The sequence below is a fragment of the Cervus elaphus genome, chromosome 15, assembly GCF_910594005.1.
Source record: "Cervus elaphus chromosome 15, mCerEla1.1, whole genome shotgun sequence".
NCBI lineage: Eukaryota > Metazoa > Chordata > Mammalia > Artiodactyla > Cervidae > Cervus > Cervus elaphus.
The window spans coordinates 13,761,549-13,905,342 of NC_057829.1; the positions used below are offsets into that span (position 1 = coordinate 13,761,549).

The following is a 143,794-nucleotide window of genomic DNA, read 5'->3' on the forward strand; positions in this document are numbered from 1 at the left end:
GATCAAACTCATGCCTCCTGCAATGAAAAGGTGCAGTCGTAAAAAAACAAAGAGTACAGTCATAACCACTAGACTACCAGTGAAGTCCCAAACAATTGTAATATTGTATTTCTAGTTGGCATTTTTTCTGTTACACAGTTATATTTTGTTGCCGTCGTTTAATAGACTGGAACCTGGTGGTCTGGAGTCGATGATAAGAAAGTAAAAGAGATAGAGAAAGAGGCTGATATTCCTTGGTTTACGCAGAAAACCAATAAAGCTCTTGACACAGAGCTTGCACTGCTTTCATGTAGGCACCAGGTTCCCTCTCCAGGGGTGAAGGCACAGTGTGCCTTCTCGAGGGGGTCTTAGAAGCCCGGGCAAGAAAGTGAGCTCAGCAGGCTTCTGTGCTCCAAAGAATTAGCCTGAGAGAGAGACAGAGAAGGAAGGAAAGCTCTAATGGAGCAAAGGTGTTTTATTCAACATAGTGTGGGCATATATACTATCTTACAAGGTAGCTATTTTCAGCAAAGATAAAAATCAAAAGTCCAGACTTAGAAATTATCAAGGAAACTTAAGGCAATCCATATCAAAGAGAGACGGTTGTAAATAATCACTTTTACCTTCTTGTCTAACTCAATGAAGCTAAGCCATGTTGTGTGGGGCCACCCAAGACGGTCGGGTCATGGTGGAGAGGTCTGACAGAATGTGGTCCACTGGAGAAGGGAATGGCAAACCACTTCAGTATTCTTGCCTTGAGAACCCCATGAACAGTATGAGAAGGCAAAATGATAGGATACTGAAAGAGGGACTCCCCAGGTTGGTAGGTGCCCAATATGCTGCTGGAGATCAGTGGAGAAATAACTCCAGAAAGAATGAGGGGATGGAGCCAAAGCAAAAACAATACCCAGTTGTGGATGTGACTGGTGATGGAAGCAAGGTCTGATGCTATAAAGAGCAATATTGCATAGGAACCTGGAATGTTAGGTCCATGAATCAAATTGGAAGTGGTCAAACAGGAGATTGCAAGAGTGAATGTCGACATTCTAGGAATTGGCAAACTAAAATGGACTGGACTGGGTGAATTTAACTCAGATGACCATTATATCTACTACTGTGGGCAAGAATCCCTTAGAAGAAATGGAGTAGCCATCATGGTCAACAAAAGAGTCCGAAATGCAGTACTTGGATGCAATCTCAAAAAACGACAGAATGATCTCTGTTCATTTCCAAGGCAAACTATTCAATATCACGGTAATCCAAGCCTATGCCCCAACCAGTAATGCTGAAGAAGCTGAAGTTGAATGGTTCTATGAAGACCTACAAGACCTTTTAGAACTAACACCCAAAAAAGATGTCCTTTTCATTATAGGGGACTGGAATGCCAAAGTAGGAAGTCAAGAAACACCTGGAGTAACAGGCAAATTTGGCCGTGGAATACAGAATGGAGCAGGGCAAAGGGTAATAGAGTTTTGCCAAGAGAACGCACTGGTCATAGCAAACACCCTCTTCCAACAACACAAGAGAAGACTCTACACATGGACATCACCAGATGGTCAACACCAAAATCAGATTGATTATATTCTTTGCAGCCAAAGATGGAGAAGCTCTATACAGTCAGCAAAAACAAGACCGGGAGCTGACTGTGGCTCAGATCATGAACTCCTTATTGCCAAATTCAGACTTAAACTGAAGAAAGTAGGGAACACCACTAGACCATTCAGGTATGACCTAAATCAAATCCCTTATGACTATACAGTGGAAGTGAGAAATAGATTTAAGGGACTAGATCTGATAGAGAGCCTGTTGAACTATGGACGGAGGGTCATGACATTGTACAGGAGACAGGGATCAAGACCATCCCCATGGAAAAGAAAAGCAAAATGGCTGTCTGAGGAGGCCTTACAAATAGCTGTGAAGAGAAGTGAAAAGCAAAGGAGAAAAGGAAAGATATTCCCATTTGAATGGAGAGTTCCCAAGAATAGCAAGGAGAGATAAGAAAGCCTTCCTCAGCTATCAATGCAAAGAAGAAAACAACAGAATGGGAAAGACTAGAGATCTCTTCAAGAAAATTAGAGATAACAAGGGAACATTTCATGCAAAGATGGGCTCAATAAAGTACAGAAATGGTATGGACCTAACAGAAGCAGAAGATATTAAGAAGAGGTGGCAAGAATACACACAAGAACTGTACAAACAAGATCTTCATGACCCAGATAATCACGATGGTGTGATCACTCACCTAGAGCCAGACATCCTGGAATGTGAAGTCAAGTGGGCCTTAGGAAGCATCATTATGAACAAAGCTAGTGGAGGTGATGGAATTCCAGTTGAGCTATTTCAAGTCCTGAAAGATGATGCTGTGAAAGTGCTGCACTCAATATGCCAGCAAATTTGGAGAACTCAGCAGTGGCCTCAGGACTGGAAAAGGTCAGTTTTCATTCCAATCCCAAAGAAAGGCAATGCCAAAGAATGCTCAAACTACTGCACAATTGCACTCATCTCACACGCTAGTAAGGTAATGCTCAAAATTCTCCAAGCCAGGCTTCAGCAATATGTGAACTGAGAACTTCCAGGTGTTCAAGCTGCTTTTAGAAAAGGCAGAGGAACCAGAGATCAAATTGCCAACATCATCGAAAAAGCCAGAGAATTTCAGAAAAACATCTATTTCTGCTTTATTGACTACGCCAAAGCTTTCGACTGTGTGGATCACAATAAACTGTGGAAAATTCTGAAGGAGATGGGCATACCAGACCACCTGACCTGCCTCTTGAGAAATCTGTATGCAGGTCAGGAAGCAACAGTTAGAACTGGACATGGAACAACAGACTGGTTCCAAATAGGAAAAGGAGTACATCAAGGCTGTATATTGTCACCCTGCTTATTTAGCTTCTATGCAGAGTACATCATGAGACATGCTGGGCTGGAAGAATCACAAGCTGGAATCAAGATTGCTGGAAGAAATATCAATAACCTCAGATATGCAGATGACACCACCCTTATGGCAGAATGTGAAGAGGAACTTAAAAGCCTCTTGATCAAAGTGAAGGAGAAGAGTGAAAAAGCTGGCTTAAAGCTTAACATTCAGAAAACTAAGATCATGGCATCTGGTCCCATCACCTCATGGGAAATAGATGGGGAAACAGTGGAAACAGTAGCTGACTTTATTTTGGGGGACTCCAAAATCACTGCAGATGGTGACTGCAGCCATGAAATTAAAAGATGCTTACTCCTTGGAAGGAAAGTTATGACCAACCTAGATAGCATATTAAAAAGCAGAGACATTACTTTGCCAACAAAAGTCCATCTAGTCAAGGCTATGGTTTTTCCAGTGGTCATGTATGGATGTGACAGTTGGACTCTAAAGAAAGCTGAGCACCGAAGAATTGATGGTTTTGAACTGTGGTGTTGGAGAAGACTGTTGAGAGTCCCTTGGACTGCAAGGAGATCCAACCAGTCCATCCTAAAGGAGATCAGTGCTGGGTGTTCATTGGAAGGACTGATGTTGAAGCTGAAACTCCAATACTTGGGCCACCTCATGCGAAGAGTTGACTCGTTGGAAAAGACCCTGATGCTTGGAGGGATTGGGGACAGGATGAGAAGGGGATGACAGAGGATGAGATGGCTGGATGGCATCACCGACTCGATGGGCATGAGTTTGAGTAAACTCCGGGAGTTTGTGGTGGACCGGGAGGCCTGGCGTGTTGCTATTCATGGGTTCGCAAAGAGTTGGACACGACTGAGTGACTGAACTGAACTGAACCATACGGTTCATAAAAAGGAAGAGGGTCATAAATAGTTACTTATCACTGTATGGAAAAACTAACGAAGGAAATGCATGCATTCCTCAGCCCTGGGAGCAGAGTGCCACTCCTTTAAATTCCTGAATGTTCAGGAATTAATAAGGAACAGAGGGTTGATGACAGATCAGAAACAGCACACAGGAAGCCTCCTGTTACATGCTTCCTGACATTTCCCCTATTTTATTATATTTGTTAAAAAGGTCCTGTCCAATTGAGTTTTTGTTAGTATTAAATAACATTATAGAAAGACAACAATAAACAACAAATATAATTACCAAGACAATCACCAAAGTTACAGTTCCAGACCCAATGCTGTGGGTAATACTTTGAAACCATCCCCATGGGTCTAGCCCAGATAATTGATCAACGAGTTGTTCAGCTAAAGTTTCCGAATTAGTGGAAGAGGGAAGAAGTTTAGAAAAAGTTTCAAAGATTTCCTTTTGCAGTAATTGTACATTCAGAGAGGCATTATCATGTATATTTTGTAAATGAAATTTTATTTGTTCCCAGTTGAAGGCACTATGATTGAACAGGAGTAACACAAAATTGAGTAGGATTCCAATCATATTTTAGTATCACTTGTTTTTGCAAATCTATTAATTGATCTCCAACCCGTTTAATGGCTGTTTTTAGTTCTTGTATTTCCTTATGAATATCCTCATCTACCTGAGCCTGAGTAGCCCACATATTATGAGCATCCTCAGTCCAATTTTGGATAAAATTATGTGTTTGAATTGAGGTTTGTAAAGCAGTGCCGGCAACGGCAGCAGTGATGCAAATAGCTATTAACCCCAAAATGCCAAGAATCAGCCATCCAACGAATCGTTTAGATCATTGGAGCAGTTTAGTAAGTAATCTGGAAGCAAGTCCAGCCATGGGACCTTCTTCCCAGGGTCATTGGAGATTTATTGGTAACCACAAATTACATCGAGATCAAAGAAATCAAAAGGGAATAATTTTTTAAAGAAATAGAGGAGTTAAGACAAGTATACAGTTTGCAATTAATACAAGTTACAGAACATAAAGTCTTATTAAATTGTAAATTTACTATGGCTATAATAAAAGGAAGTGGGACACAGGCCTGTATAAAATATGACTGATTATAGCAAAAGGAATAGTTACTATGACCACGATTGGTCCCTGTGAAATGTCCGGTCCAAGTCCCAAGTTCTTCGGTGGTGGCAACAAGTTTCCAGACGTCCCATTGTTCAGGCCCACTCTGTTTATTGAGGAAGATCTGAGGACGAGGGGTGCTATTCCACTGTCAAGCCAGCCAAGAAGTCCTTTGTCATGGTAATTCTCTATCATAGTGTCAGTAACTCTGAGTAGCATAAACACATGCAGTGTTGTTTATATCATCTGAGCAGTTAGATAACCACATACCATGGGGTCCCCAATCGACAATGGTGTGGCTAGCCACAAATATTAGTTTTCCTGATTGGGCTTGACATTTGTTCCAACGAACAGGAGTATATTTAAAGTTCTTATAAATAAAGCCTTCTCATAATGTTCTTTGTTCTTTCCCTAACTCTTTCCCTAAAGTTTCAGTAGTATAAACATGGTTCACAGACAAAGAAAGGGCAGTAAATAATCCAAGCAACGTCCAAAAGTCTTCTTTTGGAGGCAGGACAAAAGCCCAAGTTTGTCGCTGACGTTTATGCATAATTCTCCTGGGCCCAGATACAATGGAAGGACTTCACAGCCTAAAGAAATGTTAATTAGTTTTCCTTCCTCCCCAGGGTGTGACGGCCCCTCCAAGTTCCAGGGAGGGGGCATAAGGGTGGAGTCATTAGTTGATACATTTGGTCCTTTCTCTGTCCATTTTATGACCTGCAATAAAGGGGCTGGGGGTAGGTAAGTAAGCCTAGTTAAGTCTGATTAGTTAATCCGGCTCAAGGTGGGGGTCGCACAGGCCAACAGAGCATAGCGATAAGAAGGTTTTCAGGACTCTGAAGCATTCCCTGTTGAGAAACCAGATTTTCAGCTTGATTAGTAAGGGTTTTTATTTGTCCCCAAGTGGGGAGATCATAAGGTTGATGCCGCCGAGGGCGGCGCTTCCTGGAGATCTTTAGAGCCGCCATGGCCCATATTGGAATTTCTTCCTCCTGGGGTTCTTGTTTCGTCTCCATTTTGAATGCCGGGGGCCCCCTTGGGTCGAATCTTTCGAAGAGGAAGCCATGTGAGTTTGTTGGATCCATCTGGGGAAATACAAACATATCCCTTTCCTTGTAAGATTAGTTTCCCAGATTTCCATTGTTTCGTTAACCCGTCTTGGTACCAAATGGGCAGAGGAAGAGAAATGTCCTTCAATTCCTCGAAATGCTTTTCTGTTCTTGTCAAGATATCTCCTTGTGGCAAGTTAAAAATTTAAAACAAATAAAGCTGTATTAACCATAGTTATAGGTTTAGAAAATATCTTATGTTGGAATCTAGTAAAGTCTGCTTTAGATAAGGAAGACAGTAGTGTTCCTGTGTGTTCCCCCTTTTTAAATTTTATTTGCAACTTTAGTGTGTGATATGTTCACTTGACTAAGTCTTGTGTCTGTGGATTATAAGGAATACCTGCAATAAGTTTAATAGAAAAAGATTGTAAAAATTGTTTAAAGTGTCTAGAAATATAGGCAGGGCCATTGTCTGTATTAATAGAACTAGGCGTTTCCATTACAGCAAAACAAGCTAATAAGTGAGTTATAACGTGTTGTGTAGCATCACCGCGAAGAGGTCTGGCCCAAACAAAAGAAGAATTAGTGTTGATACAGACATGCAAGAAAGAAAATGGAGAAAGTTCAGGGCAATGAGTTACATCCATTTGTCATAGTTCATTAGGTTGCAAACCGCGAGGATTAATACCTTGTGTGATGGGTTGAAGATGTAGGGGTCTACAAGTAGAGAAATTGCTAATCATTTTTTAAGCCTGGCGGTATGGGATTTTCCATAGCTGCTGTAGGGAACCAGCATTGTTGTGCAACAGAGCATGCTGTTTCTCCGGAGTAGCAAAGGAAACCAGTTTATCAGTCTGCTCATTACCATAAATCATGGGGCCAGGAAGGCAAGAATGTGCTCGAATATGTGTAATATAAATGGGAGAATTGAGGTTCTAACAACAGATTGTAATTTGAAAAAGAGTTGTTGAATAATAGGTTGATTGGAGTTTATGGTGGAGGTTTCTATATTTTTTAATACAAAAACTGAATATATAGAGTTAGAGACTATATTAATGGGGTAAGGATGTAGGCAAATAACTTGAATAAGAGCATATAATTCATTTTGTTGAGCAGAATGAAATTTAGTATAAAAGACTTTATATTTCTTATGAGACCAGAATGAAGCTTTGGCGTTTTTAGTCCCATCTATATAAAAAACCTCAGCTTGTGATATAGGCTGTGATAATGCAGGAAATAATAAATTCAGTATTTTTGAAGAAATTCCACAGCTTACCAGAAGGATAATGAAATGAAATTTCTCCAAAATATTCCAGAAAAGCTATTTGGAGATCAGTAGAAGTTTGTAATGTGTGTTCAAATTGAGATTTATTGATAGGTATTACAGTTTTATGAGGATCAGAGCCAATTAGAGTTTTAGTCCTATTTCTTCCATTGATAATGATTAGAGCAATTAAATCAAGGTAGGGGGTAAGTGACTTTATTCCCCTAAAATGGGTATAGATCCATTCTACTGGGTGTTCTTGCTGGGCAAGAAGTCCTGTGGGAGGATGAAGAGAGGGGAGCATAAATAATTCTACAGGTAAATCTAGTTTGATGCAAGTAAGATATTGTTTTTGTAATTTATTTTGTACTAAATAGAGTTCCTCTTGTGCCTCTTGAGAAGGTGAACGAGGGCAATTTTAATCAGGATCTCCTTTTAAAGTATTAAATAGGTTATTTAGTTGATAATTAGCAATGCCTAAAGAAGGTCTAATCCAATTTATATCACCTAAGAACTTTTGAAAATCATTTAAGGTTGATAATTTATCAGTACGGATCTGAGTTAGTTGGGGAGTAATACATTGTCTATTAACAACAAACCCTAAGTAGTGGTAAGGTGTAGAGGTTTGAACTTTTTCAGGGACAATGATTAATCCAGAGTTTTTTAAGCTTAGTTGAGCTGTATCAAACATGTGTTGAGTTTCTAAGATAGATGGAGCCGAGAACAATATATTGTCCATATAGTGAATAACAAGAAAGTTAGGAAATTGTTTCTTCACAGGCTCAAGGGCTTTAGCTACGTAATACTGACACATGGTGGGAGAATTCATCATCCCTTGTGGCAGTACAGTCCATTGGTACTGTTTATGAGGTCTGATATGATTAGGATAAGGGAGAGAGAAAGCAAATCTCTCTCAGTCTAAAGGGTGTAAAGGTATATTAAAAAAGCAATCTTGTAAATCGATAATAAGAATGTGCCAATTTTGAGGAATAGTGGTCTGTGATGGGATTTCTGGTTGTCATGCACCCATAGGTTTCATAGATGCATTAACTTTTCTAAGGTCTGTTAGGAGACACCATTTGTTAGATTTCTTTTTTTATAACAAAAATAGAGTTCCAAGGAGAACAAGATTCCTCAATATTGAGGAATTCTTTAATTCTTGTTGTGTATCTATGAGTTCCTTAGCCGCCTGTAATTTCTCTTTCGTGAGGGGCCACTGCTCTGTCCAAATAGGCTTGTCATTCTTCTAAGTTATTTTAACAATTGTATTATTTGTTAAATGAGCAGTGGCCCCTAGGAAAAATGTGGAATGTATATCTGAGTTTGCCATTGCATAAGTAAGTCCCTTCCTATTAGATTAAGGGGTGCATCTATCACATAAAGTCTTAATGTTGCAGGTTGGCATTCTGGTCCCTCACATGGATAAATTTGAGTACTCTGATAATCCTCTTGTACTTTTGTCTGAGAAATCCCTGCAATTTGGCAAGAAATTTTTTGTATAGGCCACAATTTGGGCCATAAATGTTTGGAAATAATAGTAATATCAGACCCAGTGTTGAGGAGACCAGAAAACCTTTTACCATTAACTTTGATATTTATAGTTGGTCGGGAAAATTCAGATACCAATGATGTCCATAAGGACTGTTTTTGATCTGTACTGCCGAATCCACCTGTCCATACATTAGAGGAGTTAATAGAAATGTAAGGTAGAAGGAGTAATTGAGCAATTTTATCCCCCTTTTTAAATTGCCATAAAATCTGAGATGACATCATAATTTGAATTTCTCCTTTATAATCTGAATCAATTACTCCAGGGTGAACAGTAATTCCTTTAGAAGTCAAACTAGATCGGCCAAGTGAAAGACTGAAGGTTTGTGGGGGCAGGGGTCCAAGAAGTCTGGAAGATATTTTAGAGGGGACCGTTTGAGGGCAAAGGAGAGAATCATTTAGGGCTGGTATATTGGCGGCAGCACTGCCAGATGTAGGGGATTTGAGGGAAAAGGTGGATCTTTTCCCTAGTTTTTGTTGAAGGGGACCTGGCGGGTCCCCTGCTTGGTGTTTTCCAGAATAGGTTTCCATACAGTGTCAAATTTGGATTTATAGTCTTTGGCCCAGTGCATTCCTCTATGGTAGCGAGGGCAGATTTTTGGAGGTTTTTTATTAGTCTTCTTAGGGCAGTCCCTTTTTAAATGGTTCTTATCTCCACATGTAAAGCATTCTTCATTTCCCTTTCTTAAGGCAGCAACCATTGTTTCAGCTAGCATTTGCATCTTTTGAGTTTCTGATCCTAGATTGTGACAAGCCTTCAAATAATAATAGTCCTTGTCTCATGAATCGGAACTATAGCCTTTTGACATTCCTGATTTGCATTTTCATAAGCAAGTAATTTCTCTAGTTGCCTTTTGACTTTTTCTCCGATTACAGTACAGGAAATAGCAGTTTTTTCTCTAGCTAAAAAATCAGCATAAGTTTCATTAGATCCTTGTAATATTTTAGTGTAGCTACCTGTAGGTTTTTCTTGAGGAGTAATTCTATCTCAAGCTTCAAGGGCCATTGTTTTTAATTGTCCATGCAACAAAGGAGGGCATTGTATTTGAACTTTTATAGCATCAAATTGTTCAGTGCCAATTAACATTTTAAAAGTAATTTGGTTTTGGGGAGCGTCAGCTCAAGCACTTTTGTTAGCATGATCTCTGGCTATATTTTGAAACCGCATTTTCCATTGAAGATACTCTCCTTGTTTAAGGAGAGCTTTTATTAAAATTCATCAATCATAGGGAATAAAGGTTCCAATAGAAGATGCCATAGCATTTAGAATCTAGTAAAAGGCAAATGTGGGCCATACATAGTTACAGCCTTTTTCATTTGTTGCATGTGAAAAAAGTTAATACATTCATATTGAGGTATTATTTTCCCTTGAGCATCAGGATTTCTAAAAACTGGAAAGGCGGAGAAACCTGCAGCTTCAGAGACTTATGATTGCAAAGCCAGCAATTCAGAGAGCCTCTGTCATGAAGGAGAGTGAGTAGGTAGATTATTGTTATTCAGAAAGGTGTTGTCGGTTTTAATGTCAAAAGGTGTCTTAGGGGAGTCGTTGCCAGAATCATTAGGTTCTAGCAAGGGAGAGACTTTGGGATTTGTGCCTGCTGGCAGGGGAGGAGCGTTTGGAGCAACCAGGGCAGGGCTTGTAGGAAAATTCTGAAATACTTTATGTTGTTCTAATTGGGCCTTTTGTAGGGTTTCATCATCTAATTCATATTCATGTAATAAGTGTTCTGCCTGTTGCCGAATATCAGAAGGGCTAGAATTACCTTGAAATGGCAGAATCACGGCTTTAATGAGAGCCCGTAGGGGCCAGAAATCTATCGGAATATTTTTTCCCTGTCTGGCGGCTCGTTCAACATTCTCTTTGACCCAATGCCAAATTTCTGAATCAAAACTGCCTTCATCAGGGAACCAGGGATTATGTTCAACTATTGTTTGAAGGCAAGCCTCTACTTGTCGGCGCAAAACCGAAAGTCCCTGAACTTTAAAGTAGAAAAGTGAGGGGGCTTTCCAGCCGATTGACCCGTGTCTTTGTACTTACCGGCCTCAATAGGCCCTGGAGTCACTCCATCCGAATCTGCCACATGTACCAGGCCCCTGTTCTGGGCGCCACTTGTTGAGGTCCTTTAATGGACCAGAACCTGGTGATCCGGAGTTGACGATAAGAAAGTAAAAGAGATAGAGAAAGAGGCTGATATTCCTTGGTTTACGCAGAAAACCAAAGCTCTTGACACAGAGCTTGCACTGCTTCACATAGGCACCGGGCGCCCTCTCCAGGGGTGAAGGCACAGCGTGCCTTCTCGAGAGGGTCTTAGAAGCCCGGGCAGGAAAGTGAGCTCAGTGGGCTTCTGTGCTCCAAAGAATTAGCCTGAGAGAGAGAGAAGGAAAGAAAGCTCTGATGGAGCAAAGGTGTTTTATTCAACATAGTGTGGGTATATATACTGTCTTACAAGGTAGCTATTTTCAGTAAAGATAAAAAAGTCCAGACTTACAAATTATCAAGGAAACATAAGGCGATCCATATCAAAGAGAGAGGGTTGTAAACAATCACTTTTACTGTATGGTTCATAAAAAGGAAGAGGGTTGTAAATAGTTACTTATCACCATATGGAAAAACTAACGAAGGAAATGCATGTATTCCTCAGTCTTCCTCAGTCCCGGGAGTAGCGTGCCACTCCTAAATTCCTGCATATTCAGGAATTAATAAGGAACAGAGGATTCATGACAGATCCGAAACAGCACACAGGAAGCCTCCTGTTAAATGCTTCCTGAGAATATATCTATAAGTAATAGAGAAGTTTTGTTTCTTTTCAGTTTCTATATATTTTTCTTGTTTTAAACTGTGCTTGTTAGGATTTGTTTTGCAGTGTTGACTGGAAGTGGTAATAGTGGACTTCCTGCCCATATTTCTGATTTCAAGGGAGACATTCGCAGTTTCATCAGAAAGTATGGTATTTTTTTAAATACATACCCTTTTTTAAGTTAATAAAAGTTACCTTCTGTTACCACTTGGCAAGTTTTTATCATGCTTGAAAGCATTTGTTAAATATTTTTACTATATCTTTTGAAATGATTATATGATTTTTCCCATCTTAAATATGTTAAATTGATGAATTAATTTTCTGAAGTACCCTTGCATTCCTGGGGTAAACACCAATCTGTCATGATATATGATGCTTACATATTGCTGGATTCAGTTTGCATGCATATACAAGCATTTAGTTGCATATCTGTATATATGTGTGTATGGGTGTTGTATATGTAAAAACTTTTTTGGGGTGTTTTTCATCTGTGTTCATGACTAAGATTGCCTATATATTGTACTTCCTTTCTCATTCTTGGGCTCTTCTATAAAGGTTTTGCTTGCTTATAAACTAAGTTACAGGTGTTCCTTTGTACTGTGTTTCTAGAAAAGTTTTGTATGACTGTAATTATTTCTTCCTTAGAATATTTGACAAAACTTCCTGAAAGCTATGTGAGCCTGAACCTTTCTATATAGGAAAATCTCTGATCACGAGCTCAATTTATTTAATGACTGTAGAACTGTTCAGATTTTCTGTTTCTTCTAAAGTCAGTTTTGATTGAGTTATTTTAGGTAAGGGGCTGTTTGTTAGGAATTTATACTTATAAACTTGAAATTTTAGATGAAACATACAAACCTGTTTGCCATTTCCTCTTGTTATCTGTGTAATATGTATGGGATCAATCATGATAACCTCTTTTTCTTGATATTGTTTATTTGTGCTTTTCTTTTTTCTTAAATAGTCTTAACAAGCGTTGTCAAATTTTTCTAAGTCCGTCCAAATAACTGAACCCCTATCAGCCACATAGGAAAGATCTTGTTGCTTCATATCCTCCCCACAAATATTTTCAACATTTTTAATTCAGACTCTTGCATTTCTGTTGAATGTGTATAGTTATTTAATTTTTTTTCAGTTATTTAACTTTGATTTTAGCTGATCATTAGGAAAATGATGTTGATTATCTTTTCAGATGCATATTGGCCATTTGAATATCTTATTTGTGAAATGCCTACTCCATTTTTTTGCCCTTTTTTCTTTCATGGGCTTTTTTTTAATTGATGTATAAGAGTTACTTCTGTATTCTGGATATGAGTCTTTTGTCAGATTTATATATTGCAAATATCTTCTGACAGGAAGGGGACTGGTCTTCATTCTCTTAATATTATCTGTTAATAAGCAGAAGTTGTTAGTAATAAAGTCCAATTTATCAGCTTTCTTTTATGGCTAGTGATTTTGGTGTGCAATTTTAAAAACCTTTGCCTACTCCAAAGTAAAGATTAAATGTCTATGTTTTCTTTTAAGTGCTTTATTGATTGTGTTTCATATTTAGATCTGTGATTCATATGGAAATAATTTTCATGTAGTAGAGTCAAGATTCATCCTTCAGAATTTCTTTTGGTAAAGGCATTATGCCAGACTCTATTTTAGTTTATAAATATCTTTATCTCATTGAAGAAATATTTTTGAAGGGTTTAGAATTCTAGGTTGAGAAATTTTTTTAGCACTGTCAACTCTAATAACATATTCAGCTATTTGACCAGGAAAAGTGAGTTTACTCAGGAATAGCCAGAGGAATTGCAACTCAGAATAAGTGAACTACAGTGGGTCATAGGCAAATCAGAGAACAAGAAAAGGAAACTTGCTTCTATATGGTAAAATGGGGAATTGGGAGGAACTGTATTAACCGAAATGTTCATTGGAGGAAGCTGGGAGTTCATTCCAGTTGGTGGGCTTCTGTACTCTCTGAAGAAAAAGAGTTTTGCCTCTTCCTGGTTGGTGATAAAGCAGGCAACACCTTCCTGTGATGGAGATGTTTGCCGCCTTTCTTGCTATTTGGAGTAATTGATGATGCGTAGCTGGGTATGAGACCTCCCCCTACTGGCCTGTTCCAACTCTAGCTGAGGTTTCTTTAATTCCACAGCACACTGATTTTATGATTCCACTGTCTTCTGCCTTCAGTTATTTCTGTTGTCAAATAAACTATCAGCTTAACAGTTGATATGCCATTAAAGGTAATCAACCTTTTTTCTCTCTGTCTTTAAAATCTCTTCTTTACTTCTATTCTGAATCATTATATGTCTGTATACAGATTTTTTTTCCCTGCTGATCCTGCTTGAGAATCTTTGGGTTAATTGGATTGTCTTTTGTCAGTTCTGAAAGATTCTCAGATATTTAATTTTCATTGGCTCTGCCTCATTCTTTTTCCTTCTGTAACTCTAATAACATATGTTAAGTCTGTTTCATATTTTCCAACCTTTGCCTTTCTGTGTTACATTCCAGTTATTTATCCAGAATTTTGTCCAAGTGGACTTGGACAAAAATAGAGCATCTCTATAAGTAGGCAATTTATACAGAATTTATCCAAATAGAGCATCTAGAAATGAACAATTTTTAAATCTAGTAGGTGGATTTAATGGTATATTAGACACAGCTAAGGAGAGACTTTTCCAACTAGAATATAGATCAGAACTTTTGCTTCTACTGGGTAACTTAGGGACAATATCAGTTCAGGGCCATGTTAAACTAAATTCTAAGCTTGAAGTTTTTTTGACCAGTGTGATTTGTGCTGTAAAACTTTGTGAAACTCACTGATATGTGGTTGTCAATTATCAGGGGTAAATTCTCCCTATTCCCGTGGAGTGCTGAGGTTCAAAACAGGCAGTCTTCCTTAGCATCTTGGTGGGATTGGAGTAGGAATGTTTTTTTTTTTTTCCTGTCTCAGATTTATTTGTACAAATAGCACAGGAGGACACCAGCGCCACGCAGACAGCAGCCCAGGGGGTCACACCAGTCCTTCTGTCCTCACACCGGCAGATGAAGGTCTCTACTCTGTAGCTTTGGTGGGGGCCTGGGCACCCTTGGCAGCTGGAGCCGCAGCTGCAGGTGGCTTGGCCTTGGTTGGAGCCTTGGCCTGGGACTTTGGCCGGCAGAACCTGAGACCCTTGGCGATGTGAGCACGAGCACGTTTCCCGAGCTTGGGGTGAGCAATGTAGGCAAGTCGGCTGAGCTTGCGGCTGCCACCTGTTGGCATCGTGGGCTTGACCTCCTTGGGCTTCACGAGGGCCTTGACAGCCTCAGCACGTGCACTCATGGCCTTGGCATTGTTGGCCTGCATCTTCTTCAGGCCCTTCTTGTTGTGCTTCTTGGCAAAGCGCATGTTCCTCAGGAACTTGGGGTCTACCCCCTTAAGAGATTCATATCGTTGTGATCGGGGTTTCTTGATGCCGTTTCTATGCCATTTTCGGGACTGGTTGTGCGTGGTGTGGTTCTTGGACTTGGCCATGTCTGCACCAGGGCCCGCAGATGCCGAAGCGCGTCGAGTAGGAATGTTTTATTTCAAGTTCACTGTTATGCTGAGGGGTGGCTCTTTGATATGGCAGCTTTATGATCTAAAATCTCCTATTTGACCCTTCTTGAGCAGGCTCTGGACTTTCTTCTCTGACCCCCTTGTGGACTGAAAATTAAAGCTATGAGTTTCTGCCTTTACATGGATGTTAAAGTTTTGCATAGGTTTATCAGTCAATTTCAGTAGGTGAGCGCTTAAGCACTCATCTCACACGCTAGCAAAGTAATGCTCAAAATTCTCCAAGCCAGGCTTCAACAGTATGTGAACCATGAACTTCTAGATGTTCAAGCTGGAGTTAGAAAAGGCAGAGGAACCAGAGATCAAATTGCTAACATCATCGAAAAAGCAAGAGAGTTCCAGAAAAACATCTACTTCTGCTTTACTGACTATGCCAAAGCCTTTGACTGTGTGGATCACAACAAACTGTGGAAAATTCTTAAAGAGATGGGACTACCAGACCACCTAACATGTCTCCTAAGAAATCTGTATGCAGGTCAAGAAGTAACAGTTAGAACTGGACATGGAACAACAGACTGGTTCCAGATCAGCAAAGGAGTACATCAAGGCTGTATATTGTCACCCTGCTTCTTTAACTTACATGCAGAGTACATCATGACAAATGCTGGGCTGGATGAAGCACAAGCTGGAATCAAGATTTCTGGGAGAAATATCAATAACCTCAGATATGCAGATGACACCACCCTATGGCAGAAAGCAAAGAAGAACTAAAGAGCCTCTTGAGGAGGGTGTAAGAGGAGAGTGAAAAAGCTGGCTTAAAACTCAGCATTCAGAAAACTAAGATCATGGCATCTGGTCCCATCCCTTCATGGCAAATAGATGGGGAAACAGTGGAAACAGTGACAGATTTTTTTCTTGGACTCCAAAATCACTGCAGATGGTGACTACAGCCATGAAATTAAAAGAGGCTTGCTCCTTGGAAGAAAAGTTATGACCAATCTAGACATTATATTAAAGAGCAGAGACATTACTTTGCCAACAAAGGTCTGTCTAGTCAAAGCTATGGTTTTTCTAGTAGTCATGTATTGATATGAGAGTTAGACTATAAAGAAAGCTGAGTGCCGAAGAATTGATGCTTTTGAACTGTGGTGTTGGAGAAGACTCTTGAGAGTCCCTTGGACAGCCAGGAGATCCAACCAGTCCATCCTAAAAGAAGTCAGCCCTGAATATTCTGTGAAAGGACTGATGCTGAAGCTGAAACTCCCAATACTTTGGCTACCTGATGCGAAGAACCGACTCATTTGAAAAGACCCTAAGGCTCGGAAAGATTGAAGGTGGGAAGAGAAGGGGACGACAGAGGATGAGATCGTTGGATGGCATCACCAACTCAATGGACATAAGTTTGAGTAAACTCCAGGTGTTGGTGATGGACAGGGAGGCCTGGCGTGCTGCAGTCTATGTGGTCACAAAGAGTCAGACACAACTGAGTGACTGAACTGAACTGAAGCATTTAAGTCTTTCATGCTGTCAGAAATGGGCAGGTGCTTAACTCTCATATTCTTTTTTCTCCCATTTTTAAAATTTTTTAAATGGATGATTTGTTGTCAGCTGCTAAGTCATGTCCGACTCTTTGCGACTCTTGGGAGCAAGCTCCTCTGTCCATGGGATTTCCTAGGCAAGGATACTGGAGTGGGTTGCCAATTCCTTCTCCAGGGGATTTTCCTAGACCAGGTTATGAACCTGCATCTCCTGCATTGGCAGGCAGATTCTTTACCACTGAGTCACTAGGGAAGCCCTAATTGGATAATTGCTTTATAATGTTGTGTCATTGTTTTTGTTGTACAACAAAATGAATCAGCTATATGCATACATGTATCCCCTCCTTCTGCAGCCTCCCTCCTGCCCACCCCCACCCCTCCCTTCTAGGTCATCACTGAGCACCAAGCTCTCTCCTGGTTCTATACAGCAGCTTCCGGCTAGCTACCTGTTAAACAACAAGGTAGTGTATATATATCAGTGCTATTCTCTCAAGTCGCCCCACCCGCTGCTTTCCCTGCTGTGTCCACAGCTCTGTTCTCTATGTCAGACTTGCAAATTTGCCCATCAGTACCATTTTTCTAGATTCCATACATATGTGTGAATATACAATATTTCTTTTTCTCTTTCTGACTTACTTCACTCTGTATGACAAACTCTAGGTTCATCCACATAACTACAAATGACCCAATATTGTTCCTTTGTATGGCTGAGTAATATTCCATTGTATATATGTACCACAACTTCTTTATGCATCTGTTGATGGATATTTTATTTTATTCTTGACAGCATTGTTCCCTTAACATTGTTGCTGAAGATCCATACCTGAGTCTCCCATTGTTGCTCCTGCTGGGTGGAAACCAACACCTTGAGAAACACTGCCTGGAGGGCGCCACGCCATGTGTGAAGGGACAGTGTCATGGTTCGCCAAGCCAGCTCGCCTCCCACTCCCAGCTCAAGCTCCAAGATGCAGAACAAGTGAGGTGCTGCTCCTTCTTCAGGTAAGGTATGTAGTAACTTCCAAAACTAACTATGCCAGGAAAGTAAGGATGCTATTGAGTGGAAAGACCTAAAAAGTGTTTTCATTGATCCAAAACTCACTTAGGAATCCTCACGTGGGTCCTCATTTGCTCCACAAACACCCGAGCCCCTATCGCATGCTGTCCATTCCACAGGGCACTTGGAGGGGCAGCAGGTGACGAGACCCCCCAGGCCTTGCCTCTCTCCAGTACACGGTGACCATTAGCTATTTACATGTAAATAAGTCAGAGTTCTGTTCCTCTTTCCCTGGCCACATTTTGGTGCCAGTCCCTCCTCGGCACACCTGGTAACCACTCTGCTGGTGGGTGATGTCACAGCACAGCATCCCCCTCAGTACAGAAAGGTTTCTGTGGGTAGCGCTCTTTAATGGGCTGAGCTGGCTCTATCCCCGCCTCAGCACAGCATCCCCCTCAGTACAGAAAGGTTTCTGCAAGCAGCACTCTTTAATGGGCTGGCTCTGAGCTGGCTCTGAGGAGCAGCGTCAGGTCTGTGGAGCTGACCTCGTCCAGCCTGGGCACCTGACAGGTTGGCCATGAGACAGTCCAGACAAAGGCAGCATCTCACTTCTTTTCCTTCAGTTCCACAAGCTCTTGTGTGCCCCTCAACAATTCTTTCTCCTTTAGCACTCCTGAACGTGACCAACTGAAACAGAAGAACCGCGATGGAGAAGCACATCAACCAGTGCACCCCAACATCCCCAGCCCCCCAGAGAGATCCACAGAGCCCATGGACACCAAAGGCTCCTATCAGCCCTGCAGTAAAGGAACCTTGACAGTCGTTGAAGGTAGGCCCTGAACTTACATAATTCAAGGTTGCTAGTGATATCCTTCTGGATCTGTCCTTGAGGAAAGCAGGATAGAACCTGCCTCTTGTACAATTTTTTCTTGTTTTTACATTATTTGAAAAGCCCTTTCTCAGAATGTGGAGGTGAGAGTTCCCGTTCCATCTCTGAAAGGCCATGGTGGCCCTGGCATCTCATCCTGCCCTCTGGCAGGCATCCCCATGCCTCCTGCCAGCATCAGAGCCACATCCTCAAGCCGCGCACAGAGAACAGGCAAACGGTGGGAGCAACATGTTCTTTTATTGATGCAAGTACGTCCAGTCACACCAGTAGCTGACATCCTGCATTATGGTACAGCTTTATACTCAGTTCATCTCGAAATACCAAAACATCAGAGTTAGGGTATGTATCAAATTGGAAAAACAAAATAGCAAATGTAGACACTGTGGCAGGTCAGTGCTAGAACTGATAACCCAGGGAAGTGCACATTGATGTGAAAGCTCAACACGTGGACAAAAAAGGTTCTAACATTGTATTCCAAATATAGATTCTCAAGTTTTAAACCTTTATCTCAAATACATAAAGCAATATGTATTATCAGTATACAATATGTACTATCTAGAACATCTGAAAAGTGCAAAAACACTGTGACAATACAGTGTGAATATCCTTGCTCCACCCAGGGCTGAGGGCGACATCAGCAGCAGATCACAAAGCCACCTCCCCCTGAGGCGGCGTCCTCACATCTCCAGGCTCCCAGGAGTTCTGGGAATTGGCAGCTAACAGATCCATCCTCACCCAGGCCTCCCCGCTGGAGACTCTGGCGAACCCCAGCCATGTGGGGAGAGAGAGGGTGAGTAGTTCCAGGTCTGCTTGCGTGGAATGAAAGCCTGCCAAGAGGGAGGGATACAGTGTGGACTGCCCACTTCTGACCTTGGAGGGAGCAGGGTTGTCGTGGTCCCACGGCCAGGAAGTCAGACAGAAAATGGAGTGCACACCTCGAGTCTTGGTGTGGAAAACAACTCCAAATGTTGGGCGGTTGTATGTGCATGGGCTCCAGCAGATACGGGCCTGGCTAACTTTGGGTTTCAGTTCCACTAGGGGAGCTCCCCGCCCAGAAGGAAGGAGGGTACTGATTTGTAAGTTGCTTCTTTTCACTTTGTACTTGGACTTCAAGGTGGCTTTCAGTGTCCCCATCCTTCAATTTTACTTTTTTTTCACTTCATTATGGCTAAGTGTCTCAAAGTGATAGCCTGGAAAACTGACAATTCCATGATCCCCCCTCCTTACGTTATTTGAGATTTTCTCTTTTCCTAAAATGTAGTTGAGTTTTGCCAGACGTATTCCAACAGAAAATACGCTGCCAGGTATCCCCCTTCCCTCCCTACTGACCCCCATAAATCCCTGATAAAGGAAAATGAAAATGTAAACTTTGGAAAGCCCATGTTCAAGGTGCACTTCTAGAAATAAGCAAATGAGATCCACCCACCCCCACCACCCCGGCCACCCGAGCCCTTCTTGCTGGACCCTCGCAGGCCTGGGCGCTGAGGGCAGCACTTTCCCGGCACCTCCAGCGGCCCAGCTGCGGGCGAGACCGGCCTCCAGTACCCTCTAAGGCACTAACCCCGACATCAGAGACACTGGCTGGAAAGGAGGCAGGGCTCACGTTGGTTTTGGTTGGGTTTTTTTAAATTTTTTTTTTTTGTAAGATGTTAATAATCAAAAGTAGAAAATAAAAATCTACATTTCATTAGAATAAGATGTTATCATGGACACCATCTCCCATGATACTCTTTCCCCACCCCTCCCCAAAGCAGGGCCCTGCCCTGTTATTTAAAGTAAACAAAAGAACTTCGTTAAGTGCCAAAGGTTGATGCATGAAATAATTATTTTTTTCTTCACAAAAGTTATGTACAAAATGGACCCCAACCAGTGAGGCCTCCTTATCTCAACCCATATCAATCAAGATTAGAACTCAGTATGTAAGTGTGCTTCATCCAGCGTCCGCAGGCCGCATCCATGCCTTCAGGCTCTGTTGAGGAGAGTGGTCCTAAAGGTGGCAGGGAATGAGGAAATGGTCAAGTGGCCACAGGCCCTTCCCCCGACCAGGCAGAGGGCAGGCCTGTGCAACTAGGGGAGGCCTGGCTGCCAGGAACTGGCCATGGAGGGGTGATCAGGGAAGGTCAAGCCCCAAGTCCTCAGGGATGCTCCCCCACCTCATCCTTTCCCTTCCTTATAAACTCAGGCATGGGGGTTGGTCGTGGGGTCACGAGACTGCCCCTGGAGTTCTCCTACCTGAGGGTCTTCCAGCTGTCCTTTTCCATGTGGTTTTCTGGACCTTCACTTTCAAAGGAGGCGATGAAGAGAGCTGAGAGACGAGAAGACCCTCAGAAGCCATGTCCACACACGGTCAGTCTGCCCCCGACACACACACCCTTCTCAAACCCTCCCTTCCAGGGTGGAGCAAGGCCCAGGAAGGAACTCCCAGACCAAGCAGGCAGTGACGTCTGGCCCGGGATGGTCCCCAGGGGTCTGCTGTGTGGGGCTCCCGGCTGCCTGGGGACTCTGAGACTTCTCTGGCTCCACAGCACTGGTCCAGCCCCATCCTGGCTCTCAGGAGCCCAATCTCTTCTTGTCCTTCATCTCCCATCTGCTCGCAGCCCACCCTCATGCACTGTCCCCTGACAGCTGAGCTTCCCCAGCGTAGCATGGGAATAACCTGGGAGGGCACCCCATGTCAGAGTGACTTTTACAGTGTGTGTCTGGGCAGGGGGTTGGGGGCGGTGGCCCTTACCTTCTTCGCTGTAGATGGGAGCCGTCAGCAGGTAACTCTGAATCTTCTTGTCCTTCTCAAAGGGACACTCCACCTGTGTCCATGTCATGAACTCATGTATCTGCCTGGAGATCTCCCAAAATTTCTGAAGGGTCAGAAGATTTGTCACCTTAAGCTTGAAAACCTTGGTTAGGGAAGGGGACGTAGGCTCTGCTTTCAGTCTGCTGCTCACCTCCTTGGTCCCAGCGAGACAGGACAGTAGCCCTTCAGAGCCAACTCGGACCCCAGAAGGGGCCCCCCCGCCCCAGCACAGCACCACCAACCAGAACACACCCTGACCTCACTCCTCGGGGGCCTCGTGTCTCCTAGCTCTGTAATCAGATCACCCACCCAGAGCTAGGGCCACCGCACACCTGGAGGTCACTTGGCAGCCAGGACCCACCCTGGAGCTGTCGAGGCCACTGCCCAGCCACTGGCAGGCAGAGACAGATTCTGCCTGTTCAAGAGTGAAGCCCGGTCTCCCTCCCTGGGTGGGGACAGGGCACGGGGCTGAGCTAACCTTGAAGTTAATGTGTCCGTTGGGCAGGTGGTTGGTGTGGATTTTGTGCAGGAAGTAGATGTCCTTGACGAAAAGGTTGAACACGGGGATGACGATCTTCTCCCGGCTGCTGTTGGCCGTCTGTGACCTCTGCGTGGCCCCCTGCAGGGCTGTCCGGTAATTGCAGAAATTGCTGGATGGGTCCATGTGGTGCTGTGGGCAGACGGGAGGATGTGGTGGGCACTGCACCTCCACCGCCCTCAGACCTGCTCAGGACACCCTCTGCAGGAACCAGCTCTGGGCAGCCTGTCGTTCCCAGGAGTGAGCCCAGTGGGGGAAGTGCAGAGGGCCCCGGGCTGTGCACCAGGCCAGGCCTTTGGGTTAGGGTCTGAGCATCACAGGAAGAGCTGGAGAGAAGTCTCAGCAGCGCACTCACACTGCCTCGTTCCCTCCTAAGTACGCGTCTTAACCTCCTTCAAAATCTTCCTGTGCCCTTCTGTGGAGGCCAATAGCCCCAAACCTGACCAGCTGCACAGACACGCCTATAAAACTGGATTCTGTGATCAAATACATCTGGTCAAGGCTGCACACTCACTGGCCAGCCCCTGGGCCACCCAGACGACCCAGGACTTCAGGGAACAGGCCAGTCTCTGCTTGGTCAGCCTTGCCCAGCCTGGGGCTATCGGCCTGCCTTGCCGAACCCCTACTAATCTCTCCCCAGAATTCTGCTTTAGGCAGTGCTGGTTCTGACTGAAGTCCTGAAGCCGAGGAAGTGTGGGCTGCCTGCCTCCCGGGGGCAGCACAGCCGGGTCTGCTGACACTCCCGATGCCGGATGGCACTCGGGGCAGCGCGTCTTCACAGGGGCCGAAGCATGATGGCAGCCCCCTCCTGAGGCTGATGCCTACCTCTAAGACGTCGAACTTTGCCGTCTTGACCTTGGACCACGTCTTCTTCAGCCTCGCCACAGGACTGAGGTTCATGCCAGCTGCAGGGGGTGACAGGCAGGGTGAGGGCAGGGGAGGCAGGCCCCGCACCACTGGAGGGGGACCCCGGGGGCCACACTCACAGATGATGGCCATCATGGAGTTGAAGTTGCCGATATTGAAGCACTCTCGAGCCACGTCAATGAAGAACTCCAGCATGCGGGTCCGGTGCTTCTTCTTCACTACCTGGAGGGCGGCCAGACAACTCAGCTTGGACCCCACTGGGGTCGTCCCCTCCAGCACCAGCCCCTGAAGGGCAGCCTGATGGGGAGCTGCCTGTGCCCACAGAGCTGTGGGACCAGGGTGAGGGGAGCTGCCCAGGCTGCAGAGGCAGGAGATGAGGCTGTGGTGGTTTGATGCTGGGCCAAGTGGTGGGAGGGCAGGCAGAGGGGACCATGCTGGGCACCACAGGTGCTTCCACAGTGGGTCACTGTTGTAATGTAAGTCATCACTTAGGGGGTGGGGTGGGCATGGTACTTCCAAGGCCCTGGCAATAAAAGTTTCCTGTCTCCACTTACAAAGTTTCATCCTCTGCAGGGAAGGGGAGGCAGAGCCTCAGGGGACACAGTGGTGTCAGGAGGAGACTGTGCCCCACCAAGGCCGCCGTGCAGCACTCACCCGGCACACCTCGGTGGCCACCAGCATGCTGAGGCAGTTGAACCAGTTGTCATAGGCCTCCAGGCTGTAGGTCTTGGTCATGTCCCCTCGGCACTGTGGGGACATGGCAGGTCAGAGGGAGCCCGAGGACCCTGCCAGTGGGTGCTGCTCTACCCCCACCCCCCGAACCAAGAAGCCAGGAGAGGAGACTGTGAAAGCAGGGAGGGGAGGGGAGTGGGGCTGCTGGACGGGCCCCCAGGGGATCCCCCCAAGCCCTGCAGGGATCAGCTTGGAGGCCTCTGGGAACACTGCCCCCCCCCACCAGCATACATCACCCTGCATGGCCATCCACCACCCCTGGAGCAGGCGCTGGAGACCAGACCCACATGCATCAGTTGTGAGCACCCCCTCCAGTGCACCCGCAGCCCTCACCCTGTGCTTGTCCCGGGAGTCCATGTGGCTGACGATCTGCATCAGGTCCTCGGGGTGGATGCTGCTGACTCTCTCCTGGGAGTAACGGGGAGACGGCACCGGAGGGGTGACCATACGCCTTCCTCAGGCCAGCCCCACCCTCAGGGCACAGAGTGTGACCAGAGCAGCAGTCAGGACCTCCCTGCAGGGGCGGGCACCACAGCCACGGCCCTTCCTCGAGCAGAGCGCCCAGTGGACAGGCCCCCCCAGGAGTACTCCAGGGGTCTGGAAGGCCCCCCTGGGAACAGGGGGACAGGACTGTGTGTATGACTCAGGGCCACAGCTGCTACATGCAGGGTACCTGCCCAGCCCAGGGCGCAGGCAGGACTAGGGGACCAGAGCCAGTGGGAGGAGCTCTGCCCCTGGAAGCCCCGGCCATGAGCACAGGGCTGCCAAGATCCGGGGAACCTGCTGCTCAAGTGTACACACGCCTGCCAGAGGCAGTGGTCAAAGCTGCCATGCAGGCTTCCCCCGACACCCCAGTCTGACCAGCAGGGGAGACCCTGCCGCACCCTGTGGGGGGTGGTGAGAAGATGAGCATCTGAATGCCCCCCAGCCCCACCCTCGAAGGTTGTCCACCACACTAACCAGCTCGATATGTGTCAGCTGCTGGGCCAGCACCAGGGGGTCGCAGCACACGCCCAGGATGTCCTTCTGAGCAGCTGGAGGCTTGGCCTTGAGGACGGGCCCTTTGTCCATAGCTGGTGAGCGGAGCTTCTCCCGCAGCTCCTGAAGCTGGCTCCGGGCAGCCAGGGACAGCAGCAGGCTCTGCGTCATCTGGGAGATAGCCTTCTTCACAGTGCTGTTCTCCTGAGGGGCGGGGGCGGAGAAGGCGCTGCTGTGGGATGGAGGGACCTGCTGGAGGTACCCAGCTCACCTCCGGGGACATACCTCTCACTAGGCACCCACCCACAGGGCAGGAGGAGGGGGCCTGGGACCATTCCCACTCTAGCCACAGGGTATTCCATGTGCAGAGGATGCTGAGGGCAGGTCTGTGTGTTGCCGGCCAGCTGAGCTGCCTTCATGGGGGTGAGAGGCAAATGGGGCTGCCCAGCACCCTCTTCAGGAGAATGACTGCCAAGGAGACCATGTAGAGAGCTCCCCCAGACAAGGCACCCTGCCAGGGTCTGAGAGGGACCTCACCTCATCACACTGGGTGACCCGATGGGTGATGGCCTTCAACTCAGCCATGGCCTTCTCGTCCTGGAAGTCAAAGGGGAAGGCCTCCGTCCACTCCTTAAGCAGCTGCACGATCTTGGCTGAGAAGGACTTCAGCTTGGCCTGGGTCAGGGCAGGTATAGTGAGGTCTATGGCTCCTCTCACCCATCCCCACAGGACCTGCGTCCCCTGCCCTGACACTGGGCTGAGCGCTACCAGGTAGGGACAGACCCCTGCTGCCTTCGTCCACCTGCGGTACCGTCTTTTCCTGCTTCACTTTCCATTCCCCTGATGCCAGCTCTCTTACATTCATTTTCAAAAGACCACCATGACATAGAAAACTAGTTTCATTTGCTGTAATTAAAAGTTAACCCATAAAAAACATGATGAAGGGCCTCCCTGATGGCTCAGTGGTAAACAATTGACCTACTAGTGGAGAAGACACAGGTTCGATCCCTGATCCAGGAAGATCCCACCTGCCACGGAGCAGCTAAGCCCCTGCACAACTACTGGGCCTGTTCTCCAGGGCCCGGAAGCCACAACTACTGAGCCCACACACCCTAGAGCCCATGCTCCACCACAGGAGAAGCCACCACAATGAGAAGCCTGCACGCTACATACAGAGTAGCCCCCACTCGCCGTAACTAGGAAAAAAACCCTCACAGCAATGAAAATCCAGCACAGCCAAAAATAAAAAATAATTTTAAAAAAATGATGAAAACCAAGCAAAATCATGAATGTTAAGCAAGAAACTGCCTTCTCTCCGTGAAAAGCAGGTTGGCAAGTGCCAGGAAGGACTGCAGACACCCCAGGCGTCCTCTCCCCAGGTCCACATGCATACACAGCTCAAGGGGGTACAGGATGCTTGGTGCCCAGCCCCGCTCAGGTTCACCAAACGCTTCCTGGGCCCACCTTGGCTCCTGCCTGCCCCTGACCGGCTCCCTCTGCCTACCTGGACCATCCTGGCCTCGACTGCCCTCGGGGCACGGCCCCCTCATGATCCCACTGCCCACCCCTACACCTGCCTGCCCCATCCACCCACACCTGCCTTATTTAGCCCACTGATTCCACCCTCACCCCCTGCCCATGCCCTGGTGATGGCTCCCATGCCCTTCAGAGCCCCCTCCCCCAGCCACTCACAGCACTGAGTCACAGCACCTCAGGAGGCCCTGCTGACAACCCCCAGGTGCCCACTGCACCCACACTCAGCAGGAACAAGAGGCCTGCATTCCCTCCTCAGAGGCCCTGCCCTGCACATCACCCCAGACAAGGCTGGCGGGCTCACCCCAGGCTCCTCTCAGGCCTCGACGGGACTGCTCGCTGACCCTCAACCTCAGATTCCATCTCCCACTCACCCTGTTCTGGCTGTTTTCCACCCACACCTTCAGGAGCCCTTCCTGGTCCCCAGGCTGCAGGCAGTGCCAATTACCCTCTCAGCCCAGCAACCCCAAGACAGAACCCCGAGGGCAGACTCGGAAGAGCTCTTCATGGGCCTTCACTGCAAACCTCCAGTGGCAGGAGGCCCAGCCAGGTGGAGGGACAGGTCATTGGGAACAGGCCAGCTTTTTGCCAGCCTGCCTACCACCCTTGCTTCCGTACCAGACCCTGGGTTTCTGAAATCCACACCCCAGCCCCTGCCCCAGGGCCTCAGGGATAAACTGTGATTTCTTAACCATCCTGACCACCCAACGCCTGACTCAATCAGAAGACATGACAGTGAGACAACCCTATTTGAGTCACTGCAAACTTCAGCCTGAGGGTGCCGCCCCCCTGCCCTCCTTAGAGGGGGCAGTGACCAGAAGGTGACCAGCCTTCTCCACCAGCTGGAGCTGGAGCTCTCTCCCTCTGGGGGTCCTGGCATGGAGCAGGAGAGCCGTCCACTGTGGTCCTCCACCAGGAGGGGTGCAGGCACTCGCCAGCAGCAATCCCTCCAGCACCCTGGGAGTGTGCTCCACGTGTGCCCCTGCAGACCCCCAGGGAACCCAGCTCCAGCAATGCCAGGAGGCCAGACAGACAGAGCTGCCCCCAAGAGGAAGGGTCCCTGGCCAGCTCAGCCAGGTCCTGTCCTGAGCCCGCTTCTTGCCCAAACGCGAGCGAAATGGGCACAGTCAGGAGCTCACTTTACCTTCTCAGACCCAGCCTCCAGCTGTTGCCTCTGCTCCATGCAGAGCTGCCCCACACGCGCCAGCAAGTCATGAGGGGGGATGAAGACCCGGGAGCTCAGGAGAAACGTGAAGATGTACGTCCTCTGAAGACAGAGATGGAGAGAGTGACAAGGGAGTCAGGCCTGGCGTGGTCCCCAGGGGTGGCGCGGCCGGCCCTTCCACCTGACCCAGCCGCCCCCCAGACCCAGCACCACCTGCACAGCTCAGCCCACCTTGAGTGCCCTTCCTCCTCCCTCCTCACTGCTCCCCAGCCCTGCCCACCAGGCACGGCACAGACGAAACCCCACTTGGCAGCAGCTCTCCGCCACCTCCCCTGACGAGCTCAGCTCCCAGTGCTCTTATTCTGCTGGGAGGCTCCCCTACCCACTACCCGACCCCACGCTGGGAACTAAACCCAAACGTGCATGTCGGGGGGACCCCCCAGGCCTGGGTGGGCCTGCTGCCCAGGCCACAGTGCTCTCTGGGCCAGGCGCCAAGCTTGCTCGGTGGCAGATGTTCAGTGGCCAGTGGGGCAGGGCCTGGGTGGTGGGGGGTCAGTGGGGGTCTTATCTGTGAGGCACGGCAGGCTCTCCTTGGCCCCAGGATCCCACATCAGAAACTGCTGCAAGCCCCTGGTCGCCACTCAGCTGTGGGCCTCGCCCTCGCCTGCCACGCCCGGGCCCCCCAGTCCCACATCCACGTGTCCTTGTCACTGGGCTGTGGTGCAGACTGAGGGGTGCTTGTGGTCTGAGAGATGGCAGGGCCCAGGGCCCAGGGCTCTCAGAAGCTTTTGCCTGATGTGGGCTCTGCCAGACCCCTGCCTGCAGACAAGGCAGACTTGGGGGTGGGGAGGCTGCTTGGGACTCTCCCGGGGACTCTAGCAATCAGACAGTAATCCACCCCCACCTGGTTGCTGCAGGCTGGGGGGCCCGGGAGCCTCTGCCCCAACTCTAGGCCCAAAGAAGCAGGTCTCCCTTGCTCCAGCCTAATGCCAGTCAGGCCGTGTGTGCTGGGTGCAGCTCCTGGAACCGGGCTCCACGCTCAGGCCCCCAAGGCCCCCACACAGCCTTCAGAGGCCACCGGGAGAGGCGGGTTTCCCTGGAGTAGCAGGGGATCCTCCACCACCACCCTCCCCCTGCCCCCACCACCTCCACTCCCGACACCTCCAAACTGCCCACTTCCTGTCCCCAGGCTGTGCAGCACGAAGACACCGGGGTCCCAGCTGGTCAGTGTGAGACCCTCAAGGACCCCTTTGAAGCAGAAGGCTTTTAATATGAAGAAAGGAGCCCGGCGGCCACATCTGGGAGCTCTTAGCTGAGGGCAGAGGAGAGCCCAGAACAGGAGCTGGTGCCTCCGAGGGGTCTGCAGGGCAGGGGCAGTGAGGAGAAGGCAGGGAGCCCAGGTGCTCACCAGAGGGACCCCATTCTGCCACCACCCGCCATTTGCTCTCCCCTGGGGCTCAGGCTGAGGCCCTGGGGCACAGTGTTTTGGGGACAACACAGGAGGAGCTGGCTGAAGAGGTTCCTCTGGGAAGGGCTGAGAGGGGAGACTCCTCCTCCGGCGTGGGCACAAGGCCACTGGCACAGACCAGCACTGGGCTTGGAGGTCCCTGCCCCTGGGGGCTGCAGCCCTGCTCCAGGCTTCTTCAGGGCCTGGGGTCCCCTCTTCCCAGCTCTGCTGCCCAGAACCTCGGCTCCCATGCCTGAACCCCCAATAGCAGCCCCGGCCGGGCCCTGAGAGGATGGATGGGGTAGATGGATGGACAGACGGAGGAGTGGATAGAACTCCGGGAGGGAGGGAGGCAGCCTGACAGGTGAGGGTGGGCCAGGAACCCGGGAAGCCCAGCTGGAGGGCGGAGGGGGTGGCTGCTCCCCACCCTCCCTCGCAGCCTCATGTGTGACGCGGCCTCCAGGATGGTGGGGCGCCTGGAGAGGGAGCCAGGAGCAAGCCTACTCCACCATGAGTCGTCACTATTGGCAGCAGAAGGGAAGCCACACATGACAGGGGACACTTTCTCACGCTTCCAAGAGCGTGCCAACGTCATCTGGAGTGATGGGGAGGACTGGGGCCGCCCTGCCCGCAAAGGCAGGTGCCACAGGGTCTGTAGGTGGCGGGAGTGGAAGTCATTCTGAAGCACGGCAGCTCAGGAACAAAGTCAACTTCCCAGCTAGGAGACAGGCCCCATGCTGGGTGGACCCTCCCCGGAACCCTGAGGCACCAGCCTGCCCCTTAGCCTCCTCTTCTCCCCCAGGGCCACCTCCTACTTGCCTGGGGCAGCAGAGGCAGAGATGGGAGGGGCGGGAGAGCACGGGAGGGGAGGGCAGGGCTCCCGGCCACCCTGCACCTCCCCCACTGCTCCGTCCACTCTGACCCGGCCTCCCTCCCCAGCCCGGCCTCCCTCCCTGGCTGTCCTTGTCGGTCACCAGGACTCACGTCAGGGTAATAGTCCACTGTGGGGACCAGGTGCTCCATCAGGGCCTCCAGGGACCCTGAGATGAGACGTCCATCTTGGAAGATGAGGTCCCCAGAGCCACCGGCCCCACCGCCTCGCTCCCCCATGCCGGGCTGTCCCTGTCCACTACAGCTGGGCCCGAGGATGCTGGAGAAGACCACGGACGTCTGGGGCATAGTTTCCTGGGAGGAAGGAATGGGGCGGTCAGACATCAAAGGCTCCTCCGCCTAGCCCTCCTCCCCGGCCGGCCACCAGGAGGGCCTGAGCCCCAGCAGGGCCGGGAGGGGGTCATCAGATGTCAGCACAGGCAGAGGACAGGCTCCTCAGTGGCCCTGAAGCCACCGATCAAGGTGTCTGATAAACATTTCCTCAGCATCTGCTCTGTGCATACCAGGCCTCATTCCAGCAACCTGGACACAGAGCGCTCTACCTCCTGGGGTTCTGTCCCAGCAGAAAAGACAAACCACGGGGAAGAAGTAAAAACAGCACCAGGGGAACACCAAGTGTGTAAGGGTGGCCACAGCAGCTGCAGGGAGGCGGCCCTGAGGCCGACTGAGCGTGAGCTGTGCGGCTTCCAGCATAAAAGAGGGATGTTCCAGGTACAAGGCACAGCGGGTGCCAAGGTCCTGAGGCCAGGGTTGGGGAGGGCATCAGCAGAGAGGAGTCTGGGGAGTGACCAGCCTGACCATGCACACTGGCTGCCCAGGGTGCAGCCAGTGAGTGACCCAGGAGGCGTGGGCGCTCCGGGCACAGGAGTGACGTGACTCGGGGGGGGTCACTGTGGCCGCCATGTGGGGACCAGCAAGGGAGAGATCTGAAAACCAACTGGTCTGGGCTTTGCCATAACAAAACCCTGGAAGAGATGGCTCAGATCAGGTGACAGAGGAGTGGGGAAGGGTCAGCTCTGGACACTGGGATGGATGGTATTTGACCTGAGCCACTGACTGGCTTGGGGGAGGGCTCTGAGGGCACGGTCTGGGGAAAGACCTGGAACTTGCTTTAGACTCGCTGGATCTCAAATGCCTGTTAGACGCGGGTGTTGGGCAGCAGTCTGGAGTTCAGTGTGATGGGCTGAGGGTCCCCCCTCGCACGGCAGCCAGGCTCTGCTGGAGGCTCTCCTGCAGCCTGGGACAGTCCGCAGCCCTCTGTGCCTCCGCGTCCTCTTTGCCCAGGCAGCTGATTCTGCAGTGTCAGCAGGTACACACCTGCCAGCCCGAGGCTCGGGAGCCAGCGCTCATGGGGGCACTTCCCCTCCTACTCCCTGGACGGGGAGTGGGGGGCCTACCCACCCGCTGGGCTAGTCCCCCCAGGCAGGACAGGGAGACTAAAGCAGGGGTGGAGGAGCTGGCCTTTCCTGCCTCTGTGGGGACCATAGCCAGGTCTCACCCTCTCGGGTCACCAACAGGCAGGGGCTACCACCCCACGCCCAGCTCCCCAGGTGGCCACACTGACCTCTCCAAGCCCTGGGAAGCAGAAAGAGCCCCCAGGGCCAACCTGCCAGGGATGATGCCTGCAACTGGACCTGGTCTGCTGTCTCACTGGGACCAGGGCCAGCCCTGGAGCCCTTCGGGCCTCAGTTTCCCCACCATGCAGAGCAAACAGCAGCCACAATTACTTTGCTGCCACAAGGGGTCCCTCCAAGGGCTTTACCAGCAGAGCTCGCTCCCACCCCACAAGACATAGGCTGAGCCTCATGCCAGGGTGAAAGGGACCCCAGGTCAAATGATACTGGCTTCCCTGCCAAACACCTGGAGGTCACCTTAGAATTCTCAGAACATCCTTTGAGATGAGGGCAAGTGCTCAAGGGAAGTCCCCGGGGCCAAGGCCAGGACTGCAATGTCTGCCCCCCAGGCTCCGTGCTGTCCTTGCTCCACGGGTTCAGACTCACAGAACATTCCCTGCAACCCATGTAAAATGAACGTTCCCCAAAAAAAAAAAAAAGAACGTTCCCAGACCCCACTGGGTCAGAAATTTGGGTTGGGTCTTCTTTGCCGCTCAAGTCAAAGAATCACTGACTCGGAAGAACTCTTCATCTTTCAGATAATGAATCAGAGGCCCCACAAGAAGGAACTCAACTGAGGAAACCCTAGGATTTCCAAGTCCAGCCTAGGTGCCACCACCTCTAGCACGCTCCCCTGGGTTAATCCCTGGACTGCTGACCCACAAGGCGAGAAGTGCCTGATCATCCACCTTAACATCTTCCTGTCTGGCTGGAGCCCAGCCTGTAGCCACACTCAGGAATCATTTGGAGGAGGAAACAGTGGACGCCCTGGTGGCTGTTCTGCTGCCGTCACTAGCTCTGGAGGAGACCTGGACCCCAGAGTTCAGCTAAGGGGCCATCGCTGTGGGGTGACTTCCCACGATCACACAGTTCTGGGTTCAAAAGGTGACCTGATACTGGTAACCATGGTCAGCTGGACATCCTGACCCCAAGCTTCTCGGTCATCAGAGATGGTGTTTTCAGAGCCCCTGGCCCCTCACCTGTGGAGGGAGTAGGCTGCTCTGGTCGGGAGGTGCTATGGAGGGAGCACACTGATACCTCCAGCTAACTCGCACAGTCCCCACCCAATCCCCCACAGGGCAAGGCAACCTGCAGGGACACCTGCCCTGGGGCTGGGAGGTCAGGAGCCAGTGGGAAGCCAGCCTGGGGACTCAGCCCCTCAGCTCTGCCACCCATAAGGGGATGGACAAGTCCAGCAGGAGGCCACAGGGTGAGTTCTACTCCGGCCACCAGCCCACCACTCCCTGGGAGCCTTGGCACTCACTGTCTCCCTTGACAGGTGAGGGGCAGATGCTCAGGGTAGAGTCACCTACCCAGGGGTGGGGCCCCCATCCATGTGTCCTGGACTCATCATGCTGCTCCTACCCCAAGGCTCCCCACCTGTGTGAGGGTCTCTGTTCCCCCAGAGACTGTGTCCCAACACCTGCCTACACACAGCCCAGGAGGCCATGGGAACGAGCGGCCGGGTGAGGCCCATCCCTCCAGCTTGGGGTGGTGACCCCATCACTGGACTCACCAGGTGCACAAGACCCCATGTCAGTCATTAAGTGACATCAGCAGACGTGACCGTGACACGTACATAAATGCACAGAGGACATCCAGCCACGCCTGGCCATGCTCGTCACAGAGATTACTGCAAGGGAGCAGAGGAGGGAGGGGACTTGCTTTCCATTCTGCACATTTGTAAACTATCTGTAACGTTTCTAAATGGCACATCTATCTTGTCATCTTTTAAATAACTTTTCTTTTTTAGTGCAAAGAAGCTGAGTTTTGAAATCAGCACTTTTTATAAAGGCAAAATAGGCTTCCCGGGTGGTGCTAGTGGTAAAGAACCCGCCTGCCAATGCGGGAGATGTAAGAGACTTGGGTTCCATCCCTGGGTGGGGAAGATCCCCTGGAGGAGGACATGGTAACCCACTCCAGTATTCTTGCCTGGAGAATCCCATGGACAGAGGAGCCTGGCAGACTACAGTCCATGGGGTTGTAAAGAGTTGGACACAACTGAAGCAACTTACCATGCATGCATAAAGGCACAATAAACAGGTGCTGGGTCTGCAGACGGAAGCATGGCCACCATCCAGCAGGTCACCTGTGAGATGGGCTTCGAGGTAGAGGCCCAAAACCTTTCAGGGAATTGGGAGAGCCCACAGGGGCTGTGCGGGACCACCCCCAGCCTCTCCCCTACCCTAGAACCCAGCCTGGGGCCAGATCTCCCTGACCACAAGCCTCCTCCCCCTCCTATGTTCACTGAGCCCTGTGGATCCTGGGGACCGCCCCCCAGAGCCCCTTCCTTACTAGCCCCCGCCCAGTCCCTAGTAGAACCCATCCCTGCCTGGTCATGAGCACCTTGGGGAGGGTCTCCAGGCTCAGTGCCAAGTGAAAGAAGACAGGTTCCCTGAGTGGGTCTTCCAAGATAGGAGTTTAGATCACCCCTGGGTTTGAATCCCAGCTCTGCAACAGGCCAGGTCCTTGCTCCTAGATGAATCTAACCAGCCTTGATTTCCTCAGCTGTCAAATGGGGATGATGGCAGGACCAACCCTGTTGAGACCTCTGCCTGGCATCTCTGCTGGCTATCCCAGTCCACTCTGCGGTCCCTCCTGATCCTACATGCGAGGCCCTCCTCTCAGTTCCAGCAAGAGCCACACCTGTGTGTCCATCGCCCCTGACTGGACCTCTTCTCAGACAGGAGCCACTCAGAGCAGAGCACCAGGAAATCTGGGCTCCTGTCTCAGGAGGGAACTCACAGCACGAGCAATTGCAATCAGGAGTACAGTAGCTATTAGGAGGGGCTCCTGCTACTGCTGGACTGGGCACATGCCCCCATATTGGTCATTCCGTCCATCCCCTCCTGCCTGGATGGGTGAGGGCATCCTTGGGATGCCATCTGGGGCAGCCTTGGGAGCAGATGCCAGCGGGGGGTCCACACGCAGAGGTGGGGCTAAAATCATCACTGAGCCCCGAGGGCTGTGCAAGGGAGAAAGAGCTGAAATCTCTCCTCATGCGAACCACAGATTTACATCCCCACAACCTGCTTTGCAAACTCAGTGCCTGCGGAACATTTGAATGGACAAGCAGTGCTCCCGCGGTGGAGATGAGTCCACCTTCAGCACCTGTGGACTCGTGGGCTACACACCCGGGGGCTGGGCCAGGCCAGAGTCTGAGCTGTCCCCACAGCAGGTCTAACTGCATGACACCACAGCCTCGGGCCCTGGGGGGATCTGATGAAAACAACGCCTGAGGGACACCAGGGCCAACTGCCGGCACACACAGGGTTAAGTGGGGCCAAGAGGAGTAGGGGCTTCCCTGGTGGCTCAGTGGTAAAGAACCCGCCTGCTAATGCAGGCAGACATGAAAGACTCAAGTTTGATGCCTGAGTCAGGAAGATGCCCTGGAGGAGAGCATGGCAACCCACTCCAGTATTCTTGCCTGGAGAATCCCATGGGCAGAGGAGTCTGGTGGGCTACAGACTATGGGGTCACAAAGAGTCAGACACGACTGAAACGACTAAGCACACACACACACACACACACACATGAGAGGAATACCAACTACAGTGTAATGTGAGCTCACGTCACAGGTGAGAGGGGATACAACAGAGCATGCTCATGGGTGAACTGCTCCAGAGAATCAATATTCAGTGACTTCTCTCCCAGTGGGAGTGTTCCAACCCTCCCTACTTCACACAAAAGATCAGAAACACAGCTAAGAAACAGATCAACAGCAGATCCGGGGGCTTCTACAGCAACAAGTGGGGAGGAGACCCTGCCCCTCATAGGGCAGTGACACCCACAGCAAGGGAAGGCCCTGCTGAACACCACAGACCAGGGCAGGGTCTGGTCACCACCACATCAGTCACATGTCTCATCAAGCAGGTAACAGCCAGCATACACGAGGAAAGAGGTGGCAGACATCCAAACTAAAAGGAGCCCTCACACCAAAAGTATTAAACCCCCCCATCGGGATGATCCTTCCTAAAAACATCCCACCAAGAGAGTCTGAGGGTCTGGAACTGGGAAGACCCCCAGAGCTCTGAGCCCTGAAGGTCAGCAGGGCTTGAATACAAGAGCCCACGGAGCTGGAGGAAAGACTCCATTCTTGGAGGCCACATACAAGGTCTTATGTACACCAAGACCAAAGCAGTACCTCCACAAGAACCTGGGCAAGACATACTTAGGGATCTTGGACACTCTCCTGGAGAGGCAAAGGTCAGCTGACCTGACTGCACCAACTGCCTGCAGGCTTCAGTCCTGGAACGCCTCAGGCCGAACAACCAGCAAGACAGGAGCACAACTCCACCCATCAGCAGACAGGCTGCCTGAGGTCATACTGAGCTCACAGCCACCTCAGAACACACCGCTTGACACAGCCCTGCCCATCAGAGGGACAAGACCCAGCTCCAAGCGGGAAGGCACCAGTCTGCCGCCGGGAAACCTGGACAAGCCCTAGTACCAACCTCATCCACCAGGGGGCAGACACTAGAAGCAAGAGGAACTACTATCTCGCAGCCTGCAGAAAGGGGACCACAAACAGAAAGTTAAGACAAAATGAGATGACAAAGAAATACGGTGCAGATGAAGGAGTAAGACAGAAAACCCCATGAGGACTACTAAATGAAGAGGAAATAGGCAAACTATCTGGAAAAGAATTCAGAGAAATGACAGTAAAAATGATGTAAAATCTCAAAAAAAAAAAAAAAAAAGAATGGAAGCACAGACTGAGAAAATATAAGAAATGTTTAACAAAGAGAAGATTTAAAGAACAACAACAAAGCCAGATAAACAACACAATAACTGAAATGAAAAATACATAAAAAGGAATCAATAGCAGAATCAGAAGCAGAATAATGAATAAGTTAGCTGAAAGTCAAGAGTGGTAGAAATAACTTCCATGGAGCATAAGAAAAAGGAATGAAAAGAACTGAGGACAGTCTCAGAGACCTCTGGGACAACATTAAACACACCAACATTTACATTCGATGGATCCCAGAAGAAGAAGACAAAGATAAAGGGCCTGAGAAAATATTTCAAGAGATTACAAAAACTTCACTAACATGGGAAAGGAAACAGTCACCCAAGTCCAGGAAGTGTAGAGAGTCCCATACAGGATAAAACCAAGGAGGAACATGCAGAAACACACAGTAATGAAACTGACAAAAATTAAATACAAAGAAAAAATATTAAAAGCAAAAAAGGAAAAGCAACAGATAACATACAAGGGAATCCCCATAAGGTTATCAGCTGGTTTTTTAGCAGAAACTCTGCAGGCCAAAAGGGCCTATATACACAATATATTTAAAGTGATGAAAGGGGAAAACCTACAACCAAGAATACTGTACCCAGCAAGGCTCTCATTCGGATTCAACAGAAAAATCAAAAGCTTTACAGACAAGCAAAATATAAGAGAATTCAGTGCTATCAAACAGCTTCACAATAAATGCTAAAGGAACTTCTCTCAGTGGGAAATGCAAACCAAAAAAACTACTATAGATATACACATAAAAAAGAAAAAGCAACCCAAACACAACACTAAAAGTAGTCACCGAATCACAAGAGAAGAGAACAAAAGAGGAAGGGAAGAAAAAAAAGACTTAAAAAAAACAAATCCAAAACAATTAAGAAATCATACATATCAATAATTACCTTAAATATAAATGGATTAAATGTTCCAACCAAAAGACACAGATTGGCTGAATGGATACAAACACAAGACCACTATACATGCTGTCTACAAGAGACCCACTTCAGATCTAGGGACACATGCAGACAGAAAGTGAGGGACTGGAAGAAGATATTCCACGCAAAGTGAAATCAAAAGAATACTGGAGTGGCAATACTCATATCAGACAAGGTAGACTTTAATTAAAAGACTATTAGGGGCTTCCCTGATGATTCAGTGGTAAAGAATCCACCTGCCAATGCAGGAGATGTGGGTTTGATACCTGGGCCAGAAAGATCCCAAATGCCGCAGAGCAACTAAGTCCATGTGCCACAACCACTCAGTCTGTGCTCTGGAGCCCGGGAACCACAACTACTGAGCCCACGTGACACAACTATCAAAGCCTTCATGCCCTAGAGGCCATGCTCAACAAAGAGAGAAGCCACTGCAATGAGAAGCCCTTGCACTGCGTCTACAGAGTAGCCCCCACTCGCCACAACTAGAGAAAACCCTGCAGAGCAATGAAGACAGCACTGCCAAAAATAAATAAATAAACAGACTATTACAAGAGACAAAGAAGGACACTACATAATGATCAAGAGATCAATCAAAGAAAAAGATATAACAATTTGTAAATATATATGTATCCAACATAGTAGCACTTCAATATATAAGTTAAATGCTAACAGCCACAAAAGAGGAAATCAACAGTAACACAACAATTATGGGGGGCTTTAACATCCCACTTACACCAATGGACAGATCATCAAGACATAAAATCAGTAAGGAAAGAAGTTTTAAATGACACATTAGACAAGATGGACTTAATTGAAATTTATAGGGCATTCCATCTGAAAGAAGCAGAATACACTTTCTCCTCAAGTGCACATGGAATATTCTCCAGGATAGATCACATCTTGGGCCACGTATCAAGCCTAGCTAAATTTAAGAAAACTGAAATAATATCACGCATCTTTTCCGACCACAAAACTATGAGATTAGAAATAAATTGCAGGAAAAAAAATAGTAAAAACACACAAATATGTTGAGGCTAAACAACATGTTACTAAACAACCAATGGATCATTGAAAAAATCAAAGAGGAAACCAAAAACACCAAGAAACATATGACAACAAAAACATGATGATCCAAAAATGTATGCAGTTCTAAGAGGGAAGTTTACAGTGACACAATCTTACCTCACAAAACAAGAAAAATCTCAAATAAACCACCTAACCTCACACCTAAAGCAATAAGAGAGAAAAAAACAAAACCCAAAGTTAGTAGAAGGAAAGAAATCATAAAGATCAGAGCAGAAATAAATAAAACAGAGATGAAGAAAGCAATTGAAAGGATCAATGAAGTTAAAAAAAAAAAAAACTGGTTCTGTGAAAACATAAACACTAATAACCCTTTAGCCAAATTCATCAAGAAAGAAAGAGAAAGGGCTGAAATCAATAAAATAAGATATGAAAAAAGAGAAGTTACAGTGGACACCAAAGAAATACAAAGAGGTCATAAGAGACAACTACAAACAACTATATACCAATTAAAAGAAAAATCTAGAAGAAATGTATAAATTCTCAGAAAGGTACAACCATCAAATACTGAATCAGGGATAAATGGAAATTATGTACAGATCAATCACAAGTACTAAAATTGAAAGTAATTAAAAAACTTTCAAGCAAAAGTCCAGGACAAGATGGCTTCACAGGAGAATTCTATAAAATATTTAGAGAAGAGATAAAAGCTATCTTTCTGAAACTCTTCCCCAAAATACCAGAGGCTATAACATTCCCAAGCTCACTCTATAAGGCCAACATCACCTTGATACCAAAAACAAAGACACCACAAAAAAAGAAAATTACAGGCCAGTATCACTGATGAACATAGACACAAAAATCCTCAACAAAATACTACCAAACCAAATCCAACCACACATTAAAAGGACCATACACCATGATCAAGTGGGATTTATCCCAGGGATGCAAGGATTCTTCAACATATGCAAATAAATCAATGTGATAACACAATTAACAAAACTGAAGAATAAAAACCATATGATGATCTCAACAGATGCAGAAAAAGGTTTTGACAAAATTCAACACCCATTTATGACAAAAACTCCAGAAACTGGGCACAGAGGGAAACTTCCTCAACATAAAAAAGATCATATACATCAAGCCACAGCTAACATCATTCTCAACCGTGAAAATCTGAAAGCATTTCCTCTAAGATCAGGAACAAGAAAAGGATGCCCACTCTCAGCACTTTTATTCAACACAGTTTTTTAAGTTCTAGTCAAGGCAATCAGAAAATAATAATAATAAAAGGAAACCAATTGGAAAAGAAGTAAAACTGTCAATGTTTGCAGATGGCATGATACTCTACATAGAAAATTCTAAAGACATTACCAGAAAACTACTAGAGTTCATCAATGAATTTGGTAAAGTTGCAGGATACAAAATTAATACACAGAAATATCTTGCATTCCTATATAGCAACAATGAAAGATCAGAAAGAGAAATTAAGAAAACAATCCCATTTACCATTGCATCCAAAAGAATAAAATGTCTAGGAATAAACCTAACTAAGGGGGCAAAAGACCTGTACTCAGAAAACTGTAAGATGCTGATGAAAGAAGTCAAAGATGATACAAACAGATGGAGAGATATCCATGTTCTTGGATTGTAAGATAAATATTGTGAAAATGAGACTAGTACCCAAAGCAATCCACAGATTCAATGCAATCCCTATCAAATTACCAATGGAATTTTTCACAGAATTAGAACAAAAACATTACAATTTGTAAGGAAACACAGTTCAGTTCAGTTGAAACACAAACGACCCCAAATAGCTAAAGCAATCTTGAAAAAGAAAAATAGAGCTGGAGGAATTAGGCTCCCTGACTTCAGACTATATTACAAAGCTACATTAATCAAAACAGTATGGTACTGGCACAGAAACAGAAATATAAATCAATGGAACAGGATAGACAGTCCAGAGATAAACCCACGTACCTATGGTCAACTACTTTATGACAAAGGAGGCAAGCATATACAAAGAAGAAAAGACAGTCTCTTCAGTAAGTAGTGCTGGGAAAACTAGATGACTGCGTGTAAAAGACTGAAATTAGAACACTCTCTAACATGAAACACAAAAATAAACTCAAAATAGATTAAAGACCTAAATGTAAGACCAGATACTATAAAACTCTTTGAGAAAAACATAGGCAGGACACTCTCTCACATAAATAACAACAAAATCTTTTTGGATTCATCTCCTAGAGTAATGAAAATAAAAACAAAAATAAATAAATGGGACCTAATAAAACTTAAAAGCTTTTGCACAGCAAAGGAAACCATAAACAAAATGAAAAACAATCCACAGAATGGAAGATGATATTTGTGTACAAAGCTACCAACAAGTGATCAATCTCCAAAACACACAAACAGCTCACGCAGCTCAATAACAAAATTGGAAAGTGGCCAGAAGATCTAAATAGACATTTCTCCAAAGAAGACATATAGATGGCCAAAAAGCACATGAAAAGATGCTCAACGTCACTAATTATTAGAGAAATGAAAATCAAAACTACAGTGAGCTATCACCTCACACCAATCAGAATGACCATCACCAACAGTGCCGAAGAGCTCCCCTGGCTGCCAGTTTCCCTACAGTGACCCCTGCTGGTAGAACCTGATAGGAAACCAGCTGTCCAGAATGGTAATTGGCAGAGCTTGGTCACCAAACTCAGAGGAAAGTTGGGTTGGAAAAAAACAAAAAAGAAAGTTGGGTTTGGAGCTGGAAAACCAACAGACACAGGAGGAAAAAAAGAAGAAAAAAGAAAAAAAGTGCTGGAGAGGATGTGGAGAAAAGGAAACCCTCCCACACTGTTGATGGAAATGTAAATTGGTGTAACCATTATGTAGAACAGTAAGGAGGTTCCCTAAAAAAAAAAAACAGATGCAGATCTACTATATGATCCAGCAATACCTCTCCTGGGCATATATTCAGAGAAAACCGTAATTCAAAAAGACAGATGTATCCCAATGTTCACAGCACTATGTACAATAGCCAAGACATGAAAGTAACCTAAATGTCCATTGACAGAGGTACAGATAAAGAAGGGGGTACAGCCTGGGCACTGGTGTTTTTCAAGGCTTTCCAGGTGAAAAGGGCAAAACAAGAAGTACACAGAGCCTCTCTCCTGCCTCCGCTGCTCCTGCCTACAGCCAGACCTGCTTCAAGGCTGCAGACTCAGACACTGGTGGAGCTCTCTGGAAGCCTCCAGAGGCCAGAACGAGGGAGGGGGAAGACGGGGCTGGGGTTGGGAGGACAATGATGGAGCTCCCAGGAACCTGTACACACAATGGAATATAATTCAGCCATAAAAACAAATGAATGCCATTTGCAGCCACATGGATGGACCTAGAGATTGTCATAAGGAGTGAAGTCAGAGACATACAAATACTATGTATCGCTTATACTAGCAGAATCTTTAAAAATGGTACAAATGGTAAAGAAGAAAACAACAGATGTAGAAAACAAACTTGTGGTTACCGGCGGGGGCGGGGAGGGGGGTTGGAGGAAAGGGAGGGATAAATTGGGAGGTTGGGACTGACATGTACACTCTTGGAGTGGGCTGCCATGCCCTCCTCCAGGGGATCTTCCTGACACAGGGATCGACCCAGCCTTTCTTACATCTCCTGTATTGACAAGCAGGTTCTTTATCACTAGTGCTCCCTGGGAAGCCCTATATACACACTACTATATGTAAAATAGATAACTAATAAGGATGTACTATATAGTAAAGAGAACTCAGCTCAATACTAAGTAATGATCTATATGGGAAAAGAGTCTTAAAAAAGAGTGGATATAAGTGTATGTACAACTGATTCACTTTGCTGTACAGCAGAAACTAATACAACCTTGTAAATCCACTATACTCCAATAAAAATTTTTTTAAATGAAATATCAGTAGCTAAAATTCTGAGTACTTTGTATGTGCCACCAGTGACTATTGCTAGAGTTGAATCATCTCACTGATCCTCACAGTAACCCCAGGTGAGCAAATGCTACTCTCTGCATGCTGCCAGTGAGGCTAAGTAACTGTCCTAGGTCACACGGCAGATAATCCGAGGAAGCGAATACAATGAGGTCTCCAGACTGCCATTGACAAGTCTGATAAACCTCCAGTAGGTGATAATGATGAAGGCATGGAGATGTTGGAAGTCACAGAAAAGAGTTCAAGGTGGGGCAGATTGCAGCAGGGCCAGGATGGCAGCAAAGGTGGTCAGGCAGGCCTGAGTCTGTGCCTGGATCAGCCACTTGTGGCTTTATCAGGACCCTCAACCTCTTGGAGCCTTAATGACCTCATCTGTAAACGGGCACGGGGAACACTGTTTCAGAGGTATGCTGGGAGGACGGAGTGTGCTCACTTGGGTAAAGCACCACACACTGGAACACGGTACCACCTCCCACCTGAGAAGCACACTCCCACACATGTACCTACTCCACGCCCCACACAGGCCACTCTAGACACACAGGTCCCAGGGGAGCCAGACCCTGCAGGGATGCTCTACAACAAATGCAAAGCTGGAGCCGCAGGGTCAGCACCACCAAGAACTTGGCGGCGGCAGCAGTGCACCTTCCCCTGAGTCAGAACTCACTGTTCTCTGGAGTTTCAGATCCTCTCCTTTATAAAGCTTTGCTGCTCCTAGTGTGGGCTTTCCTGGTAACTCAGTGATAAAGAATCCACCTGCCACTCAGGAGACTCGGGTTCGATCCCTGGGTCAGGAAGATCCCCTGGATAAGGAAATGGCAACCCACTCCAGTATTCTTGCCTGGAGAATTCCATGGACAGAGCAGTCTTGTAGGCTATAGTCCATGGGGCCGCAAGAGGCCAACACAACTTGGCAATTGAACACCGGCAGCAGCAGCTGCACCTGGTGTGGCCCAACCCACAGCGCCACCACCTGGCTGATCACTGAAATGCAGGGCACTGAGTCCCAGCCCAGGCCTGCCGGGTCATGCCTGCACTTTCCCTGGACGTGCTTGTCTGCTTGAAAGTTTTAGCCTCCAGGTGATGAGAGCAGCTTCACCTAGATCAGTGCCTCTGGGTGTGACTGCCTAACAATCACCTGGAGAATTTAGAAAACCACTTTGCCCAGCTTCCACCGCAACAATTCTAACTGGCAGGGGGTACAGCCTGGGTACTGGTGTTTTTCAAGGCTTTCCAGGTGAAAAGGGCAAAACAAGAAGTACACAGAGCCTCTCTCCTGCCTCCGCTGCTCCTGCCTACAGCCAGACCTGCTTCAAGGCTGCAGACTCAGACACTGGTGGAGCTCTCTGGAAGCCTCCAGAGGCCAGAACGAGGGAGGGGGAAGACGGGGCTGGGGTTGGGAGGACAATGATGGAGCTCCCAGGAACCTGCACCTCTGGCACAAGTCAGCTGGTACTGGTCTGGACAAGGCAGCAGCTCTTGTAGGGGGAGTGGGAGACAGACTTGCACTGCCTCCTCTGACTCCTCACAGCTCTTCCTCTGTTCTGACAGGAAGGCCAGCACCTTCTAATTATAGATGCAATCAACTCACAGTCAGGCAGGTAAAAGTGATTCACTGGTTCTTGGAAGCCAGGCCGGCGAGTTTCCTACCTCCCACACAGGTGCAACTGGGTACGAGGGCAGGCCCAGGAGCAGGGGGGAGCGGGCACTCCTGCCAGCTCGGGAGCGAACTGGCACTGATTGCAGAGGGAGCGGCCGTGTGTCAGCACTTGCCTGTCTCACACATGGGTTTACCCGGCTCTCTGGGGGCACTATGGAGGAAGAGGGTCCTCCCTGCAAATGGGCCCAGAGTCCCTGTGGCCAAGCCTCAGAGGGTACCAGGTGCCCCTGCACGGGCAGAGCTGCACTGTGGGTGGGCTGGGAGCAGGCAGGGAGGTCTGGCTGGGCAAAGGCTGAGCCTGAGGGGCCCTCTGCTACCTGCCACCAGCAGTGTCCAGTGGGCTGGCTATAGGTCAGGAGGGCCGGGTAGGCCAAGCGAGGAAGCACAGGGCTTCCTGTGGCTGTACTGTTGCCCTTTTCCTCTTTCCACCCTTCCTGGGCTGCCCCACCGCCTGATCGCAGGCTGGCCTGGCCCCCCAGGCTCCATTTCCTGCTGCCGCCCAGAGCCGGACACCAGCTACCTGCTACATCATGGTCCAGCCCAGCCCCCGGCCTCCTAGAAACTACATTCCTTTAACACTCCCTGCCTGCACCCTCACCTGTGACCTTCGCACACACGCCTGCTGAGTCCTCTCCTGCGGTTTCAGTCCTGGGAGCGGGTGAGAGAGTCCAGGCTGGAGTCAGGAGACACGTCTCCACACCGCAGGGAAACCTCTGAGCCGCTCTGAACCTCATTTTCCTTGGCTGTAACGTGGGCCGTAGAGTTTCTTGGCCTCCTCCCTCACTGGGCAGGGATGAGGGATAGATGAGAAAACACGTCCCTGGGGCCGCTGTGTGCCACCCGCATCTGGGCCTTGCCTCGGTGGCACCCAAGTGGCCCAGCGCCGCCCGCCACCACTTCTGACCTGCAGCCTCTGACCTGCAGCCTCTGACCTACAGCCTCACAGCCATCAGCAGGGCAGAGCAGCACCAGAGGGAAGAGCAGCCCCGAGGGCAGGGCTGCTCTTGTCACCTGGAGGCTTCAACTTTCAAAGGGACAAGCACGTCCCAGGGAAAGTGTGGGCATGACCCAGCAGGCCTGGGCTGGGACTCAACGCCCTGCATTTCAGTGAGCAGCCAGGGGGTGGCACTGCGGGCACCAGCGGGTGTCGAGGGTGGGCTGGGAGCTGGCAGGGAGACCCTGTGGCTCCACCCTGGCCCCTGTGGGTGTGCGCATGCGCATAACCAGCCATCCGGACGGAGCCAGGTGAAAACCCCCGGCAGACTCAGATCACAAGCTTCCCAGCGCCTCCAGAGACCTGCGGTAAGGCTGATCGTCAGAACACAGCACCGTTATCTGGCTTCTCTCCCTCCCTCCTGTGTCCCGGGGCCAGCTCCCCAGTAAAGTGCTCACACCTTAGCCTTGCTTCCATCTCTAGGGAGGCTGAGTTCAGAGAAGGGCAGCCATTCTTCTGGTTTCCACACAGACCCCTGTCCCCACCCCCACATCTGAATGAGACCCAGCGGCTCCTACATGCCCTGAGGGCCAGGGCTTAGGAGCCGACACACACCCCTTGACCTGGGTCCGAGCCTCCCTCCAGGTGTCGGTTTGGGCTCCATCTGTGTGAGCCCTGGCCGTGTCAGACAAGATACTGGTCCCCGAATTTCCCGGTGTGGGGGTAGAGGAGGGGAGAACCACAGGGAGCTGTCTTCAGCCTAGAACAAGAGTTCACATGCCAGGGCTGTCATAGTTCAGCAAGTAAACGCCGTCCTCTGGGTACTGCTCAAGGCCAAGGACTCTATGAACACGGGATCCTTCCCACAGGGTGTAAGCGGGAGCTCATCCCTGGGTCAGAAAGATCCCCTGGAGTAGGAAATGGCAACCCATTCCAGAATTCTTGCCTGGAAAAATCCCATGGACAGAGGACAGTGGCAGGCTACAGTCCAGGGAGTCACAAAGAATCAGATGCAAGTGAGCACACAGCACACTGCATCCCACAACTCAGGTCAAAGGCCCTTTTTAGGGACTCAGCCAAAAAGCTTAGCTTCTGAGTATGTGCAGCTGCCCTGCACATACACACACGTATGCACACCTTCTAAGAAACACACTGCACCAAAGCATCAAGGACATAGAAACTGCTGGACTGAGGGCCAGGAGGTGAGGGAGGCCCAGCGGGGGAGTAAGAGGAGATCTTGGGCAGCCCCTGTGCTGTGAGAGATGCTGGCAAAGGTGGGAAAAGAGGGAGTTTAGGACTCTTCCACAGAAGATTATGAACGAAATTCCCTTTTGCAATGTCTTCAAGAGACTTTAGCTAGAGATCTGGGGGCCGCTCACTGCTGGGGGCCACTCACTGCTATATGCTTTCTAATGTGGCCCTAGGACAGGGAAGTCCATGCCTCCCCATTAGGCAGTGAAATCAGGAGGAAGGTATCTGCTGCTGGCCACATGCATGCAAAAGCCAGATACCCACAAGTGCATATGTGTACAGCTTTTGTGACCTGAGGCACAGTCCTTCCACTCACAAACTTCAGCTGTGCCCAAGAGGGCTTTCAGAGACGCTGCACCTCTGGGATCCGCAGCTGTGACGGAGGCCCAGGGCTCCTGGCCTCACCAAGGTGGCCAGAGCCCACTCCGTGCACCCGGATGAGCCCGTGCATCTTCACATCCTCCACTTGCACCCTCGTCCCGGCCTGGGTAAAGGCCTTTCCCAAGTGCTTTTCCTGCTTCTGGTATGAGAGACCCAACAAGGCCTGGGGGAGGCCTAACCCTGCCCAGTGGTCTCGTAAAAGACTTCCACAGCTGAAGCCATCACAGACGATTTACTTAAACATACTGGGGTAAAGAATGTAAGTGACACTGACTCTAGACAAACATCCAATTACTGCAGCATCTGTGTGCAGGGTTGTGTGTGCTCACGACTGTCTGGGGCAACCTTGCACACCCTCCTGGAGGTGTTCCCACACCTGAGGTCTGCTCCTGCCTCATTTCTGGCCTCCCAGCCGTGGGAGGCGATGTTCCCTGCCCAGGAGCAGGGCCTGTGGGGCACTAGTCAGACCCCTGGCTTGATGCCCCAAGCTCTGGGCAGGAAGGTAGGGTGGAAGGGCAGGGCAGGAAGGTGGGCTGGGAGGGGAGGGCAGGAAGGGACTTGGGGCAGGAGGTGGGTCAGAGACCTCAACCTTCAGGAGCCACTTGGGAGGGACCCCACCCATGGGCTCTCAGGGGTCCTCCAGCCTCCTGGCCTCTGATGCCCTTACCTGTTCCTAACACCAACTCTGCTCTCAGGATGCATCCCAGGAAAGGGAAGGCACTGCCCAATGGGCATGCATGGCCCCCACCCCAGGGGGCTCTGCATGACACACGTTTCTCAGCTCCAGAGGGAGGAGTCAGAGGGTGGCTCCAGGAATAACTGTCCACCAGCTCTGCCCAGCTAAGAGGGGGGTCAACAACCCAGGGAGGGGACAGACTCCTGTGCAGCTAGATGGAGCAATGTCAGGCCACCATTCAGCTCTGAAAGGGAGGAGCTGTCTAGGCCAGGTTCCCAGGGTACAGTCAGAATATAAGACTCCTTTCAATCCTGGAGTCTGCAGTTCTGGAAGTTTCTAAGAAATGGAGAAGCAGGGATAAGCTTTCTTTGACTAACCTTCTACACACACACACACACACACATATATATATATATTTTTTTTTTTTTTTACTTTTTTGTGTGTGTGGTCATGCCGCATGTGGGATCTTAGTTCCTGACCAGGGATTGAACCCATGCTCCCTGCAGTAGAAGTGTAGCATTTTAACCACTGGACCACCAGGGAAGTCCTAACCTTTTGCACTTGAGATGTTTATCACTGGGATTTGGGAGCCCAGCCAGGTGCTGGGTGTTATATCTCATCCAGTGCAATTCCCCCAACCCACAGAGGGCAGTGTGGAGATGCTCATTTCTTAGATGAGGGTGTCAAGTGCACAGGACTTGTACAAGGCTGCCCAGGCTGGTGGCGGTGAGTAGGTGTGCCCAGGCCTGCCTGCCCCACTTTCCTGCTCCATCTGGAGACTGTCATTCCAGCTCATCATTGTGCCTGGCCAGGGCTTGAACCTCTGAGCATCAGATGAACACTGAGGCCCTCACCCTGGGCACACGGATAAGTGCACCTTCCCACGACCTTCTGCATAAAATTTCAGGGACTGACGGGCTCCTGGAAGCTCATCCATGGATGGCAAGTTAAACATCCCAGCTTCCTGGAAAACGGGGACAAAAATGGCCCTGAAGGCCCATCTCACATGAGCCCCCAGGGAGCTGCTGGGAGGTGGAGGAGGGGCACCACAGCCCCCTGCCTCTGCCAGGCTTTGCAAGGGGTGCTTTTTTGGAGGCAGCACATGGGCTTCTATTTTTTAACCTACTCAACAAAATGGAGACTATTTTTAGCTCAGCAAGCTGCAGGGCATCACAATTAGCAACTGAAAATTACACATCTTGCCAGTCTCCCCTCTGTTGACTGGAGGAGAGCGAGAGCAAGTGCTCCTGGGGGGAAACTGGGTGCCAGCGCTGGCCCCTCACCCTGGAGGACCACTCAACCAAGAGGGCAGCCTTTGGCAGAGATTTCAGAATGAGTGCATATGTGGGGCTGTCTCTGGTTTCATCCAGTTCCAGAAAAACCCAGGCTTGGTGGGAGCAGGGCAGTAGCCCCAACAGCACTCAGAAGCCACAGTTAGGGAAAGATCCATACTGGCTGCTTGGCCCAGGGACCTCTGCTGGGAACCTTGGGGCAGCTGGGGCTGGGCCTCCTACATCTGCAAAATGGAGCCCTTCACCCTTCTAGGGCTCACTGTCTGGTTCTCTGATGTCACTTGCGCTGGAGGTGGATAAGAGGTGGGTGTTCCACAGTGCCCTCACTCCTTGACCAACTGACCATTCACTCATTCATTCACAAGTGTTACCAAGGAACCCGCCTACACCTTGGAGACCTACCAATGAAGGAAACTGGGTCTCTGTCCCCACTGAGCCTCTTGGGGCAGGCTGTGGCTGGGATGCACAGTGACTACACAGATAAGGATGTGATATTATGGGTTAAAAGGAGATCAGTCCTCCAGAAGAGGAGAAAGTCGGGAGAGAAGCTGCCAGCCTGAATTCAGACACAGGTAGGCAGACAGCTCTCTCCTGGGGCGGTTCTTCCCCTCCCCAAATCCTGGCTTTCAGATCTTCCTACCTTTGAGCTCAAATATACCTCTTAAACTCCTGCAGCCCTAGTCTTGTCTGCCGAGACCACATACTAAAGAAACTCAGGGTCTGGCTGCAAACATGGGCCGGGGGTCCAGCAGGCTGGGAGTGACACCTGGCCACCCCTGAGTTGGGAGCTAGCAACTTCCTCTATAAGCTGGCACCTCCAGCAGGGGCTTCACGGGTGGTACTGAGTGTGACCTGAGGCCACCATGCTTGGGACAGTCTTAGCACTTGTTGGTTTCAGTGGAGTCAGAACTGCAGGACACTGGTAGGCCCCAGGGACACTTGTTCTCCAGGGTCCCCACCACCTTTCTAGACACAGTTATGGGGGCTGGCACTGCCCCTCTCCTGACCCTACCCTGGGGCCCTCTCTCCTCTGGGCATACACTCTGGATAGTCACTGGGCCCCTGATGCAGACAGGGAGAAAGTTGGGGGAAGCTGCCTCTCCTTCCAGGCAAGCAGACCCACTTGCCTGGCCACGCTGCCCTGTCCCAGCATGTGGGTCTCAGAACTGACTCTGGGGACTTCCCTGGTGTCCAGTGGTTAGGATTCAGTGCTTTCACTGCTGAGGGCACAGGTTCAATCCCTGGTCAGGGAACTGAGATCCTATAAGCCTTGCAGCATGGCCAAACTTTTTAAAAACATTTCTTAAATGAAAGAACTGGCTCTGCCTTCGAGGTGGCTGCTCTACCTGGGATGGAGAGTGGCAGGGGTGACATGCCTCTGTGGAGAGGCTTCATTAGTCCTCACCCCTGTACCCCTGTGGCCCTCCCAGCAGGGAAGCCCTCAGGAGGGCACATCCTTGCAGGCAGGGTGCTGTGCAGCTCTGTGCCGCTCCCATCCTCCCAGCCTGATGGACCTTGTGGGGAATGAGGGCAAGGGGTGGCATTTTTCACAGAAACCAAGCTTTAAGAAATCATATTCACAAATGCCAGGAAGAAGAGCCGTATTTACCTCCGTGCACCCTCTGGGCCAGCCAGGGCAGTCCTGGAGGCTGGCGGAGGGCTGTGGGCCGGACTCCAGCCAGGAGGTGGCTGCCATGGGAATGGAGCCACGCAACACCTTGGCGCCTTCTCCACAAAGGCCCAGCCTCGGAGAGATGCCAACAATTAAAGCTTTGTTACAGATGCATGATTCATTTTTTTTTTCTCCTTCTGAATTCTTTCCTATTATCAAATCCTATTTGAATTGATTAAAGGAATCTTGCCATCTCCTCTTCACCCTCCTAAACACTAATTCTGCCAAGTTCGGGTTTCCTCCTCCTCCTTCTTTCCCGTTCTGCCCAGTCAGCTTCTTCTGGTGGCTGCTTGAGGGACAAAATGTCATTGTCCACCAATAACCATCCCATTATTGAGCCTTGAGAGGCCCAGGGAGGAGCAGGTAGGATTTCAGAGAATCCCTGCCCTTTTCCTGGAGGGCGGGCTGCTGGCATGCCAACCTCCCACTCAGGGCCCCCAGGGCAAGAGGATGGTGCCCAGGGCCTTCCCATCCCCCCTCTGGCCTCAGATTCCACAAGGGTCACGGTGCACTCCTGCACATGGGCAGGTGGCTCTCAGACTCCTGGAGGCTGAGCTGAGCACAGCCTCAGACAGAAGGGGGAGGAAGATGAGATAGACTTGGGAGGCACTCCTGTCCTCAAAGTGCCACTGAGGAGGGCGTTGTGCAGCCCCTCACCTCCACTGGAATCTCACCTCTGGGATCTCCTTCCTCTACTGGGCGTCCACTTAAGATTGGTGCTAAGTATGTGAAGCAAAATCTGGGGCAAAAAAAAAGTCTGCAAAACTCTGCCACCTGTCAGGACCCCAGGTTCCAGAAGGGGGTGTCTGACCCAGGCTCCCCTGGTACCCCACACAGGAAGGACCCCAAGGAGCAGCAGGGGCATGACTGTGAGCCAGCAGGACAACAGGGAACTGGGTCAGAGTTGAAGGTCCTTGAGAGGCAGGGAGGCTGGGCCCCTAGGGCTGGAGGGGCTGGAGAGACAAGCCACACTCAGGCCTGAGTAGAGAGTGGCCTCTATTCCACCCTGCAGGCTGTCTGGGGGTGCAGGGGGGAAAAGAACGTACAGTTCTTTTATTTTTAAATGACATCTAATTAGGCTGAGCAACGATTTTCCTTTGTGTTTAAAAACAAATAAAAATCCATTTCCTTCGCCTGAATTGTCATCCTCCTGGCAGACACCCAGAGTGGCACCCCTGGGATCCCGCTGCTCTGCAGGGGCTGGAGGTTTGTGTGTGCCAGCCTCAGGGTGAAGGGCAGCAGGCACCCAGCTCCCTACTGGGCCTGGACAGCACAGCCTGTCCAGTGGCCGCGGCCTCTTAGAAACAGGACCTGGACTCGCATCCTGACCCTCAAACAGAAACCTCTCCCGCTCCCTATGCACACGCTGGGTACACAGGCAGCCTTCCTGTCCCGTGCCCTGAACCCCCTAGTGTCTAGAAAGGGCCGGCCCCCAGGAGCACCAGCGGCACAGCGGTCTCCATCCCCCCCCCCCCCCGCCCCGGGGCACCGCACTTTCCCACTCGCCGCTCTGCACACGTGGCCGGCACAGCAGCTGTCATCCCATTTTCCAGACAGGGAACAAATCCCCAAAGGTTTAAGTCATCAGCCCCAGGCCTTACAGCTGCAACGTGGTGAACCCCGGTGAGTGTGACCACCATGATCTGCTATGAAACCCAGGATTCAGCACAGGCTCCAGAGAAGGGAGGACAGGTGTAAGGCGAAGGCAGGTGGAGCGAGACTGCCAGGGTCCCTGAGAGATGGACAAGGCCTGGCCCAGAGCCACCTGCTTGCAGAATGCATGGAGGGGCCAGTGAGCACAGCATTGTGGGATGCCAGGGCAGGATCCGAAGGCCAGGTGTGCACGTGCACCTGAGGGGCCCCGTGCTGGGCGGCCAGATCCAGGCCTGACCTGAAACGGCTGGCAGTGTCCCTGCCAATAAGTGACACTCACAGAAGGTTTCCACCTACTGGGCCATCCTACACATCCCCACAGCGCCCCCCAAGGCATTACTGACCACTGCTGGGATGAGGTGCAGCCCAGGAGGCCAAGGACAGCCTGAGGTAACATGGTCTGGCCAAGCGGAGCCAGGAACAGCCCACTGCTCCAGCCTGCAGGCTGGTACTTTCTGCCAAAGGTTGAAAGTGAAAGGCACGCTGCTGAGAACATGCTTGCCCCGCTGTGCCCGGGAAATGGGCCCAGCGCCCAAGCACGGCGCATAGGGCTCTTCATAGACCAGAAACAGGCAGGACAACAACTAGAACTTTCTACAATTCCTGTCACGCGATTCAGACCCAAAGAGATGATTGGTAGAAAGGAATGAAAATACTGCAGGGAATTCTCTCAGGACGTGGGGATGGAAGCATAAAGAGAAAAATATGTGAAATATCATGCCCTAAAAACAGCAAGGCATGTTCTTCTATCCAAGAGTACTCATCCACATTGCTCACACATCAAATGACCAATGAAACCCTGGTGGAGTTTCCAAACAGAACTGTCGTCTGTACAGGCGACAGAATGATATGTCTGGATATTAAGAAACAAACGATGAACCAAAAAAAAAAAAAAATCACCCACTTAATAAAAAGCTTCCCTAAGTCATGTTTGTGTTCAAGTAGCAATCAAAACTCCAATTATAGACACATAAGAAAAATAACCCTTAGAAGAAATCCTGTGAAATTCAATATGGCCAAAGCTGTACTCACAGAAAAATTCATAGACTTCAATATATTTTAAATAAACCAGGGGGAATTTAAAACAAACTAAGCACTTGATTCAAAAAGCTTAAGAGCTTCTAAACAAAACAGACATTCAGCAAAGCAAACTGGAGGAAGAAATTACTAAATGAGAAATTAGTGAATTTAAGAAAAGGAAGACAGTAGGACTTGCTGTACACTAAGAGCTGGTTTTCTTTTGAAAATGAAAATTTAAAAGATAAACCTTTGGCAATTCTCATCAACAAAAGGAAGGAAGAAAAGGAGGACGCTAGCAGAAAGGAAAAGAGGGAGGATGGAAGGGAAGCAAAGAATGGAGAGGAAGAAATGCAAAAACAGAGGGATGAAAAAGAGAAGCTAATGTGGAGAAGATGTGAAGAAGAAACCTGAAAAGGATAGATGATATAAATCTGTGCTAAAAGGCCTGAAAGCATTTCGAACTGGGATATTACCTAGAAAATATAAATAACCAAAATAGGCTAAAAATATTTAGAACCCAAATGGACCAATAACCATAGTACAAATTAAGTAACTTCACAGCCAACTAAAACCTCAGGGAAAAATAAAAGCAAGCCCCAGCTGAGCCAGTTTCCAAAATGAATTATTTCAAGCCTTAGCGAGTCAGATAATTTTATATGATATTTAAACTATTTCAACTACAGAATTCATATTGAAAAACTTTCCTATTCATTTTATGAAGCTAACATAACCATGATGTATAGATGTGACAAATATCTACCCTAATAGAAAAGTACGAATAAATTCTCACCTATGAATATAGATGAAAAATACCCCAAGCAACATATCAGCAGAATGAACTCAGCAGCATTTCAGAGCACAATTGAGCCTGACCCTGTGGGATTTATTCCAGGAACAGGATGATTTAGCTCAGAAAAGCTAATAAGTCAACACATTAATAGGTCCAAGGAGGAAAGGAATTTGATGATTTTGCCAGATATAGGAAAGCCTCGGATGAATATCCATTCTTGTTGTACACTCTTGGCACTTAACGTGGGAATGAAGTATACCTCATGATGAAGAATATCTGTTTGAAATTTAGGGCCAATTTCAGACTTCACAACAAAACATCAGAGGCCTCTTTATTAAAATGAAGATCAAGCCAAGGGCAACTGCTATTATTGAAAGCTGCTGTGTACCTTTTAGAAAACACAGTAAGATCAGAAAGTTTTTAAAAGATACATTAGAAATTAATTAAATCATTCTTGGGTTTTCCAGGGAGCCCAACTGAAAATCTGTTAAAACTAATAAGAGAGTTTAATTATCAATTACCTAACACACATTTTTTTTTTAAAGATCAATATCTTACCTATCAACCTCCTCAGGGAACATCCCGACTCAGTCCATGTGGAATGTGTGTTTTCACTCCAGTGGCGAAAGAGAAGGGGGTATGTGTGAGCCAGGAATCTGCGTGTGTGGGCGTGTGTGCATGCCCTGGGGCTTCCCAGCTCTTCACTGGCCAGGGACACATTCCCAATGGGCCTGCTCTGCCACCCACATCAGCCACCCGATTCACAGCCCCCTTTCCTGGCCACACACCCCTGACAGCCCCCCATGTTGCCCTCTGGGCTGGACACCCCTGGGAACTTGCTTCCCCCTTCTAAGGATGCTGCACAGGCCCCTGGTGCGTGCAGGGGGTCCAGGCTCTGGGGTCGGCCAACCTCAGGATGAACTCCTGGTTTGCTCACGGTGCTGCCCTACATCTTGGAGCCTCAGCCTCACTGGCACAGTGACCTTGTGAGGGTTAGAGGAGACCAGAGAGCTGGCTCCCAGGGCCTGTGACTCACACTCGCCATGGACAGGGGGGCGGCTCGTGTGGCAGCCACACTAACCTTTGGGAAATGCCGTGGGCTTGGCCCCAGCCAGGCAGGCGGGGGTGAGCAGGACAGTGAGGGTGGGGTGCGGTGGTTCCACTGGAGGCCGAGACACAGGGCAGTGGGTTTGCCAGAGAAACCCCACGGCCCACCAACTGCCCTGAGGCCACAGGGCCGGAGCCCTTGGAGGCAGCAGGTCTCCAGGGGGAAAGAAGTGGAGAACCCCAGTAGAGGCCATCATCCACATGCTCCCACCTGACCCGTCACCTAGGACTCTCCATTCTGTCTGCCTCCAGGCTCCCCTTGTCCTGGAACCCACAGGGCTCCAGCCAGCCCAGAACCTGGGACAGTGGACATCGTGGTCAAGGGGCCAACTCTGACCCCTGGCTGAACTCAGGCCAACCGCAGCCCCTGTGGGCCTCAGCCTCCCCATGTGTAAAACAAAGAAGCAGAACTGGGCAGTCTCTGCGGGCCCCTCCAGCCCTTGTGTCTGCTTCTTCCTTCCCTCACTTATTTAGTTGACAAACATCCCTGAGGTCCTCTGACCTGCGCCACACACTTGGGACTGGGGGAGCCCATAGAGCACCGAGTCAGCCAGCACAGGCGCAGTAACACCACTGTGCGGCGTGAGAGAAGCGGGATCACATGTCTGTGCTGGGTGCTGAGGGGCACACGAGTGTGGGGTATAACTCTGTAGGGAGAAGTCAGGGAGGACTTGAGGTGGGTTTCCACGGAAACTCCAAACCAGGTAGTTTCTAGTGGGTCAGGAGAAGGAATAACAGGGAGACATAACAGGTCTCCTCACTGAAACCAGAGCCCTGAGAGACCAACCCTCTTCCGGTCACTCACTTGGAACTCCCCAGAGGGAGGCTCCCAAGGAATCCAGAGGTGCAGAGGGTGCAGGTGGCTTCCACAGGTACCTCAGCTCCATCTCTCTGGCCAAACCCTACCCATCCCAAAGCCGACACCCCAAGCAGCTGCCCTAGATGGCCTAGCCTGTGAAGACCCTGCACCACTGTGGTCCCTGTCTTGGTGGTTATGCGACTGTTCCCAGTGCTCCAGCACCTCAGAAGGCAGCCAGGTCGACACAGGATGCTGTGGCTCTCCTCCACTCACCTTGCCTCCCCTGGTGGAGCTCACACGAGGCTCCCCCAACCCCAGCGGCAGGCAGGCCCAGCAAGATGGGGGCGTGGCGCCTGGGCGGGCTGTCCTGAACCAGCAGGTACAAGTGTAGGCAGCATGGCCAAGAGGCGGCAAGAGCCCGCAGGATGAAGAAAGCTGGAGCTCCGCATCGGCACCAGGGCCAGACCCTCCCTGGACTCCATACTGCTCGCGAGTGCCAGGTGACATTGCCCCAGGGGGTGTCAAACTGTTCCCCCTCCTCCCCGCCCCCACCTGCTCCACCTGCATCCTTTCCCACCTCTCCTTCCTGGAGTTGCTGCCTCTTCTCCATCTGTACCCCACATTTCCACCATCAGCAGGGCCTCTCGCTTTACCTTCAGATTGTGTTCAAATCGGGCCTTCTCTCCTCCTCCACTCCCTCAGCTGAGCCCCTGAGCAACTGAGCTTTGGCCAAACTATCCTCTCACCCTCACCAGCCCTGCCCCTGACACTGGCTTCCAGTCTGGTGCCTGAACACAGGCAGCTTCCTCTTCCAAGCTTGGTCTGACCTCCTGCCGTGCACTCCTGCTCCCGCTGCCACCATCTCCCTGCCTCTTGTCCAGCAGGTCCTCAGGTGAAGGCCTCCCCGGACTGCCCACTCAAGGCAGCCCCACACTGGTGGTCAATGTGCTGGGCACCAAACACGCTGGACATGTGGCCAGGCTGAGCAGAACTGTCACTGCTGGTCCTAGTGAGATTGAGTGGGTCATGTGACTCATCTGACTCAAGAACAGTGAGTGGAAGTGATGTGTGGCACTGTGAAGTGGGGCATTGAAATGTCAGTGCAAGGGCCTCACTCCCCCTCTGCCATGGGACCTGTCAGCCCAGGTCCTTGAGAGAGGAAGGCTTGGGGTGGGGCCCTGTCAACCCCTGACAGACAAGCCAGTGAGTGAAAATTACAGTGTTGTAAAGCCCCTGGCTTTGGGGGTTGTTTGACTACTGCTGATAATCTAAATTATCCTGCCTGATGCACCCTTGATATTTTCTATTCATTTACTTTTTCCCTTTTAACACGTATCACTTTGTAACATTCCATATCTCATTTATTGATTGTGCTCCACCCCCCCCCACCCCCTGGTCTCCCTTGCTAGAAGGTGAGCCATGAGGACAGAAGCTGTGGTTTCTATCTGGTTCCCTCCCTGCTGAATCCACCGTGCCTGCACATAGCAGGGGCTCAGTAAATGAGTGATGACTACGTGAAAGAACGAATGAGTCCTGCTTCTTGGGCACTGCCAGGCCTGATTAGCCCAGCTGCAGCCCCCTTCTCTGCCCCCTGAGGTCCTGGGTCTAAAGCGATCAGCTCCAGGCTTAGAGGGCTCAAAGAGCAGCACCTAAATCGCATCACCCGATCATCTCAAAGGAAGAACTGTAATAAACAGTCACGGAAATGCAACACTGCCTCATACTCAGGATTAATTCCACGACAGGTTCTCAGCCTCCCTTCCTGTAGAAAAGCTGCCCCTCATCCCTCAAAGCCCCAGCCTGAGGCTCACTGCCCTTAAATACACAGGTGTCTGTGAGCTCACACAGGGGCAGTCCTGCCCCACTCTCACACACACGTCCCATATATAAACATCCCACGGTTTTCACATAATCTCACTCTCACCCACACGTCACACATGCACACCTCCCACGTGCCCCCCTCATTACAGTCCCCCTGTCTCCTCCAGGGCAAATAGGTGGTTCTGAGCCCCTCAAGTCGGGAAAAGGATGCGCTGTCGTCTTGTCTCTTACACGCCTGCTTGTGCCAGTCCCAGGGCGGCCACCCTCCCGCTGACCCTGCTGCTGGGCTGCTGTCACCTGCCTCCCCTGCGCATCCGCCCCACAGGGGTCTGCACCAGCTGTGCAGGTGCCACTCAGCCGTAGACTAACACTGGCCTCCGCAAGCCGCGCCAGGCAAGGCAGTGGCAGCCTGGGCTGCCCATCCGTTCTGAGCCCTGGGCGCAGCCCACCTGGCAGCAGGTGCCCGGCGGGACCCACAGAGGGAGTGGTTCCCAAGGGCAAGCCTCTTCCAGGCCTGGCGGAAGATGTTTTCCGGGTGGCTGCACTCCTTGCCGGGTGGTCAGCCCTGCTTCCGGAGCTCGGCGGCGTAGGAATCCCTAGCCCCGCGGTCCCACTGCAATCAAGGGGTTGCCCTGCGAGCGCGTCTGCGTCACCGCCTCCGCCACCCGCCGCCCCGCACCTGCTACGAGCCACAGCCCTACCTGGGGCTCCAGAAACATCCTGGCTACCTGCTCCCAGCGCTGTCCGCCGGCGCCCGGGGCGTCTCGGGTGCGGCCGCCTCTCTGCCCGCGCGCCCAGGCGGCTCCAAACCCCAGCCCGGCCCGCGGACTTCCCCACGCCTGTCTCCTCCCGCGGGGCGGGGCCGGGCCAGGGGCCGGGCCGAGGGGCGGCGGGCGCCCGGGGAGGGCCCAGGGCCGGGAACGTTAGGAGTCTGGGTGGGGCCGAGATAGGGGGCCCAGGGGTACAGGGGACTTGGGTGGGGCCGAGCGGACCACGTGCAGGGGCAGGCGCCCGGCCTGGGTTCGAATGGGGCGTGGCGTAGGGGGCGGGGCAAGCCGGGGGCGGGGCGCTGCGGGAGGGCCACCGGGAAGGTGCAGGGGTTGGGGCGCGGGGACGCGCGCCCCATGGGCCAGGCTCAAAGGCCCGGCGCGGGGTTTGGGGGCGCCGGGAGTGCAGGGAGAGCGGGCCGTGGCGTCAGTACAGAGGCCACAGCAGGATGTCGGAGCTGGGTGGTCCGGACGGGCTCTGCCACTAGGCGAAGGGGCGCCGTGCTGGTAGGCGCTTCGCACGGGTCGTGTTGGTGAGATCCAGCTCACAGAGAGCCCCTGCGACCCCGTATCCTCCCTCGAGCCTCTCTTCGCCCTTCCCAGCCTCACCTCATCTTAGATGTCCACTACAGAGCTACGGCAGGTGCTTGGCCAGCGCCTGGCTTGAATGCCTCCCCTCACGGGCTTCTCACTCCACACTGCTCTGGCCTCGAGCGTCCCACAGAACTCTGTCCTGTTTCATTGAATGAACACAGGGGACACAGCAGCTGCTTTTGTGGGAGGATTAATCTAAGACACGGCTTGGGGCGGGCCTGGCACATGGCACAGCGAAGCGTCATTCCGCCCTCAGGAGCCCCAGCGCTGAGAAAGAATCCTGTCAGGTGACCGATCTTCCCCTCCACCGGGTTCCTGCGTTGCCCTCAACCCAGGCTCTGAGAATCTGAAAGGAAAAGGTGGACTGAGGGAAGACTATCCTCTCTGGGAGGTCTAGAACCAGAGGGCCCAGAGGCTGAGTTGGGAACAGGAGCAGGGCAGAATCTGGGAGAGCTCATGAGCAAGCCTGGGGCTGGAATGGGAAGAGGCGACCCTATCAGTATTCAGGTAGGTCCCCTGGAAGCCTGCCTTCAACAGCCCCACACCTCACCCCCAGCAGCCTTGAGAGACAGCCATCTCTCCCCTCAGCCAATCCCTCTCCTTTGCCTGTTTTATCACCAGTAACAAGACTGGCCCTCAGGCTGAGTCCTGGAAGACAGCTATTTCTGTCCTGAGGAATGAGGGGCTGTGCGGAGTCCCTTCACCAGTCTCCTCCAAGAGGATACAGCAGCTTGGAAACCACCCCACTTTCTCTTCTAACACTGGAACCCAGACCTCACTGTTCCAGCACCTGTACTACTAGCTACAGCCTTGTATAGCTCCTGGGGTGGATAGTTAGGTAGAAGGGGACAACACCAGCAGAAATGGCTAGGGCTGCAGATACCTCCCCCCCAACCCCACAAGCTTTCACACTATCCTCCCCCTGCTGCTTCTGCATCTCCTTTCAGGCCAGTCAGAGGATGCAGAGCTTATAGTGGCCTCCACAGGGGACTCACAGCACCAGGACTAGTCTGGGCCCTTGGTCCTGAGCCTGCCTGGCCACCTTGCCCCTTCAGAAAACTCCATAGTGCCAAGAGGGGTGAGGGGTTTTGCCCTGAGGGAGTCTGCCAGGCACCCACCCCTGCAGTCCTCAGCTCTGTCCCATAGCCCTGCAGGACAGTTAAGCCCTCAGGTGGCCACAGTATAGTTCCAGAAAGTCCACGTGGGCAGTTAACACCCCTACTGCCACCTGCGTCTAGAGCAAACTTTCCCCTCTGCCTCTCTAGGTGTTATGGTCCAGAGGAGGTGGCTGAGCCCATGTACAGCCCCACTATGCCTTTCTATACATGCTCACTCACAGGTTTCACCAGCATCCCTTAATAAGGTAGACGCTTGCCCAGAAGGAAGGAGCACCCGCTGCCCATTGTCCCTTCGATGGGAATGTCCTCACATATATGGATGGTGCTCTCTCTCCTCTGCTCACAGGTGTGCCCTCAGCATTCATGTGTGTACATAGACCACAGCCACATCCTTCCTGGTTCCCATGGAGGCAGGGAGATGGGCCTGCTAGGGCTGACCCCTGCCAGGGTGTTCCCCCGCTTGAAGCTGTGGGTGGGGCTGGGCTCAGGGAGCAAGATTCTGCAGGGAGAGCTTGTGGGGACCAATATGGGAACCCGGTAACCTTGCCAGAGCTGGCTTTAGAAAGTGGAAAAGGAACCAGGTATGGTGCGGCCAGCAGACACGTGCTGGGGGCTTCTGGGAAGATGAGGCAGCCCAGATGACATGGGCTAGCCATGAGGCCAGGAACAGGGCATCTATCCCATGACCATGAGAGGACGCTCTGAGCAAAGAGCAACAAAGCCTAATTCTGGGATGACAGTGACCCTGGACATCCTCACAAGTACAGACACCTGGGACCAACGAGAAACTAGGACAGGAGGCTGGACTCAGTGCTACAGGCTCCTAATTAATGTCCCTGCTTCCACCCATCCTGCCTTGACACAGTAGCTCGATTGGCCCTGTTAAAACCTATGTCAGGTCTTGCCCCTCCACTGCCCAGAACCCTCAGTGAAATGAAAGCCAGGGTCTAGTGGCCATGTGGGTGTGCCGACTGGAAACCTCCCACCTTTCACTCACCCCCACCCCCTGCTCGCCCTCCCTCTGCGTGCAGCACTCTTCCTCTTGAGTCTTTACTGATGTGTCACCTTCTTGGTGACATATTTATAGTGTTAACCTCCACTCCCACACTTCCTCTCCCCCTGAACTTTCCTTCTCATGGCCACTTCAGTCAGACATATTCTTTCTACTTCCTTATTTGTCAGTCTCCTCTAGGGAGAAGTGAGCTCTGTGAGAGCAAGGCCTTGGTCTGTTCACTGCTGTGCCCCAGAGACTGGGACATGTTTGCATATGGGGACACTTGACACCTCTCTGTTGAGTGAACACATGTGTGTATGTATGCCTGTGAATACGTGTGCATAGCTAGACATAGGTGTATACACCCAGTGCAGGCTTCATGTCCAGAATATATAAAGAACTCACATAAATCAAAAAGTCTGAAGACCCAACTTTTTAAAAATACGCAAAAAACTTGAAGAAGGACATCCAAAAAGATGATAAACATAAGAAAAAGCACTCAATTTCATTAGTCATCAGGGGAAGGAAAATTCACATCACCATGTGATACTGCTGTACGCCCACTAAGGTGGCCAAAATGGAAAGGCAGAAAATTCCAGGTGCTGACAAGGATGTGGTACAAGAGAAACTCCCATCGCTGCTGGTGAGAGCGGAACTGGTAAAGCCACATGGGAAGACGGACCAATAATGCCTAAGAAAGCCAAGTATACACAGGCTGAAGAACTCCTCGCTGGGTGTAGAACCACCAGAAATGCTTACATACTCACACCCAAAGACCCATCCACCAGTGTTTAGAGCAGCACTGTCCACAATGGTTCTATCCTGGGAACCAGCCCACAGCGAGGAGGTAGAATCACTCTGGGAGCACCACCATCAACAAGAGTGGACACACCAGGATCAGTTTTACCAGCATCATGTGGAGCAGAAGAAACCAGACACGAAAGAACATCTAATCAGGATCCAAGGGGTCTGCTGGGGCTGGGTACTGATCACCCATGTATTCACCCCATGAAAAGTCTGAGCTGCAACATTTATGACTCACACACTTTGCTATATGTACATTACACTTCAGAACAATTTATGTTTAGAAAAAATTTGAAAGAGAGAAAAAAAAGAAGAAATAACATGCCAGGCAGGGCAAAGCTGTCTGAGCCCCAGGACCCTTCCAAGTGTGTTGTGAGCCGCAACTCAGAGAAGCAGAACTGGGGAAAGGAGCATTTTAAGGTGGTCTCTGCCTCCCTCTCTTCATTCTCTCCAAAACCAAAGGCCACTCAGGGTAAAAACTTCCTTCCTTTAAAAAGGTACAGCCTGCAAGGTTTTAGTTTTGGAAGATGGAAGGGGGCCTTGTGTTGGGTGACTGCTGTTGCGGAACAGAGGAGGTAGGGACCCAAGTGCCCACACAGTGGATGTGGACCAGCATCACGACAAATACCCTGTGGAGGCTAAGTCCTCAGAAGCTAGGGCCCCGCGGGTGGGGAGGAAGCGGGGAGGGGCAGGTGCCAGCAGGCTCAGGTGAAAGTCTGATGGGCCCTGAGGGACCACATAGAGGTGACGACCACTGGTGAGGGAGCAGGTGACAGTCAGCTTCTGCTTCCTGCACACACTCCCCTCCCCACACTGTCCAGCTGGGGCCACCCTCAACCCCACCAGCCACTTATCACCCAGGGCAGCCGTGCAGGCAGAGCTTCGGCTCCAAGCCTGAGTGTCATGGATGAGGCAGGTGCCTCTCTGAGTTATCACTTCCTGGATATAAAGCAGGACTGATGACCCCCAGGTCACAGGGCAGCTGGCAAAACATGAAGCCAGAGAATCAAGCACGTGGTAAACCCTGGAAACTTCTGTTTCTAGTTCCAAGGGCTTGAGCTGTCCAGGGGCTCTCAACCTGCCCTGGGAGGCAGCCCAGGCCATCTGAACTCATAACCACCTCTGGAGAGGCCCTCTCCAGTTTCCTCCATGCCCTTGCTAACAGTGTTAACAGGAACCTATGGGACGTGGTGTGCCTTGAGGGCCAGTCAGCAGTCTGAGCGGCCATGGGTCGCCCAAGCTCACACCCACACTAACCCATGAGCTTCATGGCACGTGTGCTTCATACCCCGGGGCAGGACCCTGACTGCTGACCCTGTCCTTAGGGGACCCAGCTGAGGTAGGTAGGCCGATATCCACTGAGAACACACATGGGTCTCTACACTTCCCTAGCCCTGTCCCATTAATACTTCCTTTTGGAGAATAATGTTGGAAGCAAACAAACTGATATGGTTTTAGGTACCACCGGAGCACAAGGGGCAGGGGAGGGCAAATGAGAGGAGAGTAGACCATTCTGATGCCCCCTCACAGCACACAGGTTACTGCTCTGCCAGCAGAGACAGCCCCCTGCAGGATCCCCCAAGAAGCCTTCCCGTTGTCTCTGCTTGCCTTGACTGTGGCACTCCCCTTTGTCTTATGTGAAAACAGATTAAGGTAGAGCCACCCATCCACCAGGTTGTGTAACTTGCTGCGAGTGTGTAACTAGGCGTGTAACTAACCATGGCTAATAGCACAGACCACCCGGGAGGGCGGCCGCTCCCTGCACCCGGGCCTGTCATCACTCGCCTGTCAACAAGCTGGGAAGGGAGTAGGTGGAGAAGGGACCTCAGGCGGCCACAGGGTCGTGTGTTAACTGCAGCATGGCTCCCTCCCCAGGCCCAGGTGCAGGGGGACCAAGGGGCCAGGCAAGCTAGGTGGGGACAGTTCCCCAGGGGCCTAGCCAGACCCAGAGGGCCCTAGGGGTTGGGGAAGGGCCTGGGTGCCCCAGTGGGCAGGGCTGGGAGGATGCAGAGATCCTGGTGCATGGGGTTGGGCACGGGGGCCTGCTCTCACAAAGGGCGCCAGGAGGTGCCAGACGTTAGAGAAGCAGCCCTTTGGAAGGGGAACTGGGTGCATCAGGAGAGCCGTCCCTCCATGCTTGGTGCCAGAAGCCTGGCTTCCACTTCCAGAGAAGGGGGGACGGTATGTGGGAGGAAGTCCCGTGAGGTCCCTCGGTGGAGGCAGGGAGGGAAGAGTGGGGCCTGGGCATGAGCATATCTGGTCCTGTCCTCCAGTGAATGGGGACCAGTTCCTAGCAGCCCCTCCCTGGCCATGCTCCTCTAAATCCTGTCACCTCTTCACACTGAGTGCCCACCAATCCTGGCTGGCAGTACTGGACAGAGATCACCAGGCAGAGGTGGAGCAACCAGCCCGGGGGGCCTGCAGAGTCTCTGGGCTGATGCCCTGGTGCCCATGCTGAGTGGACCAGGAAGGGGTGGGGGGCAACCAGTATCAGGAGGGCCGCCCAAGGCCACACTCTGACCCTTCCCATGGCCCCACCCACAGGCCTCAGAGAGGCCACACTCAGGGTCCTGCTCTCCAAGAAATAAGTTAGTTCCTCACAACCGAGGCCTCCCTTCTGGCGACACTCCCTAGCCGGTTCAGCTTCTGGAGTGAGGCAGTTTTCTGGTCTATGTGTGGAACCAGCCACCAGCATTTATCTGCCAATAGCAGAAGAGGAGAAAGAAACCCCTTTCCCTGAGGAACCCAGACCTGAGTCTCTGGCCCGTGACAGCGGTGGGAGCTGCAGAGGAACCTGGCTACTGGCCCGGGCAGACAGACTCCCCCTGGACCAGAGTGGCAAGGCCCCACCTGCTATGGCACCCCAAAAGTTTCCATTCCTCTAAGTCAAATATTTGGCAAACTGATGGGCAACCCTGATGTTAAACGGCCATTCTAGTACTGGTTACCGTCAGAGAACAGTCCTCTGGCCAAGAGAACACGACCTCCCCACTTGGAGGCCTTGCCATGCGGAAGCTGACCCTGGAGGGGTCATGTGGAGGTCAGGGCCAAGGTAAGACTTCTGGGTTCTGCAGGGCCCCATGCTGAGAGGACGAAGATCCCGAGGTTGGGTCCTCCAGAAGGCCCATGACCTGAGGCTGGGCAGCCCTGTGGCCTTGGAGCCCCGCAGGCCACTCTGTCCAAGATGGTGGTTGTTCTCTGGGTGGTGGTGGACAAGGAAGCACATGGGACCCTCAGTGAGCTGCCCCTGGACTCTGCAGTCATTAGCAGATGGCCCTGGGCCAGGTCACAGCTTCTGCGAGCCTCAGTCCCCACCCCAAACAGGGACTCACTCCCTGGAATGACATAGGTCACAATGTCAACCAGGCACCAGAAAAGAGCCTGACGAGAGGATACACAGGGGCGGCAAAGGCAGAAGGTGTAAAGGGAGAGACCCTGCCCCACACAAAGCTCCCAGACTAGAGGAGTGAGGACTGCCTGGGGAACAGGCCAGCCAGTGCGACCAGGACAAGGTGTGAATGTCCTCATGGCACCCTGCAGGGTCTCCACCTCAGAGCTGGCGAGAGACAGAAGGCCTGCAAATGAAGAAGCAGGAGAGGCCCATCTACCAGGAGCAAGCTGCTTCATGGCAACCAGAAGCCTGAGTCTCAATTCTCATTTGTGCCATCTGCAAAAATACCCTTTAATGTAGTACAGGGTGTTAGCGCGAGTGTCAGAGTCACTGGTGGGAAAGGCGAGAAGCGGATGACAGGTGGGTTTCCACAAGGCACCTCGCAGGACAGCAGCCCCTGCTTGGCAGCCTGGTGGAAAGTATAGCAGGTCCACAAACAGCATAGCAGGTCCACGCACACACACGTGATCTTGCACTTGTGCACAGGTTTGTGTGTGCCTGTGTGCATGTATCAATATTTGCATGTGTGTTCTTTGTGCATGAGTGTGCATGGGTATCATGAGTACACATGTGTGCACACGTGTTTGCATGCATGTACCTGTGGCCTCCCTGTGCACAAGTATGTGCCTATAACACAGACTGGCATATCCACCCTGGAAGGGTCATCAGGCCACCTGCCCACCACTGGCCTCCTCTTCTATGTCTTCATCAAACACTTCCCAAATTTTCTCCACTGCATATGAATGTCTCTGTCATCAGCATATTGAAATACATGTTCTTTTGCTAAAACCAGGATGGGATGCTATGGTGCTCCTCCTGAGAATGCCTGGTAGGAAGCAGGGCTAGCTTGGCAGTAGCCCACCAGGGGGTGCCGGCCCTTGAGCATCCTCACCGCTCCTAGAGAAGGGAGACCTGTTCCTGCCAGCCTGGGTGTGACCAAGGGAGAGAGGGTGCCCAGGGTAGGCAGGCAGCATGAAGGGCCAGAAGAGCCTATGGACCCTGCTGGGTGGGCATCAGGAAAGGCTGCACCAGGCAGCACCGCTGAATGGGAGCAGCACCCTCCAGTCTCAGGGCAGGGCCCTGTGCTGTCTCTCGCTCACTGAGAATGCGATCTGCTGTATGTTCTCAGCAGCACTCGTCGCTTCTCTCCTTACATCCACTAGCTTCTCCCTCCAGCTGGCAGACCAGAAGGCTCTGCTTGGTCCCAAGCAGGGACAACCTGTGGGAGCCAGCCTGACAGGCCCCCTCCTCCCTGTACAGGCTGGTTTTTACGTCTTGGGGATGTATCCACTTGATTCTCAGCTCCACGACTTATGTGATCACCCATCGTTCAAACTGTGGTTCTTCTCTCTCTGTCCCAGTGCCTTTTGGGCCCATCCTGTCACCTCCTACAGGAAGCCTCCTGACGCTCAGAGCATGCTCGAAGGCCTTGCCCTTGGATGGCACCTTATACCCTAGTCTTCCTCCCACCACCTCTTAAGGAGAGTGAATGGCTCCCTGGACAGCCTCCCTGAGATCTGAGTTCCTGTCTGGTTTTCATCAGTCACATGTGCTGTGTGGTACTAGTGATGTCTGCCTCAGGTGAGAACGTGGAGAAAGAGGCACCAGGGCCTGGATCTGCAACACTCCTCCAGCTCCTCATTGGTGGGCTCCTCAACCACTGAATGGCATTTTGCATTCCTAACTATTCACTTATTCATTTTTTTAAAGTTAATGAGCATTTACTATGTGCCAAGTTCTCAGAGACACAGTCCCTGCTCTCGGGGTTTACCCTTAGGGTTATGGGAGGGGAGAATGGTAAACAAATGAAAAAAATCTAGCTGGTGATGAGAAGGTGGATGGCATAGAGCCTGGGGGTCCAAGGCCACCTCCCAGGGCAGGGGTGTTGAACCTGGAGCAGAGGCTGCTATGCTGGGTGGGAATGTCCTGGTAAAGGTACCAGGAAGGGAAGCCAGGCAGAAGCACAGCAAGTGCAAAGGCCCCTAAGAACGGAAGGAGCTTAGTGCACTCAAGGCAAAGAAAAACTGTTGTGGGGGCCTGCAGTGAGAGACGTGCGTGCGTACATGCATAAGTGCTCAGTCGTGTCTGACTCTTTGAAACCCCATTGACTGTAGCCTGCCAGGCTCCTCTGTGCATTGAATTTTCCAGGCAAGAATACTGGAGCAGGTTGCCATTCCCTTCTCTAGGAGATCTTCCCGACACAGGGATCAAAACTGCATCTCCCATGTCTCTGCACTGGCAGGTAGATTCTTTACCCATGCACACTGTGGCTGTCCTGGGGATTCTTCAGAAGCTCAGCTGAGTTGAGAGGGGGCAGGGAGGAAGGGAGACACAAGCTACCTGTGAGGCTTTCCCCAACAGAAAGTACGAAACAGAAGGTTCAGGTTTGAAGCTCCCTCTCAAGACCCTGAGCAGTCCCAGTGCAGCTGGGTACTAGCGTTAAGTTCTTGGGAGCTGATTCAGCAGTGATCTCTTAGGGATGCTCAGAGAAATATCAATAACCTCAGATATGCAGATGTCACCACCCTAATGGCAGAAAGTGAAGAGGAACTAAAGAGCCTCTTGATGAAGGTGAAAGAGGAGAGTGAAAAAGCTGGCTTAAAGCTCAATATTCAAAAAACTAAGATCATGGCATTCGGTCCCATCACTTCATGAAAATAGATGGGGAAAAAATGGAAACAGTGACAGACTTTATTTTCTTGGGCTCCAAAATCACTGTGGATGGTGACTGCAGCCATGAAATTAAAAGATGCTTGCTCCATGGAAGAAAAGCTATGACAAACCTAGAAAGCATATTAAAAAGCAGAGACATCACTTTGCTGACAAAGATCCATACAGTCAAAGCTATGGTTTTTCCAGTAGTCATGTATGAAGATTTGAACCATAAAGAAGGCTGAGTGCCAAAGAACTGATGCTTTTGAATTGTGATGCTGGAGAAGACTCTTGAGAGTCCCTTGGACTGCAAGGAGATCAAACCAGTCAATCCTTCAGGAAATCAACCCTGAATACTCATTGGAAGGACTGCTGCTGAAGCTGAAGTTCCAATACTTTGGCCACCTGATGCAAAGAGCTGACTCACTGGAAAAGACCCTGATGCTGGGAAAGACTGAAGGCAAAAGGAGAAGGGGGCGACAGAGGATTAGATAGTTGGATGGTATCATCGACTCAAATGGACATGAGTTTGAGCAAACTGGGAGATAGTGAAGGACAAGGAAGCCTGGTGTGCTGCAGTCCATGGGGTCACAAAGAGTCGGAACAACTGAACACTGAACAACAACAGAGAAGATGTGGTGGGCTGGGTCAGTGACTGCTACCCACAAGGTTATTTAGCTCCAGTTCTCAGAGAAGACTGCCAGAGAAATCATACCTGAGATCCCCTGAGCACCTGTGTATGTGTGTGTGTGTCTGTGTGTGTGTGTGTTGGGGTGGGTGGATGCTTTGGATCTGCTTTGGGGGGGGGGGAATGGGGACAGGCAGTCAGTACCAGCCTAGCTTGGTGCGGTAGGGATGGGGATGGCCAGGATCTGGAGCTGCCAGCATATGGGGGAGGGACTTCTCCCATCTCACTGGGTTCCCCTTATCCTTGGCCATCTCCCAAACTCCTTCCCAACCCCACTTTGTGCTTCTGGAGCTCCTCCTGCCCCTCCCCAAGCCCTGGGGCTCCTGGTCTACCCTCCCACTTCATCCTCTCCTTTGGATGGAGCCCTAGCCATCAGGTGGGCTGGTCCTTGGAGCCCCCTGGGGGGCTCGCCTCCTTCCCAACTCCCTGTCCCCTTCAGCCTCTGTTTCCACATTTTCTCAGCTCTGCAATTCTCCAGATCCACACAGTCTCCCTGACCCCTGACCCCTGTTAGCTGCCTTCCAATCTCTTATCATCCATTTCTAAAAAAAAAAAAAAAAAAAGCAGACTGCATCTGCCACTTCTTTTTCTCCTGGTTTGGCGCACACTCTCCAGCCCGGGCCTCCCCCCACCCTCAGCCTCTGGAACAGTCTTCCCACCTCTTCCCTCACTGTGGCCACATGACCCATCCTGGGGCGCCCAGCTGACCCAGGCCCAGGATTTCAACAGGACATAACTGCTCATAGCCAAGCTTCAGCTTGGTGCCAAGCCCCGGGAAGTCCTCAGGGGCTCCATGCCAGATGCTGGACTGGCCTGGGCTCCCCTCCTCCTGAGCTGCTCCTCTGTGGGGGCCCTCCCTACCAGCCAGCCCTGCGGGAGCCCCCGAGAACCCACTCACCTGCATGTCCCAGCCCAAAGCCATCAAGACACACATCCCAGGACCACCACACACCTTCCTCCTCATGGTGGAGAGTGGAGACTTGTCCTGTGATTCTTGGGCGCAGGCACCAGGGGACCCACTCCGCACACACTGTGGGCAGTGACCTAGGCCGGGTGAGGCCCTGACCCAGTGGGAGAGTGGCAAGCTGAGCAGGTAGAAGTGTGTAGCGTGTGATGCAGGTAAGTTTGAATTCCACCTTCGGGAAAAGGTTTTACCCAGAGCAAAACATATGGTCTCCTACGCTTGAGCTTCTCTATTTACTTGGCTGACTTCAATATTTTGGAAAGTTACATTATGCTTTGTGACAGTTTACTTGTATATTGAGGGAAGTTTGGGTTCCTCCTTTGATTTCCTTGATCACTGTCCCATCCTCAACACCACATATGGTCCTGCAGAGACCCTACAACCATGAAAACACACCCGGGCCATTGTGAGGGTCCCAGGCTCTCTCCCAGCCCGCTCTCCTGAGGCAGGAAGAGGCTGTCTGTGATGGACAGGGAGGCAACTGAGCAGGGGAGGCTCACTGAGGGACCCTGAGGAGAGTCCAGAGGAAAGGCTGGTTGAGCTGATGGGAGTGAGCAAGCGGGGGGCCTCTGGGAGTTCTGAGCACCTCCTTGGGGAGGGGCCATGGCTGCCTTCTCAGGAGCATCCTCATAGCCACATCCTGTCTGGAGCCAGAGAGACTGATGCTCCGGGCTGGTGGGAAGGGACCCGACCCCAAACGGACACAAGGTGACCTGTGTGTACTTCTGTGCACGTGCCTGTCCCTAGGCAGACACAAACGTTCCCAGGAGGGGTCTCTCACAGTTAGTTCCAGAATCATGGCATCTTGGAGGATCCCACCAACCTACCCTCTCCTCTAACCCTAGACAGCTGCAGCCCCCAGGCCAGCACCCCCATCCTGGCCCTCACTGCCTTGAGGCCTGTCCTGAGAACACCCAGCAACGGCACAGAGCTGAGAGCAGACCGTGTGCCCTCTCCCCTCCAGGTCCCACCCCTGTCCTGGGGGCATGATAGGAGATGTGGGCACCGCCTACAGGGAAGTGTTCACTCTCCCCGCCAGCACCAGGGCCCCAGAGGAGAGGAAGAGACCAAAGCCTAGCTGGGCAGGGTCTTCGCTTGCATTCACATGTTTGTTTGCCTAGTTTGCTTGTTTATTTTACCTGTTTTAAAATTGAAAATGCAATATATGCTCATGAAAAAACACTCAATAGTACAAAATATTACACAAGGAAGAGTAAATGCCCTCCCACCCCAGGTCCCAGCCCCTCCCCAGAGACATCCACAATTAATTAATCTTGTGTGCAACCACTCAGAATTTTCTGTGTTCATGAGATGATTTACATGTACATGTGGGGTTCTTTTTCTGAACTAAAAGGCACACACTCACACACTAGTTTCAACTCGCTCTTTTCTCTGGGCAGCTCTTCATGTTCTGTACCAGCTTCAGGACATTCTGCTGGGTGGCTGGGCTGTTCCCTAGCACAAGGCACTCAAGTGTGGTGTGATGCAATGACCACAAACATACCTCAGTGACCATCCTGACAAAGCGGTCAAAAGGTAAAAACTCACAGTAAGATAAATAAGTTCTGACAATGTAATTACAACATGATGACTACAGTTAACAGTACTGTAGAGTATATTTAAAAGTAGCTAAGAGAGTAAATCTTAAAAAGTTATCATCATAAAGAAACAGTTTGTGGGACTTCACTGATGGCCCAGTGGCTAAGATTTCATGCTCCCAATGCAGGGGGCCCAGATTGGATCCCTGGTCAGGAAGCTAGATCCCACACGCCATGACTAAGAGTTCACATGCCACAACTAAAAGATTCAGCATGCAGCAATGAAGACTGAAGGTCCTGCATGCCACAACTAAGACCTGGCACAAAGAAAATAATTTTTTTTAAAAGAAACTAAATTTGTAACTGTGGCATGATGGATATCAACTAAATTTTTGTGCTAATCATTTTGAAAAATATGCATATATGAAATAATCATGGTTTATACCTTAAACTTTTACAATATTATGTCAATTCTCAATAAAATAGGAAAAAAGGAACTAAGGAAACTATGTCAGAATAATTAAAGTATGGAAACAATGCTTCATCAAATAAAGAATATCAACAAAGGGGTATAAATTATTTAAAAAAATAGAAATTCCAGTACTGAAAACTACAGTAACTGAAATGAAAATTTAACTAGGGGACTCAACAGCAGATCTGTACAGGCAGAAAAAAGAACCAATAAACCTGAAGAGGTCAGCTAATGTCACCCAGTCTGAGGAACAGAAACTAAAAAGAATGAAGGAAAATAGAGCCTCAGATACCATCACACATACCAACAGGTGTATAATGGAAGTCTCAGAAAGAAAAGAGAGAAAGGAGCAACAAGAATACTGGACTACATGCCACAACTACTGAGCCTGCATGCAGCAACTACTGAAGCCTGTGCTCTGCAACAAGAGAAGGCACTGCAATGATAAGACCATGCACCACATTGAAGAAGACCATGCCCTTGCTCAGCAAAACTAGAGAAAGTTAATGCAGCAACAAAGACCCAGTGCAACCATGAATAAATAAAAAGAATATTAGAAGCATTGATGGCTAAAATGTCCCAAACTTGATGAAAAACATCAATCTATACAACCAAAAAGCTCAACAAACTCCAAGTAGATTCCCTATCAGAAACCAGAGAAGGGCAGGGCAGAAAGCAGTGGGATAACATATACAAAGTACTGAAAGAAAAAAGTTGTCAATCAACAATTCTTTATGCAGCAAAACTGTCCTTCAAAAATGAGGAAGGAATTACCCAGCAAATAAAAACAGAACCTGTCATTAGGAGGCTTACCCTATAATAATTACTAAAGAAAGTCCTTCAGGCTGAAATTAAAGGACACTAACCAGGAACTCAAATACAGATGAAAAAATGAAAAGGATCAATAAAAGCAACTATATAGGTAAATATAAAAAGACAGCACAAATGTATTTTATGTTTGTAACTCTTTTTTTCTCCTATCTGAATTAAAAAAACAACTGTATAAAGCAATAATTATAAGTATTGCTGAGGAGTACACAATGTATAAAAATGTAAATTTTATGACAATAAGAGGTAGCAGAACTACAGAGGAGCAAAGATTTGTACACTATTGAAATTAAGATGATATTAATCAGAATTATATTGTTATTAGTAAAGATGTTAATGTTAATCTGCCAAGCAACAAAATATACAGTAAAAGAAATGACAAGGAAATTAAAATGGTACTACAAAAGAACTACTCAACACAAAACAAAGCAATAATGATGGAATAGAACAAACATAACATATGAAAAACAAATAGCAAACCCTATCTTACCAGTAATTGCATCAAACATATATGGATTAGACTAAACACTGCAATTAAAACCCAGAGATTGGCAAAATGAATTTAAAAACATTATCTAACCATGTTTTCTACAAGAGACACAATTTAGATTCCAAGACAAATAGGTTGAAAGAAAGGATGGAAAAGCTATCTCATGTAAACAGTAACCAAAAAAGAGCTGGAATGGCTAGATGAGTCAAAATAGACTTTAATATCAGACAACACAGACTTTATTAGACACAATAGACTTTAAGAAAAAATGTTACTAGAGACAAAGGGCATTTTATAATGATAAGTCAATCCATCAAGAGGATATAACAATTATAAATGTATGCACCTAACAATGGAACCCCTGAATTTAAGAGCAAAAACTGATAGAATTAAGGAGTAAAATAGACAATTCGACAAAAAAAGTTGAGTCTTCACTATCCCACTTTCAATAATGGATAAAACAACTAGACAGTAGGTCATTTTGTAAACAGAAGACTTGAACAACACAATAAACCAACTAGAACTAACAGACATGCATAGAATATTTAACAATAACAGAATACATATTCTCCTCTAGTGGACATGGAACATTCCCCAAGATACACATGTTAGGCCATAAAACACATTTTAGTAAATTTAAAAGAACTAAAATCATACAAAGTATGTTCTGTGGCCATAAAGGGATAGCAGAAGTCAATAACAGAAAGAAATATGGGAAATTCACAAAATATGTGTGGAAATTACACAAACCACTACTATATAACCACTGGAGAAAGAAATAATGGGGGAAATTTTAAATGACTTGAGATAAATGGAAATGAAAACACAATATACCAAAACTTAAGGAATGCACATAACAGTGCTTAGAATGATATTTATAACTGTAAATATATGTATGTAAAGAAGAGAGATCTCAACTTCTATTCAGTATTGTACTAGAGGTTTTAATCAGGACTATTAGGGAATAGTGAGAGACTTTATTTTTGGGGGCTCCAAAATCACTGCAGATGGTGACTGCAGCCATGAAATTAAAAGATGCTTGCTCCTTGGAAGAAAAGCTATGACCAACCTAGACAGCATATTAAAAAGGTCTGTCTAGTCAAAGCTATGGTTTTTCCAGTAGTCATGTATGGAATTTGAGAGTTGGACTATAAAGAAACCTGAACACCAAAGAATTGATGCTTTTGAACTGTGGTGCTGGAGAAGACTCTTGAGAGTCCCTTGGACTGCAAGGAGATCAAACCAGTCATTCCTAAAGGAAATAAGTCCTGAATATTCTTTGGAAGGACTGATGCTGAAGCTGAAACTCCAATACTTTGGCCACCTGATGCAAAGAACTGACTCGTCTGAAAAAGACTCTGATGCTGGGAAATATTGAAGGCAGGAGGAGAAGGGGATGACAGAGGATGAGATGGTTAGGTGGCATCACCAACTCGATGGGCATGAGTTTTGAGCAAGCTCTGGGAGTTGGTGATGGACAGGGAAGCCTGGCATGCTACAGCCCATGGGGTCACAAAGAGTTGGACACAACTGAGCAACTGAACTGAACTGAAGGGAACTGATTAGGAAAGATATAAGACATAAAAGACTTCCATATTGGAAGGAAGAAGTAAGACAATCTTTTTTGTAGATGACATGGTCTTTTGTATGAAAATTCCTTAAAAAATACACACACACACAAATGCACACAATTAGAACTAATAAATAAGTTCAGCAAGGCTGCAGAATATAAGATCAATACACAAAAATCAATTGTAATGCTATATACTTGTAATGAACAACCTGAGAGTAAAATTAAGAAAACAATTTCATTCACAACAGCATCCAAAAGAATAAAATACTTGGCAATAAATTTAACAGAAGTGCAAGAATTGTACACTGGAAACTAGAAAACATAGTTGGAGAGATTTAGTCTTAAATAAATGGGAGGACAGCCATGTTCTTGGGTTAGAAGGCAATATTATTAAGAAGGCAATACTGCCCAAATTGATATTCATATTTAATGTGATTACCCCAAAACTCTAGCTACTTTTCTTATTTTTTGCAGAAACTGACAAGTTGTTCCTAAAATTCACAAAGGATTGCAAAAGCAATTTAAAAAAGATAAACGAAGTTGGAAGGTTCACACTTCCCCATTTTAAAACTTACTACAAAGCCTACAGTAATCAAGTCTGTATAATACTGGCATAAGGTTAGTTATATATAGACCAGGGGAATAGGATTGAGAGTTCAAAAATACACTTGTGCATTGATAACCAATTGATTTTTAACCAAGGTAGCAAGGCATTTCACTGGGGAAAGGATAGTCTTTTCAACAAATGGTACTGAGATAATTACAGAGCCACATTTGAAAAAACCAAGTTGAACCCCTATCTCACTACTATGTGCAAAAATTAACTCAATCTAAATATAATAGTGAAAACCATAAAACTCAAAGAAAAAGCATCTTTGTGACCCTGGATAAAGCAATGGTTTTTTAGTTATGACTGCAAAAGCACAAGCAATCAAATGAAAAAGAGATGAATTGGATTTCACGACAATTTAAAATTTTTGTGCTTCAAAGAACACTATAAAGGTATTGAAAATACAACCTCCAGAATGGAAAAAAGAAAAAAAAATTGTATATCATATGCAGTAGTCTCCCCTTAGCCATAATTTCACTTTAGAAACAGGCAAAGAGGGGACTTCCCTCGTGGACCAATGGCTTAAAACTCTGTGCTCCCAATGCAGGGGGCCTTGGTTTAACCCCTGGTCAGGGAACTAGATCCCACACTCAACTAAGAGTTTGCATGCTGCAACTAAAACTCCCATAGGCTGCAACTAAGACCTGGCATAACCAACTAAATAATTAAATACATTTTAATAAAAAATTAAAAAATAAAAATGAGCAAAGAATCTGAATAGTATTTCTCTAAAGACAGTATGCAAACTACAAATAAACACATAAAACTTAACATCATCAGAGGAATACAAATCAAAACCAAAATGAGATACCACTTTATACCCACTAGGATATAAACAGACTCCTATAAGAAGTCTTAATGAAACTGTTAAGGAACTGGAACTCTAGTACAATATTGGTGACAACGTATAGTTGTGCAGTCATACCTAGAGAAAACCATAATTCGAAGACATATGCACTCCAATGTTCACAGCAGCTCTATTTACAATAGTCAAGATATGGAAGCCACCAAAATGTATATCAACAGATGAACAGATAAGGAAGATCTGGTGCATATATAATACAGAAAATTACTCAGCCATAAAAAAGAATGAAATAATGCTATTTGCAACAACCATGAACTGTAGTCTACCAGGCTCCTCCATCCATGGAATTTTCCAGGCAAGAGTACTGGAGTGGGTTGCCATTTCCTTCTCCAGAGATTATCACACTAAGTGAAATAAGTCAGAAAGAGAAAGACAAATATCCTATGTGGAATCTCTTACACGTGGAACCTAAAATGTCCCCCAAAAATGAACTTACTTACAAAACAGGCTGACAAACATAGGAAACAAATTTATGGTTACAAACTACAAAAAAGGAGAGGAGGAGATAAATTAGGAGTTTGGAATAAACAGATACACACTACTATATGCTGGGCCATAAAGAAGGCTGAATGCTGAAGAATAAATGCTTTTGAATTGTCGTGTGGGGAAGACTCTTGAGAGTCCCTTGGATAGCAAGGAGATCAAACCAGTCAATCCTAAAGGAAATCAACCCTGACTATTCATTGGAAGGACTGATGGTGAAGCTGAAGCTCCAATACTTTGGCCACCTGATGTGAAAGAACGAAAGAACAAAATACTTGGCAATAAATTTAACAGAAGAAGTGCAAGAATTGTACACTGGAAACTAGAAAACATAGTTGGAGAGATTTAGTCTTAAATAAATGGGAGGACAGCCATGTTCTTGGGTTAGAAGGCACTATTATTAAGAAGGCAATACTGCTCCAATACTTTGGCCACCTGATGTGAAAAGCTGACTCATTAGAAAAGACCCTGATGCTGGGGAAGATTGAGGGCAGAAAGAGAAGGGGGCGACAGAGGATGAGATGGTTGGATGATATCACTGATTCAATGAACATGAGTTCAAGCAAACCCGGGGAAATAGTGATGGATAGGGAATCCTGGCGTGCTGCAGTCCATGGGTTCTCAAAGAGTTGGACACGACTCAGCGTCTAAACAAGAACAATAAATATACATAAAATAAACAACAAGGTCCTACTATATAGCACAGAAAACTATATTCAGTATCCTGTAATAAATCATAATGGAGAAGAATATGAAAAAGAATACATATATATATAACTGAATCACCTTGTACACTAGAAACTAACATAACACTGTAAATCAACTATACTTCAATTAAAAAATAAAAGTCACTGCCAAAAAATTTTTTTGCACTTTGGAAAATTGTCAGTTCCATAAGATTTCAAGCATAGAGTTACCAACGTTTACAGTCTTGGGTACATAGTCAAGAAATTTGGAAGTTTATGCTCACGTAAAAATTGCACACAAATTTTCGTAGCTCATTTTAGCCACAAAGTGGAAATACCTCAATATCCACCAACTTATGAAGGGACAAACAAAATGTGGGAAATCCATACAATAGGGTATCGCTGTGCTCAGCCCCTTCAATCAGGTCTGACTCTGCAGTCCATGGACTGTAGCCCACCAGGTTCCTCTGTCCATGGAATTTTACAAGCAAGAATACTGGAGTGTGTCGCCATGCCCCCCTCCAAGGGATTTTCCCAAGCCAGGGATTGAGCCCACATCTCCTGCATCTCCTGCACTGCAGGTGGATTCTTTTACCACTGAGCTACTGGGGAAGCCCACAATGGAGATTAAATGGCAATAAGACGGAATGAAGTACATGCTACAACACGGGTGAACCTTGAGAACATTATGCCAAGTTAAAGACACCGAACATTAAAGGTTGTATACTGCATGATTCCTTTACATGAAATGTTCAGAATAGACAAATCCATACAGTTATAAAAATGGGCTTCCCTGGTGGCTCAGACACTAAAGAATCCACCTGCAAGGCAAGAGACCCGGCTTCTATCCTTGGGTTGGGAAGACCCCCTGGAGAAAGGAATGGCTACCCACTCCAGTATTCTAGCCTGGAGAATTCCATGGACAGAGGAGCCTGGCAGGCTACAGTCCGTGGGGTCTCAAAGAATCAGACAGGACTGAGTGGGTAACAGTTTCACTTTCACTACAGAGTTATAAAATAGATAGTGGTTGCCAGGGCTGGTGGGTAGGAGAAGAAAATGTAGATATTAATAAGTATGCAGTTTCTTTCTGGGGTATGAAAATGTAGTGGAATTAGTGATGATGCTTCTATAACCCCATGAATATACTAAGAACCACTGAATTATTCACTTTGAAAGAAAGGGTAGATTTTATGTTATATGAATTCAGTGCATGCATACTCACTTGTGTCCGACTCTGCGACTCCATGGACTGTAGCCCGCCAGGCTCCTCTGTCCATGGAATTTTCCAGGCCGGAATATTGGAGTGGGCTGCCATCCCCTCCTCCAAGGGATCCTCCTAACCCAGGGATCAAATCCACCTCCCTTGCATTTCCTCCATTGACAGGCAGATTCTTTACCACTATGCCACCTGGTGAAGCCCCTTATATGAATTCTATATGCCAATTTTTTGTAAAGAAAAGAAGAAATGGTCCAAGTTATAGGCTCAGGACAGCATCCAAATCCCCGACAATACATTCTAATAGTTGAGAATGGTCTCATTGCAGACTTAATTTGTATTTCTTTAATTATGAGTGAGACTGAGATTTATTTTTTTATTTTTTAAAAACATTTATTTTTATTTATTTGGCTGCATAGAGTCTTAGTTGCGGCATGTGGGATCCAGTTCCCCAACCAGGGATCGAACCCAGCCCCCCTGTATCAGGAGCACAGAGTCTTAGCCACTGGACCATAAGGGAATTTCCGAGACTGAGATTTAAAAAGGCTTTTTTTCCCCCTGAAATTGCCTACTTTGGGATTTTCCCCTTTGTTCAACTGACTTGCGGATTTTTCTTATTCGTTCATTCAGTGACCACATACTGAGCACGTGACTTGCACTGTTCTGCTGCTGCTGCAGCGCTGTTCTAGGTGATAGCAAAACAATCAACAGAGCCCAGGTCCCCTGGCAGAGGGAAGACATAAATACCAAACAAGTGAATAGACCCCAGCTGTCTGGAAGGGCCATGCAGAGAACCAGAGCAGGCAGGGTGGACCAGGAACAGATAGGGGAGGTGGGGCTTTGCTGTTTAAAGCAGGCATTCAGGGGAGTTCCTTCCGATGAGGTGACTTAGCAAGCCCTGACTAAAGTAATCCCTGTGGGTCTGAGGGAACAGCCAGTGCAAAGGCCCTGGGGCAAGAGCATACATGGAGGCAAAGCAAGGATGGAAAGAGGAGAACAGCCCTGCTAGGCTTTGTAGGCCTGGATAAGGGCTGTTTCCTAGGGTTTCTGTATAAACTACCAAAAAATGGGTGGCCTGAAACAGCGAAAATGTATTCTCTCACAATTTGGGGTGCTGGAAGTCTAGAATCAAGGTGTTAGCAGGGCCATGTTCCCTCAGGTCCTAGGGAAAAGCCCATGCTACAGCCCTTTGCCTCTTTCCAGCTTCCACTGGTTGCCAGTGATGCTCAGCACCCCTTGACTTGTAGATGTTTTGCTTCAATGTCTGTCTTCACAGTCATGTGCCTCTATACTCACTCTCCTTATAAGGACACCAGTCATTGGATTTAAGAACCAGGCTTCACTGGGAAGACCCAGAGGGATCAGATGGGGAGGGATGTGGGAGGGGGGATCGGGATGGGGAACACATGTAAATCCATGGCTGATTCATGTCAATGTATGGCAAAAACCACTACAATATTGAAAAGTAATTAGCCTCCAACTAAAAAAAATAAATGGAAAAAAAAAAAAAAAAAAAAGAACCTGGCTTCCCTGGTGGCTCAGATGGCAGAAAATCTGCCTGCAATGCAAGAGACCCAGGTTCGATCCCTGGTCAGGAAGATCCCCTGGAGAAGGGAATGGCTACCCACTCCAGTGTTCTTGCCTGGGAAATCCCACGGACAGAGGACCCTGGTGGGCTACAGTCCATGGGGTCACAAAAAGTCAGACACAACTGAGTGACTAACATTATTATCCAATATGGCCTCATTTTCACTTGATTACATAGACCTTATTTTCACATACTGGAGAAGGCAATGGCAACCCACTCCAGTATTCTTGCCTGGAGAATTCCATGGACAGAGGAGCCTAGCAGGCTATAGTTAGTGGGGTCACAAAGAGTAGGACACGAGTGAGCAACAAAGCACATTTTCACATAAGGTCACATCACTGTTTCCAAGTGGACATAAATTTGGGGGGACACTGTTCACCCCAATACAGGGCTCCTCTTCAGACCCTTGGAGTCTACATCTGTGTGTGGTGTTCCCTGCCTCTTTCATCCATCCTCACAATCTCTTTACTTCCCACTGGAGGGTTGGAGTGGGGGTTGACACAATTGAATTTAAACCACTCTGGTTGATTTACAGAGCCAAAAACCACAGGAGGCAGAGGTGAAACAGAAGCCCAGTTAGAAGCTCCTGCAAAAAACCTATGTGCTCTGGAGGACGTGTAGGGAGTGAGAAGTGGCAGGTTCTGGACTTTATTACAGAGACAGGATTTGTTCATTGATCAGATGTAGGGTTTAAGAGAAAGAGAAATCAAGGGTGCCACAGCAGAGTCAGGCCCAAGGAAGGGCAACAAAATCTATGGATTTGTAAGAGTACTTCATGTAGCACTTCTGAATTCTAGTTCAAGAGGGAAACTGAGCACATGCACTTGCTTTATACCCCTCCAACTTCCATGAGATAAGAGAGAACAGAGGAACTGTTGTGAAAGAGGGTGGGTGGCTGATGGACAAGACTGACTCATGCTTCTGGAAAACGGAAGGCACGAGGGGCGGGTGGACGGCAGAAACCACAGAGGAGCCCAAGCAGGAAACCCCACCTTTCAGGTGGGTACACAGACAAAGGCAGAGGGCTGCCTGGGGGCAGGGAAGTGTCACCCCCACCTTCCAGACACAGGACATGGACAGGAGGTCATTACCGGGCTCGGAGGCAGGGCAGACCCCACACGGAGAACTGTCCTCTGAGGGGGCTTCCAGCATGGAGCCGGGCGGCCAGTGCGAAGCCCTCCAAGGGCTGGCACAGCCAACGTCACTGCACATGTCTGCTCAGAAATGCCACAGGGGGAAAGATGCTGTGGGGCAGTCAGACCCAAATACAACAAAGGGCGCATTCGGTGGACCCCCAGACCTCATTCTTAAAATGGACAGACAGCCCCAAGTTCAGGAGGTGTGTTAACAATTGCACATTAACATGTTCACAAGGCAGGTTAACAATTCACTCTCAGGAATCAGGGCTCAGTGAGCACCCTTGCCCCAAGGGTCGGAGGCCAAGGCTCTTGGGGTCAAGGGTCGTCAGGGCAGGAGACCTGGTCCTGAGATGGTGGAGGCCTTGTCTGAGAGGATAGACAGCAAAAAAGCAAAAGGCCAAACAGCCAAGGGAAGAACCAATCCCAGAGAAACAAAAGAAATCTTAAAAGAAGAAACAACTGTGAAAGAGAGAGACTCAAGAAGCTGGATCCCTCTAGTGAGTAGGATGCCACATCAAGGACCAAGAAGAGCTGCCAAGACCCCTCCCTGGCCCCTGCCCCACAGCCAACCCATTGCCCAATGCCAGCAGTGTGCCTGCTCTGCACTTCTCACATCTGACCACATCTGTCTGTCCATCTCAACTGGCACACCCTAGCCCAAGAAGCTTCCTCTCTCCACACTGACCTCCCAGTGGCTGTTTCATGACCGTGCCCCACATCCCATCCCCTCTCCATCTGCTAATCACTCTACAGATGGGATCACACGTGTGGCTTCTGCACACCTTAACTTAAGAGTCAAGGGTTCAATCCCTGGGTCGGGAAGACCCCCTGGAAAAGGAAATGGTAACCCACTCCAGTTCTTGCCTGGAGAATCCCATGGACAGAGGATTCCCATGGAGGGCTATGGTCCGTGGGGTGGCAAAGAGTTGGACACAACTAAAGTGACTTAGCATGCACTCACACTTCAGCTTAAAACACTTCATGGAAGTCAAAACCTGGTGACATGGCTGGCAAGGCCTAGTCTCACCCTGACCCCATACCCATTGCTGTCCCATGAATCTGCTCCTGCACCCCCACAGGGCCCCACACGGGCTGCTCCCTCTGCTTAGGGTGTTCTTCCGGTCTGGCCTCCCCCAGCCCCACCTCCCTGCCTGGGAGCAGCAGCCTTCTCTTTGCAGCATTTCCCAGATCTCAGGTGTGCTATTCCGGGGACCATCCTGTGACTGTGTCTCCTACCAGACTCTCAGCCACCTTCTCCACCTCCTTTCAAGCTGAGCTGATTCCCTTTGATCTATTTTGCATCACCCTGGGTTTCTTTCACTTCACTGCTACAGAAAGTTTGAGAATGCCTGGCATACACCATATTGCCTCCAACTTGGAAGAGGCACTCTGAGTAATGCAGTTGGTGAGCTGAGCCCTTTGCAGTCTGGCCTGAGTCCTATCTTACTTGATGAGTGGAGGGTAGGGGCAAGGGATGGAGACCCGGGATCCAAGAACATGTTACAGACGTGAATGAAGCTCTGCCTTCTCTGCTTATCAAGCTCTCATCACGGACTCAATCTTCCTTCAGACAGTCACAGGACTCTGCGAAGGAACCTTCTTTAGAATGAGATACAAGGCACATTTTCACTCTCAGGACTAGGGCTCAGTGAGCACCACTACCCCTAGGGTCTGAGGCCAAGGGTCTTGGGGGTGGGGGGTTGTCGGGTCAGGAGACCAGGTCCTGAGATGGAGGGGAACTTGTCTGAGTCAGGGGGTGCTAACTGAAGTATTTGGCTCCAGGCTCTGATAGTTCTTTCCTCAGAGAAAATGCTCCTGCAGAGATTCAATTCAGGTGTTTAAAGTTTCTTTTTAAAGCAGGATTATTCAATGTCCTCTTCAGGTAGAGCCCCCCGAGGGAGGGCACACAGGGCATGCAGCGGTGCCCGGTAGCCTGGTGAGGTCTCCAGCTCTGCGTCCCCCTGAGGGAGTCAGCACAAGCCTTCCACCTCTCTGAGCCTCAGTTTCCTCTTCTAGAAAACACAGCATGTGATGGACACCCAGGAGGGTGGGTGCAGATACCCTCCCAGCACAATACACCCACAGATGCAGCTAAGGTCTCAGGCCTATGAAGGGTGACCCTGGAGATGGGGAGACCAGGAGGAGTCCCCTCCAGGGGACACACCAAGAAGCTTCGACAATTCCCAGCTGGGGTGATGCAGAGACCAGCCCCCGTTCGGCAAGCATCTGTCACCAACCACAAGTTGTCCCAGCGGACAGAGGAGGGTCCAGTTTCTGCCTATTGTCTGGCACAATTCACTCTTAAAAACTACACCCCCACCCCCACCATCCCACAAGACTGATAAAAACAGACTTCTGGGCTCCACCTCTGGACCAATTAAACCAGAGTCTCTGGAGATGTGGCTCAGGAATTTATACTTCCCATCAACTTGAGGGACTTCTACTGTGCAGTCAGGTCTGAGAACCACTGGGTGTGAGAAGTGCATGCTGCAGGGAAAGGTGGGCCGGGTACCCTTGGTGAGGCCCTTAACTCCATCACCTTGTTTGCATCAGCCCCTCAACCAGCCCCAAGGTCAGGCTGCTGCTGCTACTGCTGCTGCTAAGTCGCTTCAGTCACGTCCGACTCTCAGCGACCCCCTGGACTGCAGCCTACCAGGCTCCTCTGTCCATGGGATTTTCCAGGCAAGGGCAGTGGAGTAGGTTGCCATTGCCTTCTCCATAAGGTCAGGCTAAGAAGCATCAAAGGCAGGGACTTCCCTGGTGGTCGAGTGCCTAAGACTCTGTGCTCCCAGTGTAGGGGGCGGGGGTTTGTTCCCTGGTTAGGGAACTAGATCCTGCCTGCCACAGCAAAGATCAAAGATCCCATGTGCCATGCCTAAGACCCGGTGCAGCCAAAATAAATAAATATGTTTTTTAAAAAAGTCAAAAGCACACAAGAGGCATCACGGCTCAGCTATTTCCCACATGCCAACTGGTCAAGGCCAGTTTCGCATAGGGCGGAGAAAAGGGAGCCGTACAGGGCTGGGCAGTCCTCAAGGGACAAGGTTTGTCCACCCTGGGGTGGGGGTGGGGGGTGACTTGCCGGCAGAACCCGTCCCGGGCCAGGCAGTGGCTCCTACAGCTCGCTGAATACCTAGAAGGATGGGTGTGAGCAGGGCCTCTGTCCTGAGGAGCAGACAGAGGCAGCGAGGCCTGGGCGTCACCCAGGGCAGTGCACACTACATTACAAACCCAGGCATGCCGGGGGCAGGGGCGGGGGTGCCCCACGGCTGCAGGTCATAGAAGGCACGCCTCGCTCCTCTGATGGGCAGCAGCCCATGAAAGAAACCTGGGATGCACCAGAAATCCAGCGGGAAGGGGAGAGGTGGCTCTGAGATTGGAGCCTGGTTCCACTTGCACTGTGACGCCATTTCCCGCCCCAGTCCCGGGCGGATCCCCGGAGAGAAGTGTCCCTGTGGGCTCAGCAGCAGGTCCCCTCATCTGCCTGGGGTGGGCTGCAGCCACATGCTGCCTCCCAGGCCACCCCCTCGCCATCCTGCGATTCAGGGCTTTATCAGGCATGCCCCAGGAGGCGCAAATGCTGGAGCAGGAACACACCTACACACGTATTGAAAAGAAAAGAAAAATCCACACAGATTGATTTTCTGTTCCTCATTCGCAGCAGAGCAGGAGGCGCTGGGGTGTGTGAAGAATGCAGGCAGCTGTGAAAATTGAGATGTCAGCCCCGAGCCCCCAGTCATGCCATCTCACCTCCAGACGTGGCCAGGGACACACAGTGCAGTTCTGTTCGTCCTGCGAACCCTGAGCAGACTGTGAAACGAGCTAATTACAGGGGTGCCAGAGCCTCAGGCCTTTCGGGTTCGTCAGAAATCTGGGTTGTGGCCTCTGCCCTCACGGCTCAGCTGAGGGGCACCCGCGCTTCTGCTCCCGATGACGGCCCACTCCTCCAGGCCTGCACCCCCAGGGGCACAGGGTGCTACCCGACAAGGACAAGCCGTGCTCTGGCCCAGTTCTGCCTCCGGTGGATAACCTGAACTGGCCCCCTGCCTCTATGAGTATCAGTTTCCTCTTGTTCTCCTTGGGTTCAGAGGAAGACAGGTGATGATGCCATGCCCCTCGAGTCCCCAGGACAGACTGATGGCTGATAACATGGGAACAGGTGGCAGGGGAGAGGTCCCTGAGTGAGTGGTGGCACCATCCCTGAGGACACACAGGAGTGGCCTGCTGTTCCTTGGCCAGCTCCTGCCTGGCCAGGCCAGGCCAGGATGTGTGGTGTCAAAGTTCTGGATGAGGGCATGGGGGGACACCTGTCCCCAGTGATCCTAGAAGGCGCCAGGACAAAGACTTGCCCATGTCAGGCCCCCAGGAGAAAACGGAGCTTGGAGCCCCTGGTGGATCAATCAGGACATCCCTCCCATCCGTGTCTGGTGTCCCACCAAACACACACACTCTGCACATCAGGAGACCTGCCTCCAGGTCAGAAGCTGTCAGCAGATGGAGCAGACCTGACTCTCCCCAGGCCTAGCCTGGCCAAGGCAGAGGAATTTGATCCATGAGCTGTGAGCTGTGAGCTTTGACAACGGGATGAGGTAGACTGGAGTGGGGAGAGGGCCTCAAGACAGGTGGGAGTTCAATATCCAGCAGCCTCTTCTAGGAGGGAGGAAGGGTACATAAGCTCTGGCTAGAGGGCCACTAGGCAGAGATACTGGGCTAGATAGAACATCCATCACGGATGGGGGTGGGGTGGGGTGGGACAGCCCACGCACAGGGATGGAGGGACAGACGGACAGGTGGATGGAGAGAGGGAGGGAGGTTGGACCTCCCTGGTTGGACCCCTGACAGGGTTTCAGATCCAAGGTCAGGCACAGTGGCTTAACTCGGGTACATGCAGAACCCAGATCTCATGTGGCACACAGTGAGCACCCACACACAGTGCTCTGCACTCCCCTCTCCTGCCCCAAACTTCGGGATTCTTAGCAGCACCACAGGAGGGGCATTCTGGGCTCAGGCTACCTGCCAGGAGTAGAGGGCTGGGCGAGCACTATGCAGTGCGCTTGCCGGCTCCATCTAGCTGCACAGCCAGACAGCCGCAAGCAGGAAGGGCTGGGCAGGATGGCGCACATGGGAACTCTGCCCTTCCTGCCCTGTGCAGGCCGGGCGGGACTGGGGCTCTCGGGCTGCCAGCATCCTGAGAGCAGCCCTGGGAACCCTCCCTGCCCTCTCACAGGCTCCCTGCTCTGAGCAGAGGCTTCCCCTGCGCCCCGACCCCACCAGAACTCCACAATGTGTAGCAGATGCCCCTCCCCCAAACTCCCCTCACAGAGCACGTGCTGCTCCCTTCCCACAGGACCACCCGAGCTCACAAGGAGCCAGATGATGGAGAGACCACCGCGCCGCTCTGGTGTCCATCCCACAGACAGGGGGCGCTGCACACCCAGTCCAGGGAAAGCCAACTGTGGGGAGTGGCTGCCCACACACTCCCCTGGTGTACAGTGTGGCACAGTGGGGGCGATGGGGCGTGACACCCCACACAGCAGAGAGGCTGGGCAGCAGGGGAGCCCCACCAGGCTCGCCCTGGGCTGTGATTGCCCAAGGCCCTCTGACTCGATAGAGGAGGGATCAGGCTCCTAACAGTGGGTATGGGCCCCAACTACGCCTAAATCCTGGGACTGTGAATGTGACAAAATGGACTTCTGGCAAAAAGACTCCACTGCAAAAGGGACTGTGTGTGTGTGTGTGTGTGTGTGTGTGTTAGTCACTCAGTTGTGCCCAACTCTGCGACCCCATGGACTGTAGCCTGCCAGGCTCCTCTGTCCATGGGATTCTCCAGGCAAGAATACTGGAGAAGGTAGCCATTTCCTTCTCCAGGGGATCTTCCGGCCCAGGGATAAAACTCGGGTCTCCCTCATTGCAGGCAGATTCTTTACCATGGGGCTTCCCTGGTGGCTCAGAGGTTAAAGCACCTGCCTGCAATGCAGGAGACCTGGGTTCGATCACTGGGTCGGGAAGATTCCCTAGAGAAGGAAATGGTCAACCCACTCCAGTATTCTTGCCTGGAGAATCCCACGGACAGAGGAGCCTGGTGGGCTACAGTCCATGGGGTCTCAAAGAGTCAGACACGACTGAGCGACTTCACTTTCACTTTCTTTACCATCTGAGCCACCAGGGAAGTTTTCACGTGTGATTAAATTAAGGCTTTTGAGATTATTATCCTGTGTCACCCAGGTGGGCTAGATCTAATCACGAGTCTGTAAAATTGGGGAACCTTCTAGGCTGTGGTCAGAGCAAGAGATGTGATGATAGCGTAGAGTCAGAGAGATGAGCAGACCTCCCCTCCCTCGACCACTGCAGGCTCTGAGGTGCAGGGGGCCATATGACAAGCCTGGGGGTGAGGGGTCCCAGCTGACAGCCAGCAGAGAACGGGAATCATGGTCCCACAGCACGTGGAACCTGGATGAGCAGGAAAAGACCCTCCCCCAGAGCCCCTCCCCACCCTACTGAGACCGCTGGCCTCTGAACCACAGAACCGTATGACAAAAAAAAACTGAAAGTCACATTGGACTCTGCGATCCCATGGAATATACAGTCCGTGGAATTCTCCAGGCCAGAATACTGGAGTGGGTAGCCTTTCCCTTCTCCAGGGGATTTTCCCAGCCCAGGAATCGAACCCAAGTGTCCCGCATTGCAGGCAGATTCTTTACCAGCTGAGCTATCAGGGAAGCCTGTAAGATGATAAGTATGTGTTATTGATCATCTTGTGGCAGCCACCCCATGCACATCCCTGGGGCCGTGGCAACCAGCCATGGTTCAAAGCACCAGGGGGTGGCCGTGGTGGCACCATGAAAGGGGCCTCACACACCACCTGGGCTCCACGCACAAGCCCATCTGGATGTGGGCTCTGGAGCTGCCCACGACCAGCAGCTGCCACATAGCTGCATGCACAGAGCTGATGGTCCACCTGCCTGTCCCTAATGAGCTCAGGAGTGGGGCCCAGGGCCAGCACCATTGTCCCCACCCCACAAGGCTGAATGAGGGCTGAGTGGGACCTGCATGCCAGGTCCTAGCACATGTCGGCATGGGAACCCAAAGAAGGCGCATCCCTTCAGAAGTGCTTCCTTTGATCCTGGAGGCTGTCATGATCCCAACTGTCCAAGGAGGAAGCAAGCTGGACCAAAATACCCAAGGCAGGAAGCCCAGGAGTTGGGATGCAAAGAGGGCAAGGGGTGCATGGGGGTGGGGGGCTGCTCTCAGGACCCTCCTCGGCCCCCACACTGCACCAAGATAACTGTGAGGGGCCCCTGCAGGCTGACAGCCCCCAGCACAGCCTATCTGCATCCACCCTGCTGCCCACTGAGGCCGCGCTTCCCCAAGCTGCTCCCACCGCAGGGCACTGGGGCTGTCCCCACCCCAAACCAGCCTGCTGAGGGCAGGCCTCTGCTAACAGGCACCTTTCCTGCAGGCTCCCTGCGGTCTGTGGTCTGTGGCTCCTCCTACCTGACCCTTCCTGTCCTAATCTCTCCATCTGGGGCTCACCCAGGCTCTGCCGGCCTGCCACCTCCAGCCGCTGCCCTCGGCTTCTCGGAGGACCTGGAACTGACACCGTCACACCCAGTTTACCACCCTGAGACACCAGGTTCCCTGGGCCCCGGGCCGCAGGAGGGGTGGGGGGATGGTGGGCACCCCGCTCAGCAGTCACGCTGGGTGGTGCCCTGCTTAAGGTGGTGTTTCCTGAGCACAGTGTCTATTGCGAAACCAAGATTGGAGCCACAGCTGCAGCTCAAGGTCACTGCGGGATGAACTTCAAGCAGGGGTTCTCCCTGGAGACCCCAACACTGTGGTTAAAGGGAGGGACTGTGAGGTAGCCTCAGCACGGCACACGGGTGACATGAGCGACACTTGTATGTATGTCCCCATGGGGGTCTGACCACACGGGCGCCCCCGGCCTGGCTGGTGCTGGCATCCACTCCAGGCCCCTGGCCCCGGAGCCCTGGCCACAGCGCACAGCAGGAAAGCTGGGGACTTTCCTCCTGGGCAGAGGCCAGGGCATTCCCAGGCCTTTGGAGCGGAAACCAGGCAGCGCTGGGGTTTCCAGCACCCTCCCGGGAAGTCCCCTCGGCCACTGCCTGGTCACTGCCAGGCAGAGTCCAGCCCCACTCAGCCCAGGCCAAGCCCTCTGGTTGGCCGAGGTGGAAATGCCACATGCAGACACACGAAAACCCTCCCAATGTCACCAAAGAACCACAGCCCCTCCCTGGAGCCAACACCCAGGCACTCTCCCCACCCCCAGCCTTGGCTAACCGTGTGGTCCTCATGCCCTCGCCGGCCACCTGCTCAGCATCACTCCTTCCTGCCCCACCCACTGCCAACCACCCTGGCCTCACTCTAGGTCTGGACCCCTCCCAGGATGTCCTGGATAGTCTCACAGGCTGGGGTATGGAGAGCTGACCTCGGTACCTTCAACCAGTTCTTCCAAAGGCCCTGGATAGTCTGTCACCATCATCTTCTTAGGTTGTCACCCCCTGGGGGCAGGGACCACTCCTCATGGAGCCTCCCGTGTCCTGCAGCCCCACACAGCTTTGTCATTTATTCCTCACAGTAACTCCTATGAGGAGTGCTACCGGCCCATTTTATAGGAGTGTAGACTGAGGTCAGAGACGTGAAGCAGTCTGTCCAAGGATACAAGACACTGGTCAGGGTCAAAGTCTAGACCAAAGCCAAGACTCCAGGGGTGCCCTAAGCTGGTGCTGGAGGGAAGGGGAGACCAGCCTCAGGACCACCAGGTGGCAGGTGTGTGGCCATTCCTGGGAGCCCCATCACCCTTGGCTCCTTAGAGAAGACAGGCCTGGAGGGAGACCCTGGTGCCTCCAGGAGCCTGATTCCTAGCCCTCTGACAGGCCCCCTCCCGCCCCCAGAAGAAGACTACCCAGCGTGGGGCTGGGCATCAGTGCGGGCTGGGCTCCTCTCTGACACCCTCCTTGCTCCTCTGGTTGCCAGGCAACACTAAAAGCTTCAGCATGCATGAGAATTCGGGAGGCCCTTCCAGCCTTCCTTCCCTCTCCCTTCCCTTACCCCCTGCTGCCTCTGTCAGACTGTTTACAGTAGAGGCTGTGCACTGTGTCCCCTGCCTGGGGGAAGCATGTACGGGAGGAGGCCCCTGAGGTGACCCAGAGTAGACCTGATGGCAGGGAACTGATGCTCACTGACATCCAGACCACGCTGAGCTGGGCCTGCCATGCAGCTTCCCCTTCACTCAGCCGGTGAGCCGGGCTCACTCACTCTCCAAGCTGGACCCTGAGAGGCTGAGCTGGGTGGAGCCCACATGGGCCTGGGCTGGGGAGTGCTGGGGGTCCCTACCAGGTGGGAGAGCTGGGGAGGGGACAGGGCAGATATGGCCCGGCCCCTAGCGATGTGCATTCATCCAGCCCTGGGGCACAGTTTACAGGTCACCTCCCTCTACAGAGGAGGTGTCTGAAACCCGGGGAGGGGCTGGGGAGGCAGCCACTTATGCCAAGCTGGAAGTTGCAGAACTGCCTTCCAACACAGGGCTGCACCCTGGCTACTGTGTGCCTGTTAGGCTTTCCTAGAGGGGCTCATGTGGGAGAGCAGCCCCCCTGGCTCCAGACATGAGGAGGAGGCCCAGGCCTGAGCAGGAGCTCCGTGTTGGGGAGTCAGAGTCTGGGGGTGCAGACATCTGGGGGAGACACGAAGCAGGGACCAGAGCTCCAGCCCAGCAGCCCCCAGGCCAGACACTTTGGGGCATCTCCGACCAGCGCCTCTGGTCATCTGACATCCCTGGTACCTCTCACGTTCCTGCCCTGAGGGGAACCCCAAACCACCAGACCACCACAGGGCCCCCCTTGTCAACAAGAGGCAACAGGGACTCAGGCCTCTCCAGGGGTTATGGACACCACCTGGCCTCACATGAGAAGCACAGTAAGGAGAATCGGCCCATCAACCTGCCTGGGGACTCGGGGAAATGGTTTCTGGGGGGCTTGGGGGTGGGTCCCGCCAGCCCGTGTGCACTAACCCTGGGAAGCACTAGGGTAGCCCCAGCCTGACTATCTGCCGCACAGATGGGGAAACTGAGGCTTGGGTACCACACTGCTTATCCTGGGCCCAGACAGGCGGCAGACATTGGTTCTGGGCTAACTCTGGTAGCCCAGGGCATGGCTCCCACTGCATTTGGGGAGCAGGAAGAGGGAAGGCGGGTCTGGTCATCTCACCCCGCCCAAGCAAGCAGCCAGAGAAATTGCCTGTGGTACCACTGAATGGGCCAGCTCTAGCAGGGTGCTGCCGGCAAAGTCACAAGCCAGACCTGCCCAGGGCGTGCTTGTGGGGCCTCTGAGCCCAGCAGGGTGCCCACAGAGCCCAGTTGGTACCCCTGCAGCATCCCTTTCTCCTCTGTGGTCAATAGCACAGCCTGGAGCCAGCCTGCACCTCCTGGCTAGTCCTTAACCTCTTGGTTTCCTCACCTGTAAGATGGGGGTGGGAACAGCCCTGTGTCTCAGGACTAGATGAGTTACCATGCATGAGATGCTCACAAAACCCGTACAGAGCATCCCCTGTGAGCAGCCATCGTAATCATCACATCCTCTGCTCACACTAACACACGAGGACCCCATGTGCGCATCTGGTCCTACCTCACTGAACCGCAGCCCCGTCCCCGTGCCCACAGCCCAGCTCTGCAACCTCTGGAACAGGAGGGGAAGCTTGTCTCTGAGGTCCCCGGCCCATAGGCTTCCTTTCCACGGAAAAGGCTGCAGAGCTCACCGGTCTGGGCTCAGACTGTGGCATTCTGCTCCCGGACAGGAGGGGTGGGGAGGGGGCAGGTGGCTTATCCGCAGGGAGGAAGGTGGAAGTCAGGAGGGGTGCAGTCCACAGTGGGGTCACCAGTGGGAGGTGGCCTGCCAGGGCAGAGCTGCAGGGTGTGGAGCAGACAGTGAGGGACAGAGGCTGGTCTTAGGAAGGACATGGCCTGAGCCAGAGCTCATGAAGGCCCAGGCCAGGGCCTCCGGGCCTGACCAGGACTTCGGCTCCAGACCTGAGACCTGAGGTGGTCCACAGGCTGCTGGGATCAGGCCTGGGGAGTGGAACAGAGGGCCGGGTGAAGCTGAGGGCACAGAGCAAGGGTGAGGCAGGGAGGCGGGACAGCATCCGTGGCGAAATGAATACCACTGGAGGGGCATCGTGTGTGACAGGGGGAGGGGTGAAGAGGAAAGTCTTGGTGGGCTGGAGCTCCACAGGGGTGAGTGAACGAAGTAGGTGCGGTCTCCCAGCATCAGACGGACCCTCCCCCACCGGGGACTCCCCCTGGGCTATGAAGGGTCCTGTCCCCCACCCTCCCTGGGCTGAGTCTCTGCTCGCATCCACCCAGAACCCGGGGGAGGATGAAAGCTTGGAGGCTCAGCCAGGCAGGTGAGACCCACCTCTGAGCTCTCAAGGAACACCTGTCCTGGGGACATTTCTTCCACTCACTACCCCCTGCACTTAACAACGAAGGGCCCCCACTCTCCCCAGGCCTGGAGTGGGAAGGGGAGGGACTGCGGCCTGGGCCCCATGGGTGCACAGAGGGTCCAGGTGTGCGGTCTCCCCAGTGACCTTTCTGGACCTTGTGGAGGGCTGTTTACTCCTGACAAAGACCTCCCACCCACCAGGTCTGAGGCAGCCTTGGCCCAGTGGAAGGCTGGCAGCCAGGCTGTGGTCCCCAGGGCCACCATTGAACCTGCCTTCCCCGCCCCCCACCCGAGGCAAATCCAGCACCACATGGCCTGGGCTGCCAGGCTGCTGGTCAAGCTGGAGGAGCTGCTGGGGGCAGGTTCCCAGGGCCTTGGCCCACAGCTGCCTGTGCAGCCTCCCAGGCCAGGGGCCCCTCACCCAGGGTCTAGTGGGACCAGTCCTTCCTCCCCAGAGGTTATGGAGATTCTAAACACTCTGTTTCCCTCCTGAAGCTTCAGAAACTAAATGAATACACTAAGGTCCCAGCAAAGCCCATGATAAACACATCAGTTTAACTTGCTATGTAATGACCAAATATCCCTCCCTGTATTTTGGAGAGAGGGGGCCCCCAGGTTACACATTTGCTCCTAAAGACTGAGGCTTGTGTTTTACCGGATGATAGGGCCTGGGGCTCTGGGGACAGCCAGACAGGAAATGAGTGTCCACTCTGATCCATACTGCTGTGTGACTTTTCCTGGGTTTCCCAGCCTCTCTGAGCCTACTTTATGTTTCTATAGAACTGGAAAAGGCTGCTAACCTAGGGCATGAGAATGAAGAGATCTCACCTGAAAACATCCCCTTCCCTCTCAACCCGCCCCCTCTCTTACCCAAAGTCAGGGATCCATGTCAAATGGTCAATTTAGAGAAGGTCTTTGCAGGTAGGTACACCACATGCATGATCAGTCATGTTCAACTCTGCAACCCCATCGACGGTAGCCCGCCAGGCTCCTCTGTCCATGGAAATTCCCAGGCAAGAATACTGGAGTGGGTTGCCATTTCCTCCTCCAGGGGATCTTCCCAATCTAGGGATCAAACCCATGTCTCCTGCACCTCCTGCACTGGTAGGTGGGTTCTTTACCGCTGAGCCACCTAGGAACACTCCTGCCAGATACGATTCCTGCTAACACAGTGACTCCTTGACCCAGATGCTGTCTTACCCCAGGCAGGGAGAGAGACGCCAAGGAGAGACATCAGGCCCCCGCATGTCCTCGAAGCCCTTTCAAGCTCCTGAATGCCGGTTACGGAAAGTCGGATTCATCTGTGCTCTGAGTAACTGGATCCAAGTGACACCCGAGTGGTTGTCTGAGCTGAGTGTGTGTGTGGGGGTGGGGGCGGGGGGGGCGGGCAACAGGCAGGGGTGGCCTAGGAAAGTGCTTTCCCACGTCCTGGCCCTGGGCCAGCCACTAACCTCTCCCAGAGGCTCTAAGGTAAGGGCATGAACCACAGCCCCTGAGGGATCTCCAAGGGTGTGGTGGACCTGATCTACCCCACGATTCTGCCCCATGACTCTGTAACTGATGCTGAGCGTTGGCCAAAGGCCACCGGGCAGCTCTCCAGAGACCAAAGCAAATCAAATGAAAGGTCCCTGCGCTGAGACCTTCGGGCTCCCCAGTGCAGGGAGTAGTGTCCAGGTCCCAACTCAACTTGACATCTGGGGCTGGCCCTGGTCAGTCCACATCTGGGAGCAGACGTGGCAGCCAGTGGGGCCTAGTTGGCTCAGGACGGCAGACTGTGATCTGGGAAGACGCCAGAACCAAGAGGAAGGGTCTTATTCTCACCCAGGCCTGAACCCCTGGGTCGGTCTGTTTGCTCTTGAGAAGGTATCAGAATCCCCTGGCGGGAAGCCCCTCCCCCAAAGTGTCTGATCAGGAGGTCGGGGCTGGGGCCTGAGAACCTGCATTTCTAACACAGTCCTGGGATCCCACTCTGAGAACTGCTGATCTAAAATCATAGTTGAAGGATTTCACTGGTGGTCCATTGGTTAAGAATCTGCCTGCCAGTGCAGGGGAAACAGGTTTGATCCCTGGTCTGGGAAGATCCCACATGCCGCAGAGCAACTAAGCCTGTGTGCCACAATTATTGAGCCTGTGCTCCACAACTACTGAGCCTGTGCTCCACAACTACTGAGACGATGAGCTGCATATTCTAAAGCCTGTGCACCTAGAGCCCACGCTCTGCAACCAAAGAAGCCACCGCAGTGAGAAACTCACACTCAGCAACAAAGACCCTGCACAGCCAAAAATAAATAAATAAATATTTTAAGTAAAATAAAATCATAATTGGGAGAGGGTCTGGGAAGCAGAAGGAAGGAGGCCCTGTGCTCAGAGCCTGGCGCCCCCCCCCCTCCCGACCCTCCATCAGAGGCAGCTTCAGGGTCGGCAGGAGTCCAGGCTGGGCTGGGCAGGGCTGGGATGCAGGTAGCTCAAGATGAAGGCCACACCTCACGGCAAGAACACCCCAGCCTGCCAGGAAAGGAGCCCGGGGCTTTAGGACTCTTGTCCATCACTGTCCCTCACATTGGACAGGTGGCCCTGGGAGCTTCTAGAAACCTGCTTCCCCCCATGGTGCGTGTTCCTGCCTCTGGGCTCTTGTCCATCACCCACCAACCCTTCAGCTTCACCTCCGGGGAGGCTCCCAACCCCCAGCTGAGCAAAGCCCTGTGACTGGTCACATACCTCTGGCTGTGCCACCACCGTTGCAGAATCAGACGTAGAGCAGCCAGGGGGCCACAGGCGTGGCTGCCTCTGTGGCTCCAGCAATGCATTGGCGAGGAGACAGCTTCTGTCTGTTCATTCACTCAGCAAAGGGGCTGGGTGCTGGGGGGAAAGGGAGGAGGAAGGGGAGAGGGAAGGAGGCTGCCTAAACACTCGAGACCCTTTGTACATGCACCACACATCCCTGCTGTCTGGACAAGGAAATGGCAACCCACTCTGGTATTCTTGCCTAAGCAATCCCACGGACAGAGGAGTCTGGTGGGCTATAGACCATGGGGTCACAAAGAGTCTGACACAACTTAGCAACTAAACAACAACAACAACAAATCCCTGCTGTCAGTGTCCACACTCCCAGCCAGGCAGGCCCTGGAGCAAGACCAGGCTGTGAAAGGCCTCCTGGCAAGAAAGAGGCAAGAGGACTCCAAGGTGTGGATTCTGCTACTGGTGGATTCTTCTGGCCATTGAAGTCAGACACGCCCTGCTCACTGCCCATGATCCACACCAGCATCAGCCCATCCATAGAGGGCCTCAGCAGAACCCAGGCATTGCAGGACAGGGACAGAGCTCAGATCCCCAAAAGCCAGCATGGATGGAGCAGGACGCTGAGCTGGGATCTAGACCACAGGGACTCACTGTGTTGGCCCCTCCCACAGGCCCTGCCCCCACAGACCCGGCCGTCCCATAAGACCCAGGTCTGTGCCTCCAGGGGCGCTTCTTCATCACAAGTCCGCACCTTCTTAAGCCCTTCACTGGGAAAACCCAGCTTCTGTATGTACCGAGTGGGTGCCCCACCTCTCCTAGAGCTCCAGGGTCTCCTCCCAGCTGGGAACCCTGTCATGTCATGAGGCTGCCACTGTCTGATGCTCTCTAATGTTCTCAACCATAAGAAGAAGCTGCTTTGGTTTCGATAGACGCTGGGTCTGTTAAGGCCTTCAGCTTCCATCCCACCCTCTCTCCTAATGCGCAGACAGCTCATGTCCGTGGATCAAAAGCTGAGACATCCCAGGCCGGTCTCCCCCCACAAATCCTCTTCACCAGCTTCTCAGATGTGCATGTATTTCTGCTCCAACAAGATCTAGCATTCAGGGAGAAAAAAGCCTCACCTGCTGTAAGACTGACCCTCAACATATCAGGACTGATGAGAAAACCAGGTTGGGTCAACCACCCCCATGGGTGTGATGTCACACTAGGAACCAGTCGCAGTGACAACCACAGTAAATACCAGCACAGTTAACAAGACTAAGTCCTACCAGTTAAAGGAATCCTACAACAAATACAGGACTGTATTTTCAAGACACAACTTGAAAAAAAAAAATGGTAAAGGCAACTTGACAAAGAATGTGGTCAGGTGAGGCTGCTGAGTTTTAGAACAAGCACAAATTGCAAAAATCAGAGGAACCATGTGTTGGTAAAGGAAAGAATTTAACACTTACCTTCGTTTTTTTAATAAAATTATTTCAGGGCACCCAAATAGCCCTGGTTGATGAAGGGACGTTTTTCACAGAATTCCACTAATGCATTCAGATGGAACAATTAGATAGGTGCCATGTTGCAACCCTGGATGCCATGCTTGACTCAGACGGTGGTCATCAATGGCTCAAACAATCAGGACAAAGAGATGCCAGGGCATGAGGGTATCTCCCCCTTTCTCCCCCACGTTCATGACCACTGCAACCAGACTTGACATGATAGACTCCTGTCACAATGCCAGACATAGGGCAACACCATGAAGCATTCTTGCCCAGATAACATGAGCCCCCCAAAAATGAAGTTGTTTGAGCTACCTCCTAGTTTAGAGGAAATGCTAGGACTGGAGGAACTAGTTAAATGACACCAAGAGGAAGCAAATAGACAAGTCTTGAAAACAGGACACTCTAGAGAACTCAAGAAGATTATGCAACAAGCCAACAGCTTTTAAAAAGAGTGGTGGGGAAAATAAGCTTCTTTAAATTAAAGAGGCTTTAAGGACAATACAAACCAAATGCCACATATGGATTTAATTCAGTTACCAATTTTACAAACCAACTGCAAAAAGGCATTTTCAAGACAATTAAGGAAAATGGCATGTGTACTGGGTGTTAGATGATAGTAAGAAATTGCTGTTAATTTTGTTAAATGTGCTAATAACCATGTGGTTTTGTTTGAAAATGGCCTTGTTTGTTTTAGAGATCCATACCAGAGTATATAAGGGCAAATTACTGAGGTTGGGGATTGATTTAAATACTTCAATCAAAAGAAAAACAGGAGACAAAAAGAGACAGGAAGAAATAAAAATGAATATAAGTGAATCAAGTGGGTAAAATCTTAACTACTGAATCTGGGTGATAAGAATATGAGGGTTCATGACTATTCTTTTTACCTTCCATGGCATTTGAAAATTTGCATAACAGTTAAATTTAAAACACGTATCAGCCCATGAACATACAGTCAGAGCAATGAAGCCAATTAGAAAGTCTAGAAACAAGCACATGGCAGCTCAATATATGATAAAGGTGATATTTCAAATCAGTAGAAAAAAAAGTAAGTATAAGTGGCATTGGACAAATGGATGACCATCTGGAAAAAAATTAAGTTGGAGTCCAGCAGATGGATCAAACATTCACACTTGAAAAAAAAATGAAACCGTAAGTTTATGAGAACATACAAGAATTTCTTTATACTCTCACAGAAGAGAAGGTCTTTCTGTTCATTTGAATCCCACAAAAGTACTGGTAGGCAACCATTTTTGCCTACAGAAATAGTAATTTCACACAAGTTCATGTATGTTACAAAACCCCAAAACCATTTTTAAAAATGATGGTTCTGGCTGCATACATTTTAAAAATTTTGCATGGCAAAAGTCATAACAAAATGAAAATACAGATAAATTGGGGAAAAGATTTGCAACTCATACTCCAAAATATCAGCTGCCTCAATATATAGAGAACTTCTGTGAATCATAAGAAAAATGCCATCAACCCAACATAAATACTATGTTAATAATTCAAACACCAGTTCATCAAAAAGAGACTACAGGTGGATCTTAAACATACAAAAATATCCTCAATCGCATTCATAGTCAGAGAAATTCTAAATAAAATTGCAACAAGATACCATTTCTCACCTATCAGATTGGCCAAGATAAGAGGATAGAAAAACAGAGGCTCACATAAATTGCCAACAGAGGTATAAACAAGTATGGCCATGGAGGACAGTTGGGCAAAATCTATCAAGATTGTAAATGCACCATCATTTCACCTTGCTATTTTATTTCTAGGGATTTCTCCTACAAATATGCTCACACTTGAGCAAAAGCATACATGTGTAAGGGTCCTAATTGCAGCACTGCTTAGAAAAGGAGAGTGGACACAGTCTGAATGTCCACTTTTCAGTCCCTGGATGAATGAGTTATCATGCGTGCGTGCTCAGTCTCTTCAGTCGTGTCCGACTCTTTGCAACCCTATGGACCATAGCCCTCCAGGCTCCTCTGTTCATGAGATTCTCAAGGCAAGAATACTGGAGTGGATTGCCATGTCCTTCTCCAGGGGATCTTCCCAACCCAGGGATAGAACCCGCACCTGCCTGTATTGCAGGTGGATTCTTTACCCTCTGAGCCACCTGGGAAGTCCTGAGTTATCACACATACATCCATTGTGGGAAAACCACATATGTGCTAAAAGCAGCAAGGCCCCTCTACACACACTGAGACAGGAGCTCCAAGATGCTCCGGGGAGAACCACGTGCCTGACGGAGATTAATGCACTGCCGATGTGTGGGAACCAGAAACTCAAGGCAGATACTCAGGAAACAGATAAAAACAGGGCTTCAGCTGGGAGGAGCCATCAGGTGGCGGGGGATGGAAGGAAACATGCTCCACCTGGACACTTTTTTTTTTTTTACTTTTTTTTGACCATGAGGCATGCAGGATCTTAGTTCCCTAACCAGGGATGGAACTAGTCCCAGCAACAGTGGAAGCGCTAAGCCCTCACCACTGGACTGCCAGGGAATTCCCCCTTTTTTACTTTTTGAATGCTATTAAAATAGATACAATATTAGAATTTGTACATTGAGGAGGGGGAAGGGAATCCCTAGGAAAGAAGAGCTGGGGAGGGTGAAGAGCTGGGGAGGGCCCCACCCGGAGGGCCCCACCCACACAACCACATGCCCACACGCCAGCCATGCCCCTCTCAGCTTCCCAGAGCACCTCAAAATCAACATGACTCCATTGATCTCAGCCTCTTCCCCCAGGCAGGCCCCCTGAACAAGGCCCACCACCAGGCTCTCTCCTGGAGGAGGTGCAGCACTGTCCACGTGGGGCTGGAACACGGCTGGAGTGGCGGGTCAGTTGCCCCTCCGCCAGAGTCATCCACACATGGACACAGCTGAGCCACGGAGGTGGCATGAGACCCCAGTCAAAGCCACAACTCCCCTGGCTCACCCCAGGGTGACCTGTCACTAGCGGTGACAGTCACTGCCCAGACTGTCTCCCCTCACTGACTTGGCATTCCCAGATGGGCCAGTGTGTGTCCATCTCGGGGCTGGGGGCTAGCTGCACCCCCTGCAGCGGCACTCTCATTCCCCTTCTGAGGTCTATGTCAGAAGCTTTCTCTCTTTTCTTACTTTAAAAAAACTCTGCTACACAAATGCTCTTGAATGATCAAGCCTAGTCCCTGGTCCCAAAGCTAAATCTTCTTCAGAGATCACAAATCCGACATTGTTCACTGTAAGCTATCATCTTGGGGGCTCGTCCAGAATCTTCAGGACAAGGTAAGAAGACTCAGAGCTCTAGCCTCTCTGCTTTCTCAGTGAGCACGTTTTCTGCTTTACTTTACTAACTTCTATGGTGTGCTTGTGTGAATGAATGACACACCCTGCCCAAGCAAGTGATGAGCCCTGCTCTGCAGTTTCGCGGTGCCTCATAATGACTGAAGGCAGCCCCCAAAAGGGGAGCTTTATCGGGGTTTTAACCGACCTGCCAATGCCAAGAGACACCCAACATCCTTGCGAGGGGAGCGGCCAGAGATGAGCAAAGTGCATGGACCAAACTTTCCTTTCTCGGTCACCTTTTCCTGGTCTCTTTGACCATTTCGTAATTGCGTGGGGAATTAGAACTACTAACATGATCTGTTATATCATAGACTTTCAAGGAACTTGTGATCCATGCTGCTACTATGTACTTTTACTTAGACTTCCCAAGTATGAGGGGCTTCCCTCATAGCTCAGTCAGTAAAGAATCTACCTGCAATGCAGGAGACCTGGGTTCTCTTCCTGAGTTGGGAAGATCCCCAGAAGAAGAAAATGGCCTCCAGTATTCTTGCCTAGAGAATCCCCATGGACAGAGGAGCCCGGAAGCCTCAACCCATGGGGTTGCAAGAGTCAGACATGACTTAGCGACTAAACCACCACCCCCAGCTGCAGGGAGTCCCCTCTCTCCAGATGTCCACGCAGCTTCCTCCTCTTTCTTTCCAGTGAGGCTGTCCTAGTCCCTCTGTTCTGACCAGAAGCCTCCGGGTGCTTCCTCTCCCTCCCCCTCCCCCTCATTGATTTCTGATTCCCTGTTCTGCCTTTCTCTAGCTGTTTGCAGACTAGGATAGCATCTGCACTCCCTGGGCCTGGGCTGGGCCTGGCACAAAGGTCCTCCGCGCACACCCTCAGGGATGGGACGATGACAGATGGGCATCCATCCAGGTACTTCCAGTTCTTCCATGGCTCTGCCATCTCAGAAAGAGGTGAGGACGGGCAGCACCTCAGACTATGGGTCTCTTTTGGCCCGCAGAGTGTGGTGAAGAGTGCAAGCCTGGGTCCACATCCTGGACTGGCCACTTCTCAGCTGTCTGGGCTTGGGCAAGGTTCTCAACCCCTTGGAGACTTGTTGCTACAAGGGTGACCATTTTCATGGCCACCTGGCGCCCGCTTGTATCTGACCACCCCTCCACATCCACCTCCCCACATGGGCACCTAGGGCCCATACTCCTCTGTGCCCAGTCTCCACCTCTGTTGATTTGGCCTGCCGATCCACCCAGCATCAGAGTCCTGTGAAGCACACTCTTCCTGCCTCACTCATCCCCACCATGAGAGCACCGAGCACTGGGCAATGACAGCTTCCAGAGTCCAGGGCCCCCTCCAACCCTGGGACAGACACGTTATCATTCTCCAGCACTAGCCCTGGTGACTATCTCATTAGGCTGTGCTTATAGTTTTTAATCCCTGTATAAAATGTCTGATGGAAACTGGGTTCATCCTCACTGGGTTCCCACGAGGGCGGGTGGGCCCTGGTTCAGTTTCCCCTGCTGGCCTGGGGCACCAGGTGCCCCCTTGGTGCTGACAGACTCACAAGGCCACAACCACCCTCCTCCTACTGCCCAGGGTCTGGCCAACTGGGCAATTGGCACTTCCAGCCAAGACACACAGCTGCAGCCTGGGGCCAGGACCCGCAGGCCTCCAAAATCAGAGCTGCAGAGGCTCAGGTCTGCAGCGGTCCTCTATGGGAGGACATTTACAGCCCCTGGCGGAAGCCACACAGCACAGGTGAGCTCAGGCCTGCCGGGGGGCGTGCACAGGAGCACTGACAGAAGCCAGTCCTCCCCTGAGCCCCTCGGGGACCTGAGCTCTAAAAACTGTTTGAGTCAACCTGTTAACGAACAACGGGAAAACAGATGAACGACTTAGTTCAGCTCAGAACAATTTCAACTCAGGATGATTTACTCAGTTCTGAGTAGGTGGGTGTAGGGGTGTGTAACGCTAAGGTGGGGGACTCCTGCATGGGTGAAGGCTCTTCCAAACAAGTCTGCCTTATCAGGAGGCCTGAGGTGAAAGGCAAGGGCAGGTAAAAACACGCTCCTAAAAAAAAAAAAAAAAAAAAAAAACCACGCTCCTAAAAAGAGTGAAGTAATGCATTTGTAGCAATATGGATGGACCTATAGTCATACTGCATGAAGTCAGACAGAGAAAGACAAATATCACATGATATTGCTTATATGTGGAATCTAAAGAAACGGTACAAACGAACCTACTTACAAATCAGAAATCAAGTCACAGATGTAGAGAACAAACTCATGGTTACCAAAGGGGGAAAGAGGTGTAAATTGGAAGATTGGGATTGACAGAAACAGTGACAGACTATTTCCTTGGGCTCCAAAATCACTGCAGATGGTGACTGCAGCCATGCAATTAAAAGACACTTCCTCCTTGGAAGAAAAGCTATGACCAACCTAGACAGCATATTAAAAAGCAAAGACATTACTTTGCCAACAAAGAGTCAAAGCTATGGTTTTTCCAGTAATATGTATGGATATGAGAGTTGGACCATAAAGAAAGCTGAGAGCCGAAGAGTTGATGCTTTTGAACTGTGGTGTTGGAGAAGACTCTTGAGAGTCCCTTGGACTGCAAGGAGATTAAACCAGTCCATCCTGAAGGAAATAAGTCCTGAATATTCATTGCAAGGACTGATGCTGAAGCTGAAACTCCAATACTCTGGGCTACCTGATGTGAAGAATCAATTCACTGGAAAAGACCCTGATGCTGGGAAAGATTGAAGGTGGGAGGACAAGGGGATGACAGAGGATGAGATGGTTGGATGGCATCACCGACTCTATGGACATGAGTTTGAGCAAGCTCTGGGAGTTGGTGATGGACAGGGAACCCTGGCATGCTGCAGTCCATGGGGTCGCAAAGAGTCAGACACAACTGAGTGACTGAACTGAACTGAAAACGGACCTACTGTATAGCACAGGGAACTCTACTCAGTACTCTGTAATGAACTATGTAGGAAGAGAATCTAAAAAAGAGTGGACATATGTATATGTACAACTGAATCACTTTGCTGTACACCTGAAACTAACCCAACATTGTAAATCAAGTATGTTCCAATAAAAGTAAAATTTCCAGGGCAGGAATAGAGTTGCAGATATAGAGAATAGTCATATGGATACAAGGGGGAAAGGGGAGGGTGGGATGAACTGAGAGAGTAGGATTGCCATATATACACTAACACACGTGAAACAGCTCGTGGGAAGCTGCTGTAGAGCACAGGGAGCTCAGCTCGGGGCTCTGTGATGACCCAGAGGGTTGGGATTGTGGGGCAGGAGAGAGGTCCAAGAGAGAGCGGGTATGTGTATACATACAGGTGATTCACTTCATTGTACAGCAGAAACTAATGCAACATTGTAAATTATATCCAATAAAACAGTATACTCCAAAATATACTCCAAAACAAAATATAAATAGTATAAATAGAAAAGGAACTGCATGTTTGTGAAACTGCATGCTTGCCTCTCCATTTTCCTACCTGCTTACTCACCCCCATATGCCCCCAAGAGCACACCCTGTACACCCCATACGTCAGAACCCCCATCTCAGGCTCTGTGTCTGGGGAACCTGATCTTTCAAAAGTGTGTGTGAGATGAGCGGATACAGGCGAAGTACTCAGAAGAACAACCAGCACCTGGGGAGCCTCTTACACCCACTACACACCCCTGGGGCTCCACAGCCTCAGCAGCCCCAGGGGGTGCAACCCCGGTGGGTGGAGAGCCTCCTGCCAGGAACCCTGTTCAAGCTGAGACCTGAGGTGTGAGTGTGAGTTCAGGGAAGCACAGGGGGCAAGGGGAGGTCACAGTCAAAGCCAGGGAAGGGAACAAGAGCCCGCTCAGGGGCTGCACCCAGGGAGAGGGCAGCATGAAGGGCACAGGAAGATGAGGAGAGGCGCTGAAGAAGCACATCACCTACTCTCCAAAGTGTCCTTGGCCCAGAGGAAAGACCTGCATTCAAACCCTGCCTTGGCCTCTCTCTCCAGACCCAAGAGGCTCATGAGCAAAGTTGGTATAATGATACCAGCATCAAAAAAGAAGTCTACAGCATTAAATTACGTCAGGTATTAGTGAAACGCCCAGGAGAGTCCTTGGGATAGAGGGCTGGTCAGGACTGGTGCTTGGGTGTGAGTGTGCACACACACGTTTACACACACACACACGGAGCCCACATACACATGCTGTATGCCAGATGGGATACACATGCTGAGCCCACATACACATAGAGAGCACAGACGGGGCGATGCAGGGCTCTGGCCGCCACGCTGCCACGGCTCCGTCCTCGCTCTTCTCTGCGGCCTTGGGCCTTTCCCTGCACCGGCCCTTCCCTTTCTTCCCCTGACGTGCCCCAGTCACCTCACAGAACCACAGCTTTTCAAAGTCTCAGTCCAACCTGAGACACACATGGCGTCTCCCCTCCGGGGGTGGGAGTGGCTATGATGTGTGAATGGTGGCCATGGCCAGAGTATGTGCTTTAGAAGCCTTGGTCTCAGGACTTCCCTGGTGGTCCAGTGGCTAAGACGCCTCCCTCCCCGAGGGTGGGATGTTTTGAGAGAACAGCATCGAAACATGTATATTATCTAGGGTGAAACAGATCATCAGCCCAGGTTGGATACATGAGACAAGTGCTTGAGCCTGGGGCACTGGGAAGACCCAGAGGGATCGGGTGGAGAGGGAGGTGGGAGGGGAGATCGGGATGGGGAACACATGTGGATCCATGGCTGATTTATGTCAATGTATGACAAAAACCACTACAATATTGTAAAGTAATTAGCCTCCAACTAATAAAAATAAATGGAAAAAAAAAAAGACGCCTCACTCCCAACGCAGGGGGCCTGGGTTGGATCCCTGGTCAGGAAACTTAATCCCACATGCAGCAACTAAGAGTTCACACGCCATAACTAAAGATCCACATGCCGCAAGGAAGATGGGAGATTCCACATGCTGCCACTAGGACCCTGCGCAGCCAAATAAATATTCTTCAAAAGCTGTGTCTGTGTACCGGGGGCAAGGCAGCTCCCCCAGACCCAGCCTGGCCTGATCACATGGAGAAGCCAAGGGATACTGAATTCTCCCCTAGGCACCCCTGCAGTCTCGGGAGGCCTGCCTACTGCTCTGACCCCTTTCAGAGCACCCAGGGTGTAGGAGGCGGCACCTGGACACGGATGCGGGCTCTCCAGACAAGGTCAGCTGGTGACATCTGCAGTGCCACGAAGGCTGAGTCCAACAAGTGTCCCTCATAATGCTTCTATCATTGTCATCTCATTTCCATTATGATTGCTTATTGGATTCATGAAGTCTTTATACATGTATTTCAAATTTTCCAAATACCTAGACTCTGTTTTGTTATTAATTTCTATCAGACCTGGGCAGTGTGGACAGGACACAGGCTCTTCCAGGAGCAGCCCTGATGTCTTCCTGCTCCTGGCCTCATCTGCCCAGTGGGGGCCACCCACTGCTAATAACCACAGTGAAACAAATAACTGACAGAGCCTCCTGCCTGCTCAGAGTGATTAGCTCAGGAAAGCTGAGGAAGCTCGCCTCAGAACTCCGCAAGTTCCTCCCCTATGAGCCTCTAATCCCATTCAACCCTAACCCACCGTCTTGTCCCCGAGCTGGTGCACGTGGCCAGCTCTTGCCTTCCTTCACTCTTACCCCACTCTGGGGGCAAAGACCTGGACCCCAGAGCCTACCATCCCCCATCAGCTTGGCCAGGGCTGCCCCTCATTTAACCAAAGCCCTAACCTCAGAGCAGTAACGGAGTCCGGACAGGGCTTGTTCAGAGTCCACAACTGAAATGGTCTTGGGCACAGAACCAGCCTCCAGGAAAGTCCTGGGCAAGAGAAGTCTGGGCCTCTGAGCCTGGGTTTCCACAAGGGCTCCTCACCCTGGGAGGTGCCTGGTGCCAGGACACAGCCTGCAGCCCCCCAACTCAGGAGCCTCCCTGGTCCTGCCCCGAGAGCCAGCTGTGGCTGAAATACAAGCCACACCCAGACAGGATGGAGGCTTCATGACAGTCACATGGGGAGGGTCTGGGTAACAGCGGCCCAGCAGAGGGGTCCATGCAACTTGGGCAGCCTTGGTGGGGGTTGGGGAAACAGGCTCTGCTAATGAACCCATCAGAACGCACACCCTCGCCCAGCCCCCTCAGTTTCTGGGTAAGCCAGCCTCCTCCACGGAAGCAACTCTTTGTTAACAGCGTTGCCATGACAACCAGATCCAGGGAGAACTCTCTCTTCAAGGTAGAGTCTGAGGGTGACACTTGGAGAAACGGAAGTGGTGGTGACAACAGGCAAGGGCCTGGCCTCCCAGCCCCACCCCACTACTCCTTCTTGAACAGGGGTCTGGATCCCCAGAGATGCCCCCCTCTTGCCATTCCCAGAGCTTGTGGGTCTGCTCACCTCTCCCCTCCCTGAAAGGGGAAGCAAGATGGCTGAGGCTGGGGGGTGGGGGCCCCCCACCCCCAACACACAGGTTCCCAGACACAGATCTGCCACGCACAGCAGCTCAGAGATTTTCACACACATCCCACGAATGTCTGCTGAGTCCTCCAGCATAGCCACACTCTCAGAGCTGGTGGTCCAGCTGGGGCCAACGGGCCAAGTACAGACTTGACCCTGAGGGATCACAGCCTGACAATTACACCATGTGCCCAGGGCATCCTCAGAGCACACCTGTGCAGGGAGGCACCCTGAGGAAGGCTGGGAGCCGACTAGGTGGGGAAAGGCAGGGCTGCATGGCGCATAAGGCTCAGCATTTTTACAAAGGGAAGGTTAAAAAGGTCACCTGGCTGCACCGTGGGGCAGGCACTGCAGGGGCAGGAGGCTGCTGGGGTGCCCAGGCCAGGGGAGGGCAGCCCGGCCCCAGGAGGTGGCAGTGGGCAGAGGGAGGGGGAGGCATGGAAGAGAGGTCAGGGGTGGGGGCAAACTAGCTGAATGCTCGATCGATGCCAGGGCTGACCTGGCAGAGGTCCAAGAGAGACCCTGGCTGTCCCACCTGCTCAGAGAGGGGACAGGGCAGGGGAGGATTAGGGGTGCAATGACAGAGGTCACCTGGGAGGCAGCAGGCAGGTCTGGGCTTGAATGCTGCCCGGAAGAGCTGGGGTGGGATCAGCACCAAGGAGGAAATGGAAACCAGGGTTGAGGAAGAGAAAGTGGAGGCCCAGGTCCCCAGGAAGGGGGACAACGAGTGCCCCAGGAGAGGAGGGGGGACCTGCAGAGCCCTGGGGACCACAGCCTGGGAGCAGGGCCGGAGACGTCCCCAGGCCTCTGGAGCCTGTTCCCCAGGAGTGGGGGGCACACAGATGGGAGTGGGCCAGGCTGTGTGGGAGGTGATGGTGTGCAGTGAGCAAGCAGAGAACACCCTTCACAGTCGGCCCCGCGCAGGGGAGGAGAGCAGGGTGCAAAAGAGCCAGAGGGAGAGACAGCTGAGCGAGGTTTGTTGTTGTGTTGAAACTGGAAGAAGCAGTAGGCAAATGGCTTCACCTCTGAGGCATGTCAACTAGGGCAGCAGCACCGCACCAGGGAGGAGCCGGGGTGGGAGGAGCTGGACAAGCCAATTAAAGCGCCCCCTGAGTTCTCAAGGCTACACCTAACGGGCCAGCTCCCTGGCTGGGGGTCTCAGCACGTGTGTCCCCCAGGAGAAATGGGGACCTCTCCTCTAAAGAGCTAGGACACTTACCAAGGCCCCAGCCCCTCCTCCTTGAGCTGGCGCTCACCCACCACTCCCCAAAGTCACCCTGCACTGCGGAGAACGCAGAGCCGCTCAGAAGGGACACCGGGGGCCTCGAGCTCCCACCAGCACCCCGGGCGGAACAGGCCGCAGCCTGCCCCTCCGCTCCCCAGCCCGCGCGCCAGCCCTGAGGAGCTGCCCGGTCACGTGAGCTGGGGAGAAACATCCAGGGCAGGACCCCTGGGTGTTGCCCTGAATCCTGCCCCAAGGCCCCCGTGGGGCTCTGAGGAAATGCTTTGCACACAAGAAAAATGCTTGGCACACAGACACGGGAAACCATGTCTGTCCACCCTGAGGCAGGGTCAGCGCCACGCAGGGCTCACACCCCCACCCTTCCCTGGCCGTGCAGGCATTGGTGTGACCCTAACACCGCCATACCAGACACCTGTCACCTTTTCACAGGCCTGAGCCCCATCCCAGGAGGTGAGTCCTTGAGGCCTTCCCTGCCCCAGGGTGACCCCCGCTCCTCCACTCCTGGCCCCCAGCCCTCCCATACTCTGTGCGGGCCAGAACATGAGGCTGTTGACTCTCCCTTCCATGGTTCCCGCCATGCTGATGTCTGCTGACCTTCCCAAAGCTTGCTTCAGGGTTGTGAGACTCGGGCTTCCCAGTGTCCCCACTGCAGGGACATTCTGAATGGATCCATAGAGGCCAGTTCACTCTGCACACCCAGGGCATCCTTGTGTTCACTCTCTGACACACACACACACAGAGCCCCAGGCTCTGTGCCCAGAAAGAGGTGAGAAACACAGTCTTAAAAGAGGGCAGAGTGTCCTCCCAGACCCCAGCAGATCGGGGGCCCCGACATGCGGCCAGTGGGTGTCAAGAGGCCATCCTTCTCTCCTGTGGTCAAGGGCCCGGGAGCTTCCCACCAAAGCCGCCCTGTGACTCCAGGCCTCCCTTCATCCCCCCTGCTTGCCTCCGTGCTCCCTGCCTCCCTTCTCAGATTCAGCTGGAAGCCGCGTTGCTAAGTAAACACACATCTCAGGAGGGAGGTGGGCAGGCAAGGGCAAAGGGATGAGCGGCAGCCTGCAGTGGGTGGGAGCTCCACGAGGCAGATTTCTGCTCAGCATTTGGAGGCTCTGAGAGAAAAAACAGCCAGAGCGGCCCAGGGCGGAAGCAAGCAGATGGCCTCGGGAGGGGAGAGGGAGGGAGGAGGCGGCCCAGCAGGGGGCAGTAGGAGGGCCGACCTGGACTGGGAGCCACACTGAGCCGAGACCACCTGGACAGGCCTCTCCTGCATCTTTGCCCCCCTCCCCCACTGTGGCCTGGCACCTACCCCCAGCAAGTCCTGTGGGGCGGTCCAGGGCCCCTCTTCTGGGGTAGGGTCATACAGAGGTGTGCAGCCTACACTTGCCCACCCTGGTCCCAACTTCAGCTCCTAGCCCTGCACCTTCACTTGGTCTATTTGACCAACTTGGCTTTGAAACATATGGCTTCAGAACAGGGTTCTGTGGTTTAAAAAACAAATATCAACCAAAGCTATTCCAGTCCCACCCGTTCAGCCTATTATCACAGATAAGGAGACAGGTGGGCTCAGGGGTACTCAGGCTATACCTGAGCAACCTCCAATGGATCTCCTCTGGAAGACCCAGGAGACAGACTGGTGGGTCTGTTCCTGGCCTGGCCAGCTGCAGAGGATGCCCTCCCCCATCAGCCTGGGCCCACCAGCCTCTCTCAGGCCGACCCAGCACAGATGCTGGTGGTGCTGGTATTTCTCCCTCCTCCCCCCTCCTCTTCCTACTGCTCTTCCCCGAATCCTCCTCCTCCTCTCCATCCTCTTCTTCCTCCTACCCCTCCTCCTCCTCCTCCTCCTCCGCCTGCAGTTGCTAAGTTACACCAGAAAACCCCTCTGCTCTGTGTGAACTGTTCCATTTCCACGATTTGCCAGGTGGAAGGGAGCCATCAGGCTGGCAGTTCGAGGATGCCTCCCAGAGAAAAACAAACTTGTTGGCTGTCTCTCTGGCCCCCAGGGCACACCTGGGGACACCTGTTTATGCTCCCCAACCCCAGAGCTATGTGCTGGAGCACACAGCTGCCCTCGGGAGGGTGTTAGCCTGTGGGTCCACACTGCTTACTCTTCTCAGGGGCAGGGCTTGCAGATTCTGCTGCCACCCCCACCCAGGCCCATCCAGACTCCAGAGACCTGCTGGTCACTATGATACATGTCCCTACGAACGAAGAAAGGCAGGAGGGGAGAAAACCAGGGTACCCTTGTGCCCCCAGCCAACACCCTCCACATCCCCCCACTCTGAATCCCCTCCTCTTATTCTGGGCTGGGGTCCAGTGGTGCCAGTGCAAAGTGTCCCCAGATGTAGGGGACATGCCCTCAGAAGTCACTGAAACCATGCTGTCATTCTACAGGCAAGGAAACTGAGTCTCGAAGGAGCCTGCAGCCTGCCCACAGCTCCAAAGTCAAGACCCGTGGCCTCCCAACTGTACACAAGAGCTACTGCTTTGCTCTCTACGCCTCCTACCTGGGCAGGGAAGGGCCTGGACCCAGGCTAGGCTGGGAAAGACTATGTCCAGAGGGAGGTGGGAGACCCCTGAGGGCAAAAACAGACCACTGCCTCTTCGAGGTCCCCCAGCACGCCAAGCTAACTGTGCACGTTCTGGGCTCCCAGGGCAGGTGGCCATCGGAGCCCTTCCATTGGTTTGGAGGGTGGGGGATGTATGAGAGCAGGGGGGAGGCTGAATCAGATGGGGCTCCCACTTCTAAGCAGGGAAGGAGGGTGTCCCGGCCCCCACCACATCTCAGCCCCAGGTGGTTCCCAAGAAGTAGAAGGCCTCCCAGCTCCAGCAGCTCCAGTCCACCAGCTCCAGCGCGCCCAAGCAGCTAGAGATGAGGGCGCCAGGGGCCTGCTGTGTGTCTCTCCCTAGACAGCAGTGCCCCCACCCCCACAAGCGCAGACCAGAACTAGCTGCACCTGCCCCAGACTCGTTTCCAGCAGGGAAGGCATGGGGCAAAGAGAGCGCGGTCCTTCAAATGACCCTTGCCCACCGTGCAGAGAGGGGCATCTCGCCCTGGCCGGCTCTCTTCAAAGGCTGAGCTCACGCCCCAATTCCTCGCCAAACAGCAAGGGCGCGAGATGCCACCGCGGGGCCCAGAATGCAGACAAGCAAATGGAAACTTCCAACTGCGCAGCCCCAGCTCCTCAGTTTCCCAGCCCCCTCCTTCACGCCAGGCCCAGGTCAGGGGACCCGCGCGCGGGAGCCCACGCCAGGCTGCCAAGTGCGTTCCCTCCACGCCCAGGCTGAGACCGCCCGGTGCCCCGCAGGGGCTGGGGACTGGGGGGTCCTGGCGCTGTCCAGCCCCGGGCGGAGTTCTGGGGAACTCCGCACTGGGCTCCCGCACGCCCTTCTCCACGCGCGTCCCCAGACCCGTGCCGGGAGCCCGCGCCCCGGCCCCACGACGGTCGAGCCGGGCGGGACCCTGGACCCGCGTACGCCCCGCCCTGCCGGCGTGGGCGACCGGAGGGGACGGCCCGCAGGAGGGAGGGAGGAACGGAGGTACTCAGGATCCGGCGGCCGCTGCCTACCTCGGTCCGGGCCAGCGTAGCTCCCGCGCAGCCCTCGCGCCGCAGTCGGGCCCCAAGCAGCGCGCGGCCGGCGCCGGCGGCGGCTCATGCTCTGCACTTGGGCCCGCGGCACCCGCCCACCCGCGGCCGCCCCCGCGCTGCGCCAGCTGCGGGCAGAGCGGCTCCCTCCGCAGCCGGCGCCGGGGAGCGCGAGCGAGCGAGCACGCAGCGAGCACGGAACGGGCGCGGATCGGGCACGAAGCGGGCACGGAGCAGGCGGGCGCGAGAGCGCGGGGAGCGAGAGGATGCGGGGCGGGCTCCGAGAGATAGAGAGAGAGAGAGAGCGGGGTGAGGAGTGGTGTGGGATGGGCGCGTGGAGAGCGACAGTGTGGGACGAAGGTGCAAGGAGAGGTAGGGCGCGTGTCCAGGGCGCAGGGCGGCGGGCGGGGGCAGGGGGTTGGGGGCTAAGAGGGGGGGCGCAGGGAGACACAGGGTCAGCCTTTCATTTTAAAAAGGACAAGGCAACAAACACCCCGAAAGGTGATGTGGCCACCTCAGGCAAAAGACCCTTTGGAAATTCTCGCAGAGCTGCCAAAATTCTTATCATCGGCATCTGACAGTGAAAGCGCTTCCGTGGGCAAATCTGGTCCCTTTGGTTATTCCAACCATCACAACCATCCTGTGGGGTTGGTTTTGGTTTTGTTGCCATTGGTCAGAAACAAATATATGGCCAGGGAAGTGCAGTGACCCAGCAGCATGTCAGAGCTGATAAGTTGCAGAACCAGAGTCCAAAATCATCTTACAAGATTCCATAGTCCCCATTTTTCCAAAACCACTAAGAGGACGATCCAGGTCTTCTGGCTCCCAGAGGAGCCTCCTGTCTCTCGCTCTCTGAAGGGATATCCCTGTTTTCTAACAACAAGGTGGGGGCGGGGTCAGGGGTCAGGTGTGACTCAGGCTCAGGTGACTAGGAACAGGTCTGGTGCCCCACCACACCCCTTGGAGAAGCTGAGGACCTTTTTTACTCATTCATTCAGTACATGTTTATTGAGCACCTACTGTGCCATTCTGGGCTCTGGGATACAGGTGTGAATGTCCCTGTCTGGTTGAAGTCTACATTTTTGAGGGAAGTAAGCAATAAATAAAAAACACAAGTAAATATTCCATATGTCATGATGCAGATGCTCTGAAAAAAAGCAGAGGAGAGGGCAATTTATGGGTTTATTTGACTTTGACTATGATCAGGGAAGTCTTCACTGAAAGGGTGATGTTAGAGCAAAGATTTGACTTAGGCAAAGCATGCTCAATCTGAAAAATGAAGATGTGACACAAAGGGAACAGGAAGTGCAAAGACCCTGAAATGACAGTATGCCTTGGATGTGTGCAAGCAATAAGGAGAAGGTCAGAGTGATATGAGAGTGAGTAAGTGAGAGTGTGGTGGTGATGAGATTCCAGGGGGTGCCAGGGTGACTATATCAGGAAGAGCCTGGTTAGTTGGCCATCAGCCCACTGTGGCTTTGACTCAGAGGAAGCTACATAGCTGGTGGAGGGTTTTGCACAGTGATGCTATGCTGACTTTTTTTTTTTTTAACAAAAACATTTGATTATGGAAAATTGCATTTTCAAAAGTAGGCCCTAAGAAGGCATAATAAGCCCAATGTTGGGCTTCAGTAATCATCAATATGTGGCCAACTTTGCTCCATCTGTACCGTCACCCACCATTCCCTGTATTATTTAAGTGAACACTGACAGCTTTCTATATAACATATATATTATACATACGCAATAGTACATAAATCATAAATTTGTGCTTGATAGATTTTCAGTGAGGACACTAATAACCACCTGTACCTTGATTTTTATTGTGGAAAGGTTTTAAATTACAGAATCATTTTCTTTGATAGAGGACCATGCATATTATCCACTTCTTCCTGTATCACTTTGGTAAACTGTTTTTGAAATATTTTTCCATTTTGTGTAAATTTTCAGATTTACTGACATGTTATTCATAACATCCTCATATTATCCCTCAGATATCTGTAGAATCTGTAGTGATGTCCCACTTTTCATTCTGATATTGGGGCTCTTGGTGTTTTTCTTAATCAGTCTTGCTGGAATTTTGTCAATTTTATCATTTTTTTTCCAGATAAGCAACTTTCTGCTTCGTTGAGTTTTTTTCTGTTGTGTCTTCTATTTAATTGATCTCTGTCCTTAGTTTATCATGTCTATATTTCTACTTTTAGAGGGATATTTATTGTCCTTTTGTTTCTTAAGTTGGAAGCTAGGCTCATTTTCAAACTTCTTTTTGACTAGGTACATTTAAAGCTATAATTTTCCTTTTAGGCACTGCTTTACTGTCTCTCACAAATTTTAAGTGTTTTTTAAAATTATCATTTGGCTCAAAATATTTAAATTTCCATTTTGATTTTTCTCTTAGCCTATGAGTTATGTATTATATTAGAAGGGTGTTACTTAGTTTCCAAGTATTAGGGGATTTTCTAGTTATCTTCCTGTTATTGAGTTTCAATTTAATTATACTAAAGGCAGAGGCTCTGAATTACTTCAATTATATGAAATCTGCTTATACATTCTTTATGACCCAGAATATGTTCTATTTTGGTAAATGTCCCATATGCCTTTGAAAAGAATGAAAATCCTCTATGTATGAGATAGGTCAGGTTGGTTCAGTTCAGTTCAGTCGCTCAGTCATATCCAACTCTTTGCGACCCCATGCATAGCAGCACACCAGGCCTCCCTGTCCATTACCAACTCCCAGAGTTTACTCAAACTCATGCCCATCGAGTCGGTGATGCCATCCAGCCATCTCATCCTCTGTTGTCCCCTTCTCCTCCTGCCCCTAATCCCTCCCAGCATCAGGGTCTTTTCCAATGAGTCAACTCTTCGCATCAGGTGGCCAAAGTATTGGAGTTTCAGCTTCAGCATCAGTCCTTCCAATGAACACCCAGGACTGATCTCCTTTAGGATGGACTGGTTGGATCTCCTTGCAGTCCAAGGGACTCTCAAGAGTCTTTTCCAACACCATAGTTCAAAAGCATCAATTTTTGGCCCAGATTAGTCAAGTCTAAATCTATATTGCCACTGAACTGTATCTTGTATTCTGTCAGTTCCTGGGACAAACTGCAAACAACCCAAAAGTCCTTCGATGAGTATACATCCACAGAGTGGAAAACTACTCAGCAACAACATGCATGATTCTCAAAAGCATTATGCTGAGTGAAGAAGCCAGACTCAAAGGAATCCAAACAGAATGAGTCCATGTATATGACATTTATATGACATTCGAGAAAAGGCAAAACTCCAAGAGATGGAGAACAGATTGGTGGTCCCCAGGAGTTGGTAGGGTGAAGGCAGAGGAGGGTTGACTACACCCTGGGTAAAATTTTAGGAACCATGGAGCGTATCTGTATCTTGATTTGTGGTCATGATCACATAACTTTCTGCATTGTCAAGACTTAAAGTAACTGTACACCAAAAAGAGTGAATTTTACTGTATGTAAATTAATTTTTTAAAATCTCCAGTATAATTATGGGCCTCTACCTTGTCATCTCTTTTTCTTGAGATGTTGTCCATAAGTTTGTGACTGTCCCTTCCTTTTTGCTGTATCCATTATTATGGGGTGGGGGCGGGGGAATCAGGTTGATCCATTACTACCAGTGAACATGGCCACTGTTGCCACAAATATGAAGTCTGTAGGAAGCACAGGGGAAGTGGAGGGAGAGGTTAAAAGACTGTTGCAATAGTTAGATGATGGATGATGGTGACAGACTAGGATACCTAGTGGAGCTAATAGGGCTAATGGTGCTAAACATTTGCAACTGGACACGTACTGCATATGGAGCCAGAAGTGCCTGGGTCAGAGAAAAGGGAGGAGCCCCACATCCTTTGGCTCCAGTGACTCCTTCTGAGCCCCTTTCCCATGCTGGGGAGCACGTCCCGTCCCAAGGTACCTCTGCATGGTGGGACGCTGGTAGTGCTTTGAATGTTGCTTTATTTAGGCTTGTTTGGGGTAGAGGGATTTCTGCAGGTGTGGGAACTAAGACATGTATGTCTAGGACTTCCCTTGTGATCTAGTGGCTAAGACTCCATGCTCCCAAAGCAGAAAGCCCAGGTTCAATCCGTGTTCAGGGAACTAGATCTCACATGCCGCAACTAAAGATTCTACATGCCATATCTAAGACCCAGCACAGGCAAATAAATAATTAATAGAAATATTTTTAAAATAAATGTTTATGACAATTCAGCCCCTGCACCAGACATTGGCTTGTGCCCCCTTTGAACACCTCCCAACACCATGACTGCATCGTCTTGCAGCTTTTTACTTTCATGGAGTCCAGCTCATTGACCTCCGTGGGTCCTCAGGATCTCTGATCCCTGGCCCAAACCAGATCTTTCCAGGATTTCAGCTTTCTCCCTCCTGGTTTCACTTGCCTCCCCTTTCAGCCTTGTTTCCACAGAACAAGTTTTTGGTTATTCTCTTTCCAATACACTAAATGTCCTTGCTCGTTTTACCTTCATGCCTCCCACCTGCAAAACTCCAGTGACAGAAGAATCCAACTCTGCCTTCTCCAGATGTACCCTCAGGTATCTAAGCACTGCCAGAGGCAGCATAGCCTAGCTATCACTCTAAATTCACAGTAAATTTATCAATGGAACTGAGAACTCAATATTATTCAGTCATCCTTTTATGGTTTTTTCTCTCCTCTTCTTAACTGTGAAATATGTCAGACAGACTGAAGAGTGTATGAAATGTGTATGTACAATTTCAAGAATAATCACAATGAGAATACCACTGGAATCAGGACTTAGGACATTGTCAGTACCTGAGAGGTTGTGCTAGTGGTAAAGAACCCACCTGCCAATGCAGGAGATGCAAGAGATGCAGACTCATTCCCTGGGTTGGGAAGATCCCCTGGAGAAGGAAATGGCAACCCACTCCAGTATTCTAGGTGGGAAAATCCCATGAACAGAGGAACCTAGCAGGCTACATACAGTCCATGGGGTTACAAAGAGTCAGACACTACTGAGCACACATGTATGTACATTTGTACAGTACATGTGAGGCCCCATATGTGTCCTCCCCAATTGTCTCATCTCCTCTCCCTACCACTTCCCTCTCAGAGGTAAACATTATCCTGATATTAATTCTCATGCCTCTGTTTAAACTTTTACCCCTAGATATGTATGCCTATTTTTGAATTTTTGTGGATGGAATCATATTGTATATTTTCCACTGTCATTTGTTTGTATAATCAATATTAGGCTTGTGAGATTCACCCATGTTGTGTGTGTAGCTTATTCATGTGTTGTTTGGTATTCTGTTATATTTGTTTGGTCCACTATTAGTAGACATTTGGGGAGCTGACATTTTTGCTATTACTCATTCACTCCCTGAGCATCTACTTGAGCATTTCTTGAGCATCTACTATAGTAGATGCCAGGCATTACTTTAGGCATTAGTATAGAAGTGTGATCAAAACTGATAAAATCCCTTTCTACATGGGTATTCTAGGTGTGGAGGACTACAATCAATATTTTTAAGAATAGATAAGCTATATTGTATGTTAAATGATGAGATGTCCTAATTAGGAACAAAAGCAGGGAAAGAGATGGAAAGTACCAGGATGGTACAACAATGTGTATTACTCAGTTGCTAGCTGTGTCCCACTCTTTGCAACCCCATGGACTGCAGCATAGCAGGCTCCTCTGTCCTCTACTGTCTCCTAGGGTTTGCTCAAATTCATGTCCATTGAGTTGGTCATGCTATCTAACCATCTCAACCTCTACCACCCCCTTCTCCTTTTGCCTTCAATCTTTCCCAGCATCAGGTCTTTTCCAATGAGTTGGCTCTTTGCATCAGGTGGCCAAAGTATTGCAGCTTCAACTTCAGCATCAGTCCTTCCAATGAATATTCAGCATTTCCTTTAGGATTGACTGATTTGATCTCCTTGCAGTCCAAGGCGCTCTCAAGAGTCTTCTCCAGAACCACAATTCAAAAACATCAATTCTTTAGTGCTCAGCCTTCTTTATGGTCCAACTCTCACATCCATACATGACCACTGGATAAACCATAGCTTTGACTATACAGACCTTTGTCAGCAAAGTGATGTCTCTGCTTTTTAATACATTGTCTAGGTTTGTCATAGCTTTCCTTCCAAAGAGCAAGCATCTATTAATTTCATGGCTTCAGTCACTGTTCACAGTGATTTTGGAGCCCAAGAAAATAAAATCTGTCACTGCTTCTACTGTTCCCCTTTTATTTGCCATGAAGTGGTAGGACTGGATGCCATGATTATAGTTTTTTGACTGTTGAGGTTCAATCCAGCTTTTTCACTCTCCTCTTTCACCTTCATTAAGAGGCTCTTTAGTTTCTCTTTGCTTTCTGTCATTAGAGTGGTATCATCTGCCTATCTGAGGTTATTGATATTTCTCCTGGCAATCTTGATTCCAGTTTGTGATTCATCTAGCCTGGTATTTTGCATGATGTACTCTACATAGAAGTTAAATAAGCAGGTTTCCCACTGAGTTGACATCTAAGACAAGACACACAGCCATCTAAGGTGAGAAGATCTAAGGTGAGCAAAAGAAGCTCTATAAGGAGCAGCGTGGCAGTTTCAAGGCATGACCCACACAGAAGGGCCTGTACAATGCAGTTCTATCTCTAACTGCTCAGAGTTAGGCCAAACTTCGCAAGTTAAGGGCACATTCCCCATAAGACTACCCCCACTTCAGACACCAGCTCCAAGCTCAGGGGTCCCCAGGCCACCCACAACTGGTTAAACATGTGGCGATTCCCCCTACTCCTCAAGTTTAAGAATTCACTAAAAGAACTCATAGAACTCAAGTACACACTGTACTTATGATTACAATCTTACAATAATAAAAAGGATTCAAATCAGGAAGAAAAGTCTCACAGGGCAAGATCTAGGAGGATTCCAAACACAAAGTTTCCATGTCTACTCCCCACCATCAGGATGCATCACCCTCCTGGCACAGAGTATTATTATCCAGGGAGTGTCCCCTGAGCTTTTGTGTCCTGAGTTCTATTTCTGTGTCCAGGGTTTCATTAAGTAGGTATGATTAAATCAGCTGTTGCCCATGTAGTTCGATCTGCAGCCCCTTCTCCCATAAGATGGGCTCATGTCACATGACTCAAAGCCCCAACCCTCTTATCATACGGTCTTTCTGGCATGCCCAGCCCCCATCCTGAGTCACATCATTTGCATGAACTTAGGTGTGATCTGAGGGCCCACCATGAATAACAGAGGCACTTCTAGGACTTTCCTCATGGTCCAGTAGTTAAAAATCCACCTTCCAATGTAGAGGATCCCTGGTCATGGAAATAAAATCCCACATGCCATGGGGCAACCAAGCCTGAGTGCTGCAACAAAGACCCAGCATGGCCAAAAACTAACAAAACAAAGACACTTCTATCACTGAGGAAATTCCAAGGATTCAGGAGCTCTGTCCCAGGAACCAACGGACAAAGATCAGTCAAATTCTTCATCTTATAACACCCTTTATGTCTGAAGAAGAGTAAGAAAGTCCAAAAACAAAAGGCGATGAGATCAGAGAGATACTTGGACTAGATCTCTTTGATTATTCTGGTACCTGGGTGCAAGGGTTCTCTCAGGTGGAGGCTGAAAGTGCAACTTCTGGATCATAGGAAATGCATGAGTTCAATTCTGTTGGGAAATATCCAATTGTTTTCTAAAGTAGTTTTGAAACAGGAAGGAAGGGAGCAGGGCACAAAGTTTAAAAGAACTATATAGCCTGAGGATAAACATAAACTGAATAGAATCAACTAAGTCCAAGATGGCAAATGAGTAGACTTCCACATCAGCAAGCTAAATGACACACCCACTTGCACCATGACAGTTCTGAGGCCAACCATCAAAGGTAAAAAAGTGAGCCGTGGCCCAATTCCTGGAAATCCCTACCCCTTACCCCAAAATAGTTGGAATAGTCCTCCTACTCATTAGCCTATGAAATTACCCAGCCCATAAAAATTAATCATGCCACTTGAAAAAAATTTCAAGGCCACTCTCTCCTTGTGAAATGGCCAATGCTCTATCTGTGGAGTCAGTTTCTCTCTAAATAAATTCACTTCTTACCTACTACTTTGTCTCTCACTGAATTCTTTCTGTGGTGAGACATCAAGAACCCAAGCCTCATTAAGTCCTGAAACCAGGTGTGTGACCTCAATTAAAAGACTATGGGTTTAAGTCCCAATCTGACTTTTGGCTGGATTTGAGTTCCAGCCCATGTGTTCAAGTCTCAATCTGAGTTGAGACTCAATTTCAGCTATACCAGTTTATACATTTACCAGCAGCACAATGAGTTCCCATTGTTTCGGTCTGTGGTAGGCAGAATAATGGCACGCCAAAAGTCCTAATTCCCAGAATCTGTTAGTATGTTTCCTTTTCTTATATTATAAAAAAAACTTTGTAGATGTGATTAGTTAAGGATCTTGACTTGGGGAGATTGGAGGGAATGGGGGTGGCCAATGTAATGATAATGAAACCTAAAAGAGGGTGGCATGAGGTTCAGAGTCACAGGAGATGTGATAAGAAAAGCAGAGGTCAGAAGGGGTGAGAGAGGCTTGCTGCTGGTGCTGCTAAGTCATTTCAGTCGTGTCCGACTCTGTGTGACCCCATAGACGGCAGCCCACCAGGCTCCCCCATCTCTGGGATTCTCCAGGCAAGAACAGTAGAGTGGGTTGCCATTTCCTTCTCTAATGCATGAAAGTGAAAAGTGAAAGTGAAGTTGCTCAGTCATGTCCAACTCTTAACGACCCCATGGACTGTAGCCTACCAGGCTCCTCCGTGCATAGGATTTTCCAGGCAAGAGTACTGGAGTGGGTTGCCATGGCCTTCTCTGAGAGAGGCTTGAAGATGCTTCATTGCTGACTTTGAAGATGAAAGGAGGGACTGATAAGGATAGAATAGGATAGTTACACAGGTAGTTTTAGAAATCCCACGAGGGGGTTATAGATAGGGAAACTTAGGAAACTTTGGGAGACCACTATAAGTTAATGATCACTCAAGAAAGCTACTGGAATGCATCAGACTTGCTTAACTATAAAGTCATAAAAGCACAGGCTATGCCCCTGGTCATTAAGTGAAAAAAATGAGGCCTGCATCCTGTTGCTCAAGGCCAGCAAGATGATGATCCTTAGAACCAAGGACAGGATTATCAGGGAAAGGTAACATTCCAAAGTGAGAGACCCTCACTACACTGAAACCTGAGATGATTTTAACATAGTTTAGTATATGTCACCACCCTTCTGCTGATTGGAATAAACACCATGACAGTCCTAGTTTGACCTCATAGGATCAAACGCTCTCCTGCCCAATGCAAAGGAGGAGCTAGTGATGTAAGCCTGGCTTCTACTCAAAGAATGAGGAGGAAGGTGGTCTTCTCCCCCTCCCCACTTTCCTTTCATTATAAAAATGTAGCCTGCTTAATTCTTGTGCTGAGCCTCAGTAGGTCCAGACACCACGTGAGTAATTCTAACTAAAAGACCATGAGTTCAAGCCCTAGTCTGGGTTTTGGCTGAGTTCAAGTACCAGCCTGTGGGTTCAAGTCCCAACTTGAGGTATACCATTTCAGGACTACAAACCAAGGAGAGCGGATAGCCTATAGAAGCTGTAAAAGTCTGGAAAACAGATTCTCTCCTATAGGCTCCATAAAGAACTAGCCCTGCCAACATCTTGAATTTATCCCAGTGAGATTGACCTCCAGAAACAGGTGTTGTTTTAAGCCACTGGGGTTGTGGTACTTTATTCCAGCAGCAATTGGAAAATACTATGTAATCCTTGCCAATACTTTGTAAGTGTTGATTTCTCATTTTTTGATAATGTTTGTTGTATAGTATTATCTCACTGTAGATTTAATTTTTATTTTCCTGATTGTGAATAATATAAAACATCTTTTCATATATCTATTAATCATTTGAGTTTGCTCTTTTTTTTTCTTTTTTAACTGAAGGATAATAAGGATAATTACTTTACAGAATTTTGTTGCTTTCTATCAAACATCAACATGATGAGTTTACCCTTTAGTAAAATGCCTGTTCAAGGTTTTTGCTCAGTTTTCTATTGATTATTCTTTTTTCTTATTGATTTAGAAGCTTTCTATATACACAAATATTGGTATCATGAGAGTTAAATGTGTTATAAATTGGTAAACATTCAATTGTTTGGACAACTGTCTCCTGATTCATAACTTGTATAATCACCCTCTCTGTGTTCTTTTGATGGAGACAATAGTCATAATTCATATGAAAGAATCCCATTTATGGCTTTTTTTTTCATGATTTGAGTTTCCCACTCTGTGTTGTTGCATGCATGCATGCTCAATCATGTCCAACTCTCTGAGACGCCATGGACTGTAGCCCACCAGGCTCCTCTGTCTATGGAATTTTCCAGGCAAGAATACTGCAGTGGGTTGTCATTTCCTACTCCAGGGGACCTTCCTGACCCAGGGATTGAACCTGCTTCTATTTCATCTCCAGGCAGATTGCCAAGCAGATTCTTTGCCACTATGCCACCTGGGAGTTTTTCACCCTACTCTTTTCTAAATTCTCCAAACTTTCCCAAGAATTTCCAGTCCTCCAGGCCTTTGCAGTCCCTAGACTGCTCTCTATTTCTCGCCCTAGCAGATAGTGACTCTCCCACTTTACCTCATCATTGTGTTTCAGTTGTTCAGTCATGTCTGACTCTTTGTGACCCCGTGAACTGCAGCACACTAGGCTTCCCTGTCCTTCACCATCTCCCGGAGTCTGCTCAAACTCATGTCCATCGAATTGGTAATGCCATCCAACCATCTCATCCTCTGTCATCCCCTTTGCCTCCTGCCTTCAGTCTTTCCCAGCATCAGGGTCTTTTCCAGTGAGTCGGCTCTTTGCATCAGGTGGCCAAAATATTGGATCTCACAGGGAAATTCTAAACTGTCATCAGGAACTGCCTCAACTCTTACCCCAAATTTATACATTTGTCTGCATCCTCCCCTCCTTCCTTCCTGTCACAATGGAGGACACAATCCCTTCTCTCTCTGAGGTCATTCTTTCCTCCTCTGCCCTGGCTGCCATTCCACATACCTCCTCTTTAATATGGTGCATTTAAATATAGCCTCTCTCTTCTCTCTCTTTAATGTCCTCCATTTAAACACCTAAGCTTTCCCATTTTCAAAAAATACCTGGAATATCCATGCCTCATAGAGTCCATCCTGCCTTTTTTTTCCCACCCAGAGTCAGGCTTCTTTTATATATATATATATATAAATTGAAGGATAATCACTTTACAGAATTTTGTTATTTTCTGTCAAGCATCAACACGAATCAGCCATAGGTATACATATATATCCCCTCCCTTTTGAACCTCCCTCCCATCTCCCTCCCCATCCCACCCCTCTAGGTTGGTATACAGCCCCTGTTTGAGTTTCCTGAGACATACAGCAAATTCCCAGGCTTCTTGAAAGAACTAGCAGTCTCCCTCCAATCTGCCTGAACCTCTGTGGCACAAGAAATATATACTCGGTCTTTGTCCCCTTTCCCTGGCATGGAACTCCAAAATGCCTTGGAATTTCCTGAGTGAGAGAAGTGCATTTTCTTCTAATAAGATGACTCTTGGCAAATGCCTTACTTCAGGATGGGGGCTGGTCACCAGAAAGACCAAACCTTGATAAGAATCTTGGAAGTTTCATCCCCATTCCCCAACCTCCAGGAGGTAGAGGGGCTGAAGATTGATTTAATAATCAATGATGCCTACATGATGAAACCTCCATAAAATGGAGGTAAACAATGTAATTCAGAGAGTTTTGCTGGTTGGTGAACACCCTAAAGAGAGCTGGAAGGGTGGTGAGCCTGGAGACATCGTGCCCTCCTTCCATGACCTACCTGTCTCCTCCATGTGGATGTTCCTGAGTTATATCCACTATGATAAACCATTGTAAGTAAACTGTTTTGCTGAGTTTTGTGAACTGTTCTAGCAAATTATCAAAACTTGGGGCAGGGGGTGGTCATGGGAATCCAAGTGAGACAGTAATGTGGGTAACCTAGGGACCTGACATTTGTGACTGAAGTCTGAAGTAAAGGCAGTCTTATGGGACTGAGAGGTTTTTTGTTTTGTTTTGTTTTTTTGGCCAGCCACATGGCTCATGGGATCTTAGTTCTCTGACCGGGGATCGAACCTGAGACCCCTGGAGTGAAAGCACAGAATCCTAACCACTAGACCATCAGGAATTCCCTGAGACTAAGTCTTTAAACCTGTGGAGTCTAATTCTAACTCAGGATGTCAAAATCTAATTGAATTAAGAATACCCTGTTGGTGTCTGAAGAGTCAGGGAACTGGTTGGTGCAAAGAGGGGAAAAAAAAAAACCTATACATTTGGTATCCAAAGTGAGTAACAAAGAGCTCCACCCCAAATATTAGATTAAAACCATTCTTGCTGAGGTTGCCTGAGACCTATTTTGCCTGATGCAGCCACAGTGATCTTTCAAACACTCAAATCTGACATGTCTCTCCCTTCCCTGAGACATTCATTTTCCATCACATTTAGGATCAAGCAAAAGTTCCATTAATGTCAACACCTTAGAACACTTATCCTCTTGTCTAAGAAAAATGTGTAACACCATGAATTTCAATAACTCCTTTTAGTGATTTGCACATAGTAACCAGCACAGCTGTGCATGATACAGAAGACTTTCATGGTTGTCCTCTACCTCCTCACAGAGAACATTAGGATTCAGCTCTTTGGTACTCTAGTCCAATATGTAAGGAGTTTAGAAGTTGTCACTCTGTCCTAACAAGGAAAAGGCTGAACTAGCTGAAAAATCAACACCTTTTCTTAGATGCTTCAGAGAAGTGAAATCACAGGACAAACTATTCCCCAAATTGGAGAGATAGGCAGATAGGGAGAATCACAAGTTAATGGAGCAGAAACCTCCAGAGGAACCAGTGTCAGAGCAACCTAAACTGTAATTGATGGATTTCTGAAAGCCCTATATGGACAAGTCTGAGAGTTAGAAATTCCAGGGCTTCCTAGTCATTGGACACTTTTGTGAGTTTTATCTCCAAGAGCCCTACCAAGTTCCAGCAGTGCATATCACAGAAACCGCCCCCCCCTCCAAGATTCTGGCAGAGAAGAGGGAAAGGAAATCATTTTGAAATATATCAGAGCATTCTGTTCTTCTTAACAATGCCTGGACTCTTGAAAATCTGTTTTACCAAAGCCTAACTGGAGCTCTCTCAGAGCCTAATCTACCCAGGGAAAGGGAAATACCCAATTCCAGCCCCTTCTAGCCATCCTGTCCCACCTAAGATGGGAAGACAACTGAGAAGTACTAGTGAAGTTCACAGACCAAGGTACAGGTTCATCAAAAGACTGAGATCTAATCATAGGACTATATAGTTTCCCCTTCCCCCACACCTTACCACCATATTACTAAAGGTCTATTTACCAGAGTTCCTCTCACTCAGTACATCATCTGCAGAGTTCAACAGAAAAAAAATTACAACACATTCTAAAGAGGAAAAATCATGGTTTGAAGAGACTGAACGAGCATCAGAATAAGAGCCAGATAGAGCAGAGATGCTGGAATTACCAGACTGGAAATTTAAAACAAGTATAATTAATATGCTAAGGGCTCTAATGGAAAAAATAGACAACATGCGGGAACAGATGGGTAATGTAAGCAGATAGATATTACAAGAAAGAATCAATAAGAAATGCTAGCGATCACAAAGACTAGAACAGAAATGAAGAATGCCTTTGATGGACATATTAGTAGACTGAACATGGCTGAGGAAAGAATCTCTGAACTTGAAAACATGACAATAGAAACTTCCAAAACTGAAAAGCAAAGAGAAAAAAAAAACCTACAGCACAAAACATCCAAAAACTGTGGGGCAACTACAAAAATTGTAACATATATATGATATGACTGTCAAAAGAAGAAAAAGGGGTGGGGGGTAAGAAGCAATATATGAAGGAATACTGGCTGATTAATTTCCCTCAAATTAATGTCAGACACTAAACCACAGATCTGGGAAGCTCAGAGAACACCAAGGAGGACAAATGCCAAAGAATAATAATAAAAACCTATAATTAGGCATATTGGGTTCCAACTTCAGAAAATTAAAGGTGAAGAAAAAATTTTGAGAGAAGCCCGGGGCAGGGGGAACGTACCTATAGAGAAGCAAACATAATACTGATGTTTGACTTTCCCTCAGAAATTATGCAAGCAAGATGAGAATGGAGTGAAATATTTTAAGTGTCTAGAGAAAGAAAAAAAAAAAACTGACTTAGAACTCTGTATCCTGGTGAAATCTCCTTAAAAAGAGAAGGGAGAAAAAAGATTTTCTCAGACAAACAAAAAAACTGAGAGAATTTGTTTCCAGCAGACCAGCCTTGCAAGAAATGTTAAAAGAAATTCTTTAGAGAGAAGGAAAATTATATAGGTCATAAAGTCTTATTTATAAAGAAAGGAAGAACACTTGAAAATGAATATGTGAAGGTAAAATAAAAGATAACAGTTTGTTCAAAATAACTATATGTATAACCATATTTATACTTATATATAAGTGAAATTATTGTCAGTAATGATACAAGGGATGGGAGGGAAGAATTAGAGATATTTTGTTATATAAGATACTTTCACTGAGTAGGTTTCATGAGTATAAAACCATAGTCACTTGAAAGTGACTTTGGATTAGTTGTAAATATATAGTAAAAATTCTAGCGCAACCACTAAAAACAGTAAAAAAAAAAAAAGTAGAGTATGCTAATCAAGGAGAGAAAATGGAATCATAAAATGCTCAATTAAAACTACAAAAGGCACAAACTTCCCTAGTGGTCTAGTGGTTAAGAATCCACCTGCCAAAAAACAAAAAGAATCCACCTGCCAATTCAGGGGACACAGATTCGATCCCTGGTCCAGGAAGATTCCACATGCTGTGGAGCAACTAAGCAGGTATGTGACAACTACTGAGCCTGTGCTCTGGAGGCTGTGCTCTGTAAGAGGAGCCGCAGCAATGAGAAGTCCGAGCACTGCAAAGAAGAGTAGCCCCCACTCACAACTAGAGAAAGCCCACACAGCAATAAAGACCCAGCACAGCCAAAAATAAATAAAGAAATAAAAATTTTAAAAACTACAAAAGGCAGAAAAAATGTGTTAAAAGACAAAAATAGAAACAGAAACAAGGGCAACAAATAGAAAAGAATAACAAATATGGTAGATATTAATCCAACTATGTCAATAATCACTTTAAATGTCAATTATCTAAATTGTTGTTGTCTAGTCACTCAGTCATGTCCAACTCATTGCAACTTGATGGACTGCAGCATGCCAGGCTTCTCTGTCCTTCACCATCTCCCGGAGCTTGCTCAAACTCATGTCCATTGAGCCAATGAGGCCATCCAACCATCTCAGCTTCTGTCATCCCCTTATCCTCCTATCCTCCTGCCCTCAATCTTATCCAGCATCAGGGTCTTTCCCAGTGAGTCGGCTCTTCGCATCAGGTGGCCAAAGTATTGAAACTTCAACTTCAGCATCAGTCCTTCCAATGAATATTCAGGGTTGATTTCCTTTGGGATTGACTAGTTTGATCTCTTTGCTGTCCAAGGGACTCTCAAGAGTCTTCTCCAGCACCACAGTTCAAAAGCATCAATTCTTCGGCGCTCAGCCTTCTTTATGGTCCAACTCTCACATCCATACATGACTACTGGAAAAACCAAAGCTGTGATTAGATGGACCTTAGTTGGCAAAGTAATGTCTCTGCTTTTCATATGCTATCTAAGTTGGTCATAGCTTTTCTTCCATGGAATTCTCCAGGCCAGAATACTTGAATGGGTAGCCTTTCCCTTCTCCAGGGGATCGTCCCAATCCAGGGATCGAAACCAAGTCTCCCACATTGCAGGAGGATTCTTTACAAGCTGAGCCACAAAGGAAGCCCAAGAATACTGGAGTGGGTAGCCTATCCCTTCTCCAGCAGATCTTCCTGACTCAGGAATCGACTGGGGTCTCCCGCATTGCAGGCAGATTTCATTACTGACTGACCTACAAGGGAAGCCTGTTGTCTGCATAAACCCACTTAAATAGAGACCTATATAGATTAAAAGTAATCAGTTCAGTAGCTCAGTTGTGTCTGACTCTGCGACCCCATGGACTGCAGCATGCCAGGCTTCCCTGTCAATCACCAACTCCCGGGGCTTACTCAAACTCACGCCCATCGAGTTGGTGATGCCATCCAGCCATCTCATCCTCTGTCATCCCCTTCTCCTCCCACATTCAATCTTTCCCAGCATAAGGGTCTTTTCCAATGAATCAGTTCTTCACATCAGGTGGTCAAAGTATTGGAGTTTCAGCTTCAGCATCAGTCCTTCCAATGAATATTCAGGACTGATTTCTTCTAGGATTGGCTGGTTTGATCTTCTTGCAGTCCAAAGGACTCTCAAGAGTCTTCTCCAACACCACAGTTCAAAAGCATCAATTCTTCAGTGCTATTTTTAAAAAAGGAACAAAATAATGCCGTTTTCAGCAATATGGATAGACCTAGAGATTATCATACTAACTGAAGTAAGTCAGACAAAGACAAATATCATGTGGTATCACTTATATATGGAATATAAAATATGGCACAAATGAACCTAACTCTGAATCACTTTAACTCTGAATAACACCAGAAACTAACACAACATTGTAAACCAAGTCTATATATATTAAGGTTTTTTTTTTTTAAAAAAAGGAAAATCCATGAAACCAAAAGCTAATTCTTTGAAAGAATCAATAAAATCAATAAGTATCTTGCCAGGCTAAGAAAGAATACAAATAACTTATCAGAAATGAAAAAGGGACATTTCTACAAAGCCTGTGAATATTAAAAAAGATAACAAAGGAAGATTATGAACAACTCTATGCTCACAAATTTGATGACCTAGATGAAACAAACCATTTCCTTGAAAGACACAATCTGCCAAAAGCCACTTGAGAAGAAACAGATAATCTGAATAGGCCCATATCTATTAAAGAGATTGAATCAGTAATTTATAATGTAACAAAAATACCAGCCCCATATGCTTTCACTGATGAATTCTATCAAACATTTAAGAAAGTATTCCAATTTTCTACAAACTCTTCCAGAAGACTGAAGTAGAGGGATGACTTTGTAAATCATTTGGTGAGGCTAACATTACCCTCGGAGCTGAACCAAAGATAGTACAAGCAAAGATTCAGCTACTTAAAAAAATACAGTCTACATGTATTTGTGTGTAGCTGGGCCCATGGAAACTATAGTAGGTACAAAATTATGACAGCAGGAAAACATGTGAGGAAAGCACTGTCCACCTTCTGCAGTGGGAGTTCCTACTCTGCCCTTTAAAAAGTATGTGGCCTTTACCAGACGTGACCAAAATCCACCTGACACTTGGTTGAGGCAGGTACCTAAGTCGGTCTGCATATTAGCTATTGGTAAAGCTGAACTTATCTATTTTAAATAATTAGATATAAATGAATCATCTTGCTCACCTAACAATGGAATGAGCTCAGGAAGTAATATTTACCTACTAAGGACGGTGCCTGTGCTGAGTTTATGTAAATTTTTATTATATTTCATTCTCACAGTCTGTGGAGTTGATTCTAAGATAATCCTCACTGATGGAAGAAATTGATGTTCAGAGATAATGAAGTAGCTTTCCTAAGGTCACTCAGCTATTGAGGGTTAGATGAAGATTCAGAGATCTCTGGCATTGCTCTCTGACCCCGATCAGAGACATTGCTTTAACCGTATTTGTAATGGCAACCATAATTGGGGCAGTATTCCCATTCTTTGTTTAGTGCAGTCACCCTTTTTACTGGACACAAATCAAGTGCCACCTTATGCAACACTTTTGCTATGACCCAAGGCTCTAGTCCTTTCTCAGAGGGGAGGCTGAAATCTATTTGTATCCTGAGCTGTCCTTGCCTCTAACCCCTGGATGTCCACAGGCGATGCGCCTGGTATTCTACCAGGGGTTCAGTTGGTCCTTGTTTCTATTTGGCTATATCCCATTTTTTTCTGGAAGAATATCTCGGACATCTGAATTTATGATTTAGCAATGCCACATTGCTCCACCTTCTAGCATTTATGCATGCTTTTCCTATTTCTGTATTCTATTGATGGAAATTTGGAAAGAGGTTATTAGCATTGTGTACAAATGTAGCCATCTTATCCAGAAGTGTATTGCATCAAGTACAAAAGCTAAACATTTTTCTTGCATCTGGAGCATGATTATGGGCTAGTTCTCTGAACTGAGACATTCTTTCTTTCATCCAGGCTAAGAACTCATACCTTAAAGTAGTCCACAGTATGTGCATTTACCAAATTATCAGGCCCAGGAGAAGCTAGAAGGTAGAAGAGGTTGGGTCCTTCAAAATATCCCCAGGCTCAACTTTTCTGTTCACTCCACATGGACCCATTCAAAGACCACTGTTTACAAGGCTCTTTTTAGGGTCATGGTTTTCAGAGTGAACTCTGTAGGTCCCTGGGGAGTGAGAAGGAGGTTGAGCGTGAGACCCCAGAGCCCTGTATCCCCACTTCATCCAAGCAGCTCTGTGTGTATCTATGCTAGGAACACGGTCTGAGTCCTGGTCAGACATTTATGGATGATATGAGTATGATTGATTCAGAGCCTCCTTGTGAGAAAGGCATGGGGGCTTCTGAGTGAGGTTCAGTCCTTATCCTGAGCCAGGAAGTCCTGTGGCAGAGACAGAAGGACCCTGCCCCAGACGGTGGTGGTGAGTTCAGTTCCATCAGTAGCCAAGGCTTGGGTTCAATTTGTCTCCTCAAAGATGTCAAATTTCTCTCATTTCACAAAAGAATGGGATTTTTGTTTTAACTACATGGAAAGGGAAATATCAGACAAATACATATTTAAAACAAAGGCCAAGACCGATACCTCTCTGCCCTGGATGGGGGAGAGCTTCTACCGCTGATGGGGGAGTGCTTCTACCGCTGATGGGGGAGTATGTTCACTGCAGCTGCTTCTGCTCTAGACACTGTGATCTGTCGGTTGTTTCCTGCTCTACAAGCAGCAGACTGTGCGTGCTGTGCTTCTCCCATGGCCAAACGGTGTCTCAGCACCTCTTGAGTCTGAGAAGTCAGGAGGCATCAGGCTTCAGGTAGCATGAACACTTAGAAGCTTGCAATTCTGAAACCAAATGCAGATTTACACAAAAATTTTAAAGCTCACCCTCTATCATAGGGATCCTTGGCAGCTTGTCATAAGGAGGTGTGATGTTGGTCAACACCAAGGAGAGTTCCTGGACCGGTGCTTATTAGAATTATTGGATGTCAAGTTTGGAAAGAAGAGCCTCCTCACGGATACCAGGAAGGGTGAGACTGAGGGTAGGGGTGTACCCAGGTGTCCTGCAAATACCACAAGCAGCTGACATCCCCCTTCTTGTCATCACAACGTTAGTTATCTAGTGGCACCTTCTAAAATACAGACACTGACTTAGGGGCTAGGAGGCAAACATTTGGCACAAATGGATGTCATGAGAAGACTGGAGTCTGGACAATTTCACTGGAGAGAGATATGTGATATGCCTCCCCAAATGGCAAGCTCTACCTGACCAACACAGACTGGCCTCATGGCTCTGCCTCCTGGCTCAGAACACACTTTCTGTCTAATTTGTGTGCTCATGCTATTCACCTGGGATGCTGGGCTTTCCAAGGACTCTTGACAAGGGAAAGGAAGTGCCTTTATAGATACACCTTTAAGTGGAGAAATCCTGAGAGCAGTAGGAACCACTGCAAGAGGGAGAAGGGGGAGAGTCACAATGGGATGAGGCTGCCCCAGGTTCTAGCCCAGGGTTCCAACACTACTTCTGGGGTGGGGCAGAGTTCCATTCTCAGATCACTGAGTGGAGCAACATGGTTCCTTCTTGGCCTTCTGAGAAGCTACCTTCTACTGACCACTTCCAATGTCCCACAAACACTGATCTCTTTACCTGTGTTCTCTCTTTGACCATCACAGAAACCCTGTGGGGGGGTCCGGCTGCTGTTCTCATTCTGCAGACAAGAAAGTGAGACCAAGAGAGGGTAAATCACAGCCAGGAACTGTAGCCAGGACTGCCACTCAGATCTTCCTCCCATCAATGTCCCTGTTCCATACTGTATGACTCCAAGGGCAGAGGATTCCTGGGGTGGGGATCCTGGAGTAAAGGACACACTACAGCCAAGAGCTTCTCTAGGTAGTCAGGGGCCATTTAGATTTGAGGGTCAGCAAACAAATGGTATTGCTCAATGCTGGGCTTACAATGCCTCTGCTCCTGAAATTAAGACTTCAACAGGAAGACCAGCCTTTATGAACAAATAGCCATACAGTGTTAACTTCCCAGCCTCCACAACGTGTCTTTTCATGTTTCTCTCGTGCACTGCCCAGGAAGAAATTCCACTAAAAGGTGTCTAGCCCACAGTACATGCTCAATAGACATGACCTCCTGCTAAGCTGCACATTGGGGGCCTGTGAACTGAGTCTTGCCCTTCTGGACACTGAGTCACAAGCAGCAGATCCCCAGCCAGGGGTCATGAAGGCTGAGCAGCTGCTGCATCGCGGTGTATCTGCTGTCCCAGGGGTGGGAGGTGGACCCTTGCCGTGACCACTTCCTGGTCACTTCCCTTTCCTTTACCCTTACACTGTTGAAGGCCAGTATGGTGGCCTCCCAGGCCACAGGATTTGCTTCCTTGGAAGCCCAAGGTGCCTCTCAGTAAGGAGATTGCTTGAAACCCACAGAGCATGGGAATCTGGAGGGAGGGGGTTGTGTCCCAAACTGAGAGGTGAGGAAAGCTGTTAGGTACAACTGCACTAGAGGCAGACAGAGCTGTGGTCCCAGAGGGCTTGGGAGTGGTCACAGCTGATTTCTGTCCCAGTTCTGCCACTCACTGGCTGTTCGGACTTGGGCAATCCCTCATACCCCACAAGCAGCCGTTTCCACTTCAGTCAAGTGAGTCAGTTGAAGCTCCTTCTTTAGATAAAGGAGGAGGTAACATGTGGAAGACACCAGGAAAGTCCTCACAGTGGCAGTGATCAACAGAGGTTGACAGTACACACACACACACACATACACACCTCTCAAAGCCTGCTTAACTCATCCATCAGGGCATGCTCTCTGAGACTGAGTTTTGAATAATGAAAACAATTTGCAAGTGATAAATGCCTGAGGCCGACAGCATTTCTCAGAAAATGCAGTTGATGCCCTGCTTCCCACATGATGTGCTGCCCACTCCCCAACCCCACAGGAGAGGGGGTGGCTGGAATTTGAAGAGAAAGGACATGGACCCCTGGGTCCACACCCATGCTTCCCTCACCACCCAGGCTCCTGACCCGCACCCATCAGGACACTGGTGGTCTGTGGACACATCCATTCCTCTTTCCCCCTCCCCCTTCCCCACTCTTCTCTCTACTTGAAAACAGAACCACATATGGGGTTGGAGAGTAGGGGGGTGTCCTGCTAATCGAGACCGAGAGAGTTGAGTACTGTTGTCTTTCTGAAGGTTGACGTGTTTGTCGAAATCCAACTTCTGCCCTTCCTTATAGCTTATTAAACGACTCATTTCTCATTTGGATAAAAAGCTCTGAGGTAGATAAAAAAGCTCCTACATGTGTGCTTCTGTTAACAATATTTATCTCTGATCTAAACAGATCATAACTGGTTAAAAAATGTCCTCCATTCTTCTGATTTATCTGCTTTTAAATGTCAATTTCAAGGAAGCAGATAGTGGGGTCCAGGTTGGGGGGGCCCATAAGTTAAAGGTTCCCAGAGAAGCAAGGAAGGTGGGATGCATGAAAGAGAAAACAGTTTTCAAAGGGCCAGGGCTGGAGCGTGTTGCTGCAGCTCCGAAACACAGGGCCACGTCCAGCGCGTGGCAGGCTGAATGGATGAATCAGTGAATGAATGAATGAAGAAAACAGGCAGAGAAGTGGGAGATGCAGGGGAGAACTGGTGTTTGCTTAGCTTGGTAAGATGGCCACTCAGGTCCCCTAACGCTCACATCTCACAGGGAAAACATGCAGCCGTCTGACAGAGGAGACTGAGTCAAGGCGCTGGGGGACTTGCTCCAAGCCAATGGCAGGGGTTAGGCAGAGTCCAGATCCCACAGCAACAGGCCCGCCCCACCCTTCATGCAGCTTGAGTGGCTCACAGCCAGTCCCCTGGCCATTCTTCCAGGTTCCAGTTCTCCTCTGGGGACCCCAGGACTGGAATCACAGCTGTCCCTGCAGCGGTGCCCCATGAACCCCTGCGCAGGAAATGAGGGAAGAGGGGTGAGGTGTTCTGGAAGCGCTGAGCCTCCTCCCGGGGCAGCAGGGTCTGTGCTCCATGAGCGCACTGCAGTGGTCCTGATTCTCACACCACACCAGCCCTCCCCAGTCAGGACCAAGGGGAGCTTCAGCCTTGCCCCCTTGCTCAGGGGCCATCGTGACTGCTGTTGAACTGACCACCCCTGCTCTGCCTGCAGCACAGCTGATGGCTGGTAAAAATACAAAACAAGGACCTTCCTGGTAGTCCAGTGACTAAGACTCTACACTCCCAGTGTGGGGGACCCAGGTTCGATCCCTGGTTGGGGAACTAGATCCCATGTGCCACAACAAAAATCAAAAATCCCACACACCACGACTAAAATCCAGCACAGACAAATAAATATTTAAAAACACACACACACAGAAAACCAAAACTGAGGCAGATGGAACAGAAAGGGAGACAGAGAGATGGGGGAAGAGAAGACTTCTTGAGAAAGAGTGGGAAAAGGACAGGAAAAGATGAAGAAACAGGTAAGGATGGGGGAAGAAAGAATAAAACTGACTCCTTAAGGGGATAGTGTGTGTACACACACATGAGCCAGGTGTGGGGGCATGTGTGTGAATAGGGCATGTTTCCTTGAGCCTTGCCAAGCTTCAGGTGAGCATCAGTCAACTGGCCACCATCACGGTTTGGGCATCTGTCATGTGGGCACTGCCAGGAAGGTAGCAAAGCATGTTGAAGCTTCTAGAAATCTCAAGGGGGTGGAGCCAGGATAAAATGTGACCTTTCCTGCTCCCATGAGTTCCCAGAGACTCTGGCCACCCACTGGCCAGGGACTGGGGCCTACAGACAAGCCAGCATGGTGCAGGTACTTCCCAAAGTTGCTTGCAGTGAGGACAGTCTTGGACATCTGAATGCACTTCAATGCACAGGTGCTGTCTGAAATTTTCCCTGTGTTCCTTTCCATGTTGACATTTTGAGAAAGGAATAGTATACCCATTTTACAGATGAGAGGATGGAACCAATGAGGTCAGTCTTTTAGTCCCTTGTGGCTACAACTTTGAGTTTCCTGGGGCTCAGGGAAGAATCTGCCTGCAATGCAGGAGATGCAGGTTCAATCCCTGGGTGGGAAAGATCCCCTGGAGGAGGGCATGGCAACCCTCTCCAGTATTCCTGCCTGGAGAATCCCAAGGATAGAGGAGCCTGGTGGGCTACTGTCCATAGTGTCACACAGAGTCAGACACACTGAAGCAACATAGCACATAGAGTCACAACTTTACGGAACAAAAAACTACCTTTGTGAAAAAAAAGAAAGAAAGCACATCAAAAAGGGACCTCTGTGAAAGGTGGGCTGTGTTGGAGGCTCTGAGGAAATAGACACGGAGCAGAGGGGACAAGACTTGGGACACTGGGAAGGGCTCTTTCCTTCACTTGCTCCGGGAGCAGTAGGTGTGGGCACTTGGGCTTCAGAGGACAAAACCTGGGGCAACTTCTAGGAGGCCAAGTAGTCCCCTGTCTAGAAACCTCCATCACTGGGGCTCATGACTGACCACAAGGTTTGCCCCTGTCCCTCATATTTCTTGAGCAGGAGGCTGTAGGAAGAAATAGAACATTTCTACAAAGTAAACAGGGAATGGCAAAGACAAGGATGAGTGAGAGTCACGTGTTCCTGTGATTTAACATGCACCAAAGGAAAACAAATCCCACAAAAGAGGAAACAAACGCATCCAGGGGAAATCGACATTCAAGGACCTAGAGTTAACTGAGCAAACAGAAAAGACTTTAGCATAAGTGTAATTAATATCCACAAGCAGATCTGACTGACTAGGAAGCCAGAGAAATATTCAATTACAAATCTTGAAGGCATCCAGATTGGAAAGGAAGAAGTAAAACCATCTCTATTTGCAGATAATATACTCTAGTATCTAGAAAATTTTAAAGAATACACACTCACTCACACATACACACAAACACACATAGAGGACTTCCCTGGTGGTCCAGTGGTTAAGACCCTGTCAATGCAGGGGACAGAGGTTCAGTCCCTGATCCAGGAAGGTTCCATGTGCCATGGGGCAGCTGTGCCTGTGTATCACAACTACTGAAGCCCACACACCTAGAGCCATGTTCCACAACAGGAGACACCACACAATGAGAAGTCTACACACAACTAGACAAAGTTCACACACATCAACAAAGAGCCAGCATAGCCAAAGAATAAATAAAATTTAAAAACACATACACACAACTATCAGAGCTAATAAATGAGCTCAGCAAGATTGCAGGGTGTACAAGATCAGTGTACAATCCGTTTTGTCTTTATATACCAGCAGTGATCAATCTAAAAATAAAGCTAGAAAAACAATTCTGTTTTAGTTTGCTAGAGCTGCCATACCAACATGCCACAAAATAGGTGGCTTAAATAGAAATGTTTTTAATTTTCTTTAAAAAAAAAAAACTGTTTGCTTTATATTGGAGTATAGTCGATAAACAATGTTGTGATAATTTCAGGTGGACAGAGTATCCACTCTCTCCCAAACTCCCCTCCCATCCAGGCTTTCACATAACACTGAGCAGAGCTCACTGTGCTACATAGTAGGTCCTTGTTGGTTATCCATCTTAAACATAGCAGTGTGTACACATTAATACCAAACTCCCTATCCATTCCCCCAGCACCATAAGTTCATTCTCTAAGTCTGGGGCTGTTTCTTAAACAGGATTTATTTTTTCATCTAATGGTTCTGGAGGCCAGAAGTCTAAGACAAAGTTGTTGGCTTGTTTGGTTTCTTCTGATGGTTATGAGGGAAAGGTCTCTTCCAGGCCTCTCTCCTAGCTAGTGTGCTAAGAAGCTTCAGTTATGTTCGACTCTTGGTGACCCTATGGACCATAACCCACTAGGCTCCTCTGTCCATGGGATTCTCCAGGCAAGAATACTGGAGTGGGTTGTCACGCCCTCCTCTAGGGGATCTTCCCGACCCAGGATCGAACCCTTGTCTCTTACATCTCCTGCATTGGCAGCCAGGTTCTTTATCACTATTGCCACGTGGGAAGCCCCTTTGTGTGCATGTCTATGTCCAAATTTCCCCTTCTTATAAGGACACAGCCATATTGAATTAGAGGTTTCCAATTTTAGGGGTTGCAAAATTTACCACCAAGTTACAATAACAAGACTGTGATATTAGCATAAGGATATACACAGAGATATCAAAGAAATAGAATTGAGAATCCAAAAATAAACCCTCAAATTTATGAGTAATTGTTTTGAAAATGTTGCCAAGACAATTCAATGGAGGAAAGAATCATCTTTTCAACAAATGGTATTGGGACAACTGAACATTCACATGCAATAGAATGGAGACAGATCCTACCCTCATACAATATATCAAAATTAACTGAAAATAAATGTGAAACATCAATGTAAGAGCTAAATATACACAGCTCTTAGAAGCTAACAGGTATAAATCATCAACTTTGGATTAAACAATAGTTTCTTAGATATGACACCTAAAACACAAGCAATCAAAGATAAACAGGTAAATTAGACTTTGTTAACATTAAAAACTTTTATATTTCAAAAGACATGATTAAGAAAACTAAAAATCAAGCCAGAAACTGGGAGAAAATATTTGTAAATCATATATCTGCTTTAAAAAAATGTATTCAGAATATAAAGACCTCTTAAAAATCAGCAAAAAAAAAATTTTTAAATAGGTAAAGGATTTGAAGAGACATTCACCAAAGAATAGTAGGGATCATTAATAAGCAAATGAAAAGATGTTCATCATCATTCATCATTTAGGGATATGCAAATTGAAACCACAGTGACATATCATTTGCCATTCACTAGCATAACTATGCATAAGACCTTCTGAAGGAGGTCACCATTATTAAAAAGCAGAGACATTACTTAGCCAAAAGGTCTGTCTAGTCAAAGCTATGGTTTTTCCAGTAGTCATGTATGGATGTGAGAGTTGGACCATAAAGAAGACTGAGGGCAGAAGAATTGATGCTTTTGAACTGTGGTGTTGGAGAAGACTCCTGAGTCCCTTGGACTGCAAGGAGACCAAATCAGTCAATCCTAAAGGAAATCAACCCCGAATATTCATTGGAAGGACTGATGCTGAAGCTGAGGCTCCAATACTTTGGCCACCTGAGGCAAAGAGCTGACTCATTAGAAAAGACCCTGATGCTGAGAAAGACTGAAGGCAGGAGGAGAAAGGGATGACAGAGGACAAGATGGGTGGATGGCATCACCGTCTCAATGGACATGAGTTTGAGCAAACTCTGGGAGATGGTGAAGGACAGGGAAGCCTGGCATGCTGCAGTGCATGGCGTCTCAAAGAGTCGGGCATGACTGAGCATAACTGTAATAAAAAGACTATCTGCACCAGTTTTTGGTGAGAATGCATACATTGTTGATGAAACTTAAATGATGCATTTGGAAAATGCATCTACTTTGGAAAAACACTCCAGTACTTTCTTTAAAAGGTAAACATAAATTTACTGTATGATCCAAGTGATTCTACTCTTAGGTATCTACCCAAGGTAAATGAAAACCTATCTCCACATAAAGATGTGTACACAAATGTTTGTAGCAGCATTATTCTTAGTAGCCAAAAAGTCCACCAACTGGTGAACTGGTAAACAAAATTAGTGTATCCATACAAAGGAATATTATTTGGCAATAAAAAGGAAGAAAGTACAGATACAAGCTACAACAAAGATGAAACTTGAAAGCTAAGTGAAATAAACCAGAAGCAAAAGACCACACATTCTATGATTCAATTTGTATTAAATGCCAAGAAAAGGCAAATCTACAGACAGAAAGTAGATTAGTGATTGCCTAAGGCTGGGAGTAGAAATAGGAATTTACTACAGATGGACATAAAGGGTTCTTTCGGGGTGACTGAAATGTTCAGAATTGGATTAGGGTAATGGCAGCTCAGCTGGTAAAGAATCTACCTGCAATGCAGGAGACCCTGGTCTGATTCCTGAGTTGGGAAGATCCCCTAGAGAAGGGGTAGGCTACCCACTCCAGTGTTCATGGGTTTCCCTGATGGCGCAGACAGTAAAGATTCAGCCTGCAATGCAGGAGACCCTGGTTTGATTCCTGAGTTGGGAAGATCCCCTGGAGAAGGGGTAGGCTACCCACGCCAGTATTCATGGGTTTCCCTGATGGCTCGGACAGTAAAGATTCAGCCTGCAATGCGGGAGACCTGGTTTTGATCTCTGAGTTGTGAAGATCCCCTGGAGGAGAGCATGGCAACCCACTCCAGTATTCTTGCCTGGAGAATCCCCATGGACAGAGGAGCCTGGTGGGCTACAGTCCATAATGTCACAAAGAGTCAGACGTGACTGAAGTGACTGAGCACGCACCGTGGCTATACAACTCTGTAAATTTACTAAAAACTCATTGAATTACACACACAAAATGAGTGAATTTTATGGTACATAAATTACAACTCAATAAAGCTCCTAACCACACACACACAAAAAAACTGTTAGAGAGAATACATGATTCAGGAAAGTTACAGGATATAAAATCAGTAAACAAAAATCAGTTGTATTTCTATATGTTCATAACAAACACATCAAAAGATAAAATGTAATTGATTTGTGATAGCATCAAAAAGAGTAAAATTCTTAGTAATAATCTTTATTATTTTATTTTACTGAAGTGTAGTTGATTTACAATGTGGTATTAGTTTCAGGTATACAGCACAGTGATTCAGCTATTTTTTCAGATTGTCTTCCATTATAGATTTTTATAAAATATTGAGCATAGTTCCCTATGCTCTGAAGTAGGTCCTTATTGGAATAATTTTAACCAAGAACTTAAAGATTTATATACTGAAGATTGAAAATTTTGCTGAAATAAATTAAAGAAGACATAAATAAATGAAAAGCCAACCCATGTTCATTGATTGGAAGAGTTAATATTGTTAACATAACAATAATATCCAAAACAATCTACAGAATGATTACAATCTATCAAAATTCCAATGGCATTTTTTACAGAAAAAATCCTAAAATTTATATGGAATATCATGGGTGCTCAGTCACTCAGTCATGTCCAACTCTTTGCAACCCTATGGACTGTAGCTCACCAAGATCCTCCGCACCATGAAATTTTCCAGGCAAGAATACTAGAGTGAATTGCCATTTTCTACTCCAAGGGATCTTCCTGACCCAGGAATCGAACCCAAGTCTCCTACATCTTCTGCATTGGCAGGCAGATTCTTTACCACTGCGCCACCCAGGAAGCCTATATGGAATATCAAGGGACCCCAAACAGCCAAAACAATTTTGAAAAAGAAGAACAAAGCTGGAGGCCTCACAGTTTATGATTTTGTGCTATACTACAAAGCTACAGTGATCAAAAACAGTACAGTATTGGCCTAAAGTACAGTACTGTACAGTACTGGCCTGTATTCCATTTAAACCAATGGAACAGAATAGAGACCCCAGAAGTAAACCTTCCCACACATGATCAAATTATTTTTGACACAGGTTCCAAGATCATTCAATAAGGAGAGGATAATGTTTTCAACAAAAGATGCTAGGAGAACTGGATATTCACGTAAACAAAGTCAGACTGAAGCCATATTAAAAACGTTCACTCAAAATGGATGAAAGACTCAAAAGTAAGAGCTGAAACTATAAAATACTTAGAAGAAAATGTAAGTGAAATCTTCATTGCATTGCATTTAGCAATTATTTTTTGGATTAGACAACAAAAGCACAGATATTGGAACTCTCAGAGATTGCTAGTGGGAATGTTAAGATGATGCAGCTGCTGTGGAAAACAGTTTGGAACTTCCTCAAAAAGCTTAACATGGAATTACTGTGACTCAACAGTTCTACTCCTAGTTATATACCCCAAAGGAATTGAAAAGCAAGAACTGGGACAGACATTTGCATCCCAGTGTTCACTGCATTATTCACAGTAGCCAAAAGGTGAAAACAACCCAAGTGTTCATTAAAAACTGAATGGATAAACAAAATGCATTATATACATGAAATATTATCCATACAAAGAAATGAAGTTCTGATACATGCTACAACAGGGATGAACCCTGAAAATAAGGTGAAAAAAACAGAAACGTGCAAATACTGTATGATTTCACAATATGAGGCATCCAGAATATATGAAGCAAATTCATAGAGATTGAAAGTAGATTAAAGATTACCAGGGTCTTGGGAGAAGATGAGGAGTTTTTGTTTAATGGGTAGAGTTTCTGCTTGGGGTGATGAAAGACCTTGGGAATAGGTACTGGTGAAGGTTGTGTCGCCTTGTGAATGTCATTAATGCCACTGAATTGTGCACTTTAAAATGGTTAAAATGGCAAATTTTATGTTATATTTTTCACCACAATTTTAAAAAATTAATAATGTAATAAGATCAAAAGCTATTGAATTGTACTCATTAAATGTGTGAACTCTATAGAACGTGAATTATATGTCACTAAAGCTATTTTTTAAAACTGATGGAAACATTAGAAGATATTAAAATAGCTCACACACACACATAGTAGGTTTTTAATATATATAATTATTTATAGATCTATTTATCTTACTAGTAAATCACCATATAAAGTGGAAAACCAATAAATAAACTTGAAAAATGCCATTAAAATCTATCAACAGTAGAATTAATTTTGGACTTCCCTGATGGCTCAGATGGCAAAGAATCTGCCTGTAATGCAGGAGACCTGGGCTTGGAGACCTGGGTTTGATATTAAAATCTTTCTATCAACAATAGAATTAATCTTTAAAAGGTACAAAATCTCCTGAGATATAAGAAAAGCTATGACCAACATAGACAGCATGCTAAAAAGCAAAGACATTACTTTGCCAACAAAGGTCCATCTAGTCAAGGCTATGGTTTTTCCAGTAGTCATGTATGGATGTGAGAGTTGCACTATAAAGAAAGCTGAGCACTGAAGAATTGATGCTTTTGAACTGTGGTGTTGGAGAAGACTCTTGAGAGTCCCTTAGACTGCAAGGAGATCCAACCAGTCAATCCTAAAGGAAATCAGTCCTGAATATTCATTGGAAGTACTGAAGCTGAAGCTGAAACTCCAATACTTTGGCCACCTGATATGAAGAACTAACTCATTGGAAAAGACCCTGATGCTGGGAAAGATTGAAGGCAGGAGGAGAAGGGGATGACAGAGGATGAGATGGTTGGATGACATCACTAACTCGATGGACCTGAGTTTGAGTAGGCTCTGGGAGTTGGTGATGGACAGGGAAGCCTGGCATACTGCAATCCATGGGGTCGCAAACAGTCGGACATGACTGAGTGAGTGAAAAGACTGAAGCTCCCAGATACTTCTAAATTAAGTCTAAAAAGTGTAACTCATATAGACATATTCACTGACCTCAAAGTAATTAAATTAGAAATTAGTGATCCCCCAAATTACATAACAGCTTCCTAAGTGGCTCAATGGTAAAAAATCTGCCTGCCAAGCAGAAGGTGCAGGTTCAATCCCTGGGTCAGGAAGATCCCCTGGAGAAGGAATTGGCAATCCAATCCAGTATTCTTGCCTGGGAAATCCCATGGACAGAAGAGCCTGGGAGGCTATAGTCCATGAGGTTGCAAAAGAGTTGGACATAACTTAGCAACTAAACCACCAACAACAACAAATTACAAAATACACTTAATAATAACTCTTGTATTTAAAAGAACACCATGACAGAAATTACCAACATAATAACAGAAATTGATGACAACTGAGAAATAGATGGCAGAGTACTCCACTTTTTAAAGTTTTCAAAAGCAGTTTTCAAAGCAGTAGTTTTCAGTTTTCAAAGCAGTAGCCCAAGAAAATTTAGAATCTTAAATGCATTACTTAAAGAAAGGAAAATTAAAAATAATTAAACTACTATCTTAGTTCAAAAGCAGGAATGCCAACATTAAAACAAACCCAAGAAAGTTGAATAGTGATTGATAAAGAAGATGAATGTAATAAAATAGAAATCAAACATACAGTAGGAAAAAACTTGCCCTGTTAATCCATAAAACCCAAAACGTCCTCTCGGGATTAGCAATGCTGAGTTTGCATAAATGCTGAGTGGTTCGGTGCTGTCACATGTATGTTTACAACGTGGGTACTGCAACTCGGTCAGACCCACGAGGAGAAAACACAGACAAGGTGAGGGAAAATGAAGCAAGATCAAGGAAACTAAATCATAACAGGCTGACATGTCAGCTTTCCTGGTGGCTCAGCAGTAAAGAATCTGCCTTCAATGCTAGAGATGAAGGTCTAACCCCTGGAAGATTCCCTGGAAAGAAACAGCAACCCACTCCAGTATTCTTGCCTGGAAAATTCTGTGAACAGAGGAGCCTGGAGGACTACAGTCCATGGGGGTCACAAAAGAGTCAGACGCAATTTAGCAACTAAACAACAACAAGCCAATATGTATGGTAAAAGGTTTGAGATCATAGACATCATGGAGAAATTCACAGAAAAATGTGAATTATCAAAATGAGTGAGAAAAGTCAAACTAATAACTGCAAGGGAGGAAATGGACAAGAGAGTACAAAGTTTGTCCTAAAATGCAGGGTCATTTGTTTCAGACAATGTGATTTCCTACCTAGAAAACTGAGCTAACAAACTGTAAGAATAATTTGGATAAATTTCATTAGGTGGAGAGAACTGCCTGTCTATGTCAAGCCCTCCTATCTACCAGCAATGAATTGTAACATATAAAGAAAAATGTCATTCATAATTGCAACCCTCTTACCTCACAGTGAGGGATAAGCCAACAACCACAGAAAAAAATCTCATGCAGTACCTATACGAGAAAATGATAAAATGTATAATTTCTCATTAAAATATACATGAATAAAGAGAGACACTTTTAAAAAAATTTTAATTAAAAAAAAGAGATACACTGTGTTCTTTGATGGAGAGATTAAATATGACACAAATGTCCATTTCCCCCAAAATTAGTATAGAATTTAAATTCAACAGTAATTACAATATCACAGGTTTTTCCCCATGAAATTGACGAACACATTCTTTTAGTCAAAGGAGAAAATGTGCAAGACTAGTCAAGACTGTTTTGGAAAAGGAAAACAATGAAATGTGAATTATCTGTGATATATAAATATATATAATAAATTATTGTGATTGAAGCAATATGTAAGAATAAACATACAGAATATCAGATATTCACTTTGAAAGAACAAAATTTCCTGAAACTGGCCTATCCATTTAGGAATTTACTATATAAACTGAAAGAGTGTAAACTATATACACTATTTTTAAAATGGTCCTGGGTTGACTAACTATATATTTATAATATAATAAAGGTAGATAGCTAAAACAAACAGATGATTTATTCCAAGAAAATGATAAAAATCATTTGAAGAAATTATTTTAAAATACATAAAGAAAATATGAAAGAATATATATTGAGGTAGGAAAGTCATTCTTAAGACACAAAGTACAGAATCTATAAAATATATTTACACTAATATTACTTTGTAAAACTTCAAGATATGAGGTACATTTTTCACTAATTTATTTTTTAAAAATGAATAATATTTAGAATTGATAAGACTGATTTCAGGCAGACTCTTTACCGTTTGAGCCACGAGGGAAGCCCCAAGAGTATAAATAGGTACAGCATTTTTCAGGACAATTTGGCCATATCTACTAAAGCGTAAAACAATTTCAGTTCAGGGTAACTGAAATACATAAGCTGGCTAAACAAGGATGTTTATTTAGCCTTGTTTATAGTAGCAACATTTTTGGCATTGCCTTTCTTTGGGATTAGAATGAAAACTGACTTTTTCCAGTCCTATGGCTATTGCTGAGCTTTCCAAATTTCCTGGCATATTGGGTGCAGCACTTTGACAGCATCATCTTTTAGGATTTGAAGTAGCTCAGCTGGAATTCCATCACCTCCACTAGCTATGTCGGTAGTGATGCTTCCTAAGGCCCACTTGCCTTCACACCCCAGGATGTCTGGCTCTAGGTGAGTGATCACACCATCGTGGTTATCTGGA

The 143,794-nt window shown here is 48.9% G+C and overlaps 3 protein-coding genes across 7 annotated transcripts; 1 reads left to right on the forward strand and 2 right to left on the reverse strand.

The window, feature by feature from the left end:
• Positions 1 to 14,475: 14,475 nt before the first annotated feature.
• LOC122709438 (60S ribosomal protein L29-like) lies at positions 14,476 to 15,119 on the reverse strand. Its single transcript, XM_043926801.1, has one exon. It carries the CDS (start codon positions 15,057 to 15,059, stop codon positions 14,601 to 14,603), a length of 459 nt encoding a protein of 152 aa, XP_043782736.1. The 5' UTR covers positions 15,060 to 15,119; the 3' UTR covers positions 14,476 to 14,600.
• Positions 15,080 to 18,839, forward strand: LOC122709206. Its single transcript, XM_043926365.1, has 5 exons — positions 15,080 to 15,096; positions 17,007 to 17,079; positions 17,406 to 17,617; positions 18,281 to 18,441; positions 18,565 to 18,839. Exons 1-5 carry the CDS (start codon positions 15,080 to 15,082, stop codon positions 18,837 to 18,839), a joined length of 738 nt encoding a protein of 245 aa, XP_043782300.1.
• RASGEF1A (RasGEF domain family member 1A) lies at positions 18,719 to 110,733 on the reverse strand. 5 transcript variants are annotated; one of them, XM_043926786.1, is made up of 13 exons: positions 110,498 to 110,733; positions 29,537 to 29,737; positions 27,085 to 27,207; positions 24,945 to 25,082; positions 24,390 to 24,611; positions 23,763 to 23,837; positions 23,352 to 23,444; positions 22,817 to 22,919; positions 22,656 to 22,735; positions 21,771 to 21,962; positions 21,233 to 21,356; positions 20,734 to 20,806; positions 18,719 to 20,488 (listed from the first exon to the last, which is right to left on the reverse strand). In XM_043926786.1, the coding sequence occupies exons 2-13, from the start codon at positions 29,729 to 29,731 to the stop codon at positions 20,464 to 20,466; spliced, it is 1,443 nt and encodes a 480-aa protein (XP_043782721.1). In that variant the 5' UTR covers positions 29,732 to 29,737; positions 110,498 to 110,733; the 3' UTR covers positions 18,719 to 20,463. The 5 variants fall into 5 exon arrangements, with proteins under 5 accessions (XP_043782721.1, XP_043782722.1, XP_043782720.1 ...); XM_043926787.1 differs by lacking the exon at positions 110,498 to 110,733 and adding an exon at positions 58,150 to 58,244; XM_043926785.1 differs by lacking the exon at positions 110,498 to 110,733 and adding an exon at positions 57,475 to 57,765.
• Positions 110,734 to 143,794: the final 33,061 nt, after the last annotated feature.

What these genes read in the sequence shown, in the direction of transcription:
- LOC122709438 (XM_043926801.1), bottom strand. Translation starts at nt 15,059, where the DNA reads ATGGCCAAGTCCAAGAACCACACCACGCACAACCAGTCCCGAAAATGG.
- LOC122709206 (XM_043926365.1), top strand. An exon ending in GCTACCTGTTAAACAACAAG is followed by an intron (nt 17,080 to 17,405) that starts GTAGTGTATATA and finishes TATTCTTGACAG; the next exon opens with CATTGTTCCCTTAACATTGT. An exon ending in AACCTTGACAGTCGTTGAAG is followed by an intron (nt 18,442 to 18,564) that starts GTAGGCCCTGAA and finishes TTATTTGAAAAG; the next exon opens with CCCTTTCTCAGAATGTGGAG.
- RASGEF1A (XM_043926785.1), bottom strand. An exon ending in CTCCATGATGGCCATCATCT is followed by an intron (nt 22,736 to 22,816) that starts GTGAGTGTGGCC and finishes CACCCCCTGCAG; the next exon opens with CTGGCATGAACCTCAGTCCT. An exon ending in TCCCATCTACAGCGAAGAAG is followed by an intron (nt 20,807 to 21,232) that starts GTAAGGGCCACC and finishes CTCGTCTCTCAG; the next exon opens with CTCTCTTCATCGCCTCCTTT.